Source organism: Camellia sinensis, chromosome 12, assembly GCF_055761805.1.
Source record: "Camellia sinensis isolate YWXY chromosome 12, ASM5576180v1, whole genome shotgun sequence".
NCBI lineage: Eukaryota > Viridiplantae > Streptophyta > Magnoliopsida > Ericales > Theaceae > Camellia > Camellia sinensis.
The window spans coordinates 45,431,905-45,576,083 of NC_138972.1; the positions used below are offsets into that span (position 1 = coordinate 45,431,905).

The 144,179-nt window shown below is 40.8% G+C and overlaps 1 protein-coding gene, 2 long non-coding RNA genes and 1 other non-coding gene across 4 annotated transcripts; 2 read left to right on the forward strand and 2 right to left on the reverse strand.

Moving 5' to 3' along the window:
- Nucleotides 1-23,523: 23,523 nt before the first annotated feature.
- LOC114303762 (uncharacterized) lies at nucleotides 23,524-29,588 on the reverse strand. Its single transcript, XR_014346260.1, has 3 exons — nucleotides 26,118-29,588; nucleotides 25,380-25,436; nucleotides 23,524-24,558 (listed from the first exon to the last, which is right to left on the reverse strand). It is a non-coding gene; the product is annotated as an uncharacterized LOC114303762 (long non-coding RNA).
- Nucleotides 29,589-32,872: 3,284 nt separating this feature from the next.
- LOC114256945 (uncharacterized) lies at nucleotides 32,873-79,253 on the forward strand. Its single transcript, XR_014346262.1, has 2 exons — nucleotides 32,873-32,952; nucleotides 78,989-79,253. It is a non-coding gene; the product is annotated as an uncharacterized LOC114256945 (transcript).
- Nucleotides 79,254-86,418: 7,165 nt separating this feature from the next.
- Nucleotides 86,419-86,774, forward strand: LOC114285695 (uncharacterized). The gene is made up of 2 exons (XR_014346261.1): nucleotides 86,419-86,588; nucleotides 86,695-86,774. It is a non-coding gene; the product is annotated as an uncharacterized LOC114285695 (long non-coding RNA).
- A 31,768-nt stretch (nucleotides 86,775-118,542) lies between these two features.
- Nucleotides 118,543-119,994, reverse strand: LOC145804138 (uncharacterized). Its single transcript, XM_082897900.1, has 3 exons — nucleotides 119,451-119,994; nucleotides 119,273-119,371; nucleotides 118,543-119,064 (listed from the first exon to the last, which is right to left on the reverse strand). The coding sequence occupies exons 1-3, from the start codon at nucleotides 119,853-119,855 to the stop codon at nucleotides 118,678-118,680; spliced, it is 891 nt and encodes a 296-aa protein (XP_082754026.1). The 5' UTR covers nucleotides 119,856-119,994; the 3' UTR covers nucleotides 118,543-118,677.
- Between the last annotated feature and the right edge of the window lie 24,185 nt (nucleotides 119,995-144,179).

The following is a 144,179-nucleotide window of genomic DNA, read 5'->3' on the forward strand; positions in this document are numbered from 1 at the left end:
TTAGGCCGAGATGTTATTATCTAGGCGTCCTAGATCCTTGATCCTTGCACCTAGTGATCTTGTTCCTGGACTGGTATGACCTAGACCGAGATGTGGCACATCTAGGCTGAGGTGTGGCACAGCTAGGCCAAGTGTTATCCTTCTTGGTTGAGATCAGTGAGACCTTACTTGCCGAAGCTTATGTCCTAATCTGAGATCATTGTCTTGTCAGAGTGCCCATGCCACCTTACTTGTTATACACACTTTGTCATACTCTTGTTTTGTCATTCTGGCACCTTTTTGAGGAGATCCAACCAAACGTTGCCACGTATCCCAGCAGAAGGTTAAGTCAGCTAACAGTAGAGAAAACATATCATTTGCTATATCTTTGCCCTAGAAGAGAGAGAAGCTCTAGGAAAGAGGAAGAAGTTCTTAAAGTGAGAGAGTTAGATTCTAAGCTTGATCTTCACACCTTGAACCGTTAGATCCGTGTTTTGAGGTTAGATTCTTGATCTACTCTTGTCGTTCTTTATGTTAATTTGATCACATTGCATGATCTGGCATGATTCATGAGCCATGCATCGATTTAAAGTTTGTTTTAGAAAGAGAAAGTGATGTTCATGTGTTCTTAAAGAAAAACCATGTTTTGATCCGAAAGTTTGTATCAAGATCCATATTTTCGTGTTTGTTTTCATGAAATCTCCAAGCACGGGTACCCAAGTCCATGTTTTTGAACTCATCTCATGAAATCTCAGATTTTGGAATAAAAGTTATGATTTTAACATTCATGTTCTTCATGTTTATGTTCTTCAAGAGGAAATTCTGATTTCCAGACTTCATTTGCCTAAGTATGGTCACTGAGACCCACTCTTGCCTAGATCTCATACCTAGGCCAAGCATCGTATCTCACCTTGGCCTACCTTGCATGATCACTTGCACCTCAGCCTATCTTGCATGCACACCTAGGCCAACCACCACACACCTAGGCCGACCTTGGTACACCCTTGCCGGCACCTTGTAACATCTCGGCAGGCAGCCACACACCTAGGCCTAGGAGACCACACCTCGGCCAAGAGGTGTGGGACCTCGGCCAAGATCTCCTGAGTTCACCCAGCTAGGCCATTTGGCCTAGATCATCTCTGTGCATCCATTCCAAGACCTGGTTGGTACCCAACATATTTTTCCTAGAAGAAAAACAGTGTTTTAACTCCCAGCACATGTTTTGCTTTGTCTTGACGTGGTTTTGGAAAGAAATGTCAGGATCTTTACCCTCATGTAAGGCATGTTTTGAGAGTGCATTTCATCACCATCTTTGAGCATTCCTTCTTGTCTTCTTGAAGTGCATTCAGTGGACTTTTATTATGTATTTGTAGGTCTTGGATCCTTGCCTTAATCCCTACGCACAAAGAGCTATGTGAGTGGTATTTTTAATAAAGTTATGTTATAATGTTTTGATAAAACTTTGCTTTACTTTGTTTTGGAAAAGTATTTGATCAAGCACGAATGATTATCCACTAGTTTTTGTATCAAGTATTATGTTTGTTTTGATGATATTCTTGGAAAGTCTTTTCGTGCTAGGAGACGTTAAGCCTATGTAGCACCTTTGTTTGAGATATCTCTACCATTAACGGTCATGTACGGATGGTACCACCGACGGTCTTGTACGGGCGGGTTTGTCTAATCGATTCTGGGTCGGTTATTCCTTTGTTTTGTCAGGAATGTCATCCTTTGTATTATGTAGATGTTATTAAACATCCAAGAAGTTTTGAAAGACTTTGATGGATGAACTTGATTCATCCCATGTTTTGTTACAAGCTATGATATGTATTGTTTTGATAAAGATCTCGGATATCATTCATTCAAACCTTTATTACTAATATCATTCACTGAGTATCCAAGCTCACCCTCCCCTTTATATATACGTAGGTGACGAGCAAGAAGGCGGTGACACCTAAGATGCTATGTGCAAGATGTTTTGATTCATGTTTTGCATCATCTTGAAGATTATGCTTTTTAGTTTGTAACTCATTTCTTTTTGTATATTTCGGCTTGAGAAGCCTTTTGATCAAGATGTAACATGTACTATATTTTATTTGTATTCAAGTTGTAAAACTATGTTAAGATGTATGTCATTTCATTTGATCTATGCACAACTCTTATGGACTACTTAGATTTAAATTTGCTTCCGCACATGTAAGCCCCATATGTATTCTCTGATTGTGTGTGAATTTTTTGTAAGTTAGCCTTTAGTAATCTCGGATTACTGGCCATCACGGCACCATTCTATTAGGGGCGGAATGGGGTCGTGACACTTGGAGTACTCGGTAAGTTTTATGCTTTAGCATACTTGCATAACTGTGATTGCCATATTGTCATGCTTCGCATGCTTGCCATGAGGCTATGTGCTTACTTGATTAACTACATGAATGCCTGTGGATGAATGTTTTGTTACTTGAATTGGAACAATTCGACGAGTGTGAGTTTTAAGTCCACTTTGCAAAGTGGCGAATCATGTTTTAAGCCCATCATGCTTGATGACAAATCCACATTTTAGCCCACATGAGGGTGGCAAATTCAAACCATTTTCGAAAACAAACATGAGTTGAATTCGTTTCAATTCTTGCGACTTAGTCTATACTTGCTTGTGTGCGTCACATAGTAAGTTAGTCTAATAACCGAAATAAGAACACATGTGTTTATAAAACAACATATCATGATAGTAGAGATTGGTCTTTGATCGGGCGAGCGGGGGTGCTCATTTTAGGATCTTCCCCTCTCGTACCCAAGTTCCCGAGCCGAGGCAACTTTGGTGATGACGGACACGTGGCCTTTGGCATGAGTCAGGATTTTCTAAATTTCCCAAAAATAAAATATTTAGGTGGCGACTCTATAATCTGGCAAAGTAGTCCAGTTTTGGCATTATTTGATTCAAAATCGATTTTCCAAAATGATTTTCTAGATTGAACTCTTTGGTGTTTATCAGTCTCACATTGCACTTTGTGAGATTAGATTCAGAATCGTGATAGGAGTCCGAACTGTAGGACTGATTCGAGCTCTTCGAGAGGGGGGCGTGAAAAAGTCGAGCTACAATACCGTCGGTGGAAAAGCTGCCTTTTGATTCCACAAACTTCACTATATACCCACCAACTTGGAAAAGACCACACTGCAGGCCAAAAAAGAATAGAATCCTATCAAGGGGTGATAAACTTAAGCAAATAAGGTGCGGGAGATGTGATAAGTTGCGAAATCATAATGGGAAATCATGCAAGGAGCCGATATAGGGTGTACAATTTTCATTTCAACATTGTGTTTTATGTAGGATTCTTATATTGATTTTTGAAAGAAGATTGCTTTGTGTTGGCAAACATAATAATGCATTGGCAAACTTAGTATTTGATTTATCTTCTTTTCCCTTAAACTTGGCTTTGAGATTGCAGCTTGACTTTTTGTACCCCCTTTCGGAAGATGAATAAGCCCTATAGTATCGGACTCCCGTGGTTCTAAATCTGATCTCACAAGTGCAATGTGAAATAGATAAACACCAAAGAGTCCAAATCCGGCAAATCTTTTGAAAAATAGATTTTGAATCAAATTGCCAAAAATAAACTGCTTTGCCAGATACAGAGTCACCATCTAAATATTTTTAGGAAATTTAGGAAACCCATGACTCGTGCGAAAGGCCACATGTCCATCATCACTAAGATTGTCTCGGCTCGAGAACTTAGGTACGAGAGGGGAAGGTCATGAATTTAGCACTCCCGCTTGCCCGATCAAAGATTGGCCTCTACTAATCATGATGTGAATCTTACTTACATTATATGCTCTTGTTCCGATTATTAGGCTAGCACTACTATGTGATGCGCACACACACAAGTATAGACTAATTTGCAAGAATTGAAACACTTGATCTCATGTTTGTTTTTTGAAAAGAGTTTTGCGAATGTGCCACTTGAAAAAGTGGGCTCAAATGTACATTAATCAAAATCTCCCAATTCAAGCAACTAGCCTTCATCCACATGCATTCAAACAGTTTATCACTTAAGCATTTAGCCTCATGGTGAACATTTTGATATGACAACAACCACATTCATGCAATATGCTAAAGCAATAAAAGCTCACCTAGTACTCCAAGCTAAAAAGATGACAATAAAGTTAGAATAATGCATGATCCTAACTATGCAACATGACTAATGCAACGCATGCAATATGCAATTACTAGGCTCGGCTACTAATATGTCATATGAATCGATTTGATAGCATGCTATCTAAGCACATATTCAAAGAAGTATTAAACTAACAATGCAAGTTAGAATGATGTGCTGAGCCTGGATGCATGCAAGACAATGGATGCTAGTCATGGACTATGCTAAAAGAAACATGATGTTCTAAAACTAACCATCATAAGCAAGTAAATAAAAGGGAGAAAGACGTGGGGTTGGAAGACATACACATTATTACAATTGTACCCTTAAGCAGGAGGGTCCGAACAAACTAACTAGTTAAACTAATTAACTAGTTATTACAAAACAAATTAACTAACTATGCTAGCTAGTTATTATAACATCACAACTAATTACTATTCTAGTTAATTATTACAAATTGGAACTAACTAATTAATTACAAAATTCTAATTAACTAACTAATTAATTACAACATGAATACAACACGAAATAAAGTAACTAAATTAACTAATTAGCCTCGAGAAGTGAGGGATGCTCATGCATATGCGGATTTCCACCCGAAAAGCACACTGTTATGCTGCCAGAATGCTTCTGTTACATAGTAGAACATCTTTCACCTCAGTCATTCCTCTGTTTTGTTCAAAAAACACTGCTGCTTAATTTTACAAAAGTGGCCGGCAGGCCAGAAGTGGTGGCCAGCTGGCCACAAATGGTAGCCTACCGTCTAGAAAAAGTGGCCTACGGCCACTGATGCATGGTTTCCTCTACTGCAACATAAAGCATACAGAGCACAAACAGGGTATTCGCAAGGTATGTTTGTACACCTTATCCCTTCTTATCATCAAAACAGCTCAAAGGAGTGGCAAGCTTAATTCACGAGCCATCAATCGATACAATTTCATTGCATGATGGCCTATGAACCAAGGTGTATAATTTCAATAAATGCACAATAAAAGACTCTTAATCCTCCTCCCTATAATGGATTGATCAAGGAAAGTGGTTGACATTGACTCTTGAATCGTTTACATCACTAACAAGTATGAAATGACTCAAGACTCAATGAGTTCAATTAACGTTCGATTGAGCCCAAATCAAGTTATTATCTTGTATCACTTTTAGTCCCAATTTTATTACTTCATTTTAATTACCAACCATTCCTTAGTAAATTAAGTCCAAAGGTGAGCTTTAAGTCCTCTAATGGAAAGGAGCACCAAACCAAGAGTTGTTTTAGGCATGAGAAAAGTGTCATGCCGTTGGTAATAAACTCCCAAAGGGATTAAACCATTAAGGACAATACCTCAATCTTATGCTTAAACAAACAAGTAGCTTGAAACAACTTTCAAAGCAAATAAAAAGCCAAGAAATGAGGGGGTTAAAGAGGAAATTAAAGGTGATCACAAGTATGGAACCAAGAAATAAATGCTATCAACTCAAATAGGTTGGTGGTTAAGGCCTAAACCACTAAGCCTATGAGGACAATTACACTACAAGTATGCAATACAAGGCTCAAATACAATTAAAAACTAAAAAAAATCCTAAAACAGTTCTAAAATAGTCCTAAAGCATGCTAGAATTAAGACAAAAAAAGCTAGAACAATAAGCTAAAAGATGGAGCATGTTAAGCTAGTGAGCAAACACAAGGAGGGGAGGTTACCCCCTCCATTTTTAGGACTTCAAAACAACATTTTAGCCACTGAAAAAGCTCTGAAAATCAGTGTTTAAAAGCTCAAAGAAAGATAGTGTAAAGGTAGGAAACACAAGGGTAAAAGGTTAGAGAAGCAAGGTGGAAAGCAAGGTGAACCACCCATCCACCCTTTAAGGCCTTAAACCACAAGTTTCAGCCCAAAATTATAGAGTTTATATAGTCTAAAAATAGTACAAAAATAGTAGAAAAAGAGAAAAGTAAGGAAACAAACCAAGCTTTATACCTCTTGAAGATGAGAACACTTCTAAGCAACAATTCATCACATACACACCCTCAAGAACTCAAAGTAGGCTCAAAAGTACCTCAGCTCAAAGATGGCAAGGTTTGGTTTAGAGTGTATAGGCAAAGGTTCAAAAAATTTGCAAGAAAGAAAGAGAATTGTAAAGAGAGAGAATATTTGCTACAAAAATTTTCCAACCTTAAAGATAGAAGGGGAGGTCTCCTATATATATAGACAAACATCAAAATCCCTCAGAAATATCAATACATATATGTGTAAGCAAGTGCATGCATCTGTGACAACAGCTGGCAAAAAATATCTACAAAACACACTTGTGGTCGGTAGGCCACTAATTTTGGCCGGCAAGCTACACAAATGGCCGGTAGCCAAGATCAGTGGCCGGCAGCCAATAGTGGTAGCCGGCAGGTTCCAAGGGTTTTCAGGCTTGAAGATCTATGGCTGTGGTCCAAAACAAGGCAAGAGGTGTATGGGTTTGAAGGCTTAAAGCTGTCATATTCTGCCGAGAACTTTCGAGCACTTGACAAGCATATAAATTCATCATTGAGTGTAAAAGTGGTGGCGTCCAAGTCATAAGGGCGGTCAAAAATGAGGTGTCTACAGGGATTGTTGTGGTTGTGTTTGGAATAGGTTGGTTGTTCATTTTCTCAACTTTTGTTGCCCAGAATTTTGCTCTTTCGCTCGAGCGGCACTTCTTGTGCTCGAGCGGGCTTTGCAAGCTCTCAATACTTTTGCAGGTCTGTAGAAATACTTGGAGAGTGTATTCTATGCTCAAGCGGCATTTCTTATGCTCAAGTTGGTGTGCGCTTGAGCGATGTTCTTCTGTCTGCAAAACTACCAGACGTGTGTATTCCGAGCTTGAACGAAACAACTTATTATGTCTGATACTCGAGTGTCAACTCTTGCACTCGAGCAGACTGTGCGTATATCAGTTTGCAGCAGCCTCATTTTACATCACTTTTTCACATCTTTTTCCATCAAAACCCTAGATCATGACTTTTTCTCTCTCTAAAACTCATATTTTCTCTACATTTTTACCTAGATCTAGTGATAATTCTACCTGTGTGCCTTTGTTAAATAGGTAGCGTGTTTCAAGAGCTCTCTTTTGGTTTGATTAAAGCTTGGTTTCGGTGTCTTTAAAGTTTCTCCATCTATCCCTTTGGTCTTGTAAGCTCGGGGTAAGGACTCTCTACACTCTCTATGAGTTTTAACTTGGTCATTTTCTTAATGTGAGAGAAACATTGGGTTTTGAAAAGATTTTAACAAATCTAGGGTTTGGGGTTTCAATTCCAAAGAGGGGTTTTATAATGGATGTCTTAGAAATGGTTATAGGGATGGATATGACCTTGTGTTATGTTAAAATGGTTGATTTTTTGATGATTGGGATGAGATTGGGAAAAATGAGAGTTTTGCCCTAATATGTTCAAGTAATTATTTTGCATAAATAATGAAATTGGAAATGGGAATCTGAAATTAGATGAATGTTTATATAGAGGACGAAGTTGGATGTGTACCATCTCCCACCTACGGAAATTTGAATAACTTATTTATTGAGAATATTGTATATCTGTTTAGAAATATCTGTTTTGGGCTATCAGTGGAGGATAGCTATGATTATTGTAGAAATTACACGAGGATTAGGTAAATTGAAACTAATCTTTTATTGATTGTCATTGAACATGACTGTGTTTAATACATTGTATATGTATCATGTTTGGGAGGAGAAAGATGATGTACATCATGTTTGGGAGGAGAAAGGAGATGGACTCCATTGAATTAAGTTGGCCTGTGCGTCCAGGGTGAAAGTCTGGAAAACATTGTGCATACATGGGTGATGATTCCCGTGGACAAAATTTTCGTAAAATGACAAATTGAAGTGTTTATGTGCAATGGTTGTGTGGTAAGAAAACCACTCAGTTGTAATTTTAGTTGGGTTGTCTGGATAACAATGGATATGACTCATGAATTGAGAAGATACGAAGTGACATGAAACAAATTGATATAATATGGATTTGGGAAGAAGAGCTATAAATGATTTCATTTTGAGCATTAACCACGTGCATCATGTTTATAACCTTGTTAAAGTTCATATATTGTGCTAGATTATTTCTTCTGGGCTTTGGCTCACCCTATTTGGGAAAAACCATTTTCAGGTGCCAGTGATATGCCTCCGCCAAGGCAATAGCTTGGAGGGATTGGGAGCAAGAGTTTCTATTTTATTATATCTATTTTTGTATAGCTAAGGGCTTTGAATTGTGTTGAGCTAGGGTCACTTTGTTGTAACCAAGAAATGTCTTGGAAAGATGTAAGCCCGTAGGACATTTATTTCGTTGATCATTTAGTTTGGAGCCACATGCTACAGATTCAGGGTGGAGCTTATGAATGTATAATGTATGTGCCCTTTTGTAAATGGACTGTGATTAATGAAAGCCAAATACTATGTTTATATCATTTTGCTTTAGTCTTCATTGTTGAATTATTGTTGTATTTTTCAGGTGTGACAACTTGGTATCAGAGCGCACCGAGTTTGGATACTTTGGGTACATGGGAAGTGGTTAGTACCATAATGAGTTTGTCTCGCTTGCTAGAGACTTAAGTACGAATGATATGTGCTTATATGATAACATGCTTATGTGATTATATGAGTATAAGATTGAATTTCTAGGATGTTTATTGAGTCTACGGATTTCTAGAAATCTTATTAGAAGAGCACTTGATCATTGCTGTTTCTAATTAGAACTCTGGCAACGCTGCAGGACGGTCATTATTCAGAAATGAAATTCGTATGTATTTATGTGACTATTTGTTTATGTGGAGTGAATTACTATTGTCCAGCGTATTAGGATGAGAGTGAGTTAGCTTCGATACATTTGTAAATGTGCTAATCTCTTTTGTTACCTTCATTAGGATGTCAGGATGTGGACGTGGTAATAGGCGTGGTAGGCCTAGACGGCAAGAGATGCCGATACCAGATGATATTTCGATATAAGAGGAGGGTGTTGGTTAAGCCAATGTTACTAAACTGGTTGGTCAACAGGCCATGGGTGCCTTATCCCACGAAATGACTGAAGCATTAAGGGAATCCATGGACATTCTCAGGACAAGAATCAAGTCCAGGCCTAAGTAGCTGAGGCAGGGCCGTCTTTCTTGAAGCATGAGTTTTTCTGGTCAAATCCCGATGAGTTTTTGGGTGATCTGAAGGAGCCACAGAAAGCAGATGAGTGGCTAGAATAGATTGTGAACACATTTGAGATGCTCGACATCGAAGATAGGGGTTTGAGAATGATTTTGGCATCCTTCCAATTGAAGGGAGATACAGGTCAATGGTGGAAGTATGTGCGTGGGCATATTGGAGTGACTTGGGAGCTTTCGTTGGCGCCTTCCAGGACAAGTTCTTGCCTTTCACTGTTAGGAAGAAGTTGAGGGATCAGTTCTCTAAGCTCAAACAGTTGAGCACATCGGTGGCCGAGTTTGAGGCCGTATTCACTAGCCTCTCTAGGTTTGCACCAGAGTTAGTGGCGACTGAGGAGTGCTGTTGTCTGGAGTTTGAGAAGAGATTGAGGACCGGGCTAATGTTCAAAGTGGCTGAGTCGATGGTTAGGGATTATAGACGCCTTGTGGAGGCTGTAGCTTGCTTTTCGTGCTCCTTTCGAATACAACTAGCCCTACAGTTCGAACTCCCATGATTCTAAATCTGATTTCACAAGTATAATGTGAAATAGTGAAAACACAAAAAGAGTCAAAATCTGGTAATTCTTTTTGAAAAATCGATATTTGAATCAAATGCCAAAAATGGACTGCTTTGATAGATGACAGAGTCGCTACCTAAATATTTTTGAAAAATTTAAGAAACCCGTGACTCGTGCCAAAGGCCATTAGTCCGTCATCACCAAAGTGTCTCGGCTCGGGAACTTAGGTACGAGAAGGGAAGGTCATGAATTGAGCACCCCACTCGCCCGATCAAAGATCAGCCTCTACTAATCATGATGTGATTCTTATTTACATTATATGTTCTTGTTTCGATTATTTAGGCTAACATTACTAAGTGTTGCACGCAAGTATTGTCACGACCCAAACCCGCCCCTGTGGGTTTAACACTGTAACCGGCCAGTAATCCGTGGATTACCAAAGGCCTCTGAACAGATTAGCAAATAATAAGGGGCTGCGGAAGCAATAATAAAAAAAAAATAGACAAGGTCCAATGAGCTGTGATAACGTGCATGGGACAGAACATTTCAAAACTTATATTTATATATATATATAAACATGCCAGTCAAAGGACACCACTATTTACAAGTATTTACAGAAGTACACATCTCAAGACCTGGCTTTACAAGACAGTCACAGAGACTAGCATGAATACAGAAACAGCCATATAACGAGACTTCGATTGGAACCTCCTCGGGAGGCACAACGATTGGCTGACAAAAACAGGACAGAAGGCCGTCAACTCTGGCCCTGATCACCCGCCGGCTCACCTACATACATAATATAAACTATGAACGGAAGCCCAGTGAATAATAACAGAGTAAAGGGGTTTTATGAATGATGTCCAGCACAAGTTAGGATCTAGTATTTAAATCAGAACATGTTCAGGCTTCAAAATAGAAATAGATTTAGATACACACTCATGTTCATATTCAGATTTTGCATAAGATCATACGTGGTACACCCATTAGCTATCAGATCAATTTGGTCCAGAGACCCACGTGCATAGTTGGTACCAATGACCATAAAGGTCCATATCTTGCGAGCAAGTAGCCATGGTATTGTTACCCCCAGGCAAGGGCCACGTGCAGATTGGTCGCTGTATTGTTACCCCCGGGCGAGGGCCACGTGCAGATTGGCCACGGTATTGTTACCCCCGGGCGAGGGCCACGTGAACTAAGGGTGCCACAAATACTTTTTAGAAAATTGGACATTCATTCATAGTTTGTAAGATAGCATTTCAGAAAACAGATCATACTATACCAGTCGGAAAATACTTAAGTTAAACATAACTTTACAGAGTTATTACTCACAGTGGGCCTTGAGACAAACAGACGGAGCAGGTTAGTCAGATAGGACGTGGCACGTGACCTACATAACACATAACAGATACATACTTGAAACATACATTCTAATTGTACAAAACGTATTTCGTTGGCTCTTAGTGTGTTTCTAATCTCTTATCCTCATTAAAGGGTCTTAAACATGGCCTAGGACTGCCTAGGATGGAATGAGGATGCAAGAATGCATTGAAAATCATTTCTCAAATTTTGCTGAAGATAAGGTCCACGCTCGAGCGGACATGCAGATAAAGATGCTCTGCTCGAGCGTGGACTTCCCCGCTCGAGCGAACTGTAAACTTATGAAAAAGTGCTGAATGTATGAAATTCATGCTCAACGGGCGCTCGACCCCCGCTCAAGCGTGTGACACAGACCCTCGCTCGAGTGTGGCTTTCCCCGCTCGAGTGGACTGCAAAACACACAAACTTCTAGGTATACGCATTTCACGCTCGAGCGTGACTCTCGCCGCTTGAGCGGAAGTGCATGTACTCAGACTTCACGCTCGAGCGTGAAAGTCCCTGCTCGAGCGTGGGTCAAATTTATGGAAAATCCAGATTGACCTCCAAGCATGAAACTCAACCTTTAAGCCTTCAAAACTCATTTTTCTAGGCTAATATTTGAGAAAACATATAATAACTCATAAAACAACATGTATTAAAAATCATTTCAAGAAATCATGGCCCAAGAGCAACCCAATTTGTGCAAAATCAACATGAACTCTATAAATATGCTATTAATTCAACATGCAAGGACCTCCTTGAATTCAAACCCTCCAAAACCTAATCAAACTTGATAATTTGATGGAAAACAAGTTGAATGACCATAATGTGAGTGAAATTAACACATGCATGGAAGAAATCTTAGAATTCAAACTCAAGGCATGGAAATTTATGCATGCATGCATGGATTGACTCTCAAAACCACACATTGAGCTAAGTCTAGACTTTAAATACCAATTTCCCCATGAATCTAGCAAGGACAACTCAAATTCATAATTAAAAGGATGAGCTCCCTACCTTAGGTCTTGAATTCCAAATCTAGGAGCTCAAATTTGCAAAGCCTCTTCAATTCTCCTAAGTTCCAAGCCAAATCTCTAGATGAATTCAAGTTTCTCTCACTCTCCCTCTTTCTCACGGTTTAGGCAAGGAATAAGGCTGAGGAGAGATGCTTCTAAGTGTAATGAGGTGTAATATAGTTGATCTCAAATTAAGCCACTAAGTGGCAAACTTGTAATAACTCAAATAAGTGTAAATTAACATTATTTAATCTAATTTAATCATACCAAATCAAATTTTAATTAAATCTACCATAAAATCACCTATATTCTAACTGGTATGAAACACTAATCAATTTCGAAGTTGGGCGCCGATAAGGCTTTCAATTTGCAGTTCAAAGTCTAAACATGAACAGATCATTCTATGGCAAACAGATAAAAATGCAAAGATAATGCAACACATATGCAAATTAATTTCGGATTTCTTCTAAATTACTGTTAGGCATAACTAATCATGGATTAGCATTAATCGGAGGTCGGGGTTATTACAAGTATAGACTAATTTGCAACAGTTGGAACGCTTTGATTTCATGTTTGTTTTGAAAATTTGTTTGAATATGCATCATTTAAAAAGGTGAGTTTGTATGTACATTAATCAACGCATCCCAATTTAAGCAATTAGCCTCCATCCACAGGCATTCAAGAAATCTATCAAGTAAGCACTTAGCCTCATGGTATTATGCTTGGCATGGCAACAATCACACTTATGTGGTATGCTAAAACATTAAGTGCTCACCTAGTACTCTGAGGCAATCCAAATAAAGAAAAATGATTAGAAAATATGCATGTTCCTAACTATTGCGATATAACTAATGCAACGCACACATTTATGCAATACTTAGGTTCGACTATGAGCATGGTATATAATCCGATTTAAGACATGTGATAAATCACGTTTTCTAGCAATGAAATCAAGATTGACATTGGTTAGAACGATGAGCCGAACCTGATGTATATGAAATGAGGGCATGCGAACATGGGAATGCTAAGTAAATATGATGCTCTACGCTACCATTATAAGCGGGTAAATAAAAGGGAGAAAGAAATGGGGTTGGAAGACATACAACTTATTACATGTTGGCCCTCGCACAAGAGGGTCCGAATGGATGTCTGAATGTCCGACTTTAAACTAATTATTACAACACCAAACAAAGGAATTTACTGTAACTAAGTTATTACAATAAGAAGGATATAAAAATGAGTGCTGAACTAGCAATCTAAGTTAACTAACTGTACAATTATAACTAAACAAGTAATTACAACTACAAAAATAATTAATTACAACAATCAATAATATACTAATTCAAAGAATAGTGTCGGCCGTCACTAAATTTCAAGCAAAAATTCATTTTTTGTTCTGAGGTGAGAATAGTGCAGATAGAGCCTTTCTAGGCTCTGTTTGTCCCTTCTACCCCTCTCTATCATGGAAAACCTCGAGAGAAGGACGAAGTTGTTTCCAAAACCATCAATGAGCAAGTTGCTTGCTTGATGATTTCAGACACTTTTGCACAAGAATTAATAAATGTAATGAACAACAACCACTCCTCTCTCCTATCATGGAATGAACTCAAAGAGGGAGGTAGAGACACTTCAAGGTTCATCAAAACATCATGAATTGATGTATGACGACCCTTGACACAATGGATTCAGCATAATGTTCGGCTAAACCCAAGCAACCTTATTCATTTTCTTTATGTTGGTTGGTCCAATTTTAAGCCAATTACATTAGTCTTGTCATTCTTTAATCAATTGGCCTAAAGTGATGGTTAAGTCTACTAAATGAGAAGAAATGTCAAACAAGAAGTAATTCAAAGCATGAAAGAGCGATTATGCCTTAACGATGAACCTCCAATGAGATTAAGCCATTGAGCATAGATCTCTTTCTTATGCCTTGAATAACAATCGATCGATTGAAATAACTCCCAAACAAAAGAAGAAAAGAAGAAAAGAGAGAGATTGCAGAAATAATTGCGAGATTGATTAGTTGAAGCACTTGTGTCCTTCAAAGCTTTTGGGGAAGTATTTGAATCCTTTATTTTTTGGGGGGAATTTTTAGTGTTGTTGTATCTTAGTTTTAGAGGAGTACAAATCGATTTAAACTTGTTGGGATTGCTCGTTTACGCTTGTTTACGTTAAAAAGTTGTTTGGAAACTTAAAAATCTTGTTCGGGGGTGGTGTCGATACTTGCCTTTTGTTTTTGGCCTTAAGGGTTGACACCAGTCTGGAAGGGTCGACCCTGTGTGTTGCTGAATTTGGAAGTTACTTGCTGTTTTTTTGGTGTCGACACCAGTCTGGGAAGAGACTACACCTTGCTTGTTGCACTCTTTTCTTTTCTGTCTGAAGGGTCGACCCTTGTGCCCGAAGGGTCGGTACCTGCGTATAATTTTTAGCTTTTTGGGTTGGTTTGGGCCCTACTTTTTGGGAGTTTTTGACTTGTCCCTTTTATTTGACTTTATGGCAATTCTCTACTACTATAAATAGACCCAAACCATTTTCCTCTCATTACTTTTCCTCCTCTTTTCCTCTCAAACCGTGATTTCTCTCTTCTCTCTCTAAAACTTGACTTTTCGCACCTAAATCTCTAGATCTACTCATCTAGAGTGATCTTTTCACCATGGTCCTTTGAGATTAAGTGTAAATCTTGTCAAGAGCTTCGTTTTGATCCAAGTAGAAGTTGGTTCTGACATCTCTGGAATTTCAACCTTGTTTTTCTCATCTTTTTTTCTAAGCTTGAGGTAGGGATTTTCTTTGAGTTATGTATATATTTTTGCAAGATCTAGATGATTTTTGAAATCATCATTTGATTAGTTTTGTAAATTGATTGTTGATTCAAGAAAATGAGTGATTTTGAAGGTGTGTTTACTTTCTTTTCCTTTAAAAATAGAAATTGAGGGTTTTTGAACTATGTTGATAAAAGAAAGATGTTTTTGGTGAGATTTTCTCAAATATTTGAAGATGAGTGATTTTTGGTGAGAAAACCTAGAAATTGAGGATTTTTAAGAAAGATGTTGAAAATCTTTAGAATATGTTGTTATATTTATTTTGTGTGCCAAAATAAATGATATTTGAAAATTGTTTATTTATTATACATAAATGATGGTTTTCATGGAATAAGAGAATTGTTGAAGTTTTGGAAGTTGTTGTTTAAAAGTGTTGATATAGTCTTGAAATAACTAAGTTGTTGGAAATGTTTGAAATGTGGGAATTATGTTATCCCTTGGATGAATTGAAATAAAAGTATTTATTTATCTTGTGAAATTGCATTGAAAAGAGAAATGAGAATTTTGATTACTATGGGAATATTGTGTGGGAGTATTGAAGGTGGAAGAAATATTGCATTGTATTATTAATCATTGCATTGGCATATCAATTCATTTAATAATGAAGAGCTTTGAAATTTGATTTGAAAACTTTGCATTTAGAAATGAATGTTGAGAAACAAGTTTTCATGAAATAGTTTTGGGGGTAAATACGGTGGTAAGTCTTGAAAGGTGGTGTGGATTATAGGTGTCGAGCCTTCCAGTTAATACTGGTAAAAATGACAGATTACAGGTGTCGAGCCTTCCAGTTAATACTGGTAAAAATGACAAATTTGTAGTACTTATATAGTCTACTTGTAGACACAGACCTATGGATTTACAGAGTTGTATTTAGCGCCCCTTGAATAAAATTGATATATGTTAAATAGTTGAAATTGCATGGCATCATTAAGCATGATGATTTTCAAAAGATGAAGATGTGATTTATCTGTAAAAAGGCATAGCATGGCATATACATTTATCTCTTGAGATTTGTATAAAATGTATATACTTTATGAAGGATTTCTTATTGGGCTTTATGCTCATCCTACGGGATTTTTGTGCAGGAAAAGACGTGAGGAATCTGTCTAACTGAGGGCATGGAAAAGTGTGTGTTGAGAGCACAAGGTTCTCATTTACTGTGATTCTATTTGCAAGCCAAGGGCTTTGTATGTGTGGGTTTGAATAATCGTTATGTGTAACCGGGCTTAAGCCTTGGAAACTTGTACCCTTTAAGGTATTTATTTGTTCATTTACTTGTTGTCGGACTAATGTATTATCGCATGATGAACTATTTACATTATGAAATGCAAGTATGGGATTATATGATTGGTTTTCCTTAAAAAGAGTAATGATTATTGTATTGTCATTAGGGTATGAAAATTGGGGCGTTACAATTAACATGAGACTCTTTACATGAAAATTAAACAAAGAAAAGCTATAAACTCGAATGGCTTAGTGTCTAAGGCCTAAACAACCAAAGTCACGAGGACTCACAACACAACAAGTATGATATTCAAAGCATAAACTATTTAAATGAATTAAACAACCCATAACAGCCCCTAAAAAAAATATAAAAAAAAAGTAGCTAAAAACAAGAGAAAGTAAGTAAAAAGAGTAGAGAAAAAGCTATGGAACAAAGCGTAAGGAGGGGTGGCTAACCCCTTCACTTTTTGCAATTTTAAATCACATATTTCAGCCCCAAAACAGTCCAAGAACAGTCCCAAAATAGTGGCTAAGAGTGTCTTTAAAGAGCACAAAAAGATAGATAAAAGCAAGAGATATAAAGCTAGTAAACAAAATCAAGGAGAGGTTGCTAGCCCCTCCACTTTTGAGACTTTTAAACCATGTTTTTCAGCCTTTTTAAACTCTGAAAATTAGCATACAAAGACAAAAAAAAAAAAAATAGAGGAAAAGAGTAGAAGAAGCTTAAAGAAGAAGGTACAAAGTTATGCCTTTTGGAAGAGAGGTAAGCTCTTAGTTAACAAATTTGATTCCAACACCCACAAGTCTATAAAATATGGTTTGAAACTCTATCAAAAAGCTTCAAGAACAAGCTCTAATAGAATATGTATTGTGTATATACAGCTAAAGGTCAAAGGAGGAAAGAAGATGGAAGGATGTCATTTTAGCTCTTCAAAGCTTTTGGAATTTTTTGCTAACCTTAAAATCTGAATGCAGGGGGTTTATTTATAGAATTTGAGCCAATTTGGTCAAAAATATCTTCAAACAAAGCTAGTTGTCCAATTCCCGCCAGCTGTCTGTTTGGCGCCGTTGAGAGCCGGCCGGCACCCAAAACAACCGATCGAACCCAAAAATGCAAGGCCAGTCTAAAAAGGCATTCTGGACAAATTTTCATTGAAAGTCGGCAAGCACTAAATGAACGCCGACTGTATCTAAATGGAGCCGGCCGGCTCAAAAAATTTGCATTGCAAGTCTAACTTCAAACGGGCATATCTCCCTCATCCGAACTTGATTTTAGGTAATTCTTGAATTTAAATTGAATCCCCAGAAGTCTAATTTCCAATGGTTGTGGTTTCACATCTAGTTTTAAAGATTTTTCCAATTTTCTTCAACTCGAAACCTATAAATAAGAGGTTTTAAAGATTTTTCAAAGAGTTCACGTCCCTTTCATTTATTTTCACTTTGTCCTTGCTCGGTTTATCGAAAAGTGCAATATTTTACGAAATGCGAGCCTCAGAACATCGTAGAGACATTTAAAAAAAATATTTTGGAAAAGAGGATTTTAAGGTCTAAAATAGTTTTGGTCAAAATGGGGTGTAAGGTTTGGGATTAGAACTTGAATCCAAATTTCTTTACCGAGAATTCAAAAGATTGCACAGTGTAACTTTCATCATCGGGTGTTCGGAATAAAGCACCTAAGTCTTAAGGACGGTAAAAAATAGGGTGTCTACAAAGGCGGTGGCTTATCTGGAGACCGTAATGCAGATGGAGGAAGAGAGGATGAAGGGCTCTAGGAGGAGTCAAGATGTGCAGGGGATAGTAAGAGGCAGAGGAGTTCTAACCCACAACCATCCCAGGTAGCTCAGTCAAGGTCCATTTTTCCAGTGCCAAGTTCGGGTTTTGAGAGGGGTGGTCAGGGAGACATTACTTGTTTCAAATGTGGTCAGTTGGGCCACAAGTCTCTGGCTTGCCTGTAGAGAGGAGGAGGGCAACGGTCTACACCATCTTCGGCTCGTTCTCAGAGCCAAAGTCAAGGGAGAGGGCAGCCACTTACTTGTTATTAGTGTGGGCAGGCGGGGCACATAAAGAGATTTTGCCCACAGTTGAGTAACACACCTGGTGCATCTGGTTCAAGACAGACATAGAGTCACCAACTAGCTCAATCAGCGCAGGCTTCGATGGCCAATCAGGGAGCCTCTTCGACTCAGTCAGTGCAGCAGGCCTATGCTCCGAGGGGAGAACAAGTAAATCAGAGGCCAATAAGGTGTGTGTATGCTGTTACCGCGCCAGATCTAGTACCAGCACCTTCGATAGTGAGAGGTACCTTCTAATTCTGTAATTCAGTTGCTAATGTGTTGATTGATATGGGTGCATCCCATTCATTTATTTCGTCTACATTTGCATCAATTTTGGGGTTAGAGTTGGCTCAGTTAGCATCTCCTCTCTGTGTAGAGTCATCTATTGGTGGTAAGATTATTTTGAAGTAGGGGTGTCGGGGTTGTGACATCGATGTCCTCATCACTGTCATTTAGGTCAGCTCCCTCCCTGGGAAACTTAGATTTACTGCCACTATGTTGTTCTTCCTTGATGTTAGAAAGGTCGGGATATGTGGTGGCTGGTTCAGCATATTCGAGCTCCACCTTCAATGTGGTACGCTTGAACTTTTGGAATTCTGTTTGGGCTGTGAAGAGCTCGCCAGCATCAACCTGAAATGAAAAAGTTATTTTAGTTAACATACATATTTTCGTGGTGTCATGATGTAAATGTTTTGAACAACAGTTGAAGGTCATATCTCATTAAAACCAAGATCATCAAAAGACGTTGATTTTATCTTCTTCTGTAAAGTAGTCAGGTCCCACTTGACACAACGATGAATGACATTAGGCTTGTGGGGTTGTAGGATGGTTGTGTATTCACATAACCAGTACTTCAACAAAATAAAAGACATATGTTATTTATCCATTTCAAAGCAATTTAAACAAATGTGAACATTCACAACAGTGGAGCAGAAGTGAATATCGACATTTACAACGGTGGCACAGATGTGAACATTCACAACAGTGGAGCAGAAGTGAACATTCATAATAGTGAAGGAGAAGTGAATATAGACATTTACAGCAATGGCACAGATGTGGAGATTCACAGCAGTGGAGTAGAAATGAATATGAACATTGACAACGGTGGCACAGATGTGAATGTTCACAATTAGAGAGAGAGAGAGAGAGAGAGAGAGAGAGAGAGAGAGAGAGAGAGAAAGAGAGAGGGGTAGGGGAGAGAGTGGTATGGTTATGTAGGTTTGGAAAGGTGGTTTTGGGGAATGTGGATAAGAGAGAGAGAGAGAGAGAGAGAGAGAGAGTGTGGGGGGGGGGGAAGAGGGGTTGGGCTATGTTATGATTGAGGGAATAAATGGGTGGAAGTCACCCTTAAACTACCATTCTAGTAGGTGTTCTGTAGCATAGCCGACGATGGGGGCAAGAATGTTTACTGATGAGGAACCTTAACTAACAAGAAAAAATATAGAGCACTTGGTCCATAAATACAAAATTGATTTTTTTTTTTTTTTGCCCAAAAGTCCACCTTCTGAAATATTATGTCCATAAGGATAAGCTCCCGTAAAATGACCAAAATATCCACATATATATACTTATCGTACACCTCATTTCTCACCTCAACCCTTTATTTTTCGAAACCCTTTGTCTTTTTACAAATCTCTCTCTCTCTCTCTCTCTCTCTCTCTCTCTCTCTCTCTCTCCTTCCCTCATCAGTTCCCACGGATTTGAAAATGGTTGAAAGAGGCCAACGAAGTGAGCGAAGCACAATCAAACTCCCTACAGACACTGATGAAGATCGAACCACTCCGTAATCCCAAACTCCAAAAGCACAGAAACAAAGACCATAGTCTCATTCGTCTCCTCAATTTTGATCTCAAAGTTCTTCAAGGGTTTGGTATTATCGCGTTCTTGATTGTCTTTTTCATGATTTATTGACTTATGATTGCCGTTGAACATCCTCAGAAACCCAGAATTGCGACCTTATTCCTTGCCCCAAAGATCATGGATCTTCCTCTCTCTCCTCCTATTTGAACCCTAGCTACCATCTCCACCGCTGCCTTTATCATCGTCGGCGAAGGTGCAAATGACACCTTCGGAAGCCGATCTGATGTTGATAGTACACGACAAGTCTAGAGATCTATATCCATATCTATCTTCTCACATAGAAAAGAATCGTGCCGATGTTAGGGAGTTTGGACATTACATAGGAGAGAATCAAGAAGGTATTAGGGTTTAGATCCATCACCCAGAGAGAGAGACAGAGAAAGAGAGAGTTTTAGAGAGAGAATCAATAGTGTTCTATGTGTGTGGGTTTTTTTTTTTTAAGGTTTGCATCTTCAAATTTCAAGTAATTTTGATTTCTTACTTCAAATCGAAGATGTTAGGGTTTTCAAATGAACTACGAGTAGAAAAATTGAAAGGAACGGTTCAATTCGCTTACTAGAATATGAAATTGAGGAAATAATAAATCTCTCATTGATTTTTCATATGCAAACCCCATTTCTCTTGCTGTTAATGCTCTCACTTGCTTGAAATTCGCGTTCACATTGATTCACACACACACACACACACACACACATACACACACACACACATACACACATATATATATGTAAAATTGTACTAGTTTGTTTTGTTTTAGGTTTCAAGTGATTATAATGATTTGTTTAGTTTGAAAAACATATCTGGTGTAGTGAATTGTTGAGTTATGATGAGATCACTGACATTGTACACATGTTTTGCTTTGATTTTCAGGTTTGATTTTCAAATTTGTACTTCTTCAGAAGCTTGAAGACAGCAGATGTGTTGTTAGACGGTGGAGATGAAACTGAAGAGCAAACAAAAGGCAAACCCGAAAAGAGAAAGATGAGCAGAAGTGAGAGAGAGAAAGAGACAGATAGAGAGAGAATATAAAGTGTATTTGTGGAGAAAAAGAGAGAGACGAAAATGAGAGAGAGAAAGAAGTGAGAAATAGAGTAAATGAGAACTTGAGACTTGAAACCAACAGATACAGAGAGAAAGAAATGAGAATGAATGAGAAAGTGAGAGAGAGAGATAGAGAAAAGAAAAGAAAAAGGTTTGTGAAATCAATTTGTACAGATAAAAATTTGTAATAGATTTTATGTTGGTGAATTTCAACAGATAAAAAGACTTCCAATAGATAGATTTAAAATTTGAACAGATAGATTAAAAATAAGTTTAGTAAATTTTAACAGATAGATTTAAAAAAATTAAATAGATAAAAAAAATTTAACAAATAAGTTAAAGGGCAAAATTAAAAATAAAATGTCCTTGAAAACAACAAAAGGATTTCTTACTAAATTATTTTGCAAAGTGTGAATTTCTCACCAACAAAAAATATTCACTAGACTTAATGCCTTACGCAATTGTTCGATTGAACTTTTTAACAATTTTCTCAAAAATATATTTCATCTCTCTTATTACTCAAAATTGGAGAAAAATAAACCACATTGGGTTACTACCAACCATCTTCCATTAGTGACAATCATTTACGATCACTATATCTCGCAATTAGGGGTATTCAAAAAACCGAATTACTCGCAGAACCAACCCAACTCGACCGATCCGTTCATGGTACAGACAGTTTCGACCAATTTTACGGTAGACTGCGGTTGAAATTCTTCAATTTCATTTAATTTTCGGTCGGAGATCAAATTTAATTAAAAAATATCCACCCAACCTGACCCGACCGAAAATATGTATGTGTATTATATATGCTTTTAACCATTGCTTGAGATTTACTTGCCTACAAAAATGAAGCAGCAGCATAACATCATTATTGTTTTTTTCAAGAAAACTTTTATATCTTCCCAATGCATTTATCATCTTCCCAAGTGATAAATCTAACTTCCTACTAACCCCTTTGTCTCCCCCACATCATCACGTTTCATCTCTCTCATCTCCTTTCCTCTGAAACCTCCCATCTCCCTCTTCCTCAACCCTTTCGACTTTATCCTTTTCTCTCTCTCTTTGAAAGATAAGCCCATCCTTTATTATTTCTGTGCTTTTTTTTCCTCCCCAGCTTGGCTCTCTCTTTCTCTCTTTTCTTTTGAGAGACAAACCCAATTAAGTCTTTCTCATCTTTGTTTTTCCCTCCCCCCCTCATTTTCTCTCTCTCTCTCTCTCTCTCTCTCTCTCTCTCTCTTATGACAAACCCATCTCTCACTATCTTCCTCATCTCAGTAACAATGGTGGTGATTCCGATTGTGTGAGCAATGATTGTGATGTTGTTGAACGGTGGCGTGGACAGTCATTGAGGGTATGGTAAGTCTCTTCTCCCCTCTTTCTCTCTCTCTCTCTCTCTCTCTCTCTCTCTCCCCTATATTCTGTCTTCCATTCTTTTTCATAGGTTTGTACGTACATATACTAGTGTATGCCCGTGCCTAAAGGCACGGTGTAAATAATATTTTGTTTGAATAATTTTCATATGTCATTCTCTCTTAAGCTAGGAACACTGAGAATCAAGTATACCTAATCTGTTTTCCTATGACATACAAAAAATGAATAGATAACATACATTTGAGCAAGGAGATCCCCTTTATTATAACACAACTTCAGATAAAAAGAACAACAAAATGGTGTTCTCCCTTTGAAGCACACCATGCCAATACGAAAATAGTATTATTGATCAAAATCTAAATAACAAATACCTCCAAATGTTTACCTCTCAAACCAAACCAAATTTATATATAAGTTTACACAACGTTAATATGCCATAATCTTTAACTTTATACAACGTCAATCATTTTCAAAGTTTGTCAACGATAAAACAAAAAATAGTGTAAATTCTGCCCGTTTGAATTGTTGCTCACTCGAGATTGCCCCCCTTTCAACACCTATCAATCAAAGAAGTGCACGTTTAGTTTACACAATAATAAATACAAAATTATTAGAGAGATAAGAAAAACTTAAGCCTGAAAAAATGTAGACCTGTAAAAAGAGAGTCAATATTACTATTCGCTTGTAGTCTTCATCCACCTGTAAAATACAGGAAAAAAAAAGCCAATATGATAATTAAAATAGACTACCCAATTCAAAACAAACACATGCATTGTCACACAAATGAAATGTTTTTTTTATAACCACCAATTCAAACCAAACACAAACATTGTTGCAAAATAATAATTGGTTACCCAATGGAAACACTACAAACAAACAAAACACATTATCAACACAGATACAAATTAATGATTGATAAAAATATTAATTTATAAAAATCAGTTAATATTTTCTTTGGATTTTATTTTTTTCAACTCTTTCTTTTTGAAACTTCCTTTAATTGATCACATAAGGTTATAGGGAAAATTTAAAAAAGACGTGTTCTTAAGAAAGAATTTAATAAAATAAAATTCAAAAAGCAAACCCTTCGTTTGGTAATTCAACAACAAACTCTAACTGACTTAATTCTCCCATCATTTACAAATCAATACAGCTTAAAAAACCCCCATTTATTTTCTTCCAAAAACCCAAAGCCATTTATTATATCACTTTAGTCCCATCAATTTTGTGTATATAACCCTCCATCATCTTCTTCAATGTTCACCTACACCCATTCAGATTCATTTTGCTTCCAACCTCAAATAAATTTTCAATATTTGTTAAGCAATACATGACCATAAGCAAAAAATCAAACCAGGCCCTTTGGATCTATTTGGTTAGCTCATGGGCAGCAGCCAACAAAATTTAGATTGAAATTAAATAAACTATAAGACTAAACTTATATAATAAAATTCAATGGATAAAACAACAAATCAACAGCATACAGTAAGGGGACAATTGTTTATAGGGTCTTAAAAAAGTAATAGGCAATGCTGAAACTACATATATATATTTTTATCACAACTTACCAATCCCCACTCCCAAATAAAGGGGGGAAAAAATAGAAAAACACAAAAAGCCCAATAAATATAGGAAAATCCATATCAGTATTTAAAGAGTATTTAGCAAACTCAGAAGTATTTATAGATCTGTATATATTTATGAGTATTTAGCAAACAATCGAAAAACTCATAATATAGAAAAAACCCATTTTATAAATAAAAAAATTAACACCCATTTCTCATTAAAGAATCAAACATTTCATTAACTGTGTGTGTGTTCAGTCGGCCTCAATCACAACATTTAAAAAAGGAAAAAGAAAAAAAAAAGTGTCAATAAGATAACTTGCCTACAATTCTTAACTAATGTCCAATTCTTTGCCTTTTCATGAACTCTCTCAATAAGTCATCCTCTCTCTCCGAGGCCAAAACTATTCTTCTCTCATTGAACCGGTTTCTGCTCATCATCTCCCAAAACAACCTGGCATGTAGAACTGGAATTAGAGGTCAGCGATACTTAGATGATTGTTTAAACACCTATTGGCATAATGTTGTTTTAAATTAGGGTTCTATTCCTAATAGAAAATTGACTATATGGTTAGGAATTATGTGATATAATATTGAATTTGGTTTATAAACATGTCTATTGTAAGCAAAAAGAGTTTGTTCTAGCTTGAATGAAACAAAACTTTGATATTTGTTCATACTGTGTGATCTCAAAAGTACTGTACACATACCTTATTTGTTTGTCAGAAATCAAAATTATATTTATGGGAATGTCTGTGAAATTATAAGTTTATTTATTTTTGAGTTGAGCAGAAAGGTCTGGAACCATTATTCTGATATTGCTTTCTTGGTTGGAGAATATTGTGGCCAAAATTGCCCCCATTGATGTTACAGGGATCTGGGTTGTTATTAGACCAAAATGGGGGCAATCCCTTTGGATGACTTTTTATTCTTGTTATTTTTTATTTTTTGTTATTATTAGACCTGCATGTTCACACTAAACTAAACACCAAGACCTTACAATTGCACCAAGCAAAAAGTAATCAAATCAAGCACAAATACTTGCAACATAAACTGATAAGTTTTCCACGTTGCTTATATTTGTTTCTAACTTTCAGCATGATCATAAACGGTTATTAGCATACAGATATTTATTAAATTTTGTGTTTATATCAACCTACATGAATCCATACATTGCCTGTGATGGGATATAGGAAAATCAGGGGTTATATTTTAAAATTTTTCCACTAATATCCAAAAGGAAAAAAAAAATGGAATGAGAATCTTTGGCCTTACCAATGTTGATCCTCTTATTCCAGTTGCAGCGTGTGAGAGCATAGCAAATGGTGTTACCTGTTGATGAAATGTTGAAGAAGACAATGAAAATAAAGTTCTTGGCAATTGAAACATAAGAACTATCAATGATATTCATGAGATTCCTTAATTTGGGTAAATTCTCAAAGACTTTGAACACATCCATAATATCTTTCTCTCTTTTTAAATGAAAGACAGAAAAGGAAAAGAAAAGATAAATAAAAGCAACATCGTAATGTTTAACCATGACAAATTATGCACATTTTCTTACACGTGTATAAAAAATTTAAGACTTTCAAGTCAAACCAAATTGTAATGTTTAACCATGACAAATTATGCACATTTTCTTACATGCGTATAAAAAAGTTAAGACTTTCAAGTCAAACAAAATTGTAAGCACTCTTAGCATATATCTACTAAAGCTATGCAAGTGGTGCAATGTGGTAACATGCCATAACAATACTGCCTTTCAGGTGTTTAAATTTAACAGTTTCTATAAGATATTAGGGAGAAAGTTGGGTTGTTTACAAAAGTATCAAATTAAATAAAAAAATAAAGGTGAGGCCAATGCTTTCAATCAGCTAAGCAGTCTTAACATGTAGATAAAGAAACATATTCATGTGTTTTCATATTCATGTATGGTAATGTCCATGCACTACATATTGAAAAAATGGTAATGTCTTTGCACCGTCTATGTTCTATACTTTTTAAAGGATTTACCTTCTCAATGTTTTGATCTCTTGATGAGCCGTTCCATCTTTATGCCAGTTTCCATGCAACTTTTGATCTAGGATCAAACTCTTCTTTTGTTCAACCAGTTGACCATGCAGGAATTTCGACACTAATTTCAGCACCACTTCTCACAATGATCTATAGTTTGGGAAACCTGAACTGCTAACAACTTGAACGTTAAGAAGCACCACCAAAGTTCAGGCTTCAGGCATAAGCCTACAAAGTGTTCAAGCCATGCAAGGAGATTAGTGGGACTGGACTTCATCATGTCCCACCGACATGTAATGGGAATAAGGTAAATCTTTATACGGAATTGCAATTACTAAAGTAGATTATTAGAGGGATCCTTAAATATGTCATATCAGAAGCAAATGATTAAAGCAAGAGAGGAGAGATCAATTATACATACCAGTTTTTGTATGACAGATAACAACTATCACAATCAAAATCCTCACCTGTAAGTGAACTGAATTTTATATTTCATGAAGCTCCTTTCCAAAATGCACTTGCAAGTAATGGAAAAATAAATAAATAAAATTAAAAATAAAATAAAATAAAAAATGAAATAAAAGGACATGGATGATTATAGCAAGAGAGGAGCGATCAACTATACATACCAGTTTTTGTATGACAGATAACAACTTTCACAATCAAAGTCCTCACCTGTAAGTGAATTGAATTTTATATTTCATGAAGCTCCTTTCTAAAATGTACTTGCAAATAATGGAAACATAAATAAAATTTAAAATTAAATGATATAAAATAAAATAAAAAATGAAATAAAAGGACATTGTTAAGTGATGGTCCCAAATTCTACTTAATCGAGTGTGCTACTTGATATAGATCTAATGTCAAGACCCATGCCTGACAACACAAAAAAGTAAAACAAATACATATTAGTTTAAGGTTTAGAAACACCAATCCAAATAAATTAAAAGCTACATAAATAAAAAATGAAAAAGAAACATAAAAAAGAGAAGATTGTGAAGATCATCAAACCTGCAAGAGCTTCGAAGCAGAATTCAAAAACTCAGAACTAAAACCATTGCTAACGGAAAGAAGTCAGTGATTCCCTCAATTACTCAATTACTCTCCAGAATGTTTAACCAAATATAAAAACCCATCTCACAATTTGAACACACATATACTCTATACTAACTACTAATAAAAAAATTTAGCTTATACAAAATATGTTATTAATCAATCAATAAAAACAAATAATCAAAAAGAGAAATAACCTCGTGAGAAGCTCAAACAATAAATTTCATCTGTAGGCAACCACCAAACAATAAACCAGAAACATAAATGATGATAAACAAAAACATTAATTCCACCAACAAACAACAATTTATCCAACTAAAACTTGAAGCATAGAGAAGCGTAGAGAGAAAGAGAGAGAGAGGGACAGAGTTCACAAAAAAAGTTCACGAAAAAAGTAGTAGTTAAAGGTTGTTACGTAGTTATGTGAAGAGATAATTCATCAAACAATTTGTAATCAAAAAAATAATAATATATCAAAACAATTTGAATATATAAAATACATAAAGATGTGATCAAAGCCCAATCCCATACGATTTGTAATCTTCCTCTCTCACTTGGATATGCTTATAGAATTTTTTACTACAATAATACAACTATGATAGTTTTATAATTTAAAACCATCTTGATAGATTATTTATTTTAAAATTTAAAGTTTAAGTTCAACCATGTCATTATATATGTATTTTATTTTACTTGTATATCATTATTCGAGAAGTAATTGTATTTTGCTATCTTACAAACTTGTTAAAGTGCTCAATACTAATAAATGAAAAAAAAGCCCCGAAAGAGAAATGACTATTACTAAATCCATATTGATAAAGTGACGTCGATTGCAGTGAATACATACTTTTTAGACATGACAAAGATATTAGAAATTGAATAGAGTAGGACTTATTCAAAACCCCTACCAAGTGATTTGTACCAAATTATGCACCTAGTACCAATGCAATTGAATAGAGTAGGACTTCATACTTCATAGTAGGAAAGAAACCAACCAAACAACTAATAGGGGTTTTGTCCAAAACTCACATGACAAAGATTTTAGAAATTCGGATGAGATTTTTAGGCATAAAGTTCACTTTATGTAGGCCTACTCTTATCCTCTTTCACTGATTTCATTGTCATTTATGGGTTCATTTAATTTGGAAAATTTTGATAAGAAAATAGTGTATTGCTTTGGTTATCAACCTACCTTGAGTTGCTCTTCACTAAAAAACCCAAGATTGTGGCTAAAATTTGGCCAGGCTTTTGCTACACAAATCAATGTTGAATGGAGAAAAATATGGCTGAAGGAGAGATCTACCCTTTGCTAACTACCAAACATGACCTAACTTGTTAACCAATAAAATTGTTAAAATCGGAAATTTATGAAAAAGTTTTGTGAATAAAATTATAAAAACAGATTGAAAATCTTAAGATTTTAGTGATTTTTTTATTATTATCAATAATAGTGGTGTATGTTGAAAATTATTAAAATCATTAAAAATTGATAAATTTAATAAAAACTGTACTAACATGAGCGGTTGTAGAGCACTATATCAAAGTGTCAAATTATTTTTTATTTTTTTATTTTTTCTTTTGTGGGTGTGGAAAGTCAAGTTTATACTGTTAAATATAAATAATAGTTTTACCATTGTTGAATAATAATACTTTTAGTAAATTGATTAATAAAAAATTGAATGGTTGTACCATTGTTGACAAATCTTGGCCTTACATTTTTCGAGTCCAAGAATGTTTGACCTTAGCACCTTCATTGGGAAAAAAAAATACAGATCATACATTTGGATTTCAAATACCTTTTTTAATTTTTTTATTTATATTTTGGGCAGACATTTTTGACTCATCATGTTTTTGGAACATGTGAAGTGTTTCCTTCTTTTAGATTTGGTATCATCTATTTCAAGTTCATAAGAGAAATTAAAATAGCCTTTAGTATCAATTTTTGGTACATTGTATCTTATCATCATAATTTTTAAAAAAACGAATACAGAAAAAATTCACTAAATACGATACGTATGCGAAATTCACGCATGTAGGCTCATATTTTGTCTTATATCGGTGTCTCAAACACATTTTGTGAATTTAAACTTTCTATTTTGAAAAAAAATGATAACCAATGTAGTTAATTTATAAATAAAGACACACACACAAAAAAATGTCCGAATCAATGTTTAAATGTTTCAATCACAAAAATTAATGTTGAAATTAATTAATTAATTATAAAATTAGATTAGAGTTTAGTAAAGACTAAAGATTAGAGATTAGAGATTATAAAATTAGATTAGAGTTTAGTAAAGACTAAAGATTAATTAATGTTTCAATCAAAAGATTAGAGTAAAGATTATCCAAAGATTACCCAAAGACTAGAGATTAATTAATGTTTCAATCAAAAGATTAGAGTAAAGATTATCCAAATCAGGCTTAATTAATGTTTCAATCAAAAGATTAGAGTAGAGATCATTATCAGTAAAGACTAAAGATTAGAGTAAAGATTATCCAAAGATTACCCAAAGATAGAAATATAAATACTAAAGAAAAAGCCCAGGTTTGCTCACCTGAACCGTATGAAATCCACTCCTGCATAGCCATTGCTTTATCATACTCACTTGTGCATTGTTTCTTGTACTTTCCAAATGGATTAAGCCCAGGACTAATCATCTCTGCAATTGCAGCAGGCATGTACATTGAGTCACCCACTATTGGTGCACCACAGGCAGCCAATTGTGCTCGAATCTGCATCGCATTTCAAAATGAGGCTTTGCAAAGCAAAAAAAATAAAATCTTGAAATTTGCTGTTTGTCTGGCAGTAAAGCCATCTTCTGCATGATGCATTTAGAACTGCAAGCTACTAACTTTTTTCTTTTTCTAGATTTGAAGTGAAGTTCTTCATTTTCTTAATTTGATTCATTAATAAAACTGATAAAAAAAAGTCGAGCAAATTGTAACCACTTATAATTCTTCACTGCCACAAACCAGATGTGATAAAAATAATGGTCACAAACACACGCTGCAATTCTAAATATCATAGCTTGTGATTGCTAAAGATGAGGGAAACAACATCAGACAAACCAAAAAAGACACAAATAAAGTACCTGATGCGTTCGACCTGTCAAATGGTTTATTTTGCACTCATATGCAAACTCTTTTAAAGGCCACTCACAGTCCTCAACACAATACTTCTCTTCAGTTACAGAGTTCGGCCATGCAACCTTCTTGCAATCCAAGACCTCAAGTTGGCACAAATGCCATCCTTTAGAGAAATCTGCATGCCATAACAATTGATCCAGTAAGAAAAAGAGGTAGATAAAGATGTTTTTTGCAAAATAAAGTCTTAGAAAAATGCTTTTCAGCAATTTATTCATCAGCATTCCAATCCCTTACCCCAACAACATCACACTCCTCATCAACCACAATCTCATCCAATCCAGAGCCCAAAAAACAACACTCGATCCAACGAATCCGCTCTCGAATCAAAACCCTTCTCTCTCTCCTCCTTTTCCTCCACCGCAATCGTCGGCAATAACGACCTTCGTTTGGAGACCGAAAGCTCTCTGAGATCGGTCTCCGACATCGCTCTGGTCATCTTCTTTCTCGATTTGTCGATCGGAGAAACTGAGACCATCGAGACAGATCGAGGCTTCGGGATTTGAAGAGAAATATCCGTCTCTGGCGATGTTGATGACTCTTTCGAAAGCCAATTTTTCTAATAGACTCTTCCTTTAGATTCTTCCTTTCACAGTGGCTCCTTTCGTTCGTTGTTAATATTGAAGGGGGTTGGGTCTACAGCAAGGGAATGGGCTCTGATGGAGAGAGGGAGAGAGAGAGGGAGGGAAGGTTGTGTGTTCAAAATTTGAAAATTGAAACAGAGAGAGATTTTGAGCAGAGAGGAGCACGTGAGAGAGATTTCCAGCCACATTATCTTGAGCTGAGGTGAGAGACATTTTGATCCATTAGATCTTGATTGTAATTGATCTCTGCCCTTGGATTGAGTAAGACATTTTCAGCCCTTCGATTGAAGCAATCTAAAGGTCCAAATTTTGACACATATATATTTTCAGTCCTCGGATTCAAACTAACCCTTCCATTGTTATATAGATATATACAATTTTAAATTTGTTGTTTTGAAATTTTATTTCATTTTTCATATTTTTTTTTAATATTTTTGTTAGATATTCAAAATCATCCGAACTGACCGCCAAACTGATCTCTTTTATTCGGTCGATTTCAAATAGTAGTTCGGTCGATGACAGATAGCTGATTCTGTAACCCGAATGTGTCGGTTCGGCGGACGGGTTAAGGGTAAACCCGAGCCAAACCCACCCGTGAACACCCCTACTCGCAACTAACAACCACCTTAGCTACTATCTCTAATTATCGATAACAACTTCTTTTTACTTTGTGTTGTGAAACATTTAAATCAATAATTATTAATTAAAGCAATTAGATTTGATAGGACAAGAAATTATTTTAACGGTTTTTTTATTGATAAATCCCATTTAGAAGTGTTCTAACCCAAGAAGTTCATGAAAGAATTTTTTAACCCACTTAGTCTCATGTATTTATACTTTTATTCTATAAAATCTTTTTTCTTGATTTACATTATTTTCTTAGACTCTTATATCCTTATATTTAATATTAATGTTGATATTTAATACTGGGGGAGGAGAGAGAAGAGCAATGACTAAGGCATAGGAAATTTCATATACAAATTAAATAATATTGATGTTATTATTTTATATTATTATATAATGTGAATATATTTTTAATTGACAACACATTAAAACAACGTTCATTATATTTTTAATTGACAACATATTCTTATTCAAACCATGTAGTGATGTGAACATTCACAACATGTGAACATTCTCTCTAATCTAACATAGTGATGTGAATGTTTACATTCGTATATTTTAGTATGAATATTCATATCATGTAATTAACAATACAATGACGAAAATTCATTTCAAATTAATGTGAATATTCGCATCATGTAATTGACAACACAATGACAAAATTCATTTCAAATTAATATGAATATAATGATAGTCAATATCTTGATGTATAGGAACTACCAAAATATAATGACAATCAACATTAAATATCAACATTAATAGGGGATAGGAGAGATTGAGTGTGTTTTGATCTTCTTACCTCAAATAGGACCTAATGAAATAGTCAAAAAATAATATAAATTGGATGAAATAAAACTCTTAAAAAGAAAATTTATCAAAAAAAAAAAAAAAAGCTCCCTTACTTTAACGAACTCATAATGTTCAATTTTATTTACACCTATTTTTTTATTTGGGCAATCGGACAATCACGTGTTTTCTAAAATAATATGAAAAGATATTTTAAAATATATAAATAAAAATTTGAAATTATAATTTTTTTTAATATTTAATATTTAATTTTTTTTTTGACAAGACTTTTATTACTTCATAATGAAGTTATGCACATACAACTTACAAGATGTGGCCCTCACCGATCACGGGGCGTGATTCCGCACCCACCATTTTCTATCAGGTCTCGTCTCTCTCCCTCCATATTTTTATTATAAAACGGCGTTGTTTTTGGTGTAAAACATGTCAAAACGATGTCGTTTTGACACTTTTGAGTCATTATGATCACAAAAATTGTGGCCCTCAAACATTTTCCTTTTTATTATCTTTGTTTTTTTTTTTTTTTTTTTTTTATAAAAGAAAGTCACTGCTCTCTGTGGTGGATTCCATCGACTTCACCAACGGTCTTCAGCAACACGACTCTCTCGGCCTTCTCTCTCCACGTAACTATTTTCCTCTCACTCTCTCTCTCTCCTTGTTGCCTATGGTTAGTTATTTTATTTTATCTTTTTTAACTTTGATTATTTGGTAGTAGTTGGGTTGCATGATTTGCCAACCATACGGGATGATTTTTGTTTTTTGAACGAACCGTATAGAATGATGATGGGTCATTACCAAAGTTGATAATATTGTACAGGATTAGGTACCCTTTTTTATTTTATTGGTATGATACTTATTGGTATCGGTATGTTATTGGAATTTGGAATGAATTTTTATATGATTTTTTTTTATTTAGAAAATATTTCAAAAAAAATATATAAAAATTCTTTAATAAGTTTTGAGTAAATTTATAATTTCAAATTATAACACTCTAATGTAAACACTCAAATATAACACTCTTAAAAAGACTTCTTAATATATATTTTTCAAATGTAACATGTAATATAACACTAAAAAAAAAAAAAAAACTATTTAGTGCAACACTTCAATATAATACATCAAAAAAATTTTTTAGTATACTTTTTTTCAAACGTAACACTCTGAAAAAAGGATGTGAAATTCTTCAAAACATTTCAAAAGGATGTGAGATTCTTCAAACCATTTCAAAGTGTACAAAAATTTCTTAGTAAGATTTGAGCAAATGTATAATTTCAAACTATAAGTGTTACGTTTAGGAAAAGTACACTAAAGAGTTTTTTCGTATTTTTTTGTGTTACATTAGAGTGTTACGTTTAGGATTATATTGATTAGAGTGTTACATTTGGAAAAAATATACTAAGAATTTTTTTGTATTACATTAGAGTGTTACGTTGCTATATTTGCAAAAAGTACGTTAATGAGTTTTTTATTGTATTACATTGGAGTGTTATATTATTGGAGTGTTACGTTTTTATTCGTAATGTGGAATTTATTCTAGAAGGAGGAAAAATTCAAAACATTTACAGTGCGAATTGCCTAATGTGTAATTTCACATTTGGAGAAACCTACTTTTATCTCTAAAAAATTAAACCTAAATGTGTAAATGACTACTCTTTTGTATAATTTTCACTTTAATGAAACATTTGGGTTCATAAGAAAAAATTAAGGATTAAACCGTTCATAAGATTACATTTTGAAATTTATTGGTATTTCACCCAATTTATAATTTATCTCATATCTTAAATATATTATATTATATTTTATATTCCTAAGTATTACATATGATCCTTGAACTTGTATATATAATTTGGACAATGAAACATGACCTTAGAATAACCAAGACATTTGGCTTGGTGATTGTGTAAAACCCTTTGTGGGAGTTTATTTCACCGCATTGTGGGAGTTGCATGTAAGTAGTAAGAGAGTGATTGTTGGGTTTGAACTTAGTGAGATTGGTAATTAGTTGTTAGACTAACTTTGTTGACTTTTTTAACTATTATGGACTAATAGTGTTTGATGATGTAATATTTTTCATACTTATTGGGGGATTCTATTTGAATTCAAAATATGTCTCAGTATGCCCAATTTAATTTAGAAAATTTAATTTCTATTATATCTTAATATGAATTTATTAGTAAGGACAACACATATTAAATCCTAAAATAATTTTTTTCCCTAATGGTACACCCTAATCAGTTTTTTCTATTAAAATCTCTGTATCTTTTTCCCCAAGAGATCAAAGTTATTTGTTTTTCTTCTTTTTCTTCTTCTTCCCTCCAAAACTTCAATCCACCCCACCAAAACTCATCATCATCATCAACTTCATTTTTTTTATAATTATTTTGAAACCCTAAACCCTAGAAGTTTAAACAAAATCAAATAATGGATAAAAGTAATAATCAAAATAAATTTTTGAAGCAGCCTATAAAAAAGGAGGTAAGTTCATATAAAGGGATTTCACAATTTTTGTAGAGCACTATCAATTATTTTCTATATCGTTTTTTTGACAAAAATTAAAGGGCACAGTAGTTAGATTAACAATAACATATTATTGGAGTTGTTCTTATTTTGTAATTTAAATAGTATATTATTTGAGAACTACTCTTTCTTGTTAGTGCTTGATGTTTATGTGTTTATAAGTTTGGTTTTTACTTTTCCAAGAGCATTCTTGTGGATAGTTGATAAGGTAAAAGTTGTTTTTTTTTTTTTTTTTTTTTTTTTTTTTTTTTTTTTTTCAGTATTGAAAAGTTTTATAATACTTATGTAAAAGTTTGATTTTCTCTATATTTATAATGCTTATGTACATATAAGTTTGGTTTTTTTTCTTTTCTTTTCTTCTTTCTGTATTTGAGAATTATTTTCTGTATTGAAAAGTTTTTGAAATAATTTGGCTTTTTTAGTTTGCTTATTATTATTTATTATTTGGGTTTACCTTGAGGGTAATTTGGATAAAATAATAGGGTGTAATGAGAGCAAAATAAAATTTTAAATAATTAAATAAGGTGTACTTAGAAATTGAGAGTACTTAATGATTTTTTGAGTGTAAATAAAATTCCCCATACTTATAATTACTTTTCATTTATTGAAAATAATAATAAAAAAAAACCTTAGAATAATTAGTAATAATCTCGAGTACTTGATAGACTTGAGTCATTTAATAATCAGCAATGTTAGGTATCATAAAAAAATTTCATGAAAATAATCATGAAAGATTTATGACCCTTAAATTACACTTAAAATAAAATACCACACACTAATCAAAATAATCTAATAATCATAAATATTTTATGATCATTTTCATAAAATTTTTTACATAATCCCTATCTTTTCTATTTAATAATAGAGCAATGTAATAATAATAATAGTACAACGAAGACCAGTAATAGAGAGGGGAATCCGGAAATCATGGAAAGTGAAATGATCGTCAAGGTAGAAGAGTTGTTCACACCTCGAATACCAAGAGTTCCACCGATGATGAGAAACCATGAAAATAACAAGGGAATGTTTGATCCAAAAAGGGTTTCTATAGGTCCATACCACCATGGCAAAGAGGATCTCCAGCTTGTAGAGAACATCAAGCCTATGGTAGCAACACTGTTTCTACAAGATAGCGGCAAGAGCATGGATGAGGTCTACAGCATGATTCTTGAAAAGGTTGTTAATGATGCTAGAAGCTACTATGTTAAACGTTCAATCGATGAATACAATCGTGAGCAATTTGCAAAAATGATGCTCTTGGATGGTTGTTTCATTCTACCTATAATTGATGACTTCCTGTCTCTTTCTCTTGCCTGTCAAAAATCAAAATATGATGATGTTAGAAATCATCTAGGCATTTTTCTTTGGTTTTCAACAATTCAAGATATATTTTACTTGGTTGAGAATCAACTCCCATTTCAAGTTCTTGAGTTGCTAATGAGCTTAAATTTCAAAGAAGATGAGGGGATGGAATCCATCAACAAGTTAGTGAATTTTTTGATTTCTAAAGACATTAGACATATTCAGGATAAGGAGAAAGTTAATGTTAATGAAACTGATAGGGAATCTTTTCATCTTCTTCAATTGGTGCGGACAAAGTATCTCAATCTCAACCTCAACAAATTCCCATGTAAACAGCGCCATAAGGATTACATTCGGTACTTACCTTTTGTCAAGAAAGAAAAATATTCCAAACCTAAGGACAATCTAATGGAATATGTTCACTCATTTCGTTCAGTTACTGAGCTCAAAGCAAAAGGGATATACTTTATGCCTAACAGTTCTTTATCTCTTGAGGCTATTGAGTTCAAATCTCGTTGCTTCTATGGACATCTTGAACTTCATCCTTTCATAGTTTCTCGAGCGACCAAACTATTTTACTCAAACATGCTTGCTTATGAAATGGTTTCAAGCACTAGATATGAGGACTGTGTCATTAGCTCTTACATTGATTTCATGAAATCACTGATTGACAACCAGGATGATGTGAAAGAGTTGCGGTCAAAGCATATACTATTCAACAATCTTGGCAGTGATCAAGAAGTGGCTAATGTTTTCAAAGAGATTACCACTGTTGGATCTAGGATTGAACCATACAAGAATGTCATGCAGAGGATTCAGGATCACTATAACAACACCGCCAAGACTTGGATGGCGGAATTTATTAACGAATATTTTAGCGGACCATGGACAGCTATTGCTTTGGTCGCTACAACTTGTCTATTTGTCTTGGCTATTCTCCAGACTTACTACAAAATCTCTGGTCACTCATCCCATAAATAAAGAAAAAGTACACCAACAAAATTTCACTACTAAATTTGTATTAATTCCTAAGTGCCAATTTGTTTTGATGTCTCTCCTCGTATTTTTCTTCTATTTGTTCTCTTGGTATCATCAAGATTTGTGTGAGCAGAGGGTACGTGTAACCCCTTCTACTCTTTTTTTAGTGTGCGTTTGTCTGTACATTAGAATTTATTACATGCTTTTTCTTACAATAATTGTGATTAGTGCTCTTGTAATTTGTGTTTTCGTGAGAAACACAATAATAAATTTGTTCCTTGTTACTTTTTATTAGACTTATTTTATATTTTTCCTTTCTATTTTTTTTTTTTTGGATGAGAATATAATACGATCACTTCTTTTTAAGAAAAGTTAGAGAGGAAATACTCCTCGATGATCTCTAACTAGTCCTTTTTGAAGAGAACCAAACCTCATACATTTCATAATGGAACACTTCTCAAATAAACAATCTCCCTCTTCATTCATTAATATTGTTTTTGTTTTTATACTAGAGATAATTTCAGACTCAAATAAACAATCTCCCTCTTCATTCATTAATACACTTCACAATGGTCACTGCCTTGATGATGATGATAAAAGACCCATCACAGATTTTATCACATTTTCACCTTACTTTCGCTAAAAAAAATATTGAGCATCATGCCCCTCAATGATGAATTTAAACATTAAATTAAATGAACTTAAAGTTGATACCAAAAAGCTTCAATGTGCGAACAAAAGAAAACATAACATCATAAAAAAATTCCCTCCATAGAACCCAACTGAACTTTTTAAATGACATAAAGCATACCAACTAATCCTTTTCCTGGAGTTTGTGCTGCTATATATGCAGAGCCCACATCTGGAAACAAGCCAATCCCATTTTTTAGCATAGCAAGCACAGTCCTCTGAAAGAAACTTATACAAGTAAAAATAAACCATAGTGTTTTTTTATCTACACACACACACATATATATATGTGTGTGTGTGTGTGTGTGTGTGTGTGTGTGCTAGAAAAGGCAACCAAACCTCGGTGATGAGCCGGTAGCAACCATGACCAGATAGGCCAATTCCAAATCCCATTTGTTATGCCGTCCATGAAGCTTACACATCGCTTTTTGTAATCAGAAATTTTACATATTAAAGAATATTCTGCCGTAAATACCTGCAAAAGGTTGGCATGATAAGCACTTATAAATTTCTTCTAATAGAATAGACATAAAAATTATAGCGATCCCGGGTTTACCCTTGTTGTACAGTGATCCGGACATGTGTCCGTGGATGTTGGTAGTTGTTTATTATCTTGTTTACATCCTTTCTTACTTTGTATTTGAGTTATAGGATGTGTTGGGCGGGTTGGTTTCAGGTTGGTTGAGTTTAGAAACCAAAACTAGTTGCCCAGATTTTTTTTGGCCTGTCCGCTCGAGCGGAGGTGTTGGCGCTCGAGCGGGGGATACATCCATCCAGTATCTTGTTGTGCAGTGTTGTGAGCTCGAGCGTAGGGTTGGGAGCTCGAGCGGAGGTCTGGTTCTGCAAAAGTGCTGGGCGAGTGCATTCTGCGCTCGAGCGGGAGGTTGGCCACTCGAGCGGAAGTCTGTGAGTGTACGCTCGAGCGGGGTGTTTCACGCTCGAGCGGAGACCTGGGTTAAAGTCCCGAATTTGTGACTCTTCAAATCACTTTTTCACTTTATCTTCTCTCTCTTACTTTTCCAAAATCACCATTGTTGAGCCTCTCACTCTAGACTCTACCTTCTCTCTAGGTTTTGATCTAGTAGGAGTGATTTACTCACCTTTGGCCTTTACAAAAAAGTTGTTGATCGTCGAGGGCTTCATTTTAATCTGAAAATCTCGGGTTTTGGAGCACGTTGGGTTTTGTCGTTTTCTCCTTTGGGACTCCGAATTTGAGGTAGGGATAACCTACTCCTCTCTATGGGTTTTGTCTTTAAATTTTGGTATTTTGAGATGTTGGGCTTGGTTGGGTAATTTTGTGAAAGTTTGGGGCTTTTGTGTAATTTTACAAAGGTTGGGGTTTCATTCATAATAAACCTAGATGCATGTTTGGCATGAAGAAAATGAAATGATTGTTGAATCATTGATGAAAATGGGACCTAAGGGTTGAAATGGTAATTATGGAAAATGGCCTAATTACATTGTTTAATTAATTGGGATAAATAATTGGTGAGAAATGAGGAAATGAAATGTTGATTGAATATCCATTTGCGCATTTAATTTCTGTTTTAGAAATAACTGCTTGGGGCTATCGGTGGAGGATAGTCGAGATTGTTGTAGACAATGTATGTTGATTAGGCAAACTGAAACTAATCAATGGAATGTGTTATGGAACTTGACAGTTGCTAGAATACATTAATTGTTTGTATTGTGTGATTGTATATAGAACCAATGTGTTTATATACGTTATGTGTAGAGGAGGAGATAGGGGATGTACTCCGCGGTTTAGGGGAAGATAGGGGATGGACCTCTAAACCGGATAGGTATTTGGAGGAGATAGGGGATGTACTCCGTAGACAGAGCTCATATGCTTGTCTAGAGAAGTGAAGATAGAGCTCATATGCTTATCTTTGTGAAGTGAAGTGTGGATACAGCTTGTATGCTTATCTGTGGATATTGTTGATATACATATCTGTTGTAGAGTGTGGATACAGCTTGTATGCTTATCTGTGGATATTGTTGATATACATATCTGTTGAGAATGTGGATATAGCTTTTATGCTTATCTGAATGTGAGATATAGTTTTTATACATACCTGTGGAAATGATGATAGAGCTAGCATGCTTATCTGTTGAAAAAGGGAAAATGAAAAGTAATTGGGACTTGTAAGTCGTTGACATAAATATGTAATTTATGTGATTGAATCAGTGTTGACCAACTATCAATTGCTAATGTTTTAGTCATTGTCCATGGTTGGTTTAGTGTATTTCTACTGGGCTGTGGCTCACCCTATATGGGAATATCATTTTCAGGTGCAGGAAGCATGCCACCTCCAAGGACATAGCTGGGAGGCTAGTGGCGGACATAGTTTTGTCGTTTTACTGTTGATGTATTACATGTAATTTCAAGCCAAGGGCTTAATGTGTAAACGAGTTAGAACTCTTTGTTGTAACCAAGTGTTAACTTGGAAAGCTGTAAGCCCGTAGGGCATTTTGTTATGAGGTTAACATGTAATACTTATGTCTTGGAATTCTAATGAATGAAAGGAATGCAGTTAGTTTAAATGTAAATGCATGTCTTACCTGATGGGTTTATTGTTATTATTTTGAGGGCGTTACAACTTGGTATCAGAGCGTACCGGGTTCGAATACTTTGGGTACATGGGAAGTGATTAGGATCACAATGGGTTTGTCTCGCTTGATAGAGACTTAGATGTAGTATCATATGCTATGTGCTTAAATGCTAACATGCTTATGTGACTATGTGGGTATGGGATTTAATTTCTAGGATGTTGATTGGATCCTTGAGTTTCTGGGAGTCTTGTTGGAAAAGCACTTGATCAACGCTGTTTCTAACCGGAACTCTAGTAACGCCTCGGGACTATCATTATCCGGAAATGAAATTCGTAAGTGCTTATGTGTTTATGTGCTTATGTGGAGTGAATTACAGTTGTCCATGCATTAGGACGTGAGTGATTAGTTTCGGCACACCTATGAATGTGCTAACGTTCTGTGTTGCCTTTATTAGGATGTCAGGACGAGGAAGAGGTGCTAGGCGTGGTAGACCTGCGAGGCAGGAAGTACCGTTACAGGGTGAGATTCCGGCAGTGCAGGAGGGAGTTGGGCAGGCAAATGTGGCCGAGCCAGTGGGTCAGCAGGCTATGGGTGCCTTGGCCAGAGAGATAGCAGGAGCTTTGGGTATTCTTAGAGCTGGGAATCAGGCAGCTGAGACAGGGCCTTCCTTCTTGAAGAGGGAGTTCTTTCGGTGTAATCCGGACGAGTTTATCGGGGATCCTAAAGAGCCGCTTAAGGCAGATGAATGGCTCGAACAGACAACGAAGACGTTTGAGATGCTTGGCATCGAGGACGGAGCACTGAAAGTGACCTTGGCATCCTTTCAACTGAAGGGAGATGCGGGTCAATGGTGGAAGTACGAGAAAGCTCGTGTTGGTGGTACTTGGGAGGCGTTTGTGAATGCTTTTCAGGAGAGGTTTTTATCAGCAGCAGCTAGGGAGAAGCTGAGGGATCAGTTTAGCCGGCTTAATCAGCAGGGCTTGTTAGTGGCCGAGTTTGAGGCTACTTTTACCAGTCTGTCTAGGTTTGCACCTGAACTGGTGGCGTCTGAGGAACGCCGTTGCTATGAGTTTGAGCGGAAGTTGAGGCGGGGCCTCAAGTTGAGAATTGGTGGGTCTTATATTCGAGAATATAGACACCTAGTGGACGCCGCAGCTCATATGGAGCTTATGATGCAGGAGGAGGATGAGGGTCAGAGAGGCTCCAAGAGGAGCCAGGATAGTCAGAGTGATGGCACGAGACAGAAGGGTTATAACCCTCAGCAGTCTCAGGGTGCAGTCTCTAGATCGACCTTTCCAGTGCCGAGTGTAGGCTCGGGGAGAGGCAGTCATGGGGAATTCACTTGTTACAAGTGTGGCCAGTTGGGTCACAAGGTATCTGTTTGCCCGCAGAAGGGTGGGGGTCAGAAAGCTGCTTCTTCTTCAGCTAGACCGCCGAGTCAGAGTTTGGGCAGGGGGCAGCTCTTGATTTGTTATCAGTGTGGACAACCTGGGCACATGAAGAGGTTTTGCCCACAGTTGAGTGCCACTTCGGGAGCGTCTGGTTCTAGGCAGACGCAGGGTTTTCAGCCAGCTCAGTCTGTGCAGGCCTCGAGGGCCAATCCGGGAGCTTCGTCATCCCAGTCTGTGCAGCAGTCTTTTGCTCCGAGAGGTGAGCAGGTAGACCAGGGGCCTACGGGGCGCGTGTATGCTGTTACCGCGCAGGATTTAGTACCGGCTCCATCAGTAGTGAGAGGTACTTTTCTGTTTTGCAACTCAGTTGCTAATGTGTTGATAGACACGGGTGCATCTCATTCTTTTGTATCTGCTGCATTTGCATCTGTTTTGGAATTGGAGTTAGCACAGTTAACATCTCCTATTTGTGTGGTATCGCCTTTGGGTGGTGAGTTGATCCTGAAACAGGGTGTTAGAGGATGTGATATAGAGGTCGCCGATTATAGGCTTCCTTTTCCGTTTGTTGTCATGCCCATGAAGGGTTTTGATGTTATTTTGGGTATGGACTGGTTATCGTCATACCGGGCTGTTATTGATTGCTACCGCCAGAGGGTCACGTTATGTACCTTGAGCGGAGAGTGGTTCCATTTCTTGGGAGACCGGGTTGGTAGTGTTTTGCCACCGGGGTATGATTCGCGAGGGCGAAGTGAGCTTAGTAGTCTACTTGCCAGTTTTGAGAGTGGTGAGAGTGGTGAGACCCAGGTTGTGTTACCGAGGGTGGTTTGTGAGTATTCGGATGTCTTTCCCGAAGATCTTGTTAGTTTTCCACCTCACCGAGAGATAGAGTTCTCTATTGATTTAGTGCCTGGTACGGCACCGATTTCTATGGCACCTTACCGTTTTGCTCCAGCAGAGTTGGTTGAGTTGAAAGTTCAGCTCCAGGAATTGCTTGATAAGGGCTTTGTTCGCCCTAGTGTTTCACCGTGGGGAGCACCGGCACTTTTTGTTAAAAAGAAAGATGGTGCCTTGAGATTGTGTATAGACTACCGGAAGTTGAATCGGGCTACGGTTAAGAATAAGTACCCTATGCCCCGTATAGATGATTTATTTGACCAGTTGAAGGGTTCCCGTTGTTTCTCTAATAGACTTGAGATCGGGTTACCATCAGTTGAGGGTCAGGGAGGAAGATATTCCTAAGACGGCATTCCGTACGCGGTATGGCCATTATGAGTTTCTAGTGATGCCATTCGGACTTACCAATGCACCGGCAGTCTTTATGGACTTGATGAACCGGATTTTCCGGGAGTTCTTAGACCGATTTGTGGTTGTTTTTGTGGACGATATCCTTATCTATTCGTCATCTAAGGAGGAGCACGAGGAACACTTGAGAGTGGTGCTTGAGTTACTTAGAGCCCATAGGCTGTATGCCAAGTTTGGGAAGTGTGAGTTCTGGCTGGGGGAAGTCAAGTTCTTAGGCCATGTGGTATCCGGGGAAGGGGTGTCTGTTGATACATCCAAGATTGAGGCAGTGCAAGATTGGGCACAGCCTAAGAGTGTATTTGAGATCCGCAGTTTTCTGGGATTAGCTGGGTATTACCGTCGGTTTGTGAAGGATTTCTCCAGGTTAGCGTCACCGTTGACTAGGCTGACTCGGAAGGGAGTCAAGTTTGTGTGGAGTGAGACTTGTGAAAAGTCGTTCCAAGAGTTGAAAGTTAGATTGACCACCGCTCCGGTGTTGATTATTCCGGAGAGAGGGTTGGGTTATGCGGTTTATTGTGATGCCTCACGAGAGGGTTTAGGTTGTGTGTTGATGCAAGAGGGGAAAGTGGTAGCTTATGGCTCACGTCAGTTGAAAATACACGAGAAGAATTACCCCACACATGACCTAGAGTTAGCAGCTGTGATCTTTGCCTTGAAAATCTGGAGGCACTACCTTTATGGTGAGAGGTTCGAGGTATTCTCGGATCATAAGAGTTTGAAGTATCTGTTTACACAGAGAGACTTGAATCTGAGGCAGAGGAGGTGGATGGAGTTCATCGAGGATTATGATTTTGAGTTGCATTATCATCCGGGAAAGGCCAATGTTGTGGTCGATGCCCTTAGTAGGAAGACCATTAGTGATGTAGCTTGTATAGCCATCCGGGAATGGGTGATGTTGGGAGCACTTGGCGAGTTTGATTTGCTACTGGGCGAATCTGTCGAGGCTGCGGCCTTGTTTTCTGTTGTTGCGCAGCCTACACTTATGATTAGAGTGTTAGAGGCACATAGAGGTGACCTTGAGGTAGAATCCCTCCGAGAGAAGATCTCCAGTGGGAAAGTTGAGAAGGGTTTGACGGTGTATCCCGACCTGAGTGTGAGATACCGAGACCGTTTGTTTGTACCGGAGGCTTGCCGTGAGGAAGTACTCCGAGAGTTTCACCATTCGCGCCTTGCGGTGCATCCGGGAGGTACTAAGATGTATCAGGATTTGGGTCGCCAGTTTTGGTGGCGGGGTATGAAGAGAGATGTGGCTGTTTTCGTATCGAAGTGCCTTACTTGCCAGCAAGTGAAGGCCGAGCATCAGAGGCCAGCGGGTTTGTTGCAACCCTTGCCTATTGCCGAGTGGAAGTGGGAGCATGTCACTATGGACTTCGTTGTAGGTCTTCCGAGGACTCAGCGGGGTAGTGATGCTATTTGGGTGGTTGTAGACCGGTTGACTAAGTCGGCGCACTTTATTCCTATACGCGTGAGAGATTCGGTAGATCATCTTGCCGATTTGTATATTCGGGACGTAGTGAGATTGCACGGGGTCCCAGTGACGATTGTCTCAGATAGAGATCCTCGTTTTACTGCTAGGTTGTGGCAGAGTTTGCAGAGTGCCTTGGGCACTAAGTTGACCTTTAGTACGGCTTATCATCCTCAGACGGACGGGCAGTCCGAGCGTACTATTCAGATCCTCGAGGATATGCTTCGGGGTTGTGTCCTGGATTTCAGTGGGACGTGGGAGAGGCACTTGCCATTGGTAGAGTTTGCCTACAACAAGAGTTTTCAGTCTAGCGTCGGTATGGCACCGTTTGAGGCCTTGTATGGCCGACCGTGTAGGTCTCCAGTGTGTTGGGCCGAGGTGGGTGATGCACCTTTGTTGGGTCTGGAGTTGGTTAGGGAGACGACGGAGAAAGTTGAGCTTATCCGTAGGAGGCTTGTTACAGCCCAGAGTCGACAAAAGAGTTATGCCGACCGTAGGAGGAGGCCTTTGGCGTTTGAGGTAGGTGATCATGTCTTTCTGAAGATATCACCTAGGCGAGGCCTGATGAGGTTTGGGAAGAGTGGGAAGTTGTCCCCTCGGTTTATTGGTCCTTTTGAGATCCTTGAGAGGATAGGTGAGGTTGCTTATCGGTTAGCCTTACCGCCGCAGTTGTCCGGAGTGCATGATGTGTTTCATGTGAGTATGCTTCGGAAGTATGAACCAGGTCCATCACATGTGTTGGATTGGACTAATTTAGAGGTAGATGAGGATGCCTCGTATGAGGAGAGACCGGTTCGGGTCTTGGATAGGCGGGATCAGGTCCTGCGTGGTAAGACCATTCCTTTGGTGAAAGTCTTGTGGAAACATCACGGAGTGGAAGAAGCCACTTGGGAACGTGAGTTGGAAGTCCGAGAGAAATATCCGGACTTGTTTGTTGATATGTAATCTTGTATTTAAATTTTACATTTTGTTGAACTTAAGAGCTTTTATATATGTCTTAAGTTGTGAAACATTGAAAATGTTTTGGTTATTGGAAGTATGTTTTGGAACTTGCCTCATATGGAAGTTGAATGTAACATTATAGGTGTTAAGTATATTGTTGACATTGGAAAGTTAGTGCATAATGTTAGTGCATGTTAATAATACATATGTTTGTGTTATGTCTCTTGTTTAAGGGATGGGATGACCAGTAATGGGTCGAATTGTTGAATGTTAAAATGTAACATTGTTTAAAATGGAGGAAAACTTGTTTTGAAAACTTGTGCTTAATTTCGGGGGCGAAATTCTTTAAGGGGGGGAGGTTATAGCGATCCCGGGTTTACCCTTGTTGTACAGTGATCCGGACATGTGTCCGTGGATGTTGGTAGTTGTTTATTATCTTGTTTACATCATTTCTTACTTTGTATTTGAGTTATAGGATGTGTTGGGCGGGTTGGTTTCAGGTTGGTTGAGTTTAGAAACCAAAACTAGTTGCCCAGATTTTTTTTGGCCTGTCCGCTCGAGCGGAGGTGTTGGCGCTCGAGCGGGGGATACATCCATCCAGTATCTTGTTGTGCAGTGTTGTGAGCTCGAGCGTAGGGTTGGGAGCTCGAGCGGAGGTCTGGTTCTGCAAAAGTGCTGGGCGAGTGCATTCTGCGCTCGAGCGGGAGGTTGGCCACTCGAGCGGAAGTCTGTGAGTGTACGCTCGAGCGGGGTGTTTCACGCTCGAGCGGAGACCTGGGTTAAAGTCCCGAATTTGTGACTCTTCAAATCACTTTTTCACTTTATCTTCTCTCTCTTACTTTTCCAAAATCACCATTGTTGAGCCTCTCACTCTAGACTCTACCTTCTCTCTAGGTTTTGATCTAGTAGGAGTGATTTACTCACCTTTGGCCTTTACAAAAAAGTTGTTGATCGTCGAGGGCTTCATTTTAATCTGAAAATCTCGGGTTTTGGAGCACGTTGGGTTTTGTCGTTTTCTCCTTTGGGACTCCGAATTTGAGGTAGGGATAACCTACTCCTCTCTATGGGTTTTGTCTTTAAATTTTGGTATTTTGAGATGTTGGGCTTGGTTGGGTAATTTTGTGAAAGTTTGGGGCTTTTGTGTAATTTTACAAAGGTTGGGGTTTCATTCATAATAAACCTAGATGCATGTTTGGCATGAAGAAAATGAAATGATTGTTGAATCATTGATGAAAATGGGACCTAAGGGTTGAAATGGTAATTATGGAAAATGGCCTAATTACATTGTTTAATTAATTGGGATAAATAATTGGTGAGAAATGAGGAAATGAAATGTTGATTGAATATCCATTTGCGCATTTAATTTCTGTTTTAGAAATAACTGCTTGGGGCTATCGGTGGAGGATAGTCGAGATTGTTGTAGACAATGTATGTTGATTAGGCAAACTGAAACTAATCAATGGAATGTGTTATGGAACTTGACAGTTGCTAGAATACATTAATTGTTTGTATTGTGTGATTGTATATAGAACCAATGTGTTTATATACGTTATGTGTAGAGGAGGAGATAGGGGATGTACTCCGCGGTTTAGGGGAAGATAGGGGATGGACCTCTAAACCGGATAGGTATTTGGAGGAGATAGGGGATGTACTCCGTAGACAGAGCTCATATGCTTGTCTAGAGAAGTGAAGATAGAGCTCATATGCTTATCTTTGTGAAGTGAAGTGTGGATACAGCTTGTATGCTTATCTGTGGATATTGTTGATATACATATCTGTTGTAGAGTGTGGATACAGCTTGTATGCTTATCTGTGGATATTGTTGATATACATATCTGTTGAGAATGTGGATATAGCTTTTATGCTTATCTGAATGTGAGATATAGTTTTTATACATACCTGTGGAAATGATGATAGAGCTAGCATGCTTATCTGTTGAAAAAGGGAAAATGAAAAGTAATTGGGACTTGTAAGTCGTTGACATAAATATGTAATTTATGTGATTGAATCAGTGTTGACCAACTATCAATTGCTAATGTTTTAGTCATTGTCCATGGTTGGTTTAGTGTATTTCTACTGGGCTGTGGCTCACCCTATATGGGAATATCATTTTCAGGTGCAGGAAGCATGCCACCTCCAAGGACATAGCTGGGAGGCTAGTGGCGGACATAGTTTTGTCGTTTTACTGTTGATGTATTACATGTAATTTCAAGCCAAGGGCTTAATGTGTAAACGAGTTAGAACTCTTTGTTGTAACCAAGTGTTAACTTGGAAAGCTGTAAGCCCGTAGGGCATTTTGTTATGAGGTTAACATGTAATACTTATGTCTTGGAATTCTAATGAATGAAAGGAATGCAGTTAGTTTAAATGTAAATGCATGTCTTACCTGATGGGTTTATTGTTATTATTTTGAGGGCGTTACAAAAATCTACTAACTGAAGAAGCAATATTGCACAATGTGTGGTGCAGATGAAATCTAAGTTAAAATTGTTATTTAATCAATCCAATGAACAAGGATGTTGACTACCATAAAGGCAGCTGAATCACACATGAGCAACAAGCTACTGTAAACTGATACTACAAAATTTAGTGTCCCACTTCCAAACTAACATGCAAATGGATGTCTTGACAAGGGAAAACAATATTGACAAACAAAGAAAATGCACAGCACAAGAACCATAAAAATTTTCTACTCAACATATTCTTGTAAGTAATTGAGCCAAGCAAAACAAAAACAAACAGTGTGCACATGCATGCATATGTTTATGCAAACAGAAATACACGATATAACCTGTGCCACAGAGAATTTCATATTCCTCTGAAGGTCAGCACAATCTGAATTATTTTTTAACGGCTTTAGAAAGTTATAAGTTGAAACACCACAAATCATAGACGAAAATAACTAAGCAATATCAACTATAGAAATGCCTACCGTCATTTGGAAGGCAGCCATCACCCCATTTCCATCCTGAGAGCAGAGGCTTTATAGCAAGGCAATAGTGCTTGGATTAAAAATTACAACAACTTAAGTATGGTGCATTCACAGTATAAACACCCGATATCATATGTTCCTTGTAAAGATTGATGATAATATCAATAATATACAAAATACCACACCCCATAGTGATTAGCATGTCTGTCACTTGTTGGTTTAAGCCCTATGTCTACTGTAGTCTGTATGAGACATTATTCGAACACTCGACAGATGATTCATATTTATTACTTTAAGAAGGTGTATAAAACAAGAAAATTTAAAATTTTGTTAAACAAATACTAGTTTAAGTGACTACTTTGTGCACAATTCCTTTCTAACATCAAACCATATGATTGCTCCAATTGCTACGAAGTTATAGGCATAGTAAACAAGAACACATATACAGCTGGAGTCTAGTGTCTAGAATTTGGTTTGTTTTGGTTCTTTTGATAAGTGAATTTGGGGTAATGTCACTTCTGACACTTCTATTGGAATATGAACTTCTGTTCATGCCCACATATCAAATGCTAAATAGTTGACACAAATTGGTAAGTGGTTTGTGGGAGATTGACGGTGATTGCATTGTAGTGACCGCCATCATTTCAAGCTAAGAATAATGCTGACACTGCAAATAATAAGCTGCAGTCATCTGCCATAATAAGCTGAGCTTGGTGAAGTACATATGCTAAAACTGCTGATAATTAATTAAAAGAACACAAAAAGACCTCAATCACATCAGACACTTGGTTTTTGGCCCCTTCACATCACCACCTGCGGATAAACTGATGATCTAAGACTTTGGTTATCAATTAGACAATTTTTTACTAAACCATACTAGAAAAAAGCATTGCTGTCAATTATACTATATGCATCAGACAAAACAACCAAAGTCAAGTATTCAATAGTGCAAGAAACATTGATATAACAACAAACAATAGACAAGCATTGACCCATACAAGACACTAGTAGCACAAAAACACATGAATTATTAATAAATAAATAAATAAACCTTTTGCATAAGAGGTGTATTTCCATTCCTGCATTGGCCATGAATGGTTACCCTCAAAACCTTACAAAACACTCTATATAACCCCCAAAAAATAGAAGAAAAATAAAAATATATATACATATATATATATAGATTAAATCATTAAAAAGTTCACTATAGATAAATTTCAAATGAAACAAAGGGCTGAATGTAATTATCTAATGTTGATAACAATATCCAATTTGGATATTTCTCTTTATGAAATGGCTTATCAATCTTGTCATTATAATTAAACAAATAGGATTAGCTTTGTTTTAGCTAATTAATACTGTCTGGAACTTATCTGTGGGTCTTATTCATGGAGGGGCAAGATAGAAGAGTTGATGGAAAGAGATTTGAAGGGGGTTGGCAACCGGTGTTTTATAGAGGGAGAGCTGCTGGGTCTAGACGAAGGGGGCCAGGTTCGAAGCTGTTTTCCATTTTTGTTGACAACCTTCCATATGATATGGATCCTAAAGGCATGTTTATTATGTTCTCTAAGTTTGGAGTGGTGAAGCATGTCTACATATCATTTAAGCGCAGCAAAGTGGGAACAAGATTTGGGTTTGTTCGGTACGAGTGTGTAGTGGCAGCAAAGATGGCGATCCAGAAGGCAAATGGGGTCTGGTGTGGCAAGAAACAACTGAAGGTAAAGTTTGCAGATTATGATAATGAGAAGGATCATCAGAGACGTCTACGAATGGAAGGTGTAGCAGGGGAGGGCGGTGAACCAAATGCATCCAATGTGCCGGTTCGGAAAGGCATTGGGGTGAGTCCATGTAGAGGAACAAAATCGTACGCAGACATAGTGAAGGAAGGGGTGGGCGAGGCGGGTAAGCTGCTAAAAGTGGCAGTAACTGACGAAGGCAGTGACTGGTTACAGAGCTGTATGGTGGTGCGTATTAAGAGTTTGTCGATGCTGGGGGAGATGCAGAGCTTGCTCTGGAACTCCAGTCTACATGAAATCCATTTTCGTTTTGGGGGTGGGAATTTAATTCTATTAAATTTTCCAACCGAAGAGCTTTTACACCAGAAGTTTAGTTTGGTGGCAGACCTCATCCAAGATCTCTGCGATGGTATAAGATTATGGGATGAAGATTTGCCGATGGTGACTTCTAGGCTAGTTTGGTTACACTGTTACGGTATTCCTTTCCATGCATGGAACACTAGCACACTTCACAGTATTGGATCTTTATGGGGGGACATCCTCAGAGTGGAAGACAACCTTGCGGGATCAAAAACACTGAACTGTGGCAAGGTATTGGTTCATACTAGGGCCTTGGAAGCAATAAACTCATCGGTAGAGGTTGAGTGTAACAGGAGAATTTACAAGGTCTCGGTGGGGGAAGGAAGTTACAGAGTAGATTTCGACTATGAGATGCGCCAGAAATGGGGGCTGAGCATCCCCTTACCTTCCCGGGCGGAGAGTTCAGTTGCCGGAGTGAATCCTCAACAAGATGTCAGAATCGAGGAGGAGAACCACTCTGACCAAAAGCAGCATAGGAACTTGGTCTTGGTGGCGTCAGACCATGGGAACACCATTTCGGTGGTAAATGATACTCTTGCCGACAGTGGCTTCGTGAAGGATGATGGCATGCACGAAGGCCTAGTGGAAAAGGTGGTGGTGAACGTGAGGAAGGATAACAGCTGTTCTGCAGAGGAGGTTAGCATGCGAAAAAAGCTACCAAGAATTGTAAGTGTTGACAGCAGGGTGGCTGCGGGTGGGCCTCCGTTACTCACTCCAGGGTGTGTTAAAAGTCTGACTGGGTCGGAGGGGGGTAGACCCAGTATTAATATTGAGGTAGTATTAGAAGGGGCCCAAGTAGGAGGTCCTGTTGATGGGCCTAGCTGTCCGCATATTATCAAAGAGGCTCCCCTTACCCAAAATGGATCGGCCCAATCCCGAGAGCAGACTCTGTGTCTATCTCAAGCCCACGAGCCTGTCAGGTTCACTACTACTACCGTGGGTAGAGAACCAGTGGCTCCAGTTAACATCCATCGTCTCCAGGAAGGCAAGGAAGGAGGTTCGAGAGGAAGGGGAAGGAGAAGAGTTTCCAGAAATGTTGCTGCACTTTCAGGTAGTTTTCAGCGGGGTGCGTTACTCAGGGCAGCGGTTGCAGTCCTCTCACACTCCCAGTCCCAGACCAGCCGATCGAGTAGGAGAAGGAAGCGGGCTATCGAGGAAGCTCACGCCACTTTGCAGCTTGGCAAATGTCTGGGAATGAATTGTGAAGGGAGGGAGAATGAAGTGGTACAAAAGATCGTTGAGCTAGAGCTACAAGATGCAGAACGGTTTGACAAAATCGCAAAAGGGGGTCAGGTGGGTCAGACCTAATGGGCTGCGAACTGGGGGTGTTTAGCGGGGTAAAAGCTAGATTCCAATGAAGATCATGTCTTGGAATGTTAGAGGATTGAGGAGGCTGGAAAAACGCCGTAGAGTGAAGCAGCTAATTAAAGAAAAAAGAGTAGATGTCCTACTCCTTCAAGAAACAAAGAGCAGAGATATTGATGTCCTATTTGTGCGATCTATTTGGCCTTGGGAGAAGCTGGAGTTTATGGCTGCAGATTCGGATGGAAGTGCTGGAGGGCTCTTGAGTATTTGGAACCCTGAAGTATTCTCCTTATCAGAGTGCTGCAGTAACAGAAATTTTTTGCTCCTTTCAGGTACTCTGTTTAATTCATTTGAGTGTGTTTTCTTAAATATTTATGCACCAAATGAAGTGGTTCAAAGAGCTAAGCTGTGGGATGCTATCCTCAATGTAAGATCCTCTTTCCAAAAGCCTTGGTGCGTGGGAGGTGATTATAATGAGATAAGAGTTCCAGATGAAAGAAGAGGATGCACTAGAAGTTCCAAAGGGATGCAGGATTTTAATAATTTTGTTGATCTACTGGAGTTGATGGATTTACCAATGTTGGGTAGGAAGTTTACATGGTGTAATTCTGTGGACGGGGATAGGTGGAGTAGAATTGATAGGTTTTTGTTGGACCCACTATGGGTAGAAAACTTTAGTTTGAAGTTATGGGGCCTTCCTAGATTGGTGTCCGACCACTGTCCTCTATTGCTTACGGAAGAAGAGAAAAACTGGGGCCCTAAGCCGTTTAGGTTTCTGAATGCATGGACCCTGCATCCTAGCTTCTTGTCTGTTGTGCAAAAGTCCTGGTTGGATTCGCAGGTACAAGGGTGGGCTGGATACAGAGCAAAGGTGAAATTGTGTAGTCTCAAAGCCGAGCTGAAACGGTGGAATTCTGATGTGTTTGGTTGCGTGGAGGACCAACTAAAAAAAGCTGAAGCTGAGTTGCATGAGCTTGATCTGTTGGCAGAAATGGGGACATTAGGTTCCCATGAAGTTGCTAGAAGAAGGGAGGTCAAAAACTTGGTGTGGTCATTTAGAAAGAAGTTGGATTGGATATGGTACCAAAAGTCTAGAGTAAATTGGGCCCAGAATGGTGATCGGAACACCAGGTTTTTTCATATTATGGCTAGCCAAAGGCAGAATAGGAACTTAGTGGACTCAGTGGTTGTGGAGGGGGTTCGTGTTGAAGACCCAGCTATGGTAAAACTGGAAGTGCTGAGGTTCTTTTCAAAGGCATTTTCGGAAGATTGGCCATCTCGCCCTAAATTGTCTGGTAGTTTTGGGCGGATCAATAGTGCGAAGGTGGGGGAGTTTCTTGATCCTGAGTTCACTTTGGAAGAAGTGTGGGAGGCTGTAAAAGACTGTAATGGGAATAAAGCTCCGGGGCCGGATGGTTTCAACATGTTGTGCATACAGAAATGCTGGAAGATTATGAAAAGTGATTTATTCCAGGTTATGCAGGAGTTCTACCAGCACAGTAAGCTGGTTTCGGGGTTAAATAGCTCTTTTATCACCTTAGTTCCTAAGGTTTCTAGTCCCTCGGGTTTATCTGATTTTAGACCAATTAGTTTGGTGGGTGTAGTGTATAAAATCTTGGCTAAGGTTCTCTCTAAAAGATTGAAAAGGGTGCTTCCAGATGTAATTGGAGTAGTGCAGACTGCCTTTTTGGAGGGGAGGAATATCTTCGATGGGGTTATGATTGCTAATGAGGTGGTGGATTGGTGGAAGAAGTCTAAAGAGAAGGGTGTCATTTTTAAACTTGATTTTCAAAAAGCTTATGATTCGGTTAACTGGGGTTACCTTTTTTCTATGATGGCCAATCTAGGGTTTGGGGAGAGATGGCTGGAGTGGATGAAAACTTGTGTCACCACGGCCAGAATTTCAATTCTTGTGAATGGGTCACCAACAGAAGAGTTCAGTCCACAAAAGGGGTTAAGGCAAGGTGATCCTCTCTCCCCCTTTTTGTTCAACATTGCGGCTGAGGGTCTCAACGTTGTGTTGGAAAGGGCTAAAGCTTTGGGCTTAATTAAGGGAGCTTCTATTGGGTCAGGAAACTTGAATCTGTCCCATCTCTAATTCGCCGATGACACTATTCTTTTTTGCGATGCTGAGTGGGAGGAGATAGTAAATATTAAGAGGATTCTCAGATGCTTTGAGATTATGTCAGGCCTTAAAATAAATTTCCACAAAAGTGTGGTGTGCGGAGTTGGGATTAGTGGAGAGTTGGCTCAAGCTTTTGCCTCCAAACTGTATTGTCTCAGTAAGAAGCTCCCTCTTCTGTACCTGGGCTTACCCCTTGGTGCTAACCCAAGAAGAAAGAAGACTTGGCAACCCGTGGTGGAGAAGGTAAAAGCTAAATTAGCCTTATGGAAGAGACGGACGCTTTCGTTTGCTGGTCGTCTAACCCTGATCAAATCTGTCCTTGATAGTCTGCCTGGTTACTACCTATCCCTCTTCAAATTACCTAAAGGGGTAGCTAAGGAAATTGATAAGTGGAGGGCAACATTTTTATGGGGCAGCTCAGAAATCCGGAGGAAGATTCATTTGGTAAACTGGAAGGTAGTAACCCTTAGTAAAGAGCATGGAGGGTTAGGCATTAGAAGGGTGAGGGACTTTAATGTTTCTTTGCTAACTAAGTGGTGGTGGAGATATGGGGTGGAAGATGAATCTCTGTGGAAGAAAGTAATTTTGAACAAGTATGGGGGAGTTGGTGGTAGATGGTTACCAGTGATGGAAGGGTCTGGCAAAGAATCTCTTGTTTGGAGTGATATTCTGAGTGTGTTAAGGGAGAATGCTGAGCGCTTTGAATTTTTTACGTCTAATTGCAAGCTTGTGATAGGAAATGGTTGTAGGATTCACTTTTGGCATGACAAGTGGCAGTCGAATGTTCAACTGAAGGTAGAATTCCCAAGGTTGTTTAGATTATCTGAGGATAAAGACGGGAACCTGAGCACATTCATGCAGAGGAGGGATATCTCAGGAAATTGGAGGCTTTTGTTTACAAGATCGCTCCTAGCGTGGGAGGAAGAGGAGGTTCAAAGGCTGCAAGACTTGACAGGAGCTGCTCCCAGATTAATTGAGGAGCTGCCAGACTCAGTCAAGTGGACTGCATCTCCTTCAGGTAATTTCACAGTGGCTTCAATGAGGAAATGGTATGAGGAGACTCAAGGCCCAAAATTGCAGGTTCCTAATCTGTTATGGAGAGGTGTGGCCCCTCCAAAAGCTCAATTTTTAAGCTGGTTGGCATGGAGGGGAAGGGTTAAAACCATTAGTCTTTTACAGAGGTGTAGGGCCTTAAGCAGAGATGTGGAGAATCTGTGCCTTTTCTGCAAGCTGGAACCAGAGTCCGTGGATCATTTGTTCCTGCAATGCACGGAAATTTGGAAGGTTTGGTCATCTCTGCTTCAATGGTGGGGAGTATCCTGGGTCATTCCTGCTACAGTTGATGGTGTGCTGTTATGGTGGATGGGTACAAAATTCAAGAAGTTGGTTGAGAGGATTTGGAGACTTGTCCCAATTGCAATGTTATGGTCAGTATGGAGGTTAAGAAATGAGTGTGTTTTTAAAGGAAGTCAGCCTAATATGGAAGCGCTTGGTGAAATAGTGAAAGTTAGGGTTGGGCTGTGGGCCAAGTCTGGGCTGCCCAGGTTTCAGTACTCAGTGCATGACGTAGTGGCAAACCTGAATCAGGTGACTTCTTGTAGTTAGGGCTCTGCTGCTGGTTTGTTGGTGCTTCTGTGGTGTGTGTGTTTGGAATGCTGCCCACCGTGTGGCCTGCTTTATGCCTTTTGTGGTTGCTGGCCAGCCAATCCGTGTCTGCTGGTGTGAGTAACCAGTTTGTTGGGAGGCTTCAGCTTCTGGTCTGTCAAGGCAGTACAGAGGCCTGCCTGGCTATGGTCTGTGAAGGCAGTGCTTCTCCTTCAGGGATAGTTGGGCTGCAGTGTGGTGATGTTTCAGAATTCAGAATCTGCATTCTGTTGATGTTCTCAATCTGTGTCTGCTGGTGTGTGTAACCAGTTTGTTGGGTCTCTTTCCGGAGCCTGGGGGGTATGTTTGCAGCTTGGCGGCAGAGTGGGAGGTTCCAGCTTCTGGTCTGTCAAGGCAGTACAGAGGCCTGCTTGGCTATGGTCTGTAAAGGCAGGGCTTCTCCTTCAGTATGTGTTGTCTAGGTGCCCCAGCAGAGGGATAGTTGGGCTGCATTCTGTTTTCTGCTTCTGTTGTTTTTCTGTTGTGTTTCTCCGCTTTCTTCTCCTCTTGTTTCGCTGGCTTGTTGGTCCCTCACCAACTAGTGCTACTCTTTATTGATGTACCTTTCCATACTTTGTATGATTTCATCAATAAAGATTTTCTTTGCTGATCAAAAAAAAAAAAAAAAAAAAAAAAAAAAAAAAAAAAACAATATCCAATTTATCCTTGTCACCTGCTGAAAAGGTACGTGGTGAGCTGCTCTAAACCAGAACACATTTCACCTTAGGATCTGCTTCCCATTTGTCAAGAAAACTTTTGTATTTGATGTCCATGTCTGCATCATAACGCATTTACAATTCAATGCAATCAAACCACAACTAAAAGTCTAAAAGAACAAAGAATCACATACACCCTTAGGCCCCGTTTGTTTTCAGAGATAGAATGAAAGGGATTCATAGTGAGGGGATTAATAGCGAGGGGATTGTTAGTGTGGCGATTGATAGTGATAGGATTAATAGTGAGGGGATTAATAGTGAGGAATTGTTAAATTATTTTTATATAAAATAATAAAACAAATAAAAAAATATAAAAAATTAAACATTATATTTAAAAAAAAATTCCCAATATATAAAAAATAAAAAAAATAAAAAAATTTCTAATCCCCTTACTATTTTTTTAATACCATCTCTACCTCCTCCTTACTAATACCAAGGGATTACTAATTCCCTCCCTATCTCTCAAAACAAACACCTCATTCTCAATCTCCTCCTCACTATCAAATCCAATCCCCTCCCTTTAACTCCAAACAAACGGGGCCTTAAACTTTAGAGTGTGTCTGGTATCACCCCCACGGCTGCTGGTTAAATAACACAAAATGAGCACATGGCATGAAATATCTTTTAAAACCAATTAAGTGATAAAAATCTCAGCAAATGCACAGGAATTTCAGGTTGTCCCTACAACAGGTAAAATCATGAGTGCCATATCAACATCTTTCTCTCAATAAGATGGTTATACTAGTATAAAGTTGGAAGAAATTACTCAGAACTTGGTTATTAGATCTGATGTTGTTTTTAAGTGAACTTCTAACCATAATATGGCCGCACAATGTTTAATTAAATGGTAAGTTGTGTGTCTCAATTTACGTACAATGCTGGACCTAAATATAGGGGTATCAAGAACATGAGTAGAAACTCATGATAGATTTTTTAAATATAAAAAATTTAATAATTCACAATTAATTTATTGAATGACAATACTTACTTTATGATCACGTGGAGCTAAATTGGCAATTGCCTTCATTTCTCCTTATTTTTTTATTTTTTTTTTAGATTTCCAAAGATTTCCTTCTTTGACATTTTTGGGATAAACTTTTTTTTTTTTTTTTGACTTTCCTATTTCACCGGTTCACTATAATATTAATTCCCCAAAGCAATTGCGGTGCATTAAGAAAAGTTCAAATGGGCTACAATGAACATTATGTGATGTAATAAACAATTAAAATCAAGAGACCATTTATTCAAAGACAAAGTATTCATTTCTTTATTCATGAAACTGACCGTGGCTGGACGTAACATGAGTGATGAAAGACAATTCTAGAGAATTGCTTGGGAGATGACATGACGTATGTAAATTTCAAAATATAATGTCATTTAATATGGGAACAATCGTGGATTGAAGCTATGTTGCCTCAGCATCATATAATGCCATTTGATATGAGAACAATTGTGGATAGAAGTTGTACGGGAAGTAAATATTCGGTGATGTCCGTACTCCTTTCGTCCAAGCTCGTTGTCTGTCCGATCGTCCTGCGAACACAACGGAGATGAGCTACCCGGCGGTGTGTGGCCAGAAAACCCCTTCAACGGTCAAGTTAGCACACACTCAGGAATATAGAGAGAGAGAAGAGAGAGTTTAGTGTTTAGGTTGTTCTCACCAAAAGATATTCCATCCTCAGCATGGGGGCGCAGTCATGCTTATATACTATCTGCGCTCAAATCTGGTCCTATTAGCCTCTTGACACATGGAGCTGCTCTTCCATCTGTCAGCATAAATCCAGCAATCACCACCTAACCAAACCGGCAGACTACATTAGTGGGAGCTCGACAGCCCGACGACATCGCCTTGGCCTCACACAACCGTGCTACATAACGAGTCCGAGTGCTCCACTTGTCGAGCTCTATAACGACCGCGCTCGGTTGCATTCCGGCATAACCGAGCTCAAGACAGGTCGAGCTGGTAAACCGAAGCCCTTCCTGCTGAGCTAAATGCGCGAACCGTGGAATCCCGAATGGCAAGGATCATCTCGACCGAGTAGCTCAAGTAGCTCGGTCCCCACATGGATAAGCCCAAGTAGCTCAGTCCCAACATGGCCCTGGGCCTCAACCGAGCAGAACCATCTCCGGACAGGCCCAAGCTATCATGGCCCAAACGCGCTCGGCCCTCAATTTGCCTGGCCTTTACCATGGCCCATTCCAGCTCATAAATCTCCCTCTCAATTGCCCCTTAATTTCGTCCGCGCAAAAACGTGACTGGGATTACGTGACCTAACCGAGGTATATTCCCCGCCGGTCTTTCCTCCACAAGTTGTAAACCACGCTAGTCGACATGCTTGGTTTCTAGACTTGCCCGGTTGACGCCTCAACTCGCCTGTCTGTCTCTTTAATACCGACGCCGCCGTCAATAGGGACACGCGTTGATCATTTATTGGCCTTGAGCAGCCAACCCCGGCGTTTTTTCATATTCGAATTTTGGCGGCCTTTTTTGCCTATAAGTACGCCATTTCACCCTTTCATTCTCTTCTTACTGCCTCTCTTTTGTTCCAGACGATCTAGCACCATTGTTGCCCTCAACTCCCAAGCTCCATTCTTACCTCCTACTGCGTTCGTGCTCAAGATTCGACTTCTGCCTCATTCTGGTAAGTTCTCCCAATTTCTTTATTGCTTTTTCCTTTGGTATTTCGCATTCCTGGGCACAAAAACCATAGGTTTTAGGATATAATCCCCCCCAAAAACCTCTTCTGCCCCTACTCATTTTGCTGTTCTTCAACTCCAGTGATGAACATATGAAGATCTGGGGCGGACCGGGCTCCAGGTCTTCTTTTGATCCCAAAAAACATCTAAACCGAGGAAATTGCAAGTTTGCAAAAAACTACTGTAGAAACCGAGGTAGGCAGAGGGCTTGACCGCTCGACCGGGCTAACATCTGGTCCGCTTGAGCGACCAAGCTTCTGAATTTACCTTCGTGACCGAGGTGGTCCAACAGTCCATCTGACCGAGCTAAAGTCAAGCTCGTTTTGCACGACCGCGCCCCCATTTACACTCACCCTCATTTTCCTGCAGAGTCCAAGGGGACCACGCACCAACATTGAGGCTCTCAACGACCGAGCAGCCATCAAACAAGAGTCTATGATAAACCAACACAGCCGAGCTAAAACCAGCCGGCTACACATGGGGCGCTACCGCTTCTTGGTCGACATACCGGTTGCTCTAGCCGCGTTCCGGGAAGAATACGGTATCTCGGACGACATTCATCTAGAGCTCGGTGACGAGGACACAGCCCCCTAGGGCAGATTAGACCAGTGCCCTTTCACTGTGCTTTCTATTATAGAAGGAGGCCTCCGCTTCCCGGTTAACCCCTTAATGTGCGAATTCTTGCGGCGCATCGGGCTAGCACCAACCCAAGTCTCAACCAACACTTACCGCATAATAAACGAAATTACCGAGCTGAACAACTGGCTAGGAACCAACTTAGGTCTAGCCGAGATACTTCGCCAGCATACCCTCGAGCATACAGGCGATGGCCTTACCTATTATTTAAAGATCAGACCGGGCAAGGAGAAGATAGTGACCGGTACTCCAGACAAAGACTTGCACGGCGACGACTTTTTCTGGGTGTCCAGTAATTATGAAACAGCCGACGTGTCGGGCTGGTATATCAGCAAAACTTTCGACGAAACATGTAAGCCGTGCTCACTGTTCGTTCAAATTTCTTTCCTTCATCATTTTGTACTAATGCGCTTTCTTCGTTTTCTCTTTGCAGCAATCGAAGCTTTGCAAGCCAACTACCATTATCACAATGAAGCAGCCAGCAAAATCGTGCTTCGCCACCATAACCGGGATTGCCACGAACTCCTCGGTTACGTACTGACCTATAGATATTCTGCCCCACGCCGGAGTAGATTGACAGACTTCCTTAAAGCGCCGTCGCCACCTCCAGACCCCACATTACCGGACGTACCACTAATCCGGCTGACCGAAGCAGAAGAGATGGCCAAACGAAGCCGCATCAAAAATCTCATCACTGCCACATCTACCGAGCTACCAAGCATCCCCTCCCGCACAGCCGCTGCCGGTTAATCGAGCGGGACTGTGGTTGCATTGGCGTCACCCGCCACTGGGCAGGCAGGCAGAGAAAACCGCCGGGCTGGAAAAAGGCCTCGCACCACCAATCCCTCAGCCGAGCTAGTTGCGGAGTTGAACACCGAGCAACCGGCGGTCACAGCTGACCCAACACCACCATGGAAGCCCCAACTGAAGCACCGGGGAAAGGAGATCCCGGCAACCGCTTCGGTCAAATGTGACAAGGAGCACCTCCTAGAATTCGACCTGACAAAAGCCCTCCTACTGCCGAGTGACGTGGTCGGCAGCGACCATGTGCCTGACACCCCGCTGGTGAAGTCCTCGGTCAAGTCTATGACCCGGGTAAGAATCTTGAACTTTTTATTCAAATTTTTCCATGTTTTTGCTTGGTTTCCTTTCTTCGATCAAAACTCTTCTTCGCAGGCCATCCAGAAACAACATCTGGTCATGGAGCGGATTCATAGACTCTGGTAGAAGGCAACCGATGCTGCCAGCCAGGTTGAGCACCTGCAAACCGAGCTGGGGCGATCAAAAGTTTCTTTGGAGATCGCAAACTCCGATAACTCCAGATTGCTCGGCCAGCTTGGAGCTGCCGAGCAAGAGAGGGACGCTCTCCGGGCCGAGCTGGAGGCATTGAAACAGTCAAAGAAGGATGAACTGGATGAGGCAAACAACGCAGGTTTCAAGGAGGCCGAGGAGAACTACATGAAGCAAGTCCATGCCACCTAAGATATTTTCTTCAAGGCTGGCTGGAAGGCTGCTTGCGAACAGCTCGACCAAGGATCTGGAACCGACGTGTTTGCCTCTCCCCCAGCTGCCTTCCTGTCGACATACATGGTGCCATACGCCAACGACGTCTTCAGCGCATTGCAGGCTGAGGCCAAGGAAGATGACGGGGAGGAAGCCGAGGAAAATGCTGAGGGAGATAACCGCCTAAAGCAGACTGGCCAAGTGGAGACCGGAGTCCAAGAAAAAACAACCACGGTCGACCTGGAGGCTACTGCTACCGGGGATGAATTTGCTGACCTGTCCCCCCTAGTTTAGTTTTCTGTCTTTTTCTTCTTCGTTTTTAAGAATGTAACCGGGCTGCCAGCCTCACCATATGTAATTCTGTTCCTCATTAATGAAAAGTTCTGATTTCGTTAAGTGTTTGCATTATTTAAGCTAAACAACTTCAGCCGGTATAAACCACCTCGACTAAGCAAATCATCAACTTGTCTATGAACAAATTATCAACCCACATGGCCGAGATAAACCATCTCGGTCAAATCCATAGTTGTGTAAAACATCAACTCATTCAACCGGGGTACAGCTTCTCGATTAAAACCACAGTTGATTAAATCATCAACTCATTCAACCGGAGTAAAACATCTTGCTTGAAATCACAAAGTTGAGTAAATCATCTTGTTCAACCGGAATAAAACATCTCAGTTGAAATCACAAAATTGAGTAAATCATCAACTTGCTCAACCGGAGTAAAACATCTCGGTTGAAATCACAAAGTTGAGTAAATCATCAACTTGTTCAACTGGAGTAAAACATCTCGGTTGAAATCACAAAGTCGAGTAAAATCATCAACTCGTTCAACCGGAGTAAAACATCTCGGTTGAAATCACAAAGTTGAGTAAATCATCAACTTGTTCAACCGGAGTAAAACATCTCGGTTAAAATCACAAAGTTGAGTATATCATCAACTCGTTCAACCGGAGTAAAACATCTCGGTTAAAATCACAAAGTCGAGTAAAATCATCAACTCGTTCAACCGGAGTAAAATATCTCGATTGAAATCACAAAATAAGCATCGAAAACAACAGAATGCTTCAGCAAGAATAAGTCACTTCTATTATATTGGTACAAAGGGTATTACATTCCGAAGTGTAAGGCAAACAAGTCTTCACTCAAAAGAATAACATAAAAACTATGAAAAACTTAAAAATAGTACAGTTTGAGGTTGGCTGCATTCCATGGCCGGGGTATGCCTTTGCCATCCAAATCTTCCAAGTGGTATGCCCCCTTGCCCGCCAGACCGGTTATCCTGTAGGGTCCTTCCCAGTTTGCCCCCTTGCCTTCGCCTGGCACCAGGGTGTTGCCCATGACCTTCCTTAAAACCCAGTCGCCTACTTTAAACGGTCTGGGGTGCACGGTTTTGTTGTATTTCCTAGACAATTCTTGTTGGTACACAGCCACGTGAATCAAAGCTTTTTCTCGGCGCACTTCAGCAAGGTCCAATTCCAGGGCTACTGCTTTAGAGTTCAGCTCCGGCTCAAAATTTTCACTGCAGATGGTGGGCATGCCGATTTCCAACGGGATGACCGCCTCCATACCGTATGCCAGGGCAAAAGAATTTTTCCCGGTAGATCGTCGTGGGGTCGTTCGGTATGCCCAAAGGACACTTGGGAGTTCCTCGGCCCATTTTCCTTTGGCTTTCTCAAGTCTTTTCTTCAACCCGTCAAGAATGGTTTTGTTTGATGTTTCGGCTTGGCCGTTGGACTGCGGGTAAGCCGGGGTGGAGTTGTAGAATTTGATCTTCAATTCTTCACAAAATCCTTTGAATAAGTGTCTGTCAAATTGGGTGCCGTTGTCAGAAATCAGAATCTTGGGGACGCCAAACCGCGTTACCACATTCTGCCAAACAAACCGTTTGACATCTTTCTCCTTGATAGTTGCTAAGGGCTCAGCTTCAACCCATTTGGTGAAATAGTCCGTAGCTGCGATGAAGAACTTCTAGTTGTCTGGTGCCGTTGGGAGTGGTCCCACTATGTCCAGCCCCCACATAGCAAAAGGCTAAGGGCTTGTGAGGAGAAGAAGTTCTCTAGTCGGCTGGTGAATTTGGTGGGCAAACTTCTGCCACTTCTCACATTTGCGGACATATTTCTGAGCATCCGTTTGCTTGCACGGCCACCAATACCCTTGCGAGATAGCTCGGTAGGCCAAAGATCTGCCCTCGATGTGACTGCCACATATGCCTTCGTGAATTTTGTACAGGAAAGCTTCAACGCTGTTTGGGTGTACACACTTGAGATAAGGACCGGTGAAAGACTTCTTGTATAAAGCAATCAGATGGAGAGAGCCAAAACCGCTCTGACTTCACTCGGACTTTATGTGCTTCCTTTTTATCGACCGGAAGGGTCCACTTTTTTAAGAAGAGGATAATCGGGTCCATCCAAGAAAGGCCAAGCTCGGTGCAAAGTACTTCTGTATGCTCGGGTTCCTCTATGCTTGGCCTTGGAAGATACTCAATCAGGAGAGGACTGTGAGATGTTCGGTCGACCATGGAAGCCAGACCGGCTAACTCATCCGCACGGCCATTTTCTTCTCGTCCAATTTGTTGGACTCTTATCACCTGGAATCGCTTGATGTGGTCTCTTACCAGAGCTTGGTATTTTGCCGTTCTGTCATCTTTAGCTTCGTAGACCCCAGACACTTGGTTGACAACAAGTTGGGAATCGTTGTAAACCATCAACTCGGATGCGCGCAACTGGAGCACTCTCTTAAGTCCGGCTTGTAGCGCCTCGTACTCAGCCTCATTGTTCGACGCAGGGAATTCGAGTGTGATAGAGTGTTTGATGGCCAAACCATCTGGGGAGATCAAAACTATGCCCAGCCCGGCACCGTGACGATTTGAGGCTCCATCTACAAAAAGTTTTCACATTTCTCTGACAAAGAGCTTCCAACACTCTGACGGGTCCTGGGAGGCTTGAAGGTTGATGGGATCACGGTTGTTCGGCTGTTCGGTTTCTGGTTCGCTGTCGTTTGGTTCCATTTAATCCCCCATCGGTGATGCAGCACCGGACTCAACAGGTTGAATTATCATGCTCAAGTCCGGAGTCGCATCGCCAGGCTGAAGTACTATGCCGGCTGGAGGTTCTATGGCGGGGCACGCAAGTTTCGCGTCACCAACATCACCCTGCTGTGCAATTTCTGGCGAGCAAGCATTCACCTCCTCGGCTGCCGCAACAAGATCCACCGGGCATACTGGATGAATTCCAGGTGAGAATTCAGCAACAAAGTCAGCCAATGTTTGTGCTTTTATGGCAGTTCAGGGTTGGAACTTGACGTCGAATTGTCCCAATTCGACTGCCCACTTGAGGATTCGACCAGAGAAATTTGCCCGCTTAAACAAGGCTTTGAGTGGGAACTCGGTCAAAACGATGATTGTGTGAGCATGAAAATAGTGCACCAATTTCCTAGAGGCCATCATCAGTGCCAAGGCAAGTTTTTCCAGCGGCAAGTATCTCGACTCTGTCGATAGCAAGGTTTTGCTTATGTAGAAGATGGGAAAATGCTGTATGCCTTCTGACCAGACAAGCACTGAGCTAACTGCATGCTGAGAAACGGCCAGGTAAAGGTAGAGTTCTTCGCCGGGCTTTGGTGTCACCAATAATGGAGCAGAAGACAGATACGCCTTTAGCTGGGCCAAAGCCCTGTCATATTCCTCATCCCACGAAAACTTGGATTTCAGGGCTCGAAAGAAAGGGCGGCAGCGATCTGATGACCGGCTTATGAATCGATTAAGCGCGGCGACCATTCCGGCCAGATGCTGCACGTTCTTCGCCGAGTTGGGCTGTTTTAATTCTTGTACGGCTTTGATTTGTTTGGGGTCTACCTCGATGCCTCGGTTTGTGACTAGGAAGCCTAGGAATTTCCTGGATCTCACGCCGAAGGCACACTTAGACGCATTCAAGCGTAACTTGTGCTGTTTGAGAATGGCAAACATCTCGGTTAGGTCGGACAAGTGGTCTGCCTGATGCCTGCTTTTCACCACCATGTCGTCAATGTAAGCCTCCATTGTCCGGGCTAGCAGAGGGGCGAACATTTTGGTCACCATCCTTTGGAAAGTTGCCCGGCGTTCTTCAAACCAAAAGGCATGACTCGATAGCAGAAGAGTCCCCTTGGAGTGGTGAAAGAGGTTATCTCACGGTTGGGGCCATGCATGGCAATCTGATGATAACCGCGGTAGGCATCCAAGAAACTGAGCTTTTCGTGTCCGGCCGTTAAATCCACCAGCTGGTCTATTCTGGGCAGAGGAAAGCTGTTTTTAGGGCAAGCTCGGTTGACGGTCTTGTAGTCGACGCAAACTCGCCACTTCCCATTCTTCTTGGGTACTACGGCCGTGTTTGAAATCCACCGAGGGTAGTACACTTCCTGAATAGCCCGTGCTTCAAGCAAGTTCCTTACCTCCTCTGCGACTACCTTGGCGTAATGAAGAGCTTATCTCCTTGTTCTCTGAATGACTGGCCGCGTATCAGGGAAAACATTGAGTTTGTGGCAAATAAAACTTGGGTCGATGCCAGGCATGTCGTAGGGCGACCATGGGAAGACTTCGATATTTGCCATCAAGAACTCTACTATCTTGGTCCTTACTTGAGCGGTCAGGCTTGATCCGAGCAAAAAGAACTTGTTTGGATTTTCCGTGTCGAGCCGTACTTTTACCAATTCTTCAGCAGCTTTGTCCTCGGCCCTGGTGCCCACGTCATCAAGGACACTCTGGTCTTTTGGGCCTTCAATCATTTGCACGAAGCCTTTGGCAGCTCGGCTCCCGTTCACTACCACGAAGCATTGCTTCGACATGACTTGATTGCCTCAAATTTCCTCAATTTCCCCCACAGCCGAGGGGAATCTCATAACCTGGTGGTAGGTCGACGCTACAGCCTACATAGCGTGAAGCCAGCCCCTATCGAGGATCAGATTGTATGTAGACGGCACCTACAATACCCAGAACTCCACCTGCTTGACCACGGATCCGGCCTTGACCGGTAAAATTATTTTTCCCAAAGGCCACTCTGGTTGCGAGTTGAAACCTACCAGCGGCGAAGTAGCTGGAGCCAAGTCTGTATCTCGGAGTTTGAGTTATTTGAGCGCGTCGTAGTACATAATTTCAACCGAACTTCCCTGGTCAATCAAGATGCGCTTGACATCGAACTCTTTGACACGGAGGGTGACCACTAGGGTGTCGTTGTGTGGCGTTTGAATGCACTCTAGGTCCCTTGTGGAGAAACTAATCACATTTTTTTCCTCGGTCTTCCCCCTTTTGATTGCGGGCCGGACTGACAAAACTTCCCTCATGTGTTCTGATTTTTTGATCATTTCGCAGAGCTCGCATACACGCGCCGGCTCCACTATGCCATGGATCACATTAACCACTCCTTGAGGGGACACCTCCAAGTCAGCCGGTCCATGTGGATCAGCCGGGACGGAATGCGCGGCCTTAACACCCCCATCGATGTAAAGATCTAAGTGTCCGGCTGCGACTAACTCCTCCAAGTGTTGCTTCAGAGGCAAACAGTCCTCTGTCCGGTGTCCTCGCTCCCGGTGATATGTGCAGCGGTACCGTAGATTGAAGCCCTTTTGCGCATTGCCTAATTTAGCAGGAAACCGGACGTAATCCTCGTCTCGGATTTCACAAAGTATGCGATAGATTGGAATCTTAAAGACTGTGGTGATGCCTGTCCGAGCTTTCAACCTTCTGTTGGCATCAGCTATGTCATCGTGGGGGTATTCATCTCGGTCATTCCGACGTCCCCTTCTCCGGTTTTGACGATTCGACCCTCGGTCAGATTCCTCGGTGCGGTCATTTGGACGGTTAGTCTCCTGTCCGACCGCGTGCACCTTGCCAGCCGACCTCTTGTCTGTTACCACCAGAGTTGTCTTCGTGGTGGACACCGCCGTATCATCCTCTACTCGGATGTGCTCATTGATGCGCTGCATTAGTTGGCCCATGGATGTCGGCTGGTTCATGGTAAGCGAGTCCTGCAGCCTATGTCCGACCGGGAGACCGCACTTATATTGGGTGATTGCCAGGTTGATCGGGCAATCTAAAATCTCATTGAAGGTTTCCTAGTATCTGGAGTTGTATGCCTTGAGTGTGTCGCTCAACTCCATTTTGACACTGAGAAGGTGGTCCACCTCCTTCGACGTTTTAGTGTTGGTCTTGAAATAAGTTACAAAGGCTTCCGCCAACTGCTGCCACCTTTTGATACTTCCCTCCGGCAGCCTCTCAAACCATTTCCAACCCAGCTCGCCCAAACTCGACTGGAAGATAAGGCACATAAGAGCGTCATTGCGCCTATGTCCGGCCATGACCTGCTGAAAGTGGCTTATATGTATGTATGGATCGGTCTTTCCGTCGTAGAGCGTAAACTTGGGCTGGTAAAAGCCCGAGGGGAGTGGTGTGGTTTCTATCTCAAGGGAAAAGGGGGTGGCGTTCAGCCTCGCCAAATCTATGTCTAGAAGGAGAGGCACGGCTGGCCGGGGTGGTGGCATTATGACCTCTTCACTAGCGCGGCCCCCCGTAAGATAGCCGTTGGAGTGCTGGCACCCTTTGAGTCTCTCGCCAGCGAGCCCACTCCTTCAAGATTGCCCGCAAGTCCTCTGAGCGAGCAGAATAGGAATACCTCGACGTCGTCGCTGGATGTGAGGGTTGATAGGTACTATCTTGCGCGCTAGACTTCTCTACAGGCGCTTTGGATTCTCCAACCCTGTAGCTTCTGGTGATAGAAAGGGAGGGAGTGTGTCATTGGCTCTAACTGCCTGAATGGCGTGGTTGGGTGCGCTCACTGTGGTCTCCCACTCTAGCAACACTCTTCCCTTTGACATGTCGTTTGAGATCTTCCATCTCCGCCGCCATTCTCCGGATGATAGCGTCTTGGTCCTTTAACTTGTGCTCCAGATGCCTAGCATGTGATTCTCTTCGCCGCCAGTGCCCGTCTGGGCTCTGAGAGTTACAAAAACTTCTATCGCGCTTATCCCGCGCGTTTCTTGAATGTCCTCCTGGGGATGTCTGCAGGCCCGCCATGTTTGGAACGGCGGGGAGTCCGTTTCTCCGTCTGGCTGACTCCGGGGTAACACCGTCAATGGCGGACAACGGTATCTCGTCGTTGTTCGCCATGGAAGGCGATCAGATGAGCTTGGAAGACAAGGTTTTGTCCATCAAACTTCCCACAGACGGTGCCAATTGTACGGGGAGCAAATATTCGGTGATGCTCGTACTCCTTTCATCCAACTCGTTGTTTGTCCGATCGTCCTGCGAACACAACAGCGGTGAGCTACCCGGCGGTGTGTGGCCGGAAAACCCCTCCGACGGTCAAGTTAGCACACACTCAGGGATATAGAGAGAGAGGAGAGATTTTAGTGTTTCACCAAAAGATGTTCCATCCTCAGCATGGGGGGCGCAGTCATGCTTATATACTATCTGCGCTCAAATCTGCTCCCATTAGCCTCTTGACACGTGGAGCTGCTCTCCTATCTGTCAACACAAATCCAACAATCACCACCTAACCAAACCGGCAGACTACATTAGTGGAAGCTCGGCAACCCGGTGGCATCACCTCGGCCTCACATAACCGTGCTACATAATGAGTCCGAGTGCTCCACTCGTCGAGCTCCATAGCGACCGCGATCGGTTGCATTCCGACATAACCAAGCTCAAGACAGGTCGAGCTGGTAAATCGAAGCCCTTCCCGCCGAGCTAAATGCGCGAACCATGGAATCCCGAATGGCAGGGATCATCTCGGCCGAGTAGCTCGGTCCCTACACGGACAAGCCCAAGTAGCTCGGTCCCAACATGGCCCTGGGCCTCAACCGAGCAGAACCATCTTCGGACAGGCCCAAGCTATCACGGCCCAAACGCGTTCGGCCCTCAATTTGCCCGGCCTTTACCATGGCCCATTCCAGCTCATAAATCTCCCTCTCAGAAGCTATGTTGCCTCAACATCATATAATGCCATTTGATATGGGAACAATCGTGGATACTGTACAAAAATCTAGCATTCCAATTGATATTGTTATATCAAGAATCAAGTTTCATGTGTAACCATTAAACAAGATAGTTTGCTGGATTCTGGCCCAACAACAACAAAATTTCAAGACAGGCTCATATAAATATTTTATAAGTAGCAACAGCAGTATGTCAATGATTACAAGTTTCAGCACAAATAAGCAATAGATCTCAATAACCAAATTGAGAGAGAGGAGAAGGAAGAGCTTGATAGAGAGAGAGAGAGAGAGAGAGAGAGAGAGAAATCAATACCTCACGGTGAAGCTTCGAAATCGAGAGAGAGAACTTCAAAATCGAAATCGCTCTGAGATCGATATGAGAAATCAAGCACAGCCTCTCATGAGATCACTTCCTTTGCGATCGAAACCAATCCCTCTTCTCTTTTTGCAATCTCCCAGAGCTTCAGAGCTTTAGATCCATATCGCAGAGAACAAAGGATGAATCGAGAGAGAGAGAGAGACAGTGGAGCTTCAAAGCTTCAAATCAAAATCGCTCTGATGAATCTGTATGAATCTCAAAGATGAATCTCAAAGAAAATCATTCTAAATCGAAATTGCTCTCAAGGGTTTAGAAGACTCATCAAAATCCAAATTAGATCAGTCTCAGAAAGACGTGAGGATTGTGAAGGAGTAAGGATTCAAAATAAGGGTTTACAAAGCTTTAAGTATTCTCGTATTCAAAATAGGCGCGTGAGGCACAACAAAATAGGCGTGCGAGTCACAACGTATTTGGAGGTATTTTTAAACGCCTCTTATTCCAAAACAGTGTTGTGTTATTAAAGAAAAATGCAACATTTTTATAAAACATCGTTAAATATTAATAAAAGTGACTTTTAAAAAACGCCGCCTAAACCCATTTTTCCTGTAGTGATATATATATATATATATATATAACTTATATTGTCGACATCATTTGATTTTGAGTTACAACGTATTGTAGTTTGGTTTCATCTTAGGATCCACATCTTCTCCTGCAGTCTTCTGTTCAGCACTGTCTAGCAGTTTCAAGGAGATCGTGACATGTCGCTAAGAAGCAATCCAAAGGGGTAGAAGTTGCCAGGTTGCAGAGAATGAAATGTATTTAGTAGAACGGCATGGTTTTGGGTAATACCATGTTGTTTTCACATAAGGGATAGCACTAACGGTGTGGGTGTGTTTGTATTTGTTGGTGTGTTCTCTTAAACACATTCAAACAAATCTCCAACTAAAAGTTGTAAATTTTGTTGAATGTGGAAAATGAGTGTATACTGGTTGTGATGGTATACAAAGAGAGGAAAATAATTTGAATAAACACTCATTTTATTTTAATAATCTCAAACAAATTACAAACTCTAAAACTCTTAATCTCTTTCAGAATTCTCCCTAACTGGAGATGTGAGACCCCTAACTTTTGTAAACCCTATTAAGTTCCTAAATTTTGAGTTATTATAATAAAGTCCTTGATTCTTCGTTTATTCACAAATTTAACCCTAGAATCAAAGAAGCATTGCAAATAAACCCGTACAAAACCAAATCGACCGCTTAGTAATCTTTTTTACACGCTAATATAAATTATTTAACTATGACGACCCTGACCTTTGTAATTTTATTTAGACCTTTACTTTTGAACTATTTCAATATAGACCCTCATTCCCTTATTTATTTTCAATAGAGCCAAAAACGCGCACCAACCGAAAACTCGCAAACCTTGATTGAACCTGGGAACTCAGGGATCATTTCCAAAGCCCGAATAATATTTAATTTAATTCCCTAACTATATTTGCCGATCAAAAACCCTAGGCTTTCGGTTCTCATTACGACTCGCCGTTTAATTCCAAATAAAGTAACTTTAACCGAATTGAAGTTCCAGATCCTAATTAAATTAAATAATGCACTAAAATAAATTTTCAATTCATAAATTAAATCCAAGGCCCTCATATTTTTATTAAATCACAAATTGACCCTAAACAATTACCATTATATGTATATACACTTGTACCCTAAAATCTATTTTTATACACCATATTTTACAATTTCCAACATTTGTACACAAAAAAATAATAAACTAAGTCCCTCAAATCACCATCATATGGCCGACCATACCTACATAGATACAATGAGTGTACTTTTGAGACAAACTTGCATAATTTGAGGAAAATCTTTGACTTTGGTTACGAACATATATATATATATATATATGTATATATGCATTGTACTTGTAACTAGGTTGGTTTGATTAAGATAAAACCCTAACTAGATTATGCTTAGGTACTCAATTAAGACCTCTAATCATTTACTATCCCATTAAGTTCCAAGTAAATCCAAAATACCCAATCCATTTCCAACCAATGGCCAATATGGACCTTTTACACCAATTTTATTATAAAAACACCACCACCCTCCACATGTTACACATCTCATACACTCACACACCTACATATTCGGTTGAGAGAAATAAAGAAGAGGAAGAGAGTGAACTTTGGTAGTGGAGGAGGGGAAAAGAGAAGAAAATTGTGCATGCACTTCACCTAACACCAAGTAAGCCACAACACAACTCTCTCATTTATTTTCCTTTTTTCAAATACATGTTATTAGAGTCTTGAAAATATATTTTCAAAAGTGTTGTAATGGTGTTCATGTGTTCAAATTTGATGAATTGGGCTTTAACCTTCTTCTATTCATATTTCCTCTTAATCGATACAAAGTCACCTTTTTCTTTCCATATCTCCCATTATTTCCAAAGGCATACCATCACTCTAAAAATATGAGTTATTGATATATTATTTAGTATGTTTTCATCACAAAAGAAGTGGAAAATTTCCCTTAGTTGGCCTATTTTCTCACCAACCTTCTTATTTTAAGTATTGTGCATAAAAACCCTATTTTACAGCCAAATTTTGAAAATTCTATTTAAATGTTGAAAAATATGATGGACTTTGAGTTTATGTCAAAATTTTCCTCAAAGAGTTATCTTTCAAGAAAAATTGGTTTCCTCGAAAAATAGTGAGCGGTTTGTGAGAAAATTCGATTTTCGTAACGGTTAACGAATCTGGACAGTGTTGGAGTGTTTCTTAAATAACTAAAAATCTAGAAAAGCTATTTTGTTTCTGAAATGTTCTGAAAATTAGATTAAATTCTCTACAAACATAGGAAGGCCGAGTTTGGGAAAAATCTGAAATAGCCCTTTTGAGTAGAATCTTTAGGTAGTATGGAATTTGGAAATTCTGTTTTCATTGGTGTTTTATGCTCGTCTTCATGAATGAGCCTATTAACATATGGTCATGTCTTGGTATGAGATTACATATGTAATGGTTATGTACCTTTTATTTTAGTCCTTCGATGGTGCTCACACTTATGTAAATTTAGAAATTTATATTCTTGTGCGAAATTATTTCCTTAACTACTTGAATATGCCTAGAGCTACTTGTGCGTATCTTGATATATGAATCTCATGTGTTGTAACTTTATTTCCTTCCATTTGTGCTATGTAGTTGTTCATAATTGTGCAATAGATATTGTTTCAAGAGCATGTGCTAACTCTGACTTAAATTATCTAATTCAAACTAGAAACTTAATGGGTGGTAATGGGTTTGCAAATTTTTGAACAAGTTACTAAGATATTGATTAGTTGACGGGATGCATTCCCTATTTGGAAGTTAAAGTCTTGTGCAAATGGTTTTCAAAACCATTGAACGGAGCGGTTGTATTCGGACCCTAAGTATTTTGGTGTAAGGAGGGTTTGGGCAAGGTCTATTATTATCGTCTCTTTTGAGGCCCTACAGTTGGCGCTACGCAGTATATAACCGTTGGTAGGCATCCGAGGTAAGTTCTGCAATAAAGCAGCAAAAGAGGAGGCATACCGAATAATCCGCGTCCGACTCTTGTGGTTGGGATGACGAAGTCTCTTTAGGGGATTTCTAGTTTACTGACAACTAACCTTTTAACCTTTGTTATCCACTTAAATGTTAGGTTTCTTTCTCCATTGTTGCAAATGCTATTGTGTATTGAATTGGGAAAAAGGGGACGGGGTGTGTGTGCGTTTACTTGGCATTCAAAGCTCATGGCGTTTCATACCAGGTATTGAAGACTATTAGACCGGTCGAAGGCAAAGCTGAAGTATTTGAAGATGTATGGCTATCCTATGTGAGTTAGGAACTAGTTATGTAAACACGTTTTGAGTTTATAAGTGATAGATCCCATGTTGTATTTAGGGCATGATTTTGTAATTATTTTATATCTATATATATCTTTTATATTACCTATTTTTATTTATTTATTTATTTATTCTTTTGTTGACTTATGTAGACCTTGTGTTAATATCTTGTTAAGATCTATCAAAAGAGTAGCTTTGCTATCTAAGGTGGTTAGACTTTGAAGGGAGGCTATATTGACTATTGCGACCTTCATGGGATCTTACTTGGCTATTAACCAAATGACTCATTAGTGATGTTTTTTATTTTGTAATCTTAGATAAACCCTATATTTATTTGTTAATATATTATCTGATGTTCCTAATTTTTGGGGGTGTCACATGAGATGTATTTTTCTCCGACTCTATACATAACAATCACACAACCTATCTATTTATAGACTCCAACTCGTGTATAATCAGTGTGCTACATTGTTTCTTCATCCTTAAGTTTTTGACCATAACAACCTCATAGAAGCTGCCTCTTCTCTTCTACATCATTCTAAACACCTCTTCTTCATTCTGGAACTCTCCAGCAACTTCATCTCTTTTCTAGAAATCACTATTAAACTTAAATTGAGTTTGATTTCTAACAACACCCATCAAACTCAATTTGCTAAAAGCATCATTGTATGCCAATAACAACATCTCTTCTCTATTCTCTACAAAGTATACTTGATCTCCATGCACTCATGGACGTAGTGCCCATACCCTCTGCAGTTGTAGCATTGCACATCTTCTATGCACTCACTTTTGTAGTGGCCATGCTCATTGCAATTATAGGAACATACATGTCCTCTGTCAGGATCTCTTCCTCGCGGAACAACCCTCTGTTGTCCTCTCTTTTCAATCCTCCGTTGACTTCTTTCCTACGAAGCAACCATCTGTTGTTCGAAGCTATAGACACCCCATTTTTGACCGCCCTTAAGACTTGGGCACCTCAGATTAATCACTCGATGATGAGAGTTATGCTGTACAAATGATCAATTTCTTCAGCAAGAAGAACTTCTAAATCCCAACCTTACACCCTATTTTGGACCAAAACTATTTTAGACCTTAAAACCCTCCATTTCAAAATATTTTTGAAAATAGTTCTACGATGTTCCGAGGCTCGCATTTCGTTTAAAATTGCACTTTTCGGTAAATCGAGTAAGGACAAAGTGGAAATAAATGAAAGAGAGGTGAATTATTTGAAATTTTTTTTAAAACATTTTATTTAGAGGTTTGGAGTTGATGAAAATTAGAGGAGAGGGAAGAAAACTAGTTGGGCAAGAAGTTGGGCTTGAAACTGTTAAGAGAGAACTGAGCAGCCTCATTAAATCAGGCCTATCCTTTTCTACACTTGGATTTTAGTTATGAGGACACCACCATTGGAAAGTGGACTTCCAGGGCTTCAATTTACACTCAAGAATCTCCTAAAGCCAAGTTCGGATGAGGGAGATATGGCCAGTTGAAGTAAGACATCAATTCGATTAAGACAAAACTGAGTAACATTTACTAAAATAGGCATATCTCTTTGCACACTTAGAATTTAGATGTGAGGCTACCACCATTGAAAAGTAGACTTTCGGGGTTTCAATTTAGACTCAATCATGACCTGAAAAGGAGTCCGAATAAAGGAGACATGCCATTTTGAAGTCGGGCTTAGAAACAGATTTTTGATGGCCGGCAGGTGGTCGGCAGAAGACCGGCCAGCCACCATTGATGGCCGACAATGCACACTTCTGGCCTGTCAGCCACTGCTAAAAAACCTAGATATTTTTGGCCAGCTGTACCCCAAAAGCTCTGGCTATTCCAGGCTTGATGTTTTTGACCTGAGGGGTGTTTTTCTATATTAAGGGAACCTTCCTTCATGATTTAAGGTTGAAAAAAGTTCCAAAACTTGAAATTCTTTATCTATCTCTATCTTGCAACCTATACACCCTCTCTCTACACTTCCTAAACTAATATTGGAGCTCTCCTTGTTGAGATTATTAAGTCTAAATTTCAGCCCTTGAGAGTGAGAACTTGTTGGTTTATGAACAAAAGTGTTATTCTTTTTCAAGAGCTATAATTTTGTGCAACTTTGTACTACTTCTTTTCTATCTTTTTTGCTGATTTTGAAGTGTTTTTCAACTATTTTTATAGGCTGAAGCTTGTGGTTTAAGGCTATTAAAGGTAGAGGGGTTAACCATCCTTCTTTGAACCTTGTTCTCTAAGCCTTTACACATGTGTTTCCCATCTCTTCATCAAATTTTTTTAAGCGTTTTACCACTGATTTTTAGAGGTTTTTAGAGGCTAAAAAAAGTGGTTTTGAAGTCCAAAAAATGGAGGGGTTAGCCATCCCTACTTTGGCTTGTTTACTTGCTTAAATTGCTCCATGTTTTAGCTTATTGTTTTAGCTACTTTTGTCTTCATTCCAGCACATTTTTGTACTGTTTTTGAGCTATAAAAACTCAGTATTTTTGGGCTGAAGCTTGGGTTTGAAGGCCATGAAAGGTTGAGGGGTGGTTTACCCTTCTATGTACCTTGTTTTGGAGGCCTTTACCCTTGTGTTTCCCACCCTTTTACAATTTGTTTTTTGAGCTTTTAAATACTGATTGTCAGAGTTATTTTAGCGGCTAAAATCATGTTTTGAAGTCCAAATTTGGAGGGGTTAGCCTCTCCTCCTTGTGTTTTGCTTACTAGCCTAGTTTGTGCCATGTTTTAGCATATTAATCTAGCTATTGTTAGCTTAATTCCATGATGATTTAGGACTTATTCTAGATTGTTTTAGCACTGTTTTGGACTGTTGGTTGCATTTGAGCTTTGTTTTGCATGTTTGTAGTGCAATAGTCCTTATGAGTATGGTGTTTTAAACCTTAGACACCATCTCCTTTGAGTTGATAGCGTTTATTTATACTTTTCTCACTTATTTTCAGCACTAATAATCTCTACAACTGTAATAACCCCGACCCCTAATGAATGTTAAATCATGATTAAGTATGCCTAATAGTGATTTAGAAGAAATCTGGAATTTAATTTGCATATGTATTGCATAATTTTTGTGTTTTTATTTGTTCAGTGTTAAATTTTCTGTTTGCGTCTCATGTTTTAAGTTGAGAATTGAAGACCTTATCGGCGGCCGAACCGAAAATTGATTAATGTTTTATGATCGTCGGAATTTATATGATTTTATGCCATGTTTAATTGAAATGTGTTTGGGTGTGATTAAATTAGATCAAATGAGCTAAAATTACATAGTTGATTTTAATTACAATTTTGCCAAGATAGTGGGCCACTTTGTCTAAACATGTTGAAGCCTTAGCAAACCCCATTCAAACACATTTCCTTAGCTCATTTTTGTTGTCCTAATCGACTAGAGAGAGAGGAATAGGAGAAATCTTGTGGTCTTCAAAGAATTGCTCGGAATTTAGGAGGATTGAAGGAGTCTTGCATATTTGAACCTGTACATCTTGCATTCAAGGCTTAAGGTAAGGGAATTCATCTTTTTAGTTATGAATTTAAGTCACTTCATACTTGGTCCATGATAGATTGGTGACTGGAGCTAGAAATTGGTTTATAATGTTGATTTGGGTAGAGATTCATGCATGCATGTTCATAACATGGCATTTGGAAGTGTTTTCATGAGAATTCTTTGCATGCAAGGCCATATTCAAGTTATAGTCCATGAGTTCATCATGAATTGGAGTTTAATCTTGCATTCGGACACATTGTGGATATAGCGATCCCGGTATTCCCTGTTGTTGTTTAACTGTAATCCGGACTCGGTTCCGTAGATTCGTTGTTGTCTTATCCTCATTTCTATCCCTTACTCTTTTAATTAGAGTTTTGGGTTGTGTTGGGCAAGTTGGGAATAAGTTGGTCGTGTTTTAAAACTTAGAAATTTTGCCCAGGTTTTGGTCTCTCCGCTCGAGCGGCGATTTGACGCTCGAGCGGGATTTTGTTGTTGCCTCTCCGCTCAAGCGGAAGTTTGGACGCTCCAGCGTGAATTTCCTTCTCTCAGCATTTTGGCCATCTGCAGAAAATTCTGGGAGAGTGCATCCGGCGCTCGAGCGGATTTTGGGACGCTCGAGCGTGAACCTGTGTCTGACGCTCGAGCGGGGTGTTGTACGCTCGAGCGGACCTGTTTTTATATCAGTCCGTGAAATCACTTTTTTGATCACTTTTTGATTTCCTTTCTCTCTCTTACTTTTTCAAAACCTCCATTGGAGAGCACCTCACTCTAAAACCTTAACTTCTCTCTTAGGATTGATCTAGTAGGAGTTGTTTTCTCACCTTGGGCCTTTACAAAAGTTTTGTTGATCGTAGAGGGCTATCTTTTAATCTGAAAATTTCGGGATTTGGAGCATTTCCGTTTCTTCATCTCCATCGTTGAGCCCCATCATTCGAGGTAGGGATATCCTACTCCTGTTTATGAGCTTTGTCTTTGAATTTTAGCATTTTGATATGTTGGGGGTTGTTGGGTAATTTTGAGAAAGTTTAGGCCTTTGTGAAATTTTACAAAAGTTGGGACTTTAAATATATAAACCTATATGCATGTTAGGCATAGAGAAATGAGATTAATGTTGAGACATAGATGGAAATGGAACCTTAGGGTTGTTCTTGTGAATTATGGTAATTTGCCCTAATTGGTTTGATTAATTAGCGCATATAATTAATTGAAGAAAACGAGGAATTGAATTGAGAATGTTGAAATTGGGAATGTATGGGACTAAAGAGCGTAGTCGAATCTTTTATTGCTCATCTAGTTGAAATGTTGATATATTATCCATTTGTGCATTTATTTCCTGCTTAGAAATAATTGCTTTGGGCTACCGGTGGAGGGTAGTGTTGATTGTTGTAGACAATGCATGATGATTAGGCAAACTAAAACTAATCAATTGGATGTGTCATAGAGTATGACGGTTGATAGAATACATCAACTTTATGTGTTGGTTGATCGTACATATGGCCAATGTGTTTATATGCATTATGTGTAGACAGTTGATAGAATACATTAACTTTATGTATTGATTGATTGCGTATGTGATTCTGTGTTTATATGCATTACTTGTGTATGGGAGGAGATGGGGGATGTACTTCACGGTTTAGGGGAAGATGGGGGATGTACCTCTAAACTGGTTAATGGTTAAGGGAAGATGGGGGATGGACCCAGGGATACAGCTCATATGCTTATCTATTGAAGTGTTGGTACAGCTCATATGCTTATCTATTGAAGTGTTGATACAGCTCATATGCTTATCTATTGAAGTGTTGGTACAACTCATATGCTTATCTATTGGAATGTTGATATAGCTCATATGCCTTCAATTGAAAAGTTTGTGTAAGTTGATATAGCACGTAATTGTATATCATTATCGTTTGCAAAGTATGGAAGTAGTTTATGTGTTATTGATACAACACCAAAATGTGTATCCACCTTGAATTTCGAAAGTGTTCTAGTGATGAACTATAATCTCATCAAATGTTTTGGCCAGAGTACTGAGCCTTGTTTTCTAACTCAAACTTGAATAAGAATTAGAAAGTGAATTGTAACATAAACTTGACTGTCCTGGAATTTTAATAAGATGTAAATGGGAGTGTAAGTGTTGACCATCTACCAGTTGCTAATCTCTTAGTCATTGTTCATAGTTGGTTTGGTATATTTCTATTGGGCTGTGGCTCACCCTATATGGGGACATCTTTTTCAGGTAGAGGTAGCATGCCACCTCTAAGGACATAGCTTGGAAAGCTAGAGGCGGACATACTTTGGCTGTCTTATTTTCCTTGATTGTATTATATATAGTTTCAAGCCAAGGGCTTAAGGTGTAATTGAGTTAGCACTCTCTTTTGTAACCAAGTGTTAACTTGGAAAGCTGTAAGCCCGTAGGGCATTTGCTTTTGTGTTGTAAACATGTAATACTGTTGTAATAAAATACCCTGATGAATAGATGAATGTGGACCTTTATGTATCAATGCATGTCTCTATATGGATGGATTTAATGTTATTCTTTTGAGGGCGTTACAGTGGAGCATTGGATTTCAACTAAACACTTGCATGTTTCATACACATCGTGTTCTTTAAAGTATTTTCAAAATTATATTTAATTGAACTACCTTTGGGCTTTGATTTCTCAAATTGATCTTCAAAACATGTTATTCTATGAGTTTGAAAGGGTTTTCCAGAAAATTAGCCCAAGAGGATCGAATTTGATGCATTAAAACTTGGTTTTGAGCTTGAAGGTCCAATCTGAAATTTTCAGAATTTGGACTCATGCTCGAGCAGGGAAAGTGGCGCTCGAGCGTGGAATCCAACCATCCAGTACTTTGCATTGTTTTACAGTCCGCTCGAGCGGGGACCTGAGTCACACGCTCGAGCGTGGGTTGAGCGCCCGTCGAGCGTGATTTTCACCCATCCAGTACTTTGTCATGTTTTGCAGACCGCTCGAGCGGGAAAGTTTATGCTCGAGCGGGGACTTTTGTTTGCATGTCAGCTCGAGCGGGGAATCCTACGCTCGAGCGGGACCCCTGTTTTTGAAAATTATGAAAAATATTTTCTAAGGCATTTTTGCATCCTCATTCCATCCTAGGCATTCCTAGGCCATGTTTAAGACTCCATAATGAGGTTAATAGTTAAACACACACTAAGAATAACGAAGTGCATTACGTCTAACTCGAACGTGTGTTTCAAGCGGGTAATTGTATGCGTGTTCGTGTAGGTCACGCACCTCAGGACAAGTGAAGAGCCATTTGACCATCTAGTGAGCCAACCAATTGTTGTGAGTAATAACTCTGTAAAGTTATGTTTAACTTTAATTATTTTCCAATGACATGAGATGATAAGTTCTGAAATGCTATGTTTGAATGAATGAATGATAGTCCAATTTTCCTTGGAATGTAAACGCGGTATCCCTAGCCGAGGCCCTCACCCAGGGGACACAATACTGAGGCACATGGTCATGAGGCCCTTGCCCGGGGGAAAGAATACCGTGGCACAAGCCCTTGCCCGGGAGAAAGAATACCGTGGCACAGGCCCTCGCCCGGGGAAAACAATACCGTGGCATAGATATGTTACCTGGTATCGGAGCTTCCATTATGGGACTTACTATGCTTGACCAACATGATATGTTATGCTAAGGAAGGTATACCACACATGATTTGAATATGGATATGGCTGTAGTTCTTTTTTGATACGAATATGAATATGAATATGCCTACGTTTCCGATCTGATAAGAGATTGATTTTCTGATTTCTGCATTCAATATGGTCATCATTCATTAAACCCCTTTACGCTGTTATTATTCACTAGGCTTTAGCTCACTTCTTATATTATGTATGTAGGTGAGCAAGTACAAGACCAGACCCGGGGTTGATAACCTGCACCCCAGTTTTGTCAGCCAACTGTTGCGCCTCCTGAGGAGGTTCCAGTTGAAGTCAATTGCCATGGCTGTTTTTGTAGTTATGCTAGTCTCCGTCTGTTTGTAAAGTCAGGACCTGGGAACTACAGTCTGTAAATAATATTGTAAATATTGGTGTCCCTTGACTAGCATGCTTATGATTATAAATAAATTTGACTTACTCTGTCCCATGTACGTCATCACAGCTCATTAGACTTTGTTATTTTATCTAGTTGCTTCCGCAGCCCCTTAATACTTGCTAATCTGCTAAGAGGCCTTTGGTAATCTAAGGATTACTGGCCGGTTACGACGCTAAACCTATAGGGGCGGGTTTGGGTCGTGACAGTAACCTCCCTCCTTTCTTGACTTTTGTTTTGCTTTGAGAGTTGTTTTAAGTCACTTGTTCTTTTAAGCATGAGATTGAGATTGTCATACTTAATGGTTTAATCCCTCTTAGGGGTTCAGTATCAACGGCATGACATCTCTTTTATGTCTCGAGTTAACTCTTGGTTTGGTACTTCACTCCATTAGAGGACTTAAATTCATTATTGGACTTAATGAATTAAAAGATGGTTGGTAATCTAAAATTGAGGCTAAAAATGGTACAAGATAATAATTGGTGTTGTGTTCAATCGGACGTTAATTGAACATATGGAAGCTTAAAACATTTCATACTCATTAGTGATAAAATGATTCAAGGTTCCAAGGTCATCACTTCTCTTGATCTTTCATGAAAGGGAGGTTGCATGAGTCTTGTTTTGTTGCATTTATTAAACTTGCACACTTGGTTTCATAAGCCATCATGCAATGAAATTGCATCCATTGATGGTTTGTGAACCAAATTTGCTACTACTTTGATTTGTTCATAAAAATGAGGAGTGAGTTGTGCAAACAAACCCTTGAAATACCTTGTATGTGCTCTGTTTGTCCTTTGTTGTAGCAAGGAGAACTGGGCAGCAGTGGCCGGTAGGTGGCCGACAGACCACGTTTGATGGCCGGTCGGCCATCACTGGTGGTCGGCAACCTTTATCACTAGCCGGCCGGCCACTGATGCAAATTTCAGCATCGTGTTCTTTAGGTAGAGCAGAGTTATTCTGGAAGTGGGCCGCAGTGTATGCGTTTTATTGTGCAATAGAGACTCTCCGGAAGAAAAACAATGGCTTTTCGGGTGAAAACCGAGCACGTGCATGATCATTCCTTGCATTCCAAGCTTGTTTAAAGTTTAAATATTTCGATTAAATATTTGTTGTAATTAATTAGTTATAGCTAGTTAATTTTGTAAAGTATTGTATTTAATTAGTTAGTTCAAATAGGTATTCAATTTCATTTTGTAATTAGTTAGTTAACTAGACTAGTTAGTTAACTCATTTGTTGTAATAATTAGTTAAGTAGTTTAGCTATTTATTTCATTTGTTTTGTAATAATTAGCTTAATTAGTTAGTTAGCTAATTAGCTTAGTTCATTCGAACTCTCCTTCGTGAGAGCGCAATGTTGTAATAATGTGTATGCCTTCCAACCCCAAGTCTTTCTCCCTTTTATTTACTAGCTTATGGTGGTTAGTTTAGGGACATCACACTTCAATTAACATTCTTCATGATTGCATCCATTTGTATTGTATATACCGAAGCTCGGTTCATCATTCTAACTGCATTGTTAGTTTAATACTTCTTTGAATACGTGCTTAGACCGCATGTTATTTGAATTGCTTCATATACCATATTAGTAGCCGAGCCTAGTAATTGCATATTGCATGTGTTGCATTAGTCATATTGCATAGTTAGGAATCATGCATTTTTCTAACTTACTCTTTTTTTTTTGGCTTGGAGTCCTATATGAGCCTTTACTCGTTTTAGCATAATTGCATGAGTGTTGATGTTATCATGTTTCGCATGCTTACCATGAGACTAAGTGCTTAAGTGATAAACTACTTGTATGCCTGTGGATGAAGGCTTGTTGCTTGAATTGGAATAAATTGAGTAATGTTTCATATGCGATCACTTTTTCAAGTGGTACATATTCGAAACAATTTTCAAAACAAACATGAACTCGAGATGTTCCAATTTTTGCAAGTTAGTCTATACTTGTGTGCGTGCACATCACATAGTAATGCTAGCCTAATAAACCGAAACAAGAGTATATAATGTTGATAAAAATCATGTCATGATTAGTAGAGGCCGATCTTTGATCGGGTGAGCGGGGGTGCTCAAATGTATTCATGACTTTCCCCTCTCGTACCTAAGTTGCCCAGTTGAGACAATCTTGGTGATGACGGACATGCTCAAACTTTGAACTTAGGGATCGAAGTATCTTCTCAATTACTCGAATGTCTTCCATCTCCATATCATCTAATTTGATTTACTTTGGTCAGAGTCTACACAAAATACTCTAAAATAGACACGTTATCCTTCATTTGCAATAGTTCGAACTCCCCCCCTTAATACTTGGAGTCGAATTCTCTTGGTCTTTTTAATTCCTCGATGTGAATGCCGCAGAATATTCCACGCTTCTCTGGAACTAGTTGTAGTTGAGATCTTCTCAAAACTTGACTCGTCAATTCCTTGATTAACCAAGTATAAGGCTTTTTGATCTCTCCTTCTTGAGTCTCTCAATACGACTTTTTGTGTCTCGCTTAGCCTTTCTTCATCTTCTGGGCTCCCTGGCTCTTCATATCCTTGATTTACTAAGTCCCACACATCTTGTGAGATTAGTAATACTCTTATCTAAATGCTTAAATTCTCATAATTCTCCTTGGTAAGCTTTGGAATAATATTTGGCAAACTCAAACTTGCCATAATAAATCTACAAATTTTTGATATAGAATTTGCACAATCTGACCATATAGATGTGTTCGGAATGCTCCAAATAGCTGGAAGCCACTATTGGATCGTTGTGATTGGGCTCCAAATGGCTTAGATTAATCTAAAATAAATCTAACGGTTCAGATCTGCGCAAAGTTATGCCACAAAGCACCAGATAAAAGCTTCTGAACTCAAGTCACACGTCTTCTTCCCTGGAAAATCGTGTGGGCGCGTGCGAGCACGTGAGAGCGCATGGAAATGACGTACACCGGTGCGTGGGGCGCGTGAGATTTACTCCGACGTCTATTTTTGATGCAGTTTTTTCCTCTGTGCTTGTCTCAACGAGACCTACATACTGGTATGATCAAAAGTTGATTTTTAGGCAATTTTGAAAATCACTCTCTTTTGCCTCTGTTTTTGCAGAAATTCGACCTCCTAGGCTCTTATGGCTCTGATACCACTGTTGAAAGTGGAAGAATGGTGTATATCGGTTGTGACGGTATACAAAGAGAGGAAAACAATTTGAATAAACATTATTTTTTCAAATAATCTCAAACAAATTACAAACTCTTGAAGTCTCTCAGAATTCTTCCTAATTGGAGATGTATTTTTCTCTCACTCTATACAAAAAAATCACACAACCTATCTAATTCAGGTTCTTACATAGTGAGAGAAAGAGACAGATAAAGAGAGAAGATAAAATGTATTTGTGGAGAAAGAGAGAGAGAGAGAGAGAGAGAGATGAGAAAGAAGAGGAAGAGAGAAAGAGATAAGGATGAGTGGGAGAGTGAGAGACAGATTGAGAAAGAAAAAAAAAAGGTTTATGAAATCAATTTGTATAGATAAAAATTTGTAATAGATTTTATCTTGGTGAATTTCAACAAATAAAAATAATTTCAATAAATAGATTCAAAATTTGAGTAGATAGATTAAAAATAAATTTAGTAAATTTTAATAGATAGATAAAAAATTCAACAGATAGATAGATAAAAAATTCAACAGATAGATTTAAAAAAAATTCAACGGATAAGTTAAAGGGTAAAATTGAAAATAAAATATCCTCCAAAACAACAAAAGGATTTCTCACTATTTCACAAAGTGTGGACTTCTCACTAACAACAAATATTTGTTAGACCTAATGCCTTACGCAATTGTTAGATTGAACTTTTTAACAATTTTGTCAAACATATATTTCACCTCTCCTATTATTTAAAATTGGAGAGAGACATTTCACTAATTTTTTGTTAAATATTATCTTAGGTGGCCTTGACTATTATTTCTGACTATTGACAATCACCTTGGGTTACTCCGAACCATCTTCCATCAGTGACAATTACTTTTGGTTGCTATATCTCGCGACTAACAAGAACCTTAGCTGCTGTCTCCAATTATTGAAACATTTAAATCAATAATTATTAATTAAAGCAATTAGACTTGATAGGACAAGAAATTATTTTAAAGAACTTATAGGTGCCGTTTGGTAACACTTACGTTTAAAAATTTAAAAAACTCAAATAAAAACTTGTTTGGTAAATTTTTGATTTATAAATCAATGGTCTCAGTTTATAAATTTGGCCAAAAAATATAAACTAAAAAAATTTGTTTACGTTTTGAGTTTTTTTTTTTTCACCACCCAACACTAGCCACCACCCGACACCATTTTCCACCACCGTCTTCTGCCGCCACCACCCACACCCACCCCTACCACCACCACCACTCATCACCCACCTGCCACTACTACCTACCACTCACTTGCCACCTGCCACCCACTCACCACCACTACCACCACCACCACCCACCACCCGCCACTACCATCCACCGCCCCCCACTACCATCCGCTACTACCACTTACCACCCACCTGCCACTACTACTCACCACCACCAACCACCTGCCACCCATCACCCACCATCTACCTGTCACCCACTCGCCACCACCACCCACCCCTCGCCACCACTACCACCCACCCGCCACTACCATCCATCGCCCGCCACCACCATCCGCTACCTACTAGCTACCACCACTCACCACCCACCTGCCACCACCAGCCATCCGCCACCACCCACCATCGCCACCACCACCACCCGCCACCCACCTGTCTCCGCCACGACCACCACCATCACCCACCACTCACCCCGCCACCCACCTGCCACCACTACCCCCTACCCGCCGCCACTACCGCCACCACCCACTCGCTACCACCTACTCCCCGCCACCGTCACCCACCCACCACCACCACCACCACCACCACCACCACCACCACCACCCACCATCCGTCACCCACTTGCCACCACCACCCACCACCCACTACCATCACCACCACTACCACCCACTCACTACCACCCACCACCCGCCTCCGTTACCCATCCGCCCGCCACCACCACGCGCTACCCATTCGCCACGACCCACCACTCGCCATTCGCCACCCACTTGCCACCACCACCGCCACTGCCACCACCACCACCACCCACTCGCTACCATTTTCCACCACCATTTTCCGCCACCATCACCCGCCATCATTTTCCACCACCGCCTTCCACCACCACCACTCGTCTCCACCGACCATCCGCCACCACTTGCTATTTCTCACTCTTTTTTATATTTTTAAATTTTTTAAAATATTTTGTCTAAACTAAACGCTTTTATAGTTTATATTTTTTTAAAAATAAATAAAAATTAATTTATAAAATTTTTATAAATATAAAGTGAAAACGTAAACGTTACTGCAGGCCCATAATGTTCAATTTTATTTACACCTACTTTTTTATTTGGGCAACCGGACAATGACGTGTTTTCTAAAATAATATGGAAAGATATTTTAAAATATATAAATAAAATTTTGAAATTATAATTTTTTTAATATTTATTTATTTATTTTTTTTGACAAGACCGTTATGAAATTATGCACATAGAACTTGCATGATGTGGCCCTCCTCGATCACGTGGCGTGACTCCGCACCCACCATTTTCGATCAGGCCTCGTCTCTCCCCCTTCATATTTTTATTATCTTTGTTTTTTTTTTTTTTTAAAAAAAAAAAGTCACTGCTCTGTGGTGGATTCCATCGACTTCACCAACGGTCTGCAGCAACACGACCCTCTCGGCCTTCTCTCTCCACGTAACTATTTTCCTCTCTCTCTCTCTCTCTCTTTCTCTCTCCTTGTTCCCCATGGTTAGTTTTTTTTTTTTTTTGAACTTGATTATTTCATTCAATGAAAATGCAGTGAAGACATACATTTGATTCAATTTGGGGCTCTGCTTGTTTCTCACTCTGCAGTACACAAACAACACATTGTTTACAAGTAACATCCTCTCTTCTTGTCTTTCTCTCTCACATAAAAATTAAATATATTGATTTTATGGTTATTTGTTCTTAAAAATGATGTAGTCTGATTGGCTACAATTGGCGATTCTTATTTGTGATTATTTATTTATTCTAAAGTTATTGATTTTGATAAGCTGAACTTAGAGATTTTGATTTGTGGTGAATTTGTGCTAGAATTAAGAATTTTGATTTACTAAAATTGAGTCAATTGTTATAGTTAACTTAAAAGCCTTTGTAATGAATATTTAAGTATTTACGCGTAAAAATTAGCTCAAAATTTTAGAAATTGTAATTAATGGGTGTCTCTAAATTAAATTTTTGACTCCTGTCATTAAATTTTTGATGAAGAAAGCGACTAAAGCTCAACTCTGGGTTCATTTGGCAGTAGTTGGGTTGCATTATTTGGCAACCATAAGGAATGATGATGGGTAATTATCAAAGTTGTTAATATCATATTTGGATATTGTTTTTTTTTTTCATCAGTATGGTATTTATTGGTATCGGTAGGTTATTGGATACCGTTTTAGATTTATCGCAAAAATATTATATATGTATCAAAAATATTATTTAGTAATAAATAATTTAACAATACTTATATATAAAAGAGACTTTAAAAGTATACTATGTTTACTAAATAATACAAATTAAGATATTTCAAAAAGAGTATGAAATACAAGTTATTACAATTTTAATATAACAAACCACTACACACATTAAAAAAAAATAAAAATAAATATACTTGAATCTTTAACAATAAAACTGATAGAAATTCCAGTTTTAATTAAGTTGAAGGTTGTGACTTACTTTTTACTTAGCAGGCCTCTCTTGAATTTAGCTAAAGCCAGGGAGTGTTAAACCTTACAAAATTATTAAGAGACACACGTAAGGCTGTGGAACCCAATTTATGTTATGTAAAACCATACTATAAAATAAAAACACACTTGGGCTGTTCCCTAGGTTCAGGGCATTATCAGAAGCGTAATCCACTAATCTATAACAAGTTATATAAAATAGAAAGATGAGTGAGACCACTAAAAAGAGGAGTACTAATAGTTTTAAAATGGTGTAGGTCTCACATGATGGGATGTTTTATTTTGTGTTTTTTTTTTTTTATTTTTTTTTTTTTGAATTTTCACCTCGTTAGTGGTCAATTAGTGCTCCCAAATTAGTGGAATGAATCATTGTTGTATAAAATATTATAAATGTTTAAGACATATTTTGGGAAGTGAGTTAAAAGTCACTTCCCAACTTTTAACCCACTTCCATCTCTATTCTGTTTGTTCAATCCAGGGACGGATTCAGAATTATAAATTTGGGGGCCTACTCTATAGTTTAAAAAATTGGAGGCTACTCTATATAATTTTGAAATTGTTTAAAAAAATTTAGGGGTGTGAACTCCTATAATTTTAAATTATTTTAAAATTTATAGTATAATATATGATATTTTTCAAATTTTTGGGGGTACGGTCGCCCCCCAGCCCCCCGTAGATCCATCATTGGTTCAGTCTAGAAGAGACAGAGGGTTTTTCTGCTGTCATTTTCTCTGAATTTGTTCTATGATCACTGAAATTTGGTAGGAATGACTAATGTAGATGGTTTTTCTAACTACTGTTCTTTGATTTTTTTTATCACCAATTTATTCGTGTTTTTTTTTGAAGATCAGTAGTTTTGTTAGATCATTTTCATAACGGTGGTTGTTGATGCCGATCGTGTTCAAAGTACTGTTTTTTGAATTTCTTATCACCAATTGATTTGTGTTTTTCAAATGATTTGTATTTTAGTTAGTTTATTTTCTTAATGGTTGGTCGCTAAGAAGGTTTCTAGATCAAAGGATATATAATTTTTGGAATTTGTATATCTGGGTTTTTCAAAAGTTTGGAATTCTAGTTAGTTGATTAATCATCATTACCTTTGCAATTTTGTGAGATATGCTCATTAAGTATTTAGTCGATTATCATCATTACCCTTGCAATTTTGTCGGTTTCTCATTAAAACTTTTTGATGTAACAATAGATAAATCTTTGGATTTTGTAAATAGAAAGATGCATTTATTCGAGTGTTTGATTTTATCATTATCATATACCTAATCATGAGCCGATAATTTCGTGTTCAAATAGTGCTCTATGAACTTCTTACCACCTATTGATCTAGGTTTTCCAAAAGTTTGGTATTCTAGTTAGTCGATTGTGATCATTACCTTTGCAGTTTTGTTGGTTGCTCATTAAGAATCTATTGACGCAAGGATAGAAAAACCTCTGGATAATTTTTTTACTTAAAATATGCTTAAGTTTTATACTTGCCCACTTTGCTTAAAATAATTTTTTTTTTCCCACTTTCGTCCTTAACATTTGTAATTTTTTTCAAATTGCTCTCAAAACTAATTTCTGTCCAACGACTGAAAATGCACTTGGCATAAAATGAGTAAATTACACTTTGGCCCTTAAAGTACTTTTTCTCATTTTGACCCTTAATATTTGTAATTTTTCTCAATTATTTCCAAAATCAATTTTTGTCCAATTTTAAGATCCAAAATCCAAACCCAAATTCAACCCCCCCTCTCTCACTTTCTCTTATTCAAATTTACCCCTAAACTTCCCATTTTTCCTTCACAACCCCCTTCTACCCCAACCTCCACCTCTTGCTACCTCAATCGCTTCGCTTCCCTCTGCCCCTTCATTGTCCTGCCCCTATATCTTCACCATTGTTTATATATGGCCAAACATTACTCTGTTTGGTTGAGTTCTCATAATTTGTTTTTTGAAATATTTTGAAAACCTAGTTTGCTTATAAAAATAAAAAAATTCAGAAACTTCACAGTTTTTTTTTTTTTTTTTTTTGGGGGGGGGGGAGGGGAGACAGAAATATTTTGAAATTCAAAATTATATTTTTTGGAATTTATTTTTGTCAAACTTGATTCTAATTATGCAACAGGGCCACAAACGTGAAATTTTTCTATTGAAAATTGGATGGAGTACTGTGTGGGTGATTTTCCAACCACACTGTCCGCTTAGTAACCAGCTGGAGAGCACTGGCAGAATAGATGGCACCTGACTGACCTGCAACAGAAATATAAGAATCCCGCGGTGGTTTCGACCACCCGGGGGCACTTCAAGTACTAAACTCACAAGCTTGAGTATCAAAAGCATACCTTAGACACATGGGGTGCCTCTCTTTTATAGCCAATACAATCCTAGTCCCAATAGGAGGCTGACCCTAATGGACTTAGGATTACTGCTAATCTGGGACTCCCAGTGGGATTAGAATAAACTCTCTAAGAGTCTTATCTTTACCCAAACTGAAGTCTTCTTCCAATCTAGGACTCTTGTCCATATCCAAGTTGAGTTCCCTCTTCATTCTAGGACTCTTGTCCCTTATCCGTTTATCTCGGTTTCCGATATCTTCAGAGGCAACCTCGGCCTAGCCGAGATGACTTCGGCGCAACGACCAAGACACGTGGCACCTCGGCTGACACGTCGGCGTCACCTTGCCACGTGTTGGTACTCAGAAAATATATCCCCACAAGTACATCTTATCTCTTATTTCGTAGTGGACTACATCTTATCTCTTATAAATTTTTAATTTTGCATATTTATATTTATTGGAGAAGAAAATTATCTCAATTAATCTCTTCAAAAATCCCCTTAATAGGTGAAAAAAGATATGGATGGAATGCAAATAGCCCTTCCTGTACTTGGAATTGTAGCAGCAGCAGCTGCAACCTTCTATGCTGTCAGCTTTGCTGAGATTAGAGAGGTCGGTTGCTCCTCTCTCTCTCTCTCTCTCTAGAAATATATGATAAGGGTGCAACACTTGTCTGATTGATTAATTGTTTGGTATAACCGTATAATACAAATTTTGTTACTACTTCAAAATGTGTAGAAAACTTTCAGAGATTTAGATGAATCAGAAGAATCTGAGAATGGAGGAGGATTCAAGTCATCTCTTAGCTCAAGAGAAAGGCGTGCCAGAAGAAAGGCTGATAAACAGTCCAAGCCTTGACCACATACATCTTTCATTTCATTTACATTATTTGTTGCTTTTATGATATCTATTTTTAATCTTTGTTTTCTGTGTCTCTCGCATGGCTTTTTAGTGGTTCACTTTTGTTTTATGCTTCTCTTTAATGCTATATTTGGTTGGGGGACTTGGGAAGGAATTTGAAAATAGAAAGGAAAAAAATTTGTCAAATGTAATTTTATTTATATTTCACCTGCCTTTTCCTTTTCTGTTTCTAAATCTTTTTTCAAATTTCCTAACCAAAAACAACGTAAATGAATTTTATTGCTACATTGTACAAATAATTAGATTGTGAGAGCAACATGACTTTTATCCAAGGCTCGATAGGTGTTTGGTTTGGTTTGGGCAGATTGCCTCAGAAGATAGAATTATTCAAGGGATCACATTCTATCACCAAACCTTATTTTTGCAGTCTTTTTGGAACGGCTGAGGGTTGAGAGTGAAACAATTTTGATAGTTTAGAGGTTTAAATGTACATTTATAAAGTTGAGGAGGGAAGTTGATATTAGTAATAACTAAGAGAGGTAACATAAATTGGTTTTTATGTGTAACACACAATGGTACGAGTGTTTATACTTGGGTACAACTTGCAAGATTTAACAAAATTATGAAATACCTTCAAGTCATCAAAATTGCAATAATACTCACAAAAATTACAGTTGTGTCCTTGATGGTAAAAATATGCTAATTTATGCTTGGTAGTCATAAATCAAATTTATCAATAATTTTTATCATTGAGTATTTACTTGTTTACTATTTTAAAGTTCCACCTCTTACTTCATGGTAAGTCTAAATATCTGGTTTGTCCTGTTAGTTCAACAAACTTGGCTTTAATTTTCATCTTGTATTTGTATAAACCTTTATAAAGCTCACAGTTGCAAAATCAGTTATCTACCGTCTTCTTTTTTGTGTTGATGCTCCTACAACTGTATGTTGAATCTCTGAGTTCCTGTACAGACCCATTTCATTATGTGTGCATTCTGAAATTAAAAATTTATTTGTTGTTGTAAGTTTATAATTCAGGTGAGAAATTGGGGAAGGAAGTTCTTAAAACCCATATTGTGTTATCAAGTTGACACTTCTCTTGAGTAATTGATACCCATATTTGAAATTCAATGGATACTTTTCTCAAGACGCATAATAAGCTTGAATTACTTACCTTAACGCTGTGTTTGGTTGGGGGATTTGGGAAGGGAAATGGAAAGGGAAATGGAAATGAAAGGAAAAGGAGAAAGAATTAATAGAATTCCAAATCCCAACTATGTTTGGTTGTGTTGGTTATAAAATAGAATTGATGTCCTAAAAGGTATCCTATTTCTTTATTTATTTCTCACTCTCTTTCTTTTCCCATATATTTTTTATTATAACCAAACATAAATAGGATTACATTTCCCATTCCTTTTCCAAATCCCACCTCAAAAACTCCAACCAAACACAGCATAAGTGTATGGCCCTTCAAAGGGCCTTCTGCTGGACTTAACAGCTGTGGGAAGTGGCCGTGCAAGGTTTGCAGTTTCCCAACAAATTTTAGAGGCAGGGTAGGGTTTTCAGTGTGCTCAATTGATCCCTCTCCCAAATTGATATGGTGTGTTTGGGTTGGATGAGTTTGAGGTCATGGATTTGCTAGATTGCATTGATAGTTCCTGGTTTCATGTTGTTGTATTCATTGGTGACTAGTCAATTAAAGATCTTGATATATCTTAGGATAGGGAGGCTTAACAGGAAGCAGCTGAAATCTAAAATGATGCAATAATGCATGTTAAATGGTGTTATTCCATAAGCGAAGTTCATTAAAAAAATTATTTAGGAGGAATAAATATATATATATATATATATATATTTTGATTTGCAATGATGGCGTCTCACTGTTCAAGTTGTTCTTGTTGCTACTAACTTTTCTAGATGTATTGTTCAACATGATAAGCCCTACAATCCTTTTGGGTGCTAAGTTGCTTAATGGATTTTGGATGAAGTTGAAGAACACCCGTTGGATTGGAGAGATTTCCATCTTAACAGCAATATGGAACTAAAACAGAGAGAAATGCCTGGATCCACCCCCCCCCCCCCCCCCCCCCCCAAACCCTTTTTTATCCATGTAATGTTATGCCATGCCTTGCCCTCTTCATTTCGTTGGATATTTGTGAAAAAAACTTCCTGATGTAGAGTATAAGAAACTCAAGAAAAAGTAAATTTTAAAAAAATGGCAATATTTGAAAATTGGAATGGTTTTAAAGAGAAATCGATAGGAACTATGCATACTCATGTTTGTAGTCTTATTTTATGATTATTTTTTGTTTCTAAGATTTTTAGGAGGGGTATTTTAGTAATTTTATATTTTGTGGCATGGGCTGTAGGGGTTGCCCATGGGTTGTCTTATGGGTCAAGTTATTTGATTATTTTTTATTTATATTTCTTACTTGATCTTAAATTGATTTTGGAAGTCAAAGATATTATAGTAGTTTTCCTTTTTAGTTTTAGTTAGTTTAAGAAGTCTCCTAATTTTATATAACGTCATGTAATGGGTATACTTTAACAGAGTTGATATTTTATAGAATTTTGAGAGATTTGAAGCTTCTTATGGATTGTGTGATGTAACCAAACCTTAGGTGTGATACCTAAGTAATTTTGAGAGTGATTTCTAGATTTTTTTTTTTTTTTTCTTTCTTTATCTTTTCTGTTTCAATTTATTATTCTCAAATTACTATTCAAAGTCCTTTAAAAGTGCATTTTTCAACCTCAAAATCCCATCCAATCATCCCCAGATCAACCCCAATCCTTTCTCTTACCTATTAGCCCTTAATTTAACCCTTAAAATCCTAAATTTCCCACTCTTTAGGCTGTGAAATAGCCTCTATTTTGAAAATCCTGTGTTGTCCTACATCACGTCCCTTGCAGTTCGACCTAGATTACCTATTGAAGATGTTCAAGAAAGGATGGTGGGTCAATTAAGGCACCTAGGTATGAAAGTGAAGAGCATTGAAAAGGATGAGCATGATTCTTATGGGAGGCACTCGAAATTGGTGGCACAGCTGGAATGATATGGTCAGCATTCAACTAGGTATATATGGTAGCAGTAGCTCTTTAAGTTTGGAAAATTTTGTGACGCCTAGAAAGGAGATATCCAAAGTTCGTTGCAGGGATATTCTCCATAAGCTAGATTTACAAGGCAAGAAAGTATTTTGGTGCACTTTTTACTAAAAAAAAAGGAAATGACGAACATAATGAAAGCGATAAGAATTTAACCTTGACATACCTTATTAAGTAATTAATTATCCCAAAAGGTTAACTTGTTAGGTATTGAATCTAACAATAATGTATTATACTTAAGTTTTGCATGAAAAGTTAGAAGAAAAAAAATCCAAACCAAACTAAGTCTTGGATTCCAAAACCAAATGAGTTTGACAATACAAGTTTTTCTTTTCTTTTTCTTTTTTTTTTTTCAATATTTTTTTATTGCACTTTGTTAAGGACTATGCTTACCATAAAGTGATAACAACAAACCAATTAGACTCTTAACTTCTAAGGATACACATGAGAAAAGAGGAAGAAAAATAGTTGGATTTGTGACGCCTCAAAAATCGAGAATATCAAAAAATATACTAACAAATAAATACAGAGTTTTTCTAAGGTTACGAGTGTGATGCCAAAATCTACTCTAAGGTTGAAGCCTAGGAAACGCCACTAATAAGTCATTTGGTCAATAACCAAGTAAGATCTTAAGAAAGATCGGAAGAGTCAAAATAGTTTCCCTTCTGAGTCAAAATAGTCTCCCTTGTAAGTCAAATGTCCTTAAATAGCAAAACTAACTTTTTTTGACAGATCTTAATAACATATTAACACAAGGCTTACATGAGTTGACGAAATACAAGGATATGTTACAAAATATATATACAAATATGCAAGAAAAATAATAATTACAAGAAGTATGTCTAAATTACATCAAAAGTTTAAACATTACAATTCTAAAGAAATATTAAAAACGAGATTTAACTAAACTAGTTTCTAATTCTTCTAGAGTAGCCATACATCTTCAAACATTTTAGCTTTGCTTTGACAGGGCAACAATCCTCAATACCTGACATAAAACGTAATGAGCTTGGAATGCTTAGTAAACGAAGACATACCCCGTCCTTTTTTTCCAATCCAATACATAACCATAATTACAACAAGTAATGAAACATGATATTCAAGTCAACAAGTAAAGGAATCATAAGAATTGAACTCGGATTATTTGGTATGCTCCATATGTTCCTACTTTGCAGATCTTACCCTGGATGCCTACAACAGCTACATACCGCTTAGCACCAACAGAGGTACCTCAAAAGGGATGGTAAAAATAAGGACATTGCTCATATCCTCTTCCAACCTTATCACACAAAACCACCTAGGGTCTGAATATAACTGATCCATTCAAGGGTTTTGAAATAACCACTTGTGCAAGACTTTACTTTCAATAAAGAACATGTCCCGCCAACCAATTCGAATGTAACACAAGCATTATCTTATGAAGTTACTCAAGTGATTGAAAACCAATTACCACCCAATAAAGTTTCTCTTTGAGTTAGATGTTTTAAGCTAAGATCAGAACAAACTATTGAGACAATAATTTCTACACAAGTATGAGCATCGTCAAAGCACCATTGTAAAGAAATATAATCACAAATATATGTAAATATCATACTAAGGCTCAAACAAGTGATAAAAAGTACATTCAAGAAATAAAGAACATGAATCATTAACAAAGAAATAAAATTTCAGATTCGGTGCACTTTAAAGATTACAATCTAAGCGGCATTTTCAAATTTTTCTCAAACTTAGCCTTCCTAGAGTTTGTAGAGAATTTTATCTATTTTCCAAATTATTTTTTGGAAGTAGGATAGCTTTCCTAGAATTTTAATTATTTAAGAAATACTTTAGCGCTGTCCAAATCCGTTGACAGCTATGAAAATCGGATTTTCTCAAAAATACCCACTCTTTTTCAATAAAACAATTTTTTCTTGAAAGATAACATTTTAAGGAAGGTTTTGATATAAAAATGAGGTCAATGGAATTTTTCTGCATTTTTTTAGAATTTTTAAAAGTGGGCTGAAAATACTTGTTTTTCATGCATCACACTTGAATTAAGAAGAGTAATTGAAAAAGATGGCAACCATGAGAAATTTTCAACTTCTTTTATGATAACAACATGATAAATAATATATAAATAACTCAGATTTTTAGATTAAAGGTATGTCTTTGGAAATAATGTAAGAAATGGATAGAAAATGATAGCTTTGTTTCAATTTAAGAGAGAGTACATGCAAGGTGGCAATTAAGGGTTAAATCTTCCTATTTAAACACATGAACACAATATGTGCGCTTTTGAAATTAATGCTTGAAGCCTCTAATATCATGTATTTGAATGAAAAAATGAAAGAGAGGGTTGTGTTGTAGCTTGCTTGTTAGCTGAGAAGGTTGTTTGTGCAAGATTGCTCACTTTCTTCCTCCTCTCAAAGCTTACACTTTCTCTCCTCTTTGCTGAAAATATAGTGTGTATGTGTTTGATGTGCAAAAAGTGTTGAAGGAGATGGTGTATTTGTAAGAAAATTGTGGTAAAAGGTCCAAAATGCCCTTAGTTCCAATGGAATTGAAAAGTTTTGGAATTAGTTTGAGTGTAATAGAATGTAGGATGATTAGGGAGCCTAACTAAGTGTTAGAATATGATTTAGTTATAGATTAGTCCATATTGAACTAGATTGATATCAAGGACAAACATAATTCCTAGATTTTTTGGTACTTTAGTCAAATATCTTCCAAGATTCATGCAAAAATGTTTCAAAAAGTACACCATGTACATACACATCAAGGTGGCCAGCCATGTGGGAGGATGTTTGTGTATTTTAAAATTATTTTTGTGTACAAACTCCTATATTTAATGTAGATATTTTGAGGATAAAGAATATAATAATGTGGTGTACCTTATATATATATATATATGATGATGATGATGATACAATGAGTTCCAGATGGAACGGGTTGGACTGATCCACACTCTTTAAGTCTATGTCCGAATGACCAAACCCACCAGGAAACCTGCACAGAAGTCCAACGGGGAACGGGGAGTCCCCATGCAAACCCTCCGACGAACAAGTTAGAGAGAGAAAAGTGGAATGCGTAGATGAATTAGAGATAGAAAAACTTAACCTTCTTCCTGTCTTCGACGTCTCGCTTATATCCTCTGGTAATCATTTTGTTGTCCCTTCCGACCTGTCACATTGGCCGAAAGTCTATGCTCTACCTTACCTTGTTCATGCTGAAGCCGTTCTGTCCCAACAGAGAGGGGTTATCGCAATAAATGCTGTGAGGGCTTCATTAATGGCGATGTGCAGTGGCAAGAACTTGGCAAGATCTTTGTCTGTTTATGTGGCTTGTCCTTCACCAGCCACGTGTCTAAATATCATTGGTTCTTAATGCCATGTTGGCTTCCAGCTGTGTTGGGCCTCATCAGTTGAATTATGTGTTGGGCCCTAAGCGGTAGGCTTGGGTTGTTTGTGGTGGGTTGTAACCTTTATGGGCCTAACCATGTCAGTAGTCCACCATTCCCAAGTGCAGCTTTAGTCCAACAAAGGGAATAATGAAGAAAATGAGGGTTGTTTGCGGCTGTGGAGGGACCGACCATGAGGAGGGTCGGCCGTGAAGGGTAGCCGAGTGGAGGGACCGACCATGAGGAGGGCCGATCGCGAAAGGGTGGCCGAGTGGAGGGACCGACCATGAGGAGGGCCGACAGCGAAGGGTGGCTGAGTGGAGGGACCGACCATGAGGAGGGCCGACAGCGAAGGGTGGGCGGGGCTCGAGGTATGGCGGGGCACGTGGTGATTTGAAGTGGAAAAGTTAGGGGAGAGGGAGGGGGCAGTGAATCGTGGTTGTACACGTGGCGGAATCTCGTAGTGGGATGGTTAAGCGTTGGGCAGGAAGTGAAACGATAGGACATTATAGGTTGTTGAAAAGACAGTTTTGGCAGATATTTGAAAATTTTCAAACTGGCGAAAATTAATTGCAACCCTTGGGATACAGGCAAGCCTTGGGCCTTTGGTATTATTCGCTTTACCTACCTTTTTGCGAAAAAACAAAACAATCCTAGTGTAAACTCCTTCGTTGCTAGCAATACACCCCTGTAACACTTTGTGAATTTTCTTGCGCCCGCAGCCGAAGCTATTCGCAGACATACGAGACAGATAGCCCAAGAGGAAGCAACAACAACCGCAAAGGTTGATCCATTGGGTGACGATGATGCAGTTGATTTGGCAGAACAATACCGTACGGAGTGTAGGGAGGGGGAAGGAGTGAGTCAAGCGGTGCGGGCTCACCCCAAGACAATAATTTCGGCCGTGAGACCGATTAGTCAGGTGGAGCCGGACCATTGGCACACGAAGGCGGATAGATCTGTACTGACCGCAGATGAGTTGGAGGGAATAAGGAAGAAGTACCAAATTCCCTCAGAGATAGGGCTGAGGCTGCCTACATCCACGGAAAGGGCGTCAGATAAGCAACTGGGTGAATTCAGTCTGTACGAGGAGGCGTTGCGGGTAGGTTTAAGGCTTCCTCTTCCTGAAGTGGTGGTGAATGTGATGAATAAGCTGGAGGCGACGCCAGGGTAGTTGATGCCGAATGCCTAGAAAATATTGATGGCGTGTGCGAGTTCCTGGCAGTAAGTGACCGGAGGGATGACCGTGACTGTAGAGGAGTTCTTTTCGTGCTACAAGGCCTCCGGTCAGCAGGAGACATGGGTGACTATAGACGTCCCGAACGTCCCGGGGGGAATCCCCCGTTTTGTTCATATGGGGCTTACTACAGTAGCGGACTCAAATGTCACGGTTCTTAACCTAATCTCGCAAAGTGCAATGCAAGACTGATAAATCACCAAAGAGTCCAAATCCGCCAAATCGTTTTGAAAAACTGATTTTTGTAAAGAAGTGCCAAACATGGACTGCTTTGCTAGATACAGAGTCGCCACCTAAATATTTTATTTTGGGAAATTTAGGAAACCCTGACTCATTGCCTAAGGCCACATGTCCGTCAACACCAAAGTTGCCTCGGCTCGGGAACTTGGGTACGATTGGGGAAAGTCATTTCATGAGCACCCCCGCTCGCCCGATCAAAGAACGGCCTTTACTAACATGATATCTTGTTTTTGAAAACACATGTGTTCTTATTCTGGTTATTAGCCTAGAATTTACTACGTGATGCGCACAGCATACAAGAATAGACTAGATCGCCTAAATTGGAACAAAGCATCGCATATCCGTTTGTTTTGAAAATGGATTTAAGTTTGCTACTCGCAAGTAGGCTAAAACATGGGTTTCGACGATTTATTCCAATTCAAACAACCCAACCTTCACCCACAGGCATTCAGGCAGTTTATATCACATAAGCACATAGCCTCATGGTAAGCATGCTATCATGGCAGTCACTTACATGTATGCAAGGATGCTAAAGCATAAACACTTACCGAGTACTCCGAGCCAAAAAGAAGCTAATTAGAAAACATGCATGAATCCTAACTATGCTGAGATGCCTAATGCAACACATGCAGGAATGCAACTAAGATAGGCTCAGCTATTCTAAGATGGGCTCAGCTATTCTAAGATGGCATATGAGATGCTACAGGTAACACGTATTCAACCTGGAATTGAAATACGATGCAGTTAGTATGAAGCGCCAAGCCCGGTGCATGCAAAACAGATGAATGGATGCAAACATACGAGCATAAGGATGCTAATTGAAACATGCCTTAAAACTAACCATCATAAGCTGGTAAATAAAAGGGAGAAAGACGTGGGGTTGGAAGACATGCATTACACACACGCACGCTTATTACAAAATTGGCCCTCTCTCGGAGGGTCCGAATAAATAATACAACACCAACTAGCTAATCTAAGCTAATCTAATTAAGCTAGTTATTACATAACCAAAATGAACAATAAATTACAGCTAATTATTACACAACTCTAATTAATTAACAAACTAACTAAGTAAGCAATTAAAATAGCATGCAAACTACATGAATGTGGACTGCCTCAGCTCTGCCTTGAATGATAAAGGATGCATGCATTCTCAAGTCGCCTTGTCGGGAAATCCATCGCGATGTCTCAACTCGCCTTTGTTTGCAATTGAACTCAGAAACTTGCACAAAGCTCCAAGGAGGTGAAACTCCACCCAGGGAAGCTGTGGGAAGGCTGCCGACCAGCTATAGGCAAGGGAGGCCACCTGCCGACCACCCTTGGTGGTGAAGACCTGAAAAGGTGGTCGGCCTGCCAGAAAACCTGGTCGGCTGACCAGTTTCTTCTCCTGGTTTCTACATTTTCTGCAACGAAGGCAAGAGAGAGAGAAAGCAAGATATTTGCAACACATGTGTGCATGACCACTCTCCCCATCATTGCATAAGCTCTAGGGAGTGTAGTTCTTGTTCCTCGGGCCACCAATCACGCATCTCGATGCATGATGGCCGATAAGTTGAATTGCACGACTCAATGGGACATGAATACACCTATAAGCAACTAAAACCAACAACTCTATCATAGATGGTTAAGAGTGTCGGCAACCGGGAATCGGGGCACGTTTCATCACTTGGAGTATGAAACATTCCTCGTTTCCCGTGTTTGGACTAACTCCTATTCCAAACATAATGTAACAAGTTGAATGGCATGGCATGTACAAATGCAACTCTAATATGCAATCCTAAATGTAATGCGACTAAATGTTGCAAACATGCAAAGGATGACATGCAAGCATGCAACTAGCATACACAATGCTATGAACTAATCGAGGGCATACTCAATGCACGTGGATTATATGGCTTGCATACACAATGCACTAACATACGCAATGTTATGAACGAGGCATACGCAATGTAATGATCGAACATGCGATAACATGGACTATATGGCATACACAATGCAAGATGGACTTAAACCAAGATGGATGGACCTCAGCCGCATCCAAATCAGTGGCCAAACATGATGAGAACAAGGCAATGACACACACACAAGCATGCACAATGCAAGGGATCAAAGCCTAAGGTACGAGATACAACTCTACAAAAGCATTGAAAGGATGAAATATGGCATACAATGGCACAAGTTCCAGCTCTGAAATAACATGCAACATGGTCCCGAATCACGCAAACCACTCACACAATGCATATTGGGAGGCTCAAATACCGAAACTAGTGAAGCACATTACACTAGAGGTATGCAAAGCGATGCTCAAATGACTAAACCAAACCCAAACAGTCCCTATGTAGGCCCAAAACAGTGGCAAAATGGACTAAAATGATGGCTTTCAATGCACAAAAATGAAGCCCATGCGATAGCCCAAAAATAAGGCATACAAGCACAACTCTCAAACGTATTTAAAGAGTGGAAAACATGGGAATATGGCACAAGTATAAGATCTGAAATAACATGCTCAATGATGCCAAGACATGGAAACACCTCAAGTTAAGCATCCAAGGGGCTCCAAAACTCAAGACTAGGCAAGGATATTACACTACAAGTATGCATAGCAAGCATCATTTGACCAAGAGGCCTAAAAACAGAGCTAAGGCAGCCCAAAATATGAACAAAATCAGTTTGGAGTATGGCCAAAATATGCTAGAATCAAGGGCCAAAACAACATGCAATGTAAGCTAGTAAGCATGAGTTACACTACAAGTATATGAAGCATTCAAGAGGCCACTAAACCAGAAAAATTCAGAGACATGACATGCCAAATAAAGCCCAAAAATCCACTGAAACATGATCAATGCATGCAAGAATGACATGCTCCTTTGATAGGCTATAAGAGGGGTTATTCCATACATGCAAGAGGCACACCCAAGATGACAAAATCAACTCTAGACAGAGCCTAGGCAGGCTCTAAAAGTCACTGAAAAGGGCCTGAAACAAGGCTTGGAGGTGTGAAAACAAAGGCTCCTTTGTAAGGCCAAAAATGCTAGTAAACAAGACAACAAGAGAGAGGGTCACCCCTCTCTGATTTAGGCCCTCAAAACCACATTCTAAATATTGAAAATCCACTGGATTTCAGTGGCCAAAAGGCCAAGCAAAGATCATCACAAAAGCCTTAGGGCATGGCTCAAAACAAGGCAAAATGAAGCATGCAAGGGGGTAGATGACCCCCAACGACAAAATGACCTTAAACAAACATCAAAAGGACCTCAAAAAAAGACTTTCTTCAGTTGACAACAAAGCTCAAATATGCATGTAAATAAGGCTAAGATATGGATCAAAATAAAGCTTAAAAGAGAAAAAAAGTGTGTTACCCTTGAAGCTCAGCAAGACAGCAACTTCTGGACCCAAAACCCAACTCCTTAACCTCTGAAAATGGCCTCCAAGAAGCTTAGGTTGATGGTGGAAGTGTTAGGCTATGAGGTGTGGTGTAATAGGTCAAGAACAAGACCCTTTTGGACCCAAGATGTAGAGATATAGAGAGATATATATCTTGGAGCCTTAGCAAAAATCTGAACCTGTGTAAAGGAGAGGGAGAGCCTCTCTTATAGACCAAAGAGGTCAAAGCTTCTCTAAGAAGCTAAAAACCAAGGTTGAAGATCCTCCATACACGTGTATGGAGGATCCAGTCTGTGCCTTCCAACTGGCACAACTAGTAACAACCGGCCTGCTACTTTAAGTGGTCGGCCGATGTAGACACCCCATTTTTGACCGACCTTAAGACTCAGACGTCACCGATTGAGCGCTTGGTGATGTTGCATAATGTGCTCGTTCAGAAGTTTCAGAGTCGCGGCCGCGAGCCCTGCCTCCGGACTTCCGAACCCTTTTCTGTGCCTTGTCTCGGTTTGCGAACCAGACTCAGTTTTCTCTGTTTCTTTTCCTGAGGGGAGGGAGAGGTCCCGTAGACCATCTCTCAATGTCCGTAGGCCATTTTTCCCATTTCGGAGTTCGGTTCCCGGTTTCCGGAGCCGACAGGCCGTGTGCCTCGGTTCGGGACCGCTTAACCATCTCCTATTGCTCTGATTTTTGGCATACATCTTATTTCATCCCTCTTGAGGGACACTGGGGGCTGAAAAGCCCACTTCGAGGTCGAATGCCACTTTCGGTGCTTAACAGCCCTTTTTCGGGACCCCGAACTGCGTGTTTTGGCCCCGGAACGTTCGTTTTGCAACGGTTTTTGTTCAATTTTGGCAGGTACCTCTGTTTTATCACAAGGAAGGTCACTGAAGGGTGGGAGGCCAGCAATTGTTGCAGCAACCAGTTATCTCTCCTCCGGAGCCTCCCGGCGCCCGTTTTTTCAACTTCCGGGCTAATGTTGAATACCTTGGAGTTAGTGTTGCCAACTTCGAACCACATATCTGTGATCTACACATCTGGGAGGCCCCTAAAAGTTGGTGGCCGGCCATTAAGGTCACCTGACCCTTTTGACCCCTTTCTTCCGGGCTAATGTTGAACCCCTTGGACCTTTTTTCTCGAACTTTGAACCACATATCTGTGATCTACACACTTGAGAGGCCCCTAAAAGTTCATGGCCGGCCAGTAATTCAAATTGACCCTTTTGAACCCCTCTTTCCGAGCCAATGTTGAACCCCTTGGACCCACTTTCTTGGAATTTTAACCACATGGTTGTGTTGTACACACATAGGGGTACCTCTCCAATAGCTGGCCGGCCAGAAAATCACATTGACCCTTTTGACCCCTAGCCGGCCGGCTAGGGGGTGTGGCCGGCCGGCCACCTCCAGCAAAAGTAATGGGCCGGCCGTGTTCTTTGCACTGTGCACTTTACAGCTGTTGGGCAATATCCCCCAGATATTTTCTGCATCCGGGGGATATTTTGTGGGGGAGTTTTTCCCTCCTTCTCCCCCACCTTTACACCCCCTTTTTGATCCTTATAACCATCTGGTGGCCTTCTTTGTAAGGGTTAGAAAATTTACTCTTCAAAGCTCCATAGCCAACTCCATCTTCTTCCTTCTCAATTCTTCAAAAAACCCTAAGTCACTAACCATCATTCCTTCTACACCACCAAGCTCTACCACCACCATCTCATTTCCAGCAGCAAGGAGGGATTCTTGAAGGCTAAAGAAGCTGCAAATCCATCCAAGAAGCAACAAAAGCTTGAATCTTCAAGGGTAAGTTACACTTTTACCCTTTTGAACCTTTTTCTTGATCTATTTCTAAACCCCACTTCTTTTTGGTTTCAAGCTCCGGCCCTAACTGAAAAGGGCCATATTTTGAGCTCATCTTCACTTCTCATTAAGGGCTCAACCCTGTTTGAGCCCTCCATAATATACTTGCTTCATTGATCATCTTGTATGTCATAGTTTTGCATGCTATTTTTGGCCCATGATCAATTTATTTTCGAGCATGTTGTAAACTGATATAAGGCTTATTTTGAGCCCCTCTTCAACATTGGAGAAGGGATCAACATTGTTTGGTGCTTCCATGTGTCACTTGTAGTTCAATCCCTTATTTGGCCCTATTTTTGCATAGATTGATAACCCTCTTTGCTTCTGTTTTTGGACCTTGGTCCGAACTGAAAGTGGTCTTGTTTTGGCCTATACTTCATGTTTCATTCACACTTTTTTTCTGTTTGGTGATTATTTTATATACTTCATGTTATAGCACCTTTTGAGCCTTGTTTTGCATCACATTTTTAGCATATTTGTATACTGATTATGAGGCTTCCATATACTGTAAATGTTCATATTTTTGGTCCATCTTCAGTGTTGTAGAAGGAAATTTTTCAGTTTGGGTTTAGCTTATACCACTTGCTTCATTACCCCTCTTTTGGCCCCTATTCTTGCATGCTATTTTTCCTTTACCTATGCTTGCTGTTTGGCCTTGTTTATAACTGTAGAAGTGCATCTTTTGGGACTGTCTAGCTTCTGTCTTTGCATTGCATGCCCATATTGTGCATGTTTGGCATGGCTATAGGCCATTTCGGATGCCTAATGTTGCATTTCGGGACATTTCCTTGCATTTCATGTCATTTCGCTTCATTTCGGGACTGTTTTCCCTCATATTTTGTTGCTGAAATTCCATTAGTATGTTTGCTTATCATTTCCATGTCATTTCATTGCATTTTACCATTGCCTCGGTTTGCGTGCCCGTGTGCACGCATTTCGAGGCACTTCACTTTTTATCCGTCGGCATCCGATGTGAGTGTGGCTGAGGCTCACTCATGTTGGTATAAGCCCATTTGTCATTTCCATGTCATTTTCATATCATTCTGTCATTGCCTCGGTTTGCGTGCCCGTGTGCACGCATTTCGAGGCACTCCGTTTTTATCCGCTGGCATCCTATGTGAGTGTGGCTGAGGCTCACTCATGTTGGTATAAGCCCATTCATCATTTCCATGTCATTTCATCGCATTTTGCCATTGCCTCGGTTTGTGTGCCCGTGTGCACGCATTTCGAGGCCCTCCGTTTTTATCCGCCGGCATCCGATGTGAGTGTGGCTGAGGCTCACTCATGTTGGTATAAGCCCATTTGTCATTTCCATCTCATTTTCATTGCATTCTATTATCGCCTCGGTTTGCGTGCCCGCGTGCACGTATTTCGAGACACATATCATCGCCTCGATTTGCGTGCCCGCGTGCATGTATTTCGAGACACATATCATCACCTCGGTTTGCGTGCCCGCGTGCACGTATTTCAAGACACATATCATCGCCTCGGTTTGCGTGCCCGCGTGCACGCATTTCGAGGCATCTCATTTCATAGCATTCTGTATGTTAGGATTATATCTTAGTTGCATTTCATGCATATCATGCATATTGCATCGTGTCCGGAGTAGGAATTAGCCCGGGCACGGGAAACGAGGTACATTTCGTACTCCGAGTGACGGAATGTGTCTCAATTCCCCAGTCACCGACACTCCGGATTGTCCATGATGGAGTTAGGTTTTAGCTGTAGTTTCATGTGCATTCATCCTATATTGAGTTGTGCATTTCGACTCCTCGGCCATCATGCCTCGGTATGCGTGATTGGTGGCACGAAGATCGAGACATGCATATATCTGTGCAAATACATTGCTATGCCCCTTTCCTGCTCTCTGTTGCAGCAAAACGAAGAATCAGCAACCTTTTGGGGCTTGGCACGCATTTCAAAAACAGGTGTAAACAGAGGCTAATTGGGGCATTCCGGTGGATTTCCGCGCAAGACAATCCGGACATGCATCATCCATCAGAAGCAAGGCGGTTCCCGGCTTGCACGCCAGTTTTATTTGCTTTCATAGTTAATTCTTTAATTAATTAGGATTTTGTAATATTTTGGACTGTAATATTCTTTTATTCGGGACTGTAATATTCGGACTGTATATTTATTCGGACCCTCTCTGCGAGGGCACAACTGTAATAAGTGTGGGTGAGTGTGATGTATGTCTTCCAATCCCACGTCTTTCTTCCCTTTTATTTATCTGCTTTTGATGGTTAGATTAGGGCATGTTTAAATTAGCATACAGTATGACAGCATGTTTGCATCATTCATCTGTATTACATGCACCGGGCTCGGCGCACCATACTAACTGCATCGTACTTTCAATTCTGAGTTGAATACATGGTAGTTGTAGCATCTCATATACCATCTTAGAATAGCCGAGCCTGCTATAGTTGCATTTTGCATGTGTTGCATTAGGCATTTCTGTATACTTAGGATCATGCATGATTTCTAATAAGTGTCTATTTTGGCTTGGAGTACTCGGTACGTTTTTATGCTTTAGCATCCTTGCATGCGTGTGAGTGCTGCCATGAATAGCATGTTTACCATGAGGCTACGTGCTTATGTGATATAACTGCCTGAATGCCTGTGGGTGAAGGTTGGGTTATCTGAATTGGAGTAAATCATCAAATGTTTCAAGCCTACCTGCGGGTAACAAAACTTCTTTCAAATAAACAAGCATGAAATGTTTTGTTCCAATTCGGACGATCCAGTCTATATTTATATGCTGCGAGCATCACATAGTAACCTAGGCTAATAACCGGAATAAGAACATACAATGTTTTCAAAAATTGATATCATGGTTAGTAGAGGCCGGTCTTTGACCGGGCGAGCGGGGGTGCTCACGAAGTGACCTTCCCCAATCGTACCCAAGTTCCCGAGCCGAGGCAACTTTGGTGATGACGGACACGTGGCCTTTTGGCACCGAGTCAGGGTTTCCTAAATTTCCCGAAATAAAATATTTAGGTGGCGACTCTGTATCTGGCAAAGCAGTCCATGTTTGGCACTACTTTTTCAAAAATCTGTTTCTCAAAACAAATTGCCGGATTTGGACTCTTTGGTTCAGATTTAGAACCGTGACGAAAGTCGAGTCCGAGCTGTAGCGAGGTCCCCCCGCGGGCTTGTTACAGTTTCTGGCGACTCTGCTGGGGATTTAGAGAGCTTGACTCGAACTCATGATATCTGTTTTTGACTACACTTGTGTGTTTCTTTGCATTGCATTTGCATTGGTGCGCCTAGGACACCGTGTTTGCCATCTGCTATTCCTGAACGGTTTGCCGGAGGCTTGTCTTGTCAAGGCATGACCATAAGGCTGACCGGTTGTGGGCTCTGCCAGTATGGGAACACAAACCCCGGTTTTACCGGGGCACCCTCTTTGACCATTCGGCCTAGTGCATATTCGGATCCATAGTGACTATTCCAAATTAGGACAGGTTGCTTACCCGTTTATAGGTTGTTTGAAACCGCTGCGTGCGTAATGAAACCCTAGCTCCTGACAAAATAGGACAGGGAAACCCTACCCCAACATATGGGTGTTTTTGGCTCTCACTTATCTGTTATGTGCTTTAGAGTGCGTCTCTATAGGAATGCATGTATCAGTATATGAGTTTGGGCATCAGGCCTGCGGGCTTTAGTTCAGTATTGACAGTATCAGGCCTGCGGGCATCAGATCAGTATACGAGTTTCAGTATCAAGCCTGCGGGCTACGGTTCAGTATTGTCAGTATCAGGCCTGCGGGCATCAGTTCAGTATTGTCGACATCAGGCCTGCGGGCATCAGTTTGGTATTACGGGTATCAAGCCTGCGGGCATCAGCCAGTATTTGAGGATTAGCTATCTGCGGATATCAGATTCTGTTTTAGGGAACAGTGATACAGGGATAATCAGTGTTTGAGGACAGTGTGTATTTCAGCTTATTGACTGTGTGTTGATTATGCCCGACTGTGTGTCTTGCATTTTATTTTAAGCTGTTGTGCTGTCCGTTTATCTGTTTATTTATTTCCTTTTCGCTTTATTTATCTTTTGCTAGGTCAGTTTTAGCACGATTGCTTCCGACCCAGCAGGCATTCCCCAAGCACATTGGACACGAGGTCGTCGACTCCATCGATCTGAGGATCTAATCGACGGACAGCCAGTGTTCTATTCTCTACCCCCTGTTACCAGAAGAAAGCCGAAAAGGCGTAGTGTGTCAGAACAGAGGTTGTCAGGGCAGTGGGTTACCCCGTCAGAGGACAACAGAGGTGAAGTCCTGATCAGTGCTATAAGAGTAGACATACCAGTCAGTCGAATGGAGCAACAGAATACATCAGGGATGGAAGCCCTAATGCGTCAGATGCAGGAGAGCATGAAGCAAATGCATGACGATGCCGTCCGTCAAACGGAATTTTCCAAACAGCAGGCCGCAGTCATGGCCCAACAGGCTGAGCTGATTACCAGATTGCAACAGCAGAATACAGCATCTGCTTCACAACAAATCCCTCCTCTGGCAGGGGCTCCGTTACCTGAGAGGGCTCCTGCTATTCAGGACGTCCCTCCAAACACCCAGACTACTGTACCGACTATCCAAAATCTACAAGAGGACACAAGTCTTCCAACGGGGCCAGCTCCGCCCCCGATTCCACCACAACTGTCCAAGGTTCACACATCCAATCACCCGGACTCTCCATCCGAGGTCGAGGTTGATCAAACAGCTCTGAAATTGAGCAAACTGGAGAAGCTCTTCAAGAAATCCCAGGGGGCCAAGGCTATGCCGGATATCGGAGATGGATATACCGAGGAGGCCGTAACGCTCCCCGATAGATTCAAAATGCCACAAATCGACCATTTTGACGGGACCGGTGACCCCATGGTCCATATCCGACTGTTTGCAGATGTCTTGCGGCCAATGGGCCTAACACGACAACAGAAGCTCTCACTATTCGGCCGAACCCTGTCGGGCGTGGCCTCCCATTGGTACGCAAGATTATCCGATGAAGTGAAGAAGAATTGGGATGAGATGGCTGAGGCCTTTGTTACACAATATTCATACAACACTCAAATCGAGATCACAACCCGTGATCTTGAAACAACAAGGCAAGAGCCTAAGGAATCTTTCTCGGACTTTGTGATCCGATGGAGGGCAAAGGCATCAACGATGACTTTAAGGCCTACTGATAGAGATCAAATTCGGATGATTGTGCGCAATCTCCACCCGAAGTTAATGCAAAGAATGATTGTGGTCCCCTTCCCTACTTTCGCAGATTTACATGATATGGGGGTGCAAATAGAAGATGCTATGAGGCAAGGACTGTTTGACCAGGACAGAGAACAACTGAGGAGGACCTTCAATCGCAACAACAACGCAGGCCCGAGTGGCGCTGCAAATACGAGAGCCTCGGAAGTTAGTATGGTCACCACCACTCCCCCTCCCCCTCCAAGGCCCACGACTGCCACACCATTCTCCGGCGCGTCCGGAAGCAACTCACAAAACAGCCGTTTCCAACCACGAGGCCAAAGAACCTTTACTCCACTATATATGCCTCTGACCAAGGTTCTGGGAATATTGATCAGGAAAAATCATTTAAAACCCCTGGAACCAAAGCCATTACCAAATCCACTCCCCCCCTCTTACGACCCGTCAAGGTACTGCGCATATCACCAACAACACGGTCATGACACCGACCGTTGTTACAGATTGCGTCATGAGATTCAAGATCTTATTGACAAACAGGTGATCGCGCCTCCTGATAAACCCAATGTCACAACCAACCCTCTCCCACCACATAACCAAGCTCCTCCTCCCAAAAGAATTAACTTTATCCAGACTGGAGTCGCATTTTACGATCCTAGCATCTATATTACGCCCACCCACCTACCCAAGCCGGAGGTGCTCCTCCCCGATTGCACTGACTACTTGTGCATGGTGGACATCTCCAAAACCCAACCGGAACCGGTGGTGGTGACCGTCGAAGATAGAGCAGGGCAGATTTTGGGAGAGACTGAGTCTGTTGAATCTGGGACTGGGCAGAGTTTTGCTGAGGGAGCCTATGATCCAAGCAAGTACATCCTATCAACGAGCCGAATTGGGCTAAGTGTAGAATTGCCAGAGACAGGAGAACTATGCATGATCCGGGGGGATGGATCTGGGCTATGGGCAGATGAGCTGACAGCCGTAGAGGAGGACTTTGCTAACTTGCAATTTCTTGAGGACCAGGAACTCGGGGATGCGTCGATTAACTGGTATGATTATGAGGAATCAGAGGAGGCCACGGGATGGCTCGAAGATCAACCGGATGCAGTGGGGGAAACTCAATCAGAACAGAGCCCGGCAAGGGCAGAAATATCAGTTGTGGCCGGAACGGCCGAAAATCAAGTTGTACCGCCGGAGAGCGCCGGTGTAAAGAGTTCCGCTCGGGACATGGGCATTATTGATATGGGAACTGTTGAACCACCAGCTGTACTGACGCAGTTGGAACAAGAAAAGTTTGAGGCTACTGAGAGAGCCAGAAAGGCAAAGGGCCCTAAGGGGACTGAAAGTGCTGTGTGCACGAAAACAGACAATGCTGCGAGCATATGGACAGAGAGCACTGAGAATGCGAGTGGACCGGAGCCAGACAGGTGTCTGTTGGCTGCCAGCAGAATGTGGTGGGAAGATGATGACTTGTGTCTTGCCCACACCGATGAAGACTGGGGGAATAACCAGCCAGATGATACTTGGTACCTCGATGAGGTTGACCATATGACAAGAAGTGGGCGGTACTTCAAGCCCCCACACCTGGACCAACCCGAGGCATCCGGGAAGGACAGAGAAGCAGAAAGACAGAAGGAGAAGCAAATTGAAGATGAAGCTGTGCTGAAGCAGTTAAAGAAGATACAGGCAAACATCTCCATCTGGGGACTGCTAATGGCGTCACGAGTGCACAGAGAAGCTGTCCTATCTGCTATGGACTAGTCCAAACTCTCCATAGATGCCACGCCTGAACAGCTGGTTGGGCTGATTTTTCCGGGAGGAGGTTCCCCGGCATTAACCTTTTCGGACAAGGAGCTACCGCCTGAGGGCACAGGTCATAACAAACCTCTCTATATTTCTGTTGAATGTAGAGATAAGTGGATACCGGTGGTACTTGTTGATACCGGGTCTGCGATCAATGTCTGCCCAACCAGAACGGCATATGCAATCGGGTTGAAACCCGTGGACTTCGTCCCAATCACCCAAGTGATCAGAGCATACGACAATACCAGCAGAGAAGTGATGGGGACTGTTAAAATTCAAACCAAGGTTGGTCCAGGACAACACAATGTCGAATTTCATATCTTGGACGTTCCCGCAACCTTTAACCTACATTTGGGGCGACCATGGTTGCACCAGGTCAAAGCAGTCTCTTCCACTCTACATCAGATGCTAAAGTACCCCTACGGGAAAGGGGTAGCGATCGTTTTTGGGAATTCATCAATCCATCCGCCGCCGGAAATGTCTACACCTGTCTTGGAAATCGAGCACGGCACGGAGGATGTGTTTTTGTCGGGGTTCACTTTGGCCGAGGCTCAAGTGGTTCAGAATGTCATGGCTGCGAATGAGGGCATGTATGTTAGTGCTCAATCTATATACCTCATGAACAAGCTAAAACATACCCCTGGGATGGGATTAGGGAGAAGTGGCCGGAAGGGCGTCTCAGTGTTGGCCGAAGTGCCACATAACCCCCACACCTTTGGACTGGGTTATCTGCCTACCAAGGAAGACTGGGTGAGGAAAGGAAAAGAAATGGCCGGAAGGGCCAGGGCAAAGAAGGTCGGGAAGCCATTTGATTTAATGCACAGGCCCATCTGGGGTACCCTAAGGGGAAGATTTTCCATTCTGCGGCTTCCCGGAGCCATGGCTAAACGCGGAGGGGACGCGCGTGCCTGGTTTTGAAATCTTCTTCGACATACAATTATCTGGGGATGACGTTGCCGAAGCGCAGACAGACCCACCAACTGAGGTTGAGCAATGTGAAATAGTGGATCCTGAGAGTACAGAGCTTGAAATGGGGGTAGCACTGGCGAGTCTACTATCAGATCCTCCGATCGGCCAAGAGTGCTTGGGGGATAACTCTTCGGTTTCTGTGATTGGAGATGAAATAGCTGCGGGCTTTCCAGCGCCGATCTTGGATGCATCTATCGCACCTTCTCTCATCTGGCAGTATGAAGAAGGCTTTTTATCTAGCAGTTCCGGGTCAGGTAGTGAGCCGGAATCTGATTCTACCGAATCTTATGCGTCAGAATCAGATTCCAGCTCGACTGAGTCTGAGTCCGGTATTCCTGGGGGTGATAACCCGGATGCCACGGTCCTGTCTAGGTCGTCTTTTTCATTTTCTTTTGAGTCTGTTGTAACAGAGGAATCTGACGGCTTGGAAGTATTTAATGAGAATGATGTGGATGTGGTTTCTGAGTATTTTTCTGTGCCTTTGATTTATTGCTTAAATCAGGATTTTCAAAATTTTGATGAAAACAGCGAGGAAGAAATTCCCCCAGTTTTGCAACGATTAATTAATCAAGAGCAGGAAAGATTTGTTAAACCTTTAATGGATGAAATCACTACTGTGAATGTTGGTACTGAGAAGGACCCGCGGCTGGTCCAGATCGGGTCCACGTTGTCTTCGGAGGAGCGCGAGCGCTTAGTCGCTTTATTAAAAGATTTCAAAGATGTTTTCGCGTGGTCCTATGAAGACATGCCTGGAATCGATCCTGAGATTGTACAGCACCGGATCCCTCTTGATCCAGAGGCCCGTCCTGTCAAACAGAAACTCAGAAGGATTCGCCCGGACTGGGCCCTCAAGATTAAGGAAGAGGTCACCAAGCAAATTGACGCAGGGTTCCTGCTGGTATCTGAATATCCAACTTGGTTGGCCAACATTGTTCCGGTACCAAAGAAGGATGGCAGAATTCGGGTCTGTGTAGACTTTAGAGATTTGAACAAGGCCAGTCCGAAGGACGACTTTCCCTTGCCACACATTGACGAGTTGGTGGATTTCACGGCAGGACACGCCTTGCTTTCGTTTATGGATGGTTTCTCAGGCTATAATCAGATAGTGATGGCACCCGAAGACCGGGAGAAGACTGCGTTCACTACCCCGTGGGGTACATATTGTTATCGAGTGATGCCATTCGGGTTGAAGAATGCTGGAGCTACGTATCAACGGGCAGCAACTACAATATTGCATGATATGATCCATAAAGAGGTCGAGGTGTACGTGGACGACATGATTGTCAAGTCCAAAGATAGAGAGGGCCACTACACCGCCTTACAAAAATTCTTTCGAAGGATCAAAGAGTTTCGGCTGCGACTGAATCCCCAGAAATGCACGTTTGGTGTTACAGCAGGGAAGGTGCTAGGGTTTCTGATCACACAAAGGGGCATCGAGGTCGACCCTTCCAAAATCAAGGCCATCTTAGAAATGCCACCACCAAGGACTGAAAAGGAGGTGCGAGGCTTTCTAGGTAAAGTGCAATTCATAAGACGGTTTATTTCTAAATTAACCTTGACTTGTGAACCACTTTTTGGCCTCCTGAAGAAAGGAAAGAAATTCCAATGGGACGGCCGATGTCAAGCAGCTTTTGAGCAAATCAAAGAGTACCTACAGAACCCACCCGTGTTGTCACCGCCAGAGCCGGGGAGACCGTTGATACTGTACCTTTCGGTAACTGAGACTACCATGGGCTGCATGCTCGCGCAGGAATCAGAAGACAAAGTGGAAAGAGCCATTTACTATCTGAGCAAAAAGATGCTGGATTACGAGACCCGCTATACACCGCTGGAGAAGGCTTGTTTGGCCTTGGTATGGGCAACCAGGAAGCTGTGGCACTACCTGTTAGCTCACTCAGTAATGTTGGTTTCGCGTTTGGATCCTATCAAATATCTCTTCGAGAAACCAGCATTTACGTGTAGGCTAGCTCGATGGCTGCTGTTGCTCTCCGAATTTGATTTGAAGTATGTAACGCGCAAGTCAGTAAAAGGCAGAGCGGTAGCGGAGTTCCTTGCCGACTACCCGGTTGAGGGGGATGAAGCGGTTGAGTATCTATTCCCAGATGAAGCCATTCTGCACGTCGAAGATGAAACTTGGACAATGTACTTTGACGGAGCGTCAAACCAGTATGGGTATGGGATAGGGGTGTTGCTGATAGCGCCTGATGATTCCCGTATCCCTTTAGCATTCAAGCTCCGGTTCAAAGTTTCCAACAATGAAGCAGAGTATGAGGCATGTATTGCCGGTCTGGAAGCAGCCCTGGAATTAGGGGCAAGACGGTTGGACGTCATTGGGGACTCGAACCTTGTTGTGTCTCAAGCAAAAGGAGACTGGAAAGTCAAAGAGGAAAGGATGATAATCTACCACCAAACCTTGGATTTGCTAATTCCTCGGTTTGAGAAGCTAAATTTCACCCACCTCGTAAGAGAGAACAACAGGTTTGCAGATTCACTAGCAACTCTATCTTCTATGATAGACATCCCGTCTGGAGTCCGGATGCGTCCAGTCATTATTGATCAGAAGTTCGTGCCAGCATACGAATCAGTTTCCGCCATAGATGAGGTTCAAGACGGCAATCCCTGGTACTACGACATCTGGAACTTCTTGGAAAAGGAGACATATCCACTAGGGGCAAATGCCAAAGATAAGAGGGCTGTCAGAAGAATGGCTGCTCAGTTCGTTATCTGTGGGGGAAAGTTGTACAAAAGGGGTCATCTGGGAATGCATAAGCTCTGTGTAGAAGCTGAAGAGTCAAAACGCCTGATGGAAGCCATCCATGGGGGAGAGTGCGGTGCGCACATGAATGGAGTGATGCTGGCCAGAAAGATCCTCAGACAGGGTTACTACTGGTCAACCATGGAGGAGGATTGCATTGGTTTTGTTCGGCGATGCCACAAATGTCAAATCCATGCAAACCGCATGAACATCCCGCCGTCAAAACTGTACAACATGACTTCGCCGTGGCCTTTTTCAGTCTGGGGAATTGATGTGATCGGAGCTGTTACCCCGAAGGGGTCCAACGGGCATGAGTTTATCCTAGTAGCGATAGATTATTTTACAAAGTGGGTCGAGGCCCAATCATACGCGGTGTTGAAGGCGTCGCATGTCGCAAAGTTCATCAGGAACAATATCATCTGTCGCTACGGAGTGCCAAACGAGGTAATTTCAGATAATGGTTCCCACTTCAAGAAAGAAGTGATAGACTTGTTGGAGAAATACAATGTGGCTTTCCATAAGTCATCTACATACAGGCCGCAGACCAACGGAGCAGTTGAGGCCGCCAACAAGAATATCAAGCATATACTACAGAAGATGGTGGAAACCTATCGAGATTGGCCAGACAAGCTGCCATTTGCTCTATGGGGCTACAGGACTTCAATCAAAACTTCTACTGGAGCAACTCCATATTCATTGGTCTATGGAATGGAGGCTGTTCTACCCATTGAGATTGAGGTTCCGTCGTTACGAGTATTGGCTGAATGCCAGATAGCCGAAGCAGATTGGCAGCAAAGCAGATTCGAAGAACTCATGCTCTTTGATGAAAGAAGACTGAAAGCACTGTACCACATCCAAGGCTATCAACGCAGAATTGCCCGGGCTTTCAACAAGAAGGTTAAGTCCAGGAATCTCAAAGAGGGAGATTTGGTGCTCAAAGATAACCGAGCTCCCATCCACGACCCAAGGGGCAAGTTCAAACCTAACTGGACTGGTCCTTACATCATCAAAGCTATCTGGTCAGGTGGAGCTGTGGTTCTGATGGATCTAGATGGCTTGGAGTTCTCACAACCGATCAATATGGACAAGTTGAAGAAATACTATCCTTGAGAGGCTCGCTAGGCCGAAAACCCGAAAGGGTGACCTAGGCAAAATTTAGAGCACAAAAAATTAGAAAATATAAAAACTGAGCTCGCAAGGTTGAAAACCCGTAAAGGGCGGCCTTGGCAAAAGTTAGAGCGCAAAAGGAGAGTGAAAATACTCGAGTGAACCCAAGCCTGAACTACGTAAGGCTTGATTCCCATCTTTGGGATACGTAGGCAACTTCATCTCGAAGTTCAGCCATAAACTTTTCCCCGATCAACTCTGTCCACTTTGATCATCTCAGTCATCTTTATTCATCAGCATTTATCGTGATCTCCGGTACAGTGCTGTTCAAACTAGGGGCAACTTTCCGTTGCCGCGATGGTGCAAAGTTACTCAGACTAGGGGCAACTTTCCGTTGCTGCGAAGTGCCGCGTTATTCTTCAGACTAGGGGCAACTTTCCAGTTGCGGGGATCTGGGGTTGTGCATCTCAGTGACAGATTTTCGGCGTGTCCAATTCTGATCCACATTGAAAATAGTTTTGAAAAGTTTTAATAAAAGTTGACTTTGTTCAAATCAATCTTTTTACGACTTAGACCATTTTTGGACCAAAAGTGGAAAATTTTCAGTACCATAACTTTCAATTTCATTGATTTCAAAATAGAGTTCTCCTGCTCTTGCATTACAATCGAGGTTGCTTATTTTGGTACATTTATAAAGAAAACTTGAAAATGCTAAATAAGCAATAAATTTGGGGCATAGTTGAATCAGGTATCTCTGTGTCCCCTCCCAGAGCTGGACAGAGCATCTGATGCCAAGCTGGGCCCAACCTGTGCCTCCTCATTGAGCCAATCCACGCACTCATCGGATAAAGTGCAACTAAAAGTTGAAGCAGGGGCCAGGAGCTCTCTAGTCCTCCATGCCGTGGCATATCGGGCAAGCTGTGCACCCCGGACCGGGAAAGCGGCTGGGTACTCAATCCCCTCCGGTGGGCAAGTCTGATCATGGCCAAACTGACGCAGGAACCGGAACGGAAAATAGAATACGCAGTGGGTTAGGCCAATCAATTGGATCCCAATCAGCCGGGACATACTATAGCTCATTGCCGGGAGGTTGAGCCAAGGACAACGCCAAGCAATGCCGTCTGCGGACAAATTGCACATCCAATCGAACCACCACCTTTCGTCAAGAGCATTGACAAGGCGCTGCCGAAAGAAGTAGCCTCGAGCTGAATAAGCCGGGCAAGAGTCCACAACCTGCAACTTATCCATTAACCATACCTGGGGGAGGGATAAAAAAATGAGAGAATAAAGAATAGAGAGGTGTACGATGAGAGAAAAGTAAGACAAGGGTTTTGTGAGAAAAATCGAGCTTGAGGGTCGAGTGATGTGAGCAAATATATATGTGAGGTCGGGTGGGAAACATTACCTGCAGTAGCAGTGGACTCCCAGCAAACCTAGTCGCCTCCCGGCGATAGACAGAATCTAAGCCCATCAATGTCTCGGCCAAGGTCATGGCAATACAGCTCTTTCCTTCTCTCAAACCTTGGGCGACATCAATCAGGCGAATGCTAGCCCCGCCGAAACCCGAGGAAAGCAGAAAGTGAGACAACAAACATAAGCAGAGGGCGTGTTGCCGGAAACCCTGCCAATAATGGTTGCTGCGGTCACCGGCGTCGAAAAAACGATGGATCCAGCCGAGGATGTCCAGCTCCCCACTGCAGATCAGAGATCGAGCGTCGTGCGCCGTGAGCCCACACATCCGCCCTAAAGCCTGGGCGTGACCAAAACGGAGCTGAGGCAAGATCACTTCAGAGCATTCAGACTCCATCAAAACCTGAAAATCTTCGAAAGTGGGACACATCTCTTGGTCGCCAAAGCTAAAAACATGCGTCACTGGATTCCAGAACCTCGCCGCGGCATGGAGAAAAGGAAGGTGTAACCGAGTACGGCTCAGCGTGAATAGTGCATTCAAGCCGAAACCCCGGAAATTCAATTTTTCCGAGCCATCTAGAGAAGAAATCCAAGATGTGACATTTTCTGCGAGAAACGCCTCCATCTTTGTCTAAAACTAAGATGAAATGAATGTTCCCAAAGTTGAGGCTTTTATAGAAGGAAAAATACTATTCACGGGGACACGTGTCGAAAATCTGGTGGCTGCAGGACTGAATGGCCGGCCAGCCACTTTTTCTGGCTGGCCAGCTATTTACTTTTTCAGAAATGGCTGGCCAGCCATTTACTTTTTACAAAAATGGCCGGCCAGCTCCCAGGGATGGCTGGCAATGCTGCAGTGTATCTCCTCGGCCCTGTTTTACTCCTCGAGGGAAAGTTCCAAGCATTTCCATGCAACGGGAGAGTCAAAGGCCTTCATCTCTCTCCGTTTCGGATGTGTTCCGCTGCCTAGGTCGTCAGAAGTGCACTTTGTTGTTGTTGAGTTTTGCTTATCGAGTTGTTGCATTTTGCTTATCGAGTTGTTTGTCGAGCGGACGTGTTTTGTGTTTTCGAGTCATTGCTCTCTGTTTAAGCAATTTTTTTTTTTGTTAAAGTCTGGTTTATTTATGTTGTTGCGTTTTGCTTATCGAGTTGTAAACTTGCTAAAGATTCGGTTATATCTTAGTAAGTTGAGTTGTTTAGTTTGTTGCGTCGGTTCACTACCTGACTCGGTGATTACACAATGCGCATTTCCATTCTTATTCTTGTGCAAAATAATGATGCGATACGATGCTAAAAAGTTCAAAATACAAACGCCCTTTCAAAAGCTATTTCATTTCATCATGCTTTACAACAAACAAAGGTACAAGTTTTACAAAAATAAAACTGCCTAACAATGTGCAAAGTGCTACAAACTACTAGTAAAAAGAAAAATAAAGCAGGAAATAGCAACATCAAAATCCTCGGGAGCGGGAACGAGAAGCACGCCTCGTCCTCTTTTGCGGGACGACCTCCACACCATCAGCTGAGTCGGAGCTGTCATCCTCAGGATTCTCCTCAGCCTCGCCTCTATTCCCCGAGCCAAAACCGGAGCCTCCCTCCTCAACAGATGTCTCGAACTGACGGTCGGTAGCCTCCTCCTCCTCCTCATCAGGCTCCACTTCCACAACGTGGGCCCTGCGTCTGCGGACAGGCCCTCCTCGAGCTCCTCGAAAAGGCCTAGATGGCCCGGCTCCTCGGGAAGGCCGAGATGACACCGCCCCCTGAAAAGGCTCAGATGGCCCAGCTCCCCAATGAGGCCCAGGTGGCCTGGTCTGCGGCTGACCGGACCATGAAGGCATCTGAAAACAAAGAGTTTAAATCAAATACATCAGTCCAAATATGTACATCAAATACAGATACAAGCAAAGGCTACATGAAGTGGGTGCATGTAAATACAGTGTACAAGTGAGGTGTGTGTCAGATGTGCTCTACACAAATGGTCTATCGATGCAATAGAAATCAGCATGTCATCAGAAGTATGATAAATGCCAGAAAACTGAAGGGTACCTGAATGCCCGCGACGGATAACTGTGCCTCCCTACGCAGGACCATGCCCTCGAGTGTGGCTACCAGTCCAACCACCTCCTCCATGTATCCTCGCGATGGCTGCAAAAATGAGCTCATAATCATCAGTGAACAGAAGAGTGTCTAAACATCTGAATGATCAATGAAAAGTGGAGCATACCGGCGGTGAGTCCGGATCAATGGCATATCGATCACTGGGCATAGGAGGCTCTAGTGGGATCGGAGTCGGAGAGCTAGCCCCATACTGCCACGCCATCAACTCAGTAGGCATATCTGGCCATCCCAGATGAGGATGAATCGACGGAGTCGGAGGAAACGGTCTACTCCCACCTCTAGATGCGCCAGCCCTGCTAGAAGAAGGGATGTCTGTAGCTCGAGCCTGAGCCTGGTCCGAGGATGACATACCGGCAGGTCTCATCATCGGAATACGAGCTTCTGTCAATGGAGGCATCAAATATATGTGACGGTAAGTGGCATAGTCCCCCTCCGCAACATATAGCAAGGCATCACTGCCCAGCATGGCGCCGACTACCTCTGAGTAAGAGAGCCTGTCAGCGGTCCGCATACTAGCTGGAGGTACTGCGGGAACATCCTGAGAAAGATACCCCCGTACCTGGCGCAGAAAGCGCTCCCCCAGGAACCAGGCCCTGCCAACCGGCCCTTCGAGTAGGATCCTGTACTGGGAGATGCCTGACGCTCCGGTATACTGAAGTCGGAGATCATTACCCAGGGGCGCCCAAGGCTGCCATGTAATCTGCGGATGACAAATGCATAAACCGATCAGAAATCAAGAATATACAGTGCAAATCAAAGATGAAAATGAAAAGAACTGAAAGTTCTGAGGTACCTCTGAGTGCCGCACGGTGTCGAAGTACTGTCGCAGGCGAACGAGGGTCTCTCGAGGTCTCGGCCGGTGCGGGCCCTCGAATATCAACGAATATGGGGTCACGGGAATCCCTACCACCTCCAGCTCTGGGGCTAATGATGGGAAGTACACATAAACCCATAACTGAGAAAAGCAGTGCAGAATGTAAGTACGAAATGCTGAGAGCAAAATACAGACTGTAAAAATGCGCTGTGTGTGCAATGTACAAGTGATGAAAAGCAGAAATGTAAATCAAGAGGACAGAAAGTACCTCCCAAGCTCTCCAGTAGCCGCCAAGCAAATCGCCCCGCCCGCGGGAGGTCGCGCTCATATAAAAATAAAGGGTAGCCAGGCCGGTGCCACCCCAGTCATATCTACTGACCTGTGATAGGTCGACTAGAGCGCTCAGCAGGTATAGCCCAATGGTGTTCCCTCTGTCGGCGAACAGGGTGGTCCCGAAGAGGAACATCAGGAAACCACGGGCGTACTGCTCCGTCTCCTCGGGAGTCTCGGGCACCATCTCCGCCCGCCGGAAATGGGAGGAGAACCAAGTGTATCTGACTCTCCCTGAAACCCTATCAACGGGCGGGCGAGCCCCCAACAAGTACATCCAGGCGGCCTCCCACTCGCCCATATCCTCGTCGTAGGGAATGGACCAACCTCCGACGTCAAGGCCGGTCAATACAGCGAAATCAAAAGGGGTCATAGTCATGTCCCCGGTAGCAGAGAAATGGAAGGAATTGGTGGTGTCCCACCATCTCTCTACCAGAGCTGCCATCAAGGTCCTCCTGGCAGGACAGCGTGATAACCCGACGCAAAAGGGGCCAAATCCCGCCAAGTCTACTAAGTCTCTGACGCCCTCCGGGAGCTCAGCATACCAATCCCGCGCCATGGTGGAGCCATATCCTCGCACACTGCGGGTGCAAGCCTGCATTCAAAATGAATACATGTGTCAATAATGAAATAAATGGGCTGTGTGCCAATGAGATGAAATGGGCTGTATGCCAATAAGATGAAGTGGACTGCATACCGATGAAGTAAAATAAGCTACATGCAAATTCTATCTACCTGGGCTGCGTGTTCAGAAAATTTGAAATTTGGGCTGCGTGTTCAACTTTCAGTTAACTTGTGGGCTGCGTGTTCACTATCTACCTGGGCTGCGTGTTCAGAAAATTTGAAATTTGGGCTGCGTGTTCAACTTTCAGTTAACTTGTGGGCTGCGTGTTCACTATCTACCTGGGCTGCGTGTTCAGAAAATTTGAAACTTGGGCTGCGTGTTCAACTTTCAGTTAAATTGTGGGCTGCGTGTTCACTATCTACCTGGGCTGCGTGTTCAGAAAATTTGAAATTTGGGCTGCGTGTTCAACTTTCAGTTAACTTGTGGGCTGCGTGTTCACTATCTACCTGGGCTGCGTGTTCAGAAAATTTGAAATTTGGGCTGCGTGTTCAACTTTCAGTTAAATTGTGGGCTGCGTGTTCACTATCTACCTGGGCTGCGTGTTCAGAAAATTTGAAACTTGGGCTGCGTGTTCAATTTTCAGTTAAATTGTGGGCTGCGTGTTCACTATCTACCTGGGCTGCGTGTTCAGAAAATTTGAAATTTGGGCTGCGTGTTCAACTTTCAGTTAACTTGTGGGCTGCGTGTTCACTATCTACCTGGGCTGCGTGTTCAGAAAATTTGAAATTTGGGCTGCGTGTTCAACTTTCAGTTAACTTGTGGGCTGCGTGTTCACTATCTACCTGGGCTGCGTGTTCAGAAAATTTGAAACTTGGGCTGCGTGTTCAACTTTCAGTTAAATTGTGGGCTGCGTGTTCACTATCTACCTGGGCTGCGTGTTCAGAAAATTTGAAATTTGGGCTGCGTGTTCAACTTTCAGTTAATTTGTGGGCGGCGTGTTCACTATCTACCTGGGCTGCGTGTTCAGAAAATTTGAAATTTGGGCTGCGTGTTCAACTTTCAGTTAACTTGTGGGCTGCGTGTTCACTATCTACTTGGGCTGCGTGTTTAGAAAATTTGAAATTTGGGCTGCGTGTTCAACTTTCAGTTAACTTGTGGGCTGCGTGTTCACTATATACCTGGGCTGCGTGTTCAGAAAATTTGAAATTTGGGCTGCGTGTTCAACTTTCAGTTAACTTGTGGGCTGCGTGTTCACTATCTACCTGGGCTGCGTGTTCAGAAAATTTGAAATTTGGGCTGCGTGTTCAACTTTCAGCTAACTTGTGGGCTGCGTGTTCACTATCTACCTGGGCTGCGTGTTCAGAAAATTTGAAATTTGGGCTGCGTGTTCAACTTTCAGTTAACTTGTGGGCTGCGTGTTCACTATCTACCTGGGCTGCGTGTTCAGAAAATTTGAAACTTGGGCTGCGTGTTCAACTTTCAGTTAAATTGTGGGCTGCGTGTTCACTATCTACCTGGGCTGCGTGTTCAGAAAATTTGAAATTTGGGCTGCGTGTTCAACTTTTAGTTAACTTGTGGGCTGCGTGTTCACTATCTACCTGGGCTGCATGTTCAGAAAATTCGAAGTTTGGACTGCGTGTTCAAATTTCAACAATTGTGGGCTGCGTGTTCACTATCTAAATCTGGGCTGCGTGTTCAGAAAATGTAAAGTGTGGGCTGTGTGTTTACTTTCGAATTCGGGCTGTGTGTTCGACAAATCAGTGCTTGAACCGTGTGTTCTAATGTGGGCTGTGTGTTCGCAATTAATTAATGAGCCGAGTGTTCAGAAATTCGAGTGTCGAAGCTACACATTCAAGATGTAATCAAAGTACTATGTCATAAGCTAAACTGCATGTTCAAGCATGGCAAAGGTGCGAAATGTAAAATACAGAAGATGAGATAAATACCTCTCGGGCATCGTGAGAGAGATGCTGCTCCGGCTCTCTGAGAAGCAGATCCACGGGTGCTCTCTCGTCAAAACTGGTAAAGTGACGGAAAACAGCGCGCGGGAGGACGTGCGTTGCCGGACGGTACCTCCCGGGAATGAAAGGTCGGGTCCTCGGAGGTAGAGTCATGGGATCGAAATCATCCCTGGCACCTGAAAAACCTCCACCGTGGGGAGAATTGCCCGCCATTTTCAAGAATCTGCAAAAGGGGAGCAAAAATGAGCAAAAATTGGAAAAAGTCAACAAAAGTCAACTCTCAGGAAATAAAAAGTCAACAAAAGTCAACTCCCGAGAAAATCTTCCAAATATTAAGATAAACTTACCTCAGGTGGTGAAAATGCAAGAAGAAGCTCCGAAGTCGAAATTTAATCGCTCCAAAGTGCTTAAAACTGAGTATTTTTACGGAAACAATTTGCGCGAGGCGTTGGAAAACGCGCGTGAAACTCAAAACTGGAAAGAAAAGTGTTGAAAGAGGCAAGAAATGAAGTAAGGTTCGGCTGCCATTTATAGGCCTCAAGCCTTGGGTGAAAAGGCATGCAAAAAGGAGGGGAAAAGACCAAAATGCCCCTGGGAAAAGGGCATGGCCGGCCGGCCCCTATTTCTAGCTGGCCAGCCATCTGCTTTTTGCAGAAATGGCTGGCCAGCCATTAGCTTTTGTGGAAAACGGTTGGCCACTTCCCCTTGGGAAGATAAACAGCCGGCCATCATCCCCACATGCTCACCTAGCTCTCTGCAAATTTTGAGGAAGATCGGAGTTCCCGGGACCTGAAAAAGTTCAAGAAAAGTACACTTCCGGTCGCGAAATTGCTCCGTCGGGACTTCGGCTTCAAGTTCTGACATGTGTCTCATTATCATTCATCGAAATCAAAGTGTATCCTTTTTAAAAGAGTTGTAATCTTTCAAAGAAGCAGATCGGAGACCGCGATTGAGTTGCCTTCGCCGAAACGCGCATTTCCGTACTCGTTGATTCACGACGAATGAACACCCTGATTCGTGCTCGTTTTGTACTATCATGCACATAACTTGCATTCTCATGAGCATACTCACATTGTCATGCACATTTCTTGATATTTGTATACCACTGTGTTTGAGCATGCGTTGTCACGCATATTCCGTTCTCGCATTGCGATGCATTCACTCACTGGCACTGCGCGTGTCGAACTTTCAAAATCACATTAAATAAATGTTGTTAGCATATTGTGCTCGTTGAGTTTCTCTCTTTTGCAGGCACGATATTGTATGTACGATTCAATCGAGGCTGGTGCGACCAGACGAATCGCGCAGGTATCGTATCTTCTCCGTGTGAGACGTGGCGGGGATTGAATAATCCTCCGCATTCTTAACTGCATGAAATGTAGTTGTTGCTTTGCATTCTTGCTTAAAACTGTTGCATCTATTTGCGAATACTTGCTTCATTACAGCTTGCTGCATTTGCACGATCATTGGGTTACCTTCGGCTTCTTGCATATCATTCGCGTTTTTGCCCCCTGCCTGCGGGCATGCCTGCGGGCGCATTTCTGTTTATCCCGTATGTTTGTCTAAGTCTTCGGCCTTGTCAAAAATGGGTCGTCTCTGGGCTTTGACATTCACTCCCGTCACTTGTGACTTCCGAGTTCTGTCAAAGAGGGGAAACTGTAGACACCCCATTTTTGACCGACCTTAAGACTCAGACGTCACCGATTGAGCGCTTGGTGATGTTGCATAATGTGCTCGTTCAGAAGTTTCAGAGTCGCGGCCGCGAGCCCTGCCTCCGGACTTCCGAACCCTTTTCTGTGCCTTGTCTCGGTTTGCGAACCAGACTCGGTTTTCTCTGTTTCTTTTCCTGAGGGGAGGGAGAGGTCCCGTAGACCATCTCTCAATGTCCGTAGGCCATTTTTCCCATTTCGGAGTTCGGTTCCCGGTTTCCGAAGCTGACAGGCCGTGTGCCTCGGTTCGGGACCGCTTAACCATCTCCTATTGCTCTGATTTTTGGCATACATCTTATTTCATCCCTCTTGAGGGACACTGGGGGCTGAAAAGCCCACTTCGAGGTCGAATGCCACTTTCGGTGCTTAACAGCCCTTTTTCGGGACCCCGAACTGCGTGTTTTGGCCCCGGAACGTTCGTTTTGCAACGGTTTTTGTTCAATTTTGGCAGGTACCTCTGTTTTATCACAAGGAAGGTCACTGAAGGGTGGGAGGCCAGCAATTGTTGCAGCAACCAGTTATCTCTCCTCCGGAGCCTCCCGGTGCCCGTTTTTTCAACTTCCGGGCTAATGTTGAATACCTTGGTGTTAGTGTTGCCAACTTTGAACCACATATCTGTGATCTACACATCTGGGAGGCCCCTAAAAGTTGGTGGCCGGCCATTAAGGTCACCTGACCCTTTTGACCCCTTTCTTCCGGGCTAATGTTGAACCCCTTGGACCTTTTTTCTCGAACTTTGAACCACATATCTGTGATCTACACACCTGAGAGGCCCCTAAAAGTTCATGGCCGGCCAGTAATTCAAATTGACCCTTTTGAACCCCTCTTTCCGAGCCAATGTTGAACCCCTTGGACCCACTTTCTTGGAATTTTAACCACATGGTTGTGTTGTACACACATAGGGGTACCTCTCCAATAGCTGGCCGGCCAGAAAATCACATTGACCCTTTTGACCCCTAGCCGGCCGGCTAGGGGGTGTGGCCGGCCAGCCACCTCCAGCAAAAGTAATGGGCCGGCCGTGTTCTTTGCACTGTGCACTTTACAGCTGTTGGGCAATATCCCCCAGATATTTTCTGCATCCGGGGGATATTTTGTAGGGGAGTTTTTCCCTCCTTCTCCCCCACCTTTACACCCCCTTTTTGATCCTTATAACCAGCTGGTGGCCTTCTTTGTAAGGGTTAGAAAATTTACTCTTCAAAGCTCCATAGCCAACTCCATCTTCTTCCTTCTCAATTCTTCAAAAAACCCTAAGTCACTAGCCATCATTCCTTCTACACCACCAAGCTCTACCACCACCATCTCATTTCCAGCAGCAAGGAGGGATTCTTGAAGGCTAAAGAAGCTGCAAATCCATCCAAGAAGCAACAAAAGCTTGAATCTTCAAGGGTAAGTTACACTTTTACCCTTTTGAACCTTTTTCTTGATCTATTTCTAAACCCCACTTCTTTTTGGTTTCAAGCTCCGGCCCTAACTGAAAAGGGCCATCTTTTGAGCTCATCTTCACTTCTCATTAAGGGCTCAACCCTGTTTGAGCCCTCCATAATATACTTGCTTCATTGATCATCTTGTATGTCATAGTTTTGCATGCTATTTTTGGCCCATGAGCAATTTATTTTCGAGCATGTTGTAAACTGATATAAGGCTTATTTTGAGCCCCTCTTAAACATTGGAGAAGGGATCAACATTGTATGGTGCTTCCATGTGTCACTTGTAGTTCAATCCCTTATTTGGCCCTATTTTTGCATAGATTGATAACCCTCTTTGCTTCTGTTTTTGGACCTTGGTCCGAACTGAAAGTGGTCTTGTTTTGGCCTATACTTCATGTTTCATTCACACTTTTTTTCTGTTTGGTAATTATTTTATATACTTCATGTTATAGCACCTTTTGAGCCTTGTTTTGCATCACATTTTTAGCATATTTGTATACTGATTTTGAGGCTGCCATATACTGTAAATGTTCATATTTTTGGTCCATCTTCAGTGTTGTAGAAGGAAATTTTTCAGTTTGGGTTTAGCTTATACCACTTGCTTCATTACCCCTCTTTTGGCCCCTATTCTTGCATGCTATTTTTCCTTTACCTATGCTTGCTGTTTGGCCTTGTTTATAACTGTAGAAGTGCATCTTTTGGGACTGTCTAGCTTCTGTCTTTGCATTGCATGCCCATATTGTGCATGTTTGGCATGGCTATAGGCCATTTCGGATGCCTAATGTTGCATTTCGGGACATTTCCTTGCATTTCATGTCATTTCGCTTCATTTCGGGACTGTTTTCCCTCATATTTTGTTGCTGAAATTCCATTAGTATGTTTTCTTATCATTTCCATGTCATTTCATTGCATTTTACCATTGCCTCGGTTTGCGTGCCCGTGTGCACGCATTTCGAGGCACTTCACTTTTTATCCGCCGGCATCCGATGTGAGTGTGGCTGAGGCTCACTCATGTTGGTATAAGCCCATTTGTCATTTCCATGTCATTTTCATATCATTCTGTCATTGCCTCGGTTTGCGTGCCCGTGTGCACGCATTTCGAGGCACTCCGTTTTTATCCGCTGGCATCCTATGTGAGTGTGGCTGAGGCTCACTCATGTTGGTATAAGCCCATTCATCATTTCCATGTCATTTCATCGCATTTTGCCATTGCCTCGGTTTGTGTGCCCGTGTGCACGCATTTCGAGGCCCTCCGTTTTTATCCGCCGGCATCCGATGTGAGTGTGGCTGAGGCTCACTCATGTTGGTATAAGCCCATTTGTCATTTCCATCTCATTTTCATTGCATTCTATCATCGCCTCGGTTTGCGTGCCCGCGTGCACGTATTTCAAGACACATATCATCACCTCGGTTTGCGTGCCCGCGTGCACGCATTTCGAGGCATCTCATTTCATAGCATTCTGTATGTTAGGATTATATCTTAGTTGCATTTCATGCATATCATGCATATTGCATCGTGTCCGGAGTAGGAATTAGCCCGGGCACGGGAAACGAGGTACATTTCGTACTCCGAGTGACGGAATGTGTCTCAATTCCCCAGTCACCGACACTCCGGATTGTCCATGATGGAGTTAGGTTTTAGCTGTAGTTTCATGTGCATTCATCCTATATTCAGTTGTGCATTTCGACTCCTCGGCCATCATGCCTCGGTATGCGTGATTGGTGGCACGAAGATCGAGACATGCATATATCTGTGCAAATACATTGCTATGCCCCTTTCCTGCTCTCTGTTGCAGCAAAACGAAGAATCAGCAACCTTTTGGGGCTTGGCACGCATTTCAAAAACAGGTGTAAACAGAGGCTAATTGGGGCATTCCGGTGGATTTCCGCGCAAGACAATCCGGACATGCATCATCCATCAGAAGCAAGGCGGTTCCTGGCTTGTACGCCAGTTTTATTTGCGTTCATAGTTAATTCTTTAATTAATTAGGATTTTGTAATATTTTGGACTGTAATATTCTTTTATTCGGGACTGTAATATTCGGACTGTATATTTATTCGGACCCTCTCTGCGAGGGCACAACTGTAATAAGTGTGGGTGAGTGTGATGTATGTCTTCCAATCCCACGTCTTTCTTCCCTTTTATTTATCTGCTTTTGATGGTTAGATTAGGGCATGTTTAAATTAGCATACAGTATGACAGCATGTTTGCATCATTCATCTGTATTACATGCACCGGGCTCGGCGCACCATACTAACTGCATCGTACTTTCAATTCTGAGTTGAATACATGGTAGTTGTAGCATCTCATATACCATCTTAGAATAGCCGAGCCTGCTATAGTTGCATTTTGCATGTGTTGCATTAGGCATTTCTGTATACTTAGGATCATGCATGATTTCTAATAAGTGTCTATTTTGGCTTGGAGTACTCGGTAAGTTTTTATGCTTTAGCATCCTTGCATGCGTGTGAGTGCTGCCATGAATAGCATGTTTACCATGAGGCTACGTGCTTATGTGATATAACTGCCTGAATGCCTGTGGGTGAAGGTTGGGTTATCTGAATTGGAGTAAATCATCAAATGTTTCAAGCCTACCTGCGGGTAACAAAACTTCTTTCAAATAAACAAGCATGAAATGTTTTGTTCCAATTCGGACGATCCAGTCTATATTTATATGCTGCGAGCATCACATAGTAACCTAGGCTAATAACCGGAATAAGAACATACAATGTTTTCAAAAATTGATATCATGGTTAGTAGAGGCCGGTCTTTGACCGGGCGAGCGGGGGTGCTCACGAAGTGACCTTCCCCAATCGTACCCAAGTTCCCGAGCCGAGGCAACTTTGGTGATGACGGACACGTGGCCTTTTGGCACCGAGTCAGGGTTTCCTAAATTTCCCGAAATAAAATATTTAGGTGGCGACTCTGTATCTGGCAAAGCAGTCCATGTTTGGCACTACTTTTTCAAAAATCTGTTTCTCAAAACAAATTGCCGGATTTGGACTCTTTGGTTCAGATTTAGAATTGTGACGAAAGTCGAGTCCGAGCTGTAGCGAGGTCCCCCCGCGGGCTTGTTACAGCCGACCACCCAAGGTGGTCTCCCAGAAAAAAAGCTGGTCGGTGGCTCCATTTGGTGGTCTCCACTTTGAAAGTAAGGTAGTGGTATGGTGGAAGACCAGCAAATGTGGCTTAAAAATCATGGAGACCAGTTTCCCGACAAGAAAACTGGTTGGCGGAGAGAGAAGTGGTCTCCAAGAGAAAAGGTGGTCTCCCACCCTTGTACCACCTTCCAAATAATGAAAACAAGGTCTATGCCAAAAATGAACCAAGATGGATGCAAAACGAGGGTTCGGGGGTCAAAATGCGCAGCCCAGTGCCCCGAAAACAGGCTGTTAAGCATCGAAAGTGGCGTACGATCACAAAGGTGGTCTCCCAGGCCACAGTGTCCCTCTAGACAGAGGAAACAAGGTGTGTGCCAAAAATCGTGCCAAACGGAGAATGTTAAGCGGTCCCGAATCGAGACGCGTGGCCGACGGCTCTTAAAACCGGAAACTGGTCTCCAAACGGGAACAGTGGCCTGCGACCATGAAAAGTAGCCTACAACCACTAAGAGATGGTCTACAAGACCTCTCCCTCCCTCTAGGAAGAGAAAGCAAGACCTGGTCCGCAAACTGAGGGAAAGCATAAAAGGGTCCCGAGGTCCGGGGGTAAGGCTCTCAGCCGAAACTTCGAAACTTCGGAATGAACATAACATGCGCAATCACTGAGCGCTCAATCGTTGACATCTGAGTCTTAAGGTCGGTCAAAAATGGGGTGTCTACAGACGCTGCAAGCAGTAGTAGGGTGAGGCCTAGTGGCGGGTCTTCCGTCTTCGGTGAAGGGGTGGAGGCCCAGATGGTTCTTCGTGACGGCGAACGCTGGGGCGGGAGTTCGCACCATGTGGAAAGTTCCAACCAAGTCAGTCGAGCCCAAGTTGGACAAGGCGGCTGAGGATCGAGTGAAAAGGGTGAGGGAATAGAGAGAAGAGAAGGGGGTGAGGTAGAATGAGTTGGTCCTGCCTTCAACATTATTCGCCCTGAAATTGGGGCCACAACCGTTGGGGGAGGACCCAGCAAGGGAAAAGCTGGAAGCGCAGAGGAAGGCGGAGGAGGAAGAGGAGAGGAGACTGTTCGCGCGAGCGGACAAGTATAAGGAAACACAGCTTGGGCCTGCTCCAAAACCAATGGCGAGGGAGCAAATCCTACCGCGCCTGAAGCTATTGGGAGAGAAGGATTTAGGTAGTTTCGAGCCACGACCGCCCCTAGTGGATCCTCTGAAGGAGAGGAGCAAAAATGAGATGGAAGCTTTGGAGAAGAAAAAGAGGGTGAGGGAGGGTGAAGGGGAGCTTGCCTTAAAGATGAGGAGGGAGGTGGCGGCGGAAGTCACTTACATGGCGGAGAGGGCAGAGGAGGAGGGAGTGGGGGTTACTCTAGAAGGGATGGTTGTCCCAGAGGCACAGGGGGACGAAGGTCAAAGGGCCCAAGACGGAGAAGAGTCCATGAGTGCCATGGGACCCACGATACAAGTGGAGAGTGGGTTAGCTGGCCCTGAGGAAGGAGTGGGGCAGCAGCCCAAGGGGGGTCTTGTGCCCCAATGAGAGGGGCTCAAGCTGAAGATCGCCATCTCCCATGCGCCAGCAATGTCCAGGCGACTGGAGGGAGCATGAAGCCCAGCCAGGACAGTTGTAGATCGCCTTTTGGGGGTAGTGGAAGAAGCAACCATGCGCTTGGTGGCCAGTTTCACTGAGGCAGAGCTATTAAGGGGGCTATGTTCTGTCCAAATGGAGGTGACCGCCTTAGCAGGGGCCCTTTTGAGAAAGGTGGTGGCTGCAAAAGGCGAAGTAAGGCCTCTGAAGGCCAAGTTGGAGGAGGTGGAGGCCCAACTTGGAAGTTTCAAGAAGGAGAGCGTGGGCTGGAGGAAGGCTGCGCGGAGTGCGTGTGCCAGGGCACTGGAGGAGGCCTAGAAGGCAAAGAAGATGGGGGTGTTGGCGATAGTGCAGAGCAATGTTGCCGATCGTGCCCGTGCTGCGCTGCTCGCGGCCAAGTCAGAGCTAGAGGACGAACGCCATAAGGTGATGTCGCTCGAGTTCTAGCTGGTTGGCGAGCAGAAGAAGCGGGAAGAGACCCAGAAAGCCTGCACCGTCGCCAACGAACGGTGGGAGGAGGCCATGACCAGTAACAAGGATCTTCGTGCTCAGTCAATCAGAGAGAAAGATGAGTTGGATTTGAAGATTGCTGAGCTGGAGAAGACGTTGGCGGATGAGCGGGCGAAGTCGATAGAGGAGAAGGCGGGGTTGGAGAAGGAGTTGGAGGAAGAGAAGACCAAGGCAGCCTCTGAGAGGGCAGCATACCCCGACTTGTACGTCACAGCAGTAGAGCAGTTCAAGGGGTCTGCTGAATTCCAATTGGCGATCGATGCTGCGGTCGTCAGTAACTTGGCGAGGGAGGCGTCTGGGAGGGCTGTTCCGTCGGGAGCGACAGCTGGGAGTAGGAGCGAAGAAGAAGTAATCCAGAGCTTCCAGCAGTCGGACTTCTATAAGCACGAGATGGCTGAGTTTTGGGACAGCGGCTGGAAGATATTTAAACGTAAAACAGAAGAGCTATTCCAGATTTGGACTTTAGTAGTGTGAAGATTGATAAAGACGACATGGCCTAGACTCTCTTAGACGAGGGTGTTGAAGAAGAAGACCTCGTCTCAAGTGAAGAAGAATAATTGAAGTGAACAAAATGTGTACTTAGAGTGGTTTTTGGTGTGTTGTTTGTTTGTTTGTTTTTTTTTTTTTTTTGGAATTGCTGTAATAAACTCGTGTATAAGTTTGTGAATGAATGAATAAAATTATGATAAGTTGTATGTGGCATACCGTTGTTTTTATGTGTGTAAATCTGAAATGAATGAGAATGGTGACTTGTGTATAAATCATTGTAAAGTTTAAAGTGTACAGAAAATTCAACGCAAGACCAAGTTTAAAATTTAAGAAAAACTCAACGCATGGTGAAGTTTAAGATGTAATAAAACCTCAATGCAGAGTGAAGCGCAAAATGTAAGAAAACCTCAACACAGAGTGAAGTTTAAAAAATGTGAAGTTGTGAGTCACGACTCTGCAAGAAGCAAGTTTGACCTAGAAAACGTTGAACTGGAATTTGAATAAGTATGGCCACTATGTTACAGTCATGAGGTTACAATGGTGGCTCGGTCTTGCTGAGGGTTGAAGTAACTCAGTTTGGCTGAGCGCTTCATGCTTCAGTCTGGCTGAGGCTTTAAGTAGCTCGGTTTGGCCGAGCTCTTCATGCTCAGTTTGGCTGAGGCTTTAAGTAACTCGGTCTGGCCGAGCTCTTCATGCTTAGTCTGGCTGAGGCTTTAAGTGACTTGGAATACCACACAGATAACTGAGATATAAGCTTGTTGTCTTTAAAGTGTAGCCCATTTGATCAGAAATTTACATCATGTGAGAGAAGAACAAGAACATTTGAGTGTGTAGATTGCCGAAAAGAAAATACAATAACTGATCAATACAAGAATGGGAAATTATTGAAAATAACGCTTCAAGTGTTCGGCCTTCCATGGATGGGGGAGGTCTCGTCCTTCCATGTCTTGAAGTCGGTATGTACCCGGACGAGGTCTGGCTTTAACAACGTAAGGTCCTTCCCACTTGGCTACCAGTTTCCCTTCAGTCGGATTTTTGGTGGCAAGGGTTGCTTCCCGTAAAACAAGGTCCCCCACGGCGAACTCCCTTGGTTGGACTTTGCGGTTGTAGTGAGTTCTCATTTTCTGTTAGTATGAGGCCCGTCTGACTGTAGTGGTTTCGTGAAGCTCTTCAATTAGGACTAGGTCCGCCCGTCGCAGCTCTTCAGTTAGTTCTGGATTCGGATGTAGAACCCTTGGGGTAGGCAGACTGATTTCCACTGAGATAACCGCCACAGCGTCGTATGTTAAGCAAAAAGGGGTCTCCCTAGTGGGAGTTCGGGTGGTAGTGCGGTAGGCCCAAAGTACATTCGGTAATTCCTCAGCCCAGAGTCCCTTAGCAGCTTCCAGTTTAGTCTTGATGATCTTCAGAAGAGAACGGTTTGTGACTTCAACTTGGCCATTAGCTTGGGGATGACCTGGGGAAGAGAAACATGGTTAGATTTGAAGGTCTGCATAGAATTTCCTGAACTTGGCATTGTCGAATTGTTTGTCGTTGTCGGAGACGATGGCTTGAGGGATGCCAAATCTGCATACGATCGATTGCCAGATGAATCTGGTTGTGTTCCGCTCGGTGATTGTGGCAAGGGGTTCTGCCTCCACCCATTTGGTGAAGTAATCAATGGCGACAATCGCGAACTTGGTCTGGCCTCGGCCAGTGGGCAATGGACCAACTAGGTCGATCCCCCATTTAGCGAATAGGTAGGGACTGCAAAGTGTGATCAACTCTGTAGGAGGAGCATGGGGGATGTTGGCAAAGCGTTGGCACTTGTCACATTTGAGCACGAAGTCGGTCACATCTTGATTGAGAGTAGGCCAGAAATAACCTGTGCGAAGTACTTTGTGGGCTAGGGACCGGGTGCCCAAATGATTACCACAGATACCCTCATGGATTTCCCTCATTACATAGGTTGCTTGATCAGGATTGAGGCATCGCAGATACGGGCGTGAACAACCATGTTTGTACAAGAGGCCGTTGACAAGAATGTAATTGGACGACCTGGCCCTGACTTTGGCGGCCTGCAGTTTGTCGTCTGGCAGTTCCCTCGTTGTCAGAAACAGGAAGACGTCGGCTGCCTATGGGATAGGTTCATTTCGGAGGAAGTGAACTTCCTACTGGCTTGGGGAAATGGCAGGGTGGGCCAGGTACTCGAGGCGGACACCATGGCTGAGGTCTGGCTGGTTTGCCGAAGCCAACTGAGCCATTTCATCTGCCTTGGAGTTTTCTGCCCGAGGGATGTTCTTGATGTGGAAATTACTGAAGAGGCGAACAAGAGGGAGTGCAATATCCCTATAAGCCCGCATTGTGTCGTCCTTGGCGTCGAATTCCCCCGTGATTTGGCCGACAATGAGCTGGGAATCGCTGAACACTTGGATATGGCTGACACCAATGTCTCTGGCTAGGCGGAGGCCTGCTATCAATGCCTCATACTCGGCCTCATTGTTGCTTGCATCGAACAAGAAGCGGAGAGCACACTTGAAATAACCACCCTCAGTGGCGGTGAGGATAAGACCAGCCCGCTGCCTTCTTTGCGGGATGATCTGTCGACGTTGAGGGTCCACGAGTGCGGGTCTTCCGGCTCGGTAGGGGTCGGTGGAGGCGGAGGAGCTGTGGTTGGAGTGGGATTAGTGAATTCTAGGATGAAATCAACAACAGCCTGCCCCTTAATCGCTGTACGAGGCTGGTAGGAGATGTCAAACTGGCTGAGTTCGACCAACTACTGCATAAGTCTACCAGAAAGTTCTGGTTGTTGCATTATCTTCTTCAATGGTTGGTCAGTGAGGACCACTATGGAATGGCCTTACAAGTAAGGACGGAGTCGTCTGGAGGCAATGACCAAGGCCAAGGACATTTTTTCTAATGATGGATAATTCTGTTCCGCTCCCCTAAGAGCCCGACTGATGTAGTAGACTGGTCGTTGGATAGAGCCGTCTTCCCTGATAAGAGTTGCACTGACTGCGGTGTCTGATACGGCTAAATAGAGAAAGAAGGGTTCGTCCATGATCGCCTGAGAAAGGAGGGGGGTTGGCCATGCACTGTTTCAGCTGCTGAATGGCCTCTTCGGATTAGGCCGTCCACTCAAAAGTTTGCCAAAGAACTTTGAAGAAGAGGAGGCACTTATCCGTTGCACGGGAAATGAAGCGGTTGGGGGCGACAACTCGGCCAGTAAGCCTCTGAACTTTCTTAACCATTCTGGGAGACTGCATTTCAATCAAGGCCTTGATCTTTTCAGGGTTAGGTTTAATACCCCGCTGACTGACCATGAAACCCAAAAACTTCCCAGATCCTACGCCGAAGGCGCATTTCTCCGTATTGAGCTTCATTTGGTACTTTCGTAGGGTGGCGAAGGTGTGATACCCCTGTTCTGTATTACGCTAATTGGTCCCTAATACGAATGTGATTATATGTTTTTTTTTTATATGATTTTGTGTGCCATTATGTGAATATATGTGGTTTTGAATTCCTATCTGTTCACCGTAGGAGTATCTGTCTGAATAATCTGCTTTGAAAATTAAATTGAGGGCCTTATCGGCCACGGTACCCAAAATTGATTACGCCATTGTGATTGACATAATTTTTAGAGCCTACGGTGAAATTTAATTGAAAAATTGATTCGGATCAAAATAATTAGATTCAAAACGATTAATTAGTGCCCAATGGCTTTATATTAAAGTATTATGTGAGTGGGAGCTTGTAAGGGGCTTTATACACTCAAACTCCCTCTTTAATTCTCATTTTGGCTGATATACATTCTAAGGAGAGGAGTGTGAGAACCCAAATATAAAAATTAAGTAAATAATTAAATAATAATATTACAATCTCAAATATTTTGGTGGTGAATTCTAAGGTGCAAATTAAATATTTGGAGGGTCTTTTAATTAATTTTAAAACCTAAAATAAATTTATGGTGAAAGTCATTAATTTAGAAGCAAGATTTATTATTAAAAAAAAAAAAATAGAGAAGAGGGTGTGACTTGAACTCTAGACCATAAAATTAATAAATTAGGCTCTTACCATTTGAGTTGCATGCAACTTATATATGTATTTTGTATATTTATCTATCTATTTGACCTAAGTGTGCCCACCACTAGTATAAAATAAAATAAACACAAACCCTAACTCTTGTTATAATTGTTTTCCACAACACTAGCAGCCCTAGCAGCCGTGGGTTTATGAAGGAAAGAGAGGGGTTTTTCAATCATCAAGATTATTGTTGTAGCCAAGAAGGAGAACTTTTGGGTGTGTTGTATTGTGTGTGATCATCAAAGGTTAGCCCTCCTAGGTTTTCTTCTCTTCTTTCTTTGTTCCTCATCCTTATTCTATAATTATTTTATTCATTCATGGAGAGGTTGTAGGTTTATGTATTTTGTAAATATATGTATACACTGTTAAGAAATCTGAGGAGCTAAATTTATGTATAAAGAATGAGTGTAATTCTTAGTTCAAAAATTCTGCACAGAATCGTAAACTTTAAAAATCAAGAAACCATATCAAACGGATGAATTTTAATCTGAAATTTTTACAGTAGATCAATTACATATTGAATTGCATTTCTGATTTTTTTCATAATTTTTGGGAGTCAAAATCCATATAAATTGAGGTATTCAAATCTGTCCAGGAAACCAGTCCGAAAAAGTAAATTCGGGAGTGTTGTTCTCTTTGGGTATAAATCCAAAAATTATCAAATTAGTGTCAATAGAACCGGTTACGACTCTAGTTTCGTAATGTTTTGGCCTTGCATTGATTGCTCTTGTATATTAAGAGAACCGTCAATTTCTTTAAAGTGCTGCAGAAAACAACCTGTTTGGATATAATAAATTGTAGATAATTATTTTGATAAGCAAATCAAGTGAAACCAATTGGGTTTGAAACTTAGGATATAATAGATCATATCTGGAGGTTATTGGAATTTTTCGAATAGCGTGGAGTGGGTTTTGTAATTTTCAAAGTTAGCGAATAGGTTGGGAAGGCTTGTTTGAAATTCTGTTTTATCTTAAAGTCACAATTAATTAAGTTTTGACCGGAACCCATGTCTTGGGTGATTTTAAACCTTGAAGAACATGAACTTAGGTAATATTTAAGAGTAACGGTGAGTTGGGTTGAGCCGTGTTAGTGCGCTTTAGTTGAGGTTACTTAGTTCATATTCTTTAGTATTTTTAAATTAGTAGTGACGTGTAGTTTTTTTATACTTGGTTCAGGGCACTAGTTGGACTTTTACACTCTATTCGAGGGTTATATTATTTCGTTTTCAGGTGAGTAGTTTCATGCTACATATTTTTATAAATGTTCCCCATACCCTGAACTGTTGGAAAATTAAATTGTTGTTTCATGATTAAGCTGTTTTGATAAATTATTATATTATCAATTGAATCAAATTATTTCTGAAACATGTGTGAACTTAGCATACTGTAAACTATTTGTTTTGGTCTCATGTTTATAATGATGAACTACCATGTTTTGCAAAACTGATGTGTATTGATTATTGGGACCATGTGTGTATTTAGTCCAGGGAAATTATTCCACTGTGTGTGGTGACTCTGGCCACTAGGGAACAGATCCGGGTTGGGCCGTGATGACTCTAGTGCTTAACGATTGTAAGGAAAAGACCTTTAAAAACAACTAGGTGACCTTCAATCGGATCGTCTTTGAGAAAAGGCCCAGGTGCCACCCTGAGGATGACTCTTAGTTCGGTATTGGATCCAACGGGGCTTATAGCCTGAGAAATGTGTGGCAGATTATTTGTTTTTATTGGTACCCAGAAAATTATTGGTGTTCATGCTATAATCTGTTTTAAGTGGAAAATGTCGTTTATCATGTTCTTGCGAGACATGAGTATTTTAAGTGTTGAACTGTGGAACCATCTTTTTGAAACATATTGTATTTACCAAACTGTATGCCAATCTAGTTTCTGTGATATATATCTTATTTTGGAATTGAACCCTGTTTTCAAAATTGTATTTACTATCCATGTTGCTACTCACTGAGCTATCAGCTGACTTAGTTGTTTACCATTTCCAGGTGTTAGAAGGACTTAGAGTGGACTCATGGCGTAGCGGGGACTCAATTGCATGGACCTCTAGGGCATTCCTTTAGTTTAGAGTGTTATGTCAAGTTTGTGCATATTTATATTTATTCTTATCGAAGTTCATTTAGGATTATTTTTGATATGTGGGTTGTTTATATCCCATAAGTTTGGATGGCTTTTGATTACGGTTGATTTTGCCGTTTATAATTGTGGCATGTCTGGATTGAGTTTTGGTTATTTATTATTGGACTATTGTTCAGTTGTTCAATGTGATTGGATTCGTGTTTAGGCTTACGTGTGCCTTGGGCTAAGTCCCTGTGGGCCACAGCCGGTCATGCCCGGATTTGGGGTGTGACAAGGAGAGGGCCGGCCATTAGAGAGAGAGAGAAGTGAGAAAAATCTGTGTTTGATCTTGAAGGCTTGGAAATTTGAAGTCCAACTCTAAATTGGACCATAAATTGAAGGAATTGGGCTTCTAGGTAAGCCATTGACTCTTGAATTCATAAATTGAACTTGTAATCTTGTAAGCTCAAAGTTTAATTGTGATCAAGAGCATGATTTAAATTGGTTTTGGTAAGATGTGGTCATGTATGCATAGAATTGCTTCTAAATTGCCATAAGTCGCATAATCTAGCATGTATCATGTCAATTAAGCAAGATTTGAAGTTGGATCATGCATGCAAGCTTGGTTTTGTTGAGCTTTATGAGAATAGGCACTACTTGCATTTTTTGAAATGGGATCGGAGCTAAAAGATTGCATGCATGTTTGATTAATGAATTTATGTGATGTTTGAAAGCTTGAACCATGAGTTTGCAAGAATGTTGATCTATTTTGAAGAAATGTGACCATGATTTTGAGTAATTGGCCTCCTAATACTTATATACTCATGGTATGTAATATGTTTGCATGTTTGGGAACCAAGATTTTGAGTTTGGAACCTTTGGAGGCCGTTTGGAACTCAAGAACACGATTCTGGGTTTTCCAGAATTTTGGTGTCCGCTCGAGCGGGAAAACCGCTGCTCGAGCGTAAATTTCATGCTCCCAGCACTTTTTGCAGAGTTGGATGTCCGCTCGAGCGGGATATTTCACGCTCGAGCGTGATTTTGAGGTAACCAGTACTTTTGCAAGCCTCTTGGGTCCGCTCGAGCGGGGACCTTATTTTCTGAAATTTTGTTCATGCATTCTGTGTTTCGTTTTCCGTTCTCTTTCACTTGTAAGCACTCTTAGGCATATGTTAAGCATTGTAAATGAGTTAATAAGATAAGAATAAAGCCTAAAGAGGAATATGTGAATTAAGGAACAGATTGAATTGTTAATGACCCTTTTGTGTTCATTGAATGTGTAGGGTCAAGCTCCAGGGCGAATCCACAAGCCAATCACTGTGAGTAATATCGATATTTGAAAGCTTAGCAATGTCTAGCTGTTTATTCCCTTATAAGCTTTACGAGTTGCTAACTGGGACTGTGGACAAAAGTCTGACATGAACGAATGAATGGACCGAAGGTCGTTTTGATAGAAATAAATGGACCTAAGGTCGTTTTGACATGAATGAGTGGGCCGAAGGCCATTTTGACACGAATGTATGGGCCGAAGGCCGTTTTGACGTAAACGAATGGACCGAAGGTCGTTTTGACAGACATGAATGGATCGAAGGTCGTTTTGGTAGAAACGAATGGACCGAAAGTCGTTTTGACAGACATGAATGGACCGAAGGTCGTTTTGGTAGAAATGAATGGACCGAAGGTCATTTTGACATATATGAATGGACCTAAGGTCATTTTTGCACGAATTTATAGGCCGAAGGCCATTTTGACGTAAACGATTGGGCCGATCGCCATTTTGACAGAAATGAATGGGCCGAAGGCCGTTTCGACATAAATGAATGGGCCAAAGGCCAGAATGTTTGGAACTACCGTCACTTGATTTGAATTTCGTATAGCTACATATCTGGTAAATAGGAATATGGATTGGGCCAAGGCCGTTTAGAACATGTTGTTCTACATTGTTATGTAACTTCTGTATTTGATTTGATATTATTCACTGGGCTATCGCTCACCCTCATTCATATGTTTGTAGGTGAGCCAAGAGAAGTCCAAACCCAGCCCCAGTGAAGTCTGCTAAGAACAACATGAGTTTTGGAGAGTTAGCCTTGTGTCTCACGCACGAGACCCATTCTTGCCATTTTTGTTATGTATTTATATTTTTTCTTGTTGGCAAGGACTTTATGTATATCTGTATATAGTTTTGATATAGGTTGACTCAGTTTGGATGATCCTGTCTGTAAAGGATTTTATGGTACTGTATTTTGTTGTGGGTTATTAATGTATATGTGTATGGTTTGTCTTAAAGTGCATATAAGCACGGCTCTATGGACGAAGTTTTTAACTATTGCTTCCGTTTGGCCCCTTTACTCTGTTGAGTTATGTCTGTTTTGGTTTGAGGCCGTAGGTAATCTCAGGATTACTGGCCGGTTATGTCCTTAACCCATGAGGGCGGGCTCGGGTCATGACAGAGTGGTATCAGAGCACGAGTTAATAACCCGCACACTTGTCCAAAAAGAGCAATAAGCGTCTAGATGTGATCTAGGATGCATTCATGTGATAAATATAAAGTTGGAAGCATTGGTTTTATGCTTAAATGTTTTGATATGAACAATTATATGTGTAAGTTGTGAACTACCTTGCATTGCAAATTATCTTAATATATGTGCTTCTTAGTATATGCATACTTGTGTACCTTTTGTATGAAATATAATGCATGTTTAATCAGATGGTGAGAACCAGAGGTGATGAGATAGAGGAATCTTCTACTGCCAGACTAGACATAATGGAAAGACTGATTCAGGAAATGGCAGAGACTTTGAGACAGCAACAGGAGTGGCAACAACAGTGGCAGCAACCCAACTCACCGTTACTCTTAAATATTACCTAAGTTCATGTTCTTCAAGGTTTAAAATCACCCAAGACATAGATTCCGATCGAAACTTAACTAAAAATAACTTTAAGATGAAACAGTGTTTTAAACAAGTTTTCCCAATCTATTTGCTAACTTTGAAAATTAAAAAACCCACTCCACGCTATTCGAAAAATTCCAATAACCTCCAGATATAATCTAATATATCTTAAGTTTCAAACCCAATTGGTTTCACTTGATTTGCTTATCAAAATAATTTTCTACAATTTATTATATCCAAACAGGTTGTTTTCTGCAGCACTTTAAAGAAATTGACGGTTCTCTTAATATACACGAGCAATCAATGCAAGGCCAAAAACGTATGAAACTAGACTCGTAACCAGTTCTAATGACACTAATTTGATAATTTTTGGATTTATACCCAAAGAGAACAACACTCCCGAATTTACTGTTTCGGACTGGTTTCCTGGACAGATTTGAATACCTCAATTTATATGGATTTCGACTCCCAAAAATTATGAAACAAATCAGATATGCAATTCAATATGTAATTGATCTACTGTAAAAATTTCAGATTAAAATTCATCCGTTTGATATGGTTTCTTGATTTTTAAAGTTAGCGATTATGTGCAGAATTTTTTGGACTAAGATTCACACCGATTCTTTATACATGAATTTAACTCCTTAGATTTCTTAACAGCATATATATATTCACAAAATACATACACCTATAATCTCTCCATCAATGAATTAAATAACAATATTATTAGGATAAAGAACAAAGAAAGAAGAGAAGAAAACCTAGGAAGCCACACAGCACAACACACCCAAAGCTCTCCTTCTTGGCTACAACAATAATCTTGATGATTGAAAAACCCCTCTCTTTTCTTCATAAACCCACGGCTGCTAGGGTTGCTAGTGTTGTGGAAAACAATTATAACAAGAGTTAAGGTTTGTGTTTATTTTATTTTATACTAGTTGTGGGCACACTTAGGTCAAATAGATAGATAAATATACAAAATACATATATAAGTTACATGCAATTCAAATGGTAAGAGTCTAACTTATTAATTTTGTGGTCTAGAGTTCAAGTCACACCCTCTTCTCTATTTTTTTTTTTTTCATAATAAATCTTGCTTCTCAATCAATGACTTTCACCATAAATTTATTTTAGGTTTAAAATTAATTAAAAGATCCTCCAATAATATTTAATTTGCACTTAAAGATTCATAATAAAATATTTGAGATTTGTAAAATTATTATGTAATTATTTACTTAATTTTTATATTTGGGTTCTCACAAGGAGGCATAGGAAGGTTTCTTTGGAGTAGAGCAATAATCAGGGCTTGGTTTTGCTCGGCCAAGCGGTTAATGCTGTTGGTGAGCTTGGTGAAATATGGTGGTGGGTTATTTAGGTTGGTGTAGACACCCCATTTTTGATCGGCCTTAAGACTCAGACGTCACCGACTGAGCGCTCGGTGATGGTGAATGTTGTGCTCATTCTGAGGTTTCAGAGTCTCGGCTGCGAGCCTTGCCTCCGGACTTCGGGGCTCTTTTGTGCTTTGTCTCGGTTTGCGAACCAGGTCCTGTTTTCTCTGTTTTCTTTTCCTGAAAGGAGGGAGAGGTCTCGTAGACCATCTCTCAGTGGCCGTAGGCTACGTTTCGTGGTCGTAGGCCATTTTTTTCCATTTGGAGACTAGTTTTCGGTTTTCGGAGCCGTCGGCCATGTGCCTCGATTCGGGACCACTTAACTACCTCCATTTGCTCCGATTTTTGGCACACACCTTGTTTCCTCTCTATAGAGGGACATTGTGGCTCGAGAGACCACCTTCGTGGTCGTACACCACCTCCGGTGCCTAACAGCCTGTTTTTAGGGCCCCAGGCCGCGCGTTTTGCCCCCCGAACCCTCGTTTTGCATCGGTTAGGGTTCATTTTTGGGATGGACCCTATTTTCATTGTTAGGAAGGTGGTAGTATAGTGGGAGACTAGAAATTCTTTTGAAAAATATTTTCTCTCTCCTCCAGTCGATTTTCTTGACAGAAAGCCGGTTTTTCCCACTTTTGGATCACAATTTCTGGTCTCCCATACCAGCATTGTGTTGTACTCACCTGGGAGGCCACCAATATGGGTAGGCCGACCAGCTTTTCTTTTTCACCCTTTTGAACCTTGCTAGAAAGTTGGTTTTTCCCTCTCCTGGGTCGCTTTTTCTGGTTTTTCACCCTACAGCTGTATTCTACTCATCTGGGAGGCCACCTTTCTGGTATGGCCGACCAGAAATTCACCTTGACCCTTTTGAACCCTGGTCGGCCGACCACTTGAGGAGATTTTGACCCACTGTCCGAGATTTTGACCCTCTTTTTGATCCTTTTTAGTTGGTTTTGACCCCCTTGCTTAGCTTCTTGGAGAAGCTTGACTCTTTTGTCAAGCTTCTTGAGAAAGCTTGACCCTTTTGGTCTAGCTTCCTCAATAAGCTTGACGCTTTAGGTCAAGCTTCTTTGAGAAGCTTTGAACCCCTCTTGAGGCTTCTCCAAGAAGCCTTATCCCTTCTCCTCTATAAAACCAATCCTCCATCTCCATTTGCAAGGGTTAGAAAAAACCAGCTGAGGCATATACATACAACTCTCCATATCTCTCTCATCCAAGCTCAAAACACCTTGGTTCTTGGTCATTTACACTACACCTCATAGCCTACCACCTCCACCATCCATTCCAGCACTTTGGAACTAATTTGCAGGGGTTGAAGGTTTACCAACTTGGTCCAGAAGTTGCTGCATTGCTGTGCTACAAGGGTAAGTCTCCATTTCCCCTTTTCTTGCATTATTTTGCTCCATAGCTTAGCCCTATTTTCAAGCATTTATGGGTTTTGTTATAAACTGTAAAGTGTCTTATTTTGAGCTCCTCTTGAAGTTTTATTAAGGATACTTTTCTGTTTGAGGTCTCCTACATCCTTGTATGCTTCATCTCTCTTTTAGGGCTTATTTTGCATGATATCTTAGCCTTACTTGCAAGCATTTTCGAGATTTTCCATGAACTAAAAAAAGTCTTATTTTGAGCCCCTCTTGAAGTTTGATTGTGGTCATTTTTTTCTTTGGAGTCATCTTCCTCTTGGCATGCTTCATTTCCTCATGATTAGGGCTATGCATTAGAGCATTCGCATTGGCCTTGGTTTGGCCTCTTAGCCACTGAAATCCAGTGGCTTAGATGTGTTTTTGAGAGCTAAAATCAGAGGGGGGTGACCCCCTCTCTCCTTGTCTTGTTTGTTGGCCCTTTTGGCCTTCCAAAGGGCCCCTTACTTTCATGTTGTGAAGTCACTTTTTAGGCCCAATTTGGTGAGTTTCAAGGTCTGCCTTAGCTCTGTCCAGAGCCT

Excerpts from the sequence above, each read along its gene's own strand:
- LOC145804138 (XM_082897900.1), bottom strand. The coding sequence starts at position 119,855 with ATGCGGACCGCTGACAGGCTCTCTTACTCAGAGGTAGTCGGCGCCATG. Across the intron at positions 119,372-119,450 it reads TTGATCCGGACTCACCGCCG|CCATCGCGAGGATACATGGA; the intron begins GTATGCTCCACT and ends TCATTTTTGCAG. Across the intron at positions 119,065-119,272 it reads TATCCGTCGCGGGCATTCAG|ATGCCTTCATGGTCCGGTCA; the intron begins GTACCCTTCAGT and ends CTTTGTTTTCAG.